Genomic DNA, 118,060 nt, shown 5'->3' on the forward strand with positions numbered 1-118,060 from the left:
GGCAATGCTGGGCGAGCACTCTCATGACAAACATTGTTTGAAACAATTAGGGTGAAGCAATTAGGCCTCAGGCCTGCCTGTACACAGCAGTTCTATAGGGACCACCAATCCCTATGGGTTCCCAGCCACTGAGACTGTGGTGTATTACCTTTTATTGCTAAACTTAAGCCATCAACCAAAGTTTAAACCATAAGATTTACTATGTGTAAGTGGGTAAGGTACCAGGTAAATTCACTTTAGAAAAACAAATCCATAAACTGGATAATCCTTTTGAAGGTAATTTGACCATAGCTATGGATTTAAAACATTTGACCCAGGCTGGTTGCTGTAGCACACGTTTATAATCCCTGAGATTTGGGAGCCTGATACAAGAGGATCCTAAGTTCAAGGTCAGTCTCAGCAATTTAATGAGACCCTACCCCAAAATAAAAAAATAAAACAACTGGGGACTTAGATCAGTAGGAAAGCATCCTGGGTTCAATCCCCAGTACCTAAAAACATTTGACCCAGGGTACAAATGTATTTACAACAAACACAAAATGTATATCTATTCAAAGTTGCTCATTGTAGCATTGTTTGAAATAGTAACACTGGAAGTCAACTGAAATTTTCATCAGTAGGATACTGGCTCTTGCACATAATGGACACTGTACAACTATTTTTAAAGGAGAGAAAGAATGAAGTGAATCTCTTATGTACCACTCAAACATTCCCAAGAATATATTTTAAGATGTGAAAGAAAGGAAGGGAGAAGAAAGGGAGAAAGAAGGGCTGGGGAGATAGCTCAGCTGATAGAGTGCTTGCCTTGCAAGCACGAGGCCCTGAGTTCAATCCCCAGTACCGCAAAAAAAAAAAAAAAAAAAAGAAAAAAAAAAGAAAGGGAGAAAGAAAAGAAGGATAACATATTATGTACATATTTTTCTCTTAAAAATCATTCATGAGAAAGATTTTTAAGAGAAAAAATGCTTATAGATGTATAAGAAACGTCTAGAATATTACACAAGACCAAAAACTATGTGGGGAGCAGGTAAAGAAGCATAGGAAAGAGTTAATTTTTACTTTTCACATAACTTTCTTCCCCTTTTTAAAATGATAAGCATGTGTCATATTTATAATGTAAAGAAAATATATTTTGATGATTAGAATATAAACACACTAGTCCTAAAAGCAAAATTGTAATTCAGATAAAATTAATTTCTATGAAAACTCCAATGCTAGAAAAATCAAATGCTGCTATACAACATTGATGGTGGGTCAGATTTTCAAAACTGACTCTGATTTCATATATGAAAATAAAAATGAAAAAGAAATATATTCACTTCATTTGGTTAGAAATATTCAATAAAATGCATTTAAAGCACCCAACACTTGCCTGCACTTCAGAAGTCCTAAGTAAGTAGTGTTGCTAGCATTCCTATTACCTTCCTGGCTTGGCAGTTGTCCTATTCCCACACCAGCACCCCCACATTGCCCAATCTGAGTGGTGTCAATCAAGCATGACTCAACGACTTATCCAGGATGGCTCCTGAAAAACACAATACTTCAATTTCATCCCAGGGGAATTCCCCTCTGGCCCCTAGTCAACCCTTAAAGAAGATGGGGGTATATATTCCTCAATTACAGAGGCATTTCCTCAAGATAGGCAGAAGGTGCCTAACAAGAACACTCTCATGGCCTATTAAAGTCCCTATTTGCCAGGTTTGCCAGTAATCCCAGAGGCTCTGGAGGCAGAGGCAGGAAGATGGTGAGTTCAAAGCCAGCCTCAGCAACTTAGTGAGGCCCTAAGCCACTCAGAGAGACCCTGTCTTTAAACAAAATATTTAAAAGGGCTGGGGATGTGGCTCAGTGGTTAAGCACCCCTGGGTTTAATCCTTGGTACCAAAAAATTTAAAAATAAAAAATAAAGTTTCCATTGCAAAGAGATACTCCTACACAGGTCTTTCTCCAACAGCCAGCTTGTTGAGCAGAATTTAGAGACCCCCATATGTCTTGCCTTCTTTCTATCCTTCTCGGTTCACTAATCCTCTCCCTAATGTCCCCTGTGCTTTTCCAAAAGCAATGGTGCTAGAAGTTGAATATCAATGCTGCCCAGATGAAGAGTGGCCAGGTGATGCTCATGGAGCAAACAGGCCAGAATTCTCTTTTCCCAGAATCCTTTGCTCTTTGAAATGTGGTCTCCCTCCCACACCCCAGCCCCCAACCTCACCTGCAGGTCAGACCATCCACCTCTAGGGAGGAGGTAAAAAGAGATCACACGTGCCTGCAGGCCTGTTGCTTTGAGCCAAGCCCTGAGAACTGCTGCAGTCCTTCTGTGCATCCTCCAGTAACCCCACATCAGGTACAGAGCTGGGAAGGGTTCCCACAGTGCATTAGCTCCTAAGAGTGAAGGGGGAAAGGAGTGTGGCACTATTCAGCCACTGTCAATAATTCATGAGGCTCAGACTGAGGGGCGCCAGTCAGAGAGTTAGTTTTCCCCCCAACATAGGAAAAATTAGACTTAAGCTCTCCTATCTCATTGTAGTACTCATGTGCTGAGTACCACAATTTTAACTTCTTGGTTGAGAAATATACCATGAATCCAGTGCATACCTGTTAAATCACTCGCTATCCATATGCCCCCTTTAGAATGCTGAAATCCTTTCTTTAGACAATCAGCTGGTCTCCAAATGTACTAAATAAGCCTTTAGCAAGTAGGAATTCTATCAAAAAGAGAGCCCCATAAACTGGACTTCACAAATCGGGATTTTCTTTCCTCTAATTGAAGGGACTGACATAAGGTTGACGAACTGTTGATTGCACAAACTAACAACACTTTACTAAACCTATCCATCTGTTTTCATCATCTTTTTGGAAAGAAAAGACTAACTGAAAAGAAAAGGAAAAAAGAAAGAGCAAAACACATTCCAGAATAAAGGACTATCTGTTAAGTTAAATACATTTAGTTTTATGAAGCTCACTATGTTATCTTTATTTTTCTCATTTTGACTCAAACTAGTGGAAATATGGCCATGGACCAGTACTGCTTCTCAGCCTGGCATTTGGAAGTCACTGGGTTAAACTGATTCACACACTTTGGGGTCTGTTGGGGCCTTGCTGTAGTGTACCATAAGCCATCCAGATTTATTAATTCTCCCAGAAACCCAGGAGGGAGATCATTTCAAACCACTTGGCAGAAATGGAGGCTGAAGTCTTGGACCCAGAATTTATAGTTGGTGAGGAGTTTATTCATCATCTACTTCACATTCTCGTTCACAGATGAAGAGTTAGGCCTGTGGCAGCAATAATAATTACTGTGTGGTGGCAATAATTACTATGTGCTTAGCAGTTTGCAGTTCAAAAGAGCTTTTACATTCAGCAAATATTTATTGAACTAGGATGAAGGCTAAGACCTGGGGATATAGTGACCAGGGAGATCTTGAGCACTCTTGAGCTCTCTGTACTCCCACCACTGGTTGTTACCACTTATTCTCTGTAAAATGGAAAATCCTCTTGGACAGAGTCAAGACTCCTATCACGTTTATCTCCTGGGCTCCTCTACCTCACGTGGTGGACTCCGTGGGGGACCACAGGCATCATCTCTACAGCCAATCTCAAAGAATTTGCCCTTCTGTAGGCTGTCACCTACGTAAACCCAGACTTTCTTGAAGGAGGAATTCCATTTTGAGGCTTTGGGGAAGAAAAAGAAATCAACCCAAAGCCTCCTCTCCCTCTTGCCTTCCCACTCCCCTCAAAATATTTTAAAAAGACGTGAAAAGAGGGGTGGGAGCGTGGGGAAGCCGACGGGTTTCTGCAGCTGGGTGAGTCCTAAAGCAAACCGACCGAGAGCACTTCCCTGTCCGGCCTGGGGAGTCAAGAGGGCACAGAATAGTAGATCGCTGGACTCGGCGGCCGTGCGCCGGTAGGGGGCGTCCGCGGCCATGGCCGCTCCTGGGTGCCCAGAGTCCTCACAGAGCAGGCTCTGGCAGGAGGGAGGTGGGAGGAGACGAGGGGGAGGCGGCGCGTCCAGCGACGTGCCTCTTGCCCTACTGAGAAGTCACTTCCCAGAGCAGAGTGAAACCGACCCCGCCGACCTGCGACATGCAGAAAGCAGGACTGCTGCTAGGCGCTCGAGTTTGGAAGTCTGTGAGGATGGCTAGCTCCGGTGTGACCCGCCGGAACCCGCTTGAGAATAAGGTGGCCCTCGTAACGGCTTCCACCGACGGGTGAGTGCCGAGGCAAGAGTCTCTGAGGCCCTAGCTGCCTGACGCAGCTCTTGGCCTCTTAACATTTTCCTGCTGGGTCCCCTGCCCTCAGGCCTCCCACGTGCGGGATATGGGGGGGAGGGGGGACCACGTGTTCAGCCTGAAGGCTGACCCTCCACTGGCAGCCCTCGTGTCACTGCTGCCTCTGGCACAAGCGTGACAGCCCACTGTCGCCCCATCGATCCAGACCCCCAGTGCTCTGGGCTGCCCCAATCAACAGTTCCACCTAGAATATGGGAAGACCAGAAACCCAAGAGTTCAGATTTCAAAACTATTTCACTGTTTCCATACACTATGGAAATGTTCAGACACCCACTTGGGCACCAGTCTCCCAGAATACCCCCGACCCCTTTCCTAGATAGGACACAAGACCCATGTACCCAGATTTTTGTTTAGGTCAGTACATTTTGGCCCACCCTACTTATAGCCTATGTTTTACCCACCACTCTTATCCATCCTGTTGCTCTTTCCCATGGGACTTTGCTAGATGCCAGCTCCTCACAAATCTGAAACACAGATGTATGTGAAACACTAATGGCTGGCAATTGTAAAATGTGTAACCCTTGCTCCCAGGGGAATATTTACATTTTTAGCCATCATTTCTCATGCACCCCAAAACATAACTAAGGATAGAATGTTTAAGAATGATGTAGTCAGCTGGGTGTGTCTCATGTGCCCGTAATCCTACCTGTAATCCCAGTGGCTCAGGAGGCTGAGGCAGGAGATCGAAAGTTCAAAGCCAGCCTCAGCAAAAGGAAGGCACTAAGCAACCCAGTGAGACCCTGTCTCTAAATAAAATACAAAACAGGGTTGGGGATGTGGTTCAGTGGCTGAGTGCCCCTGAGTTCAATCCCCAGTACCCCCCCCCAAAGAAAAAAAAAGAAACAACAAGGTTGTACAAAGAAAGACCTGGAATTCAAACCCAGGCTGTCTGACTTCAGAGCCCATCCTTTCAGCTTCCTCCCCTATTCAGGACTTGACAGTCTTTGTCTCTTTCTGTCCACAGGATTGGCTTTGCCATTGCCCGGCGTCTGGCCCAGGATGGGGCCCACGTGGTCATTAGCAGCCGGAAGCAGCAGAATGTGGACAAGGCTGTGAACATACTGCAGGGGGAGGGACTGAGTGTGACAGGCACCGTGTGCCATGTGGGGAAGGCCGAGGACCGGGAGCGACTGGTGGCCATGGTGAGCAGCAGGGATATGGGCACCAAGCCAGGAGATGGCAGAAGGAAGCCAGCCTGAACCTCCATTCCTGTTTTCCTAGATAGTATTGGTGAGATCCAACATAGTGCTATTAACATAACATGCATTTCATATGCCTATCCTGGTCCCCCAACACATTTTATTGTGTGCCTTTCTGTTATGTCTTATATCCTAAAGTCTGAGAACCATCCCATCCCAGTCAGAGAATCCAAAAACCACTCTAATGCTTCAACTCTACCTCCTCTCTTGGGTACCCCCCTCCAAAAAATACATTGGGCCTGATTATCTAGTAGTTTCCAGTGTAATGGTACAGATGAGAAGGGTCAATACAAATACAATCACAAAATAAATATTCCCACCCATGAGCTAATAAACAATCCCCTATTGTCCAGAGTCCCTGTAAATGTATTGGAGGCAGCCCACCATGTTTCAGCTGTCTACTGTGTACCATTTACTGTATTCAAAACCTTACAACCTAACAACCCAGGCAAGGGAAGGACTATTCTTCCTGTTTACAGAGACAGATTCAGATAGCTAGAGCCACTTCCCAAGATTCCACAGCTATTAGGGAAAGAGCTGTGATTCAACCCTGACCTCCTTTTTTGACTGCCTATGAATTATCAGGCACTTCCTCATTGGCATAGGGCCAGGCTTTAGGTATCCATGTGGACTTTAGTCTCAAAAGAAAGTGTTAAGCCCGTGTCAGAGTTGATACTTGATGCCAACCTTCCAACTGCACAAGAAAATATGGACCATCAGGCTCCTCTCCCCTCAAGCCTCAGGGCACATGCTTTATTTCACTGAGTAAATGGAAGAACCTACCCACAAAGGGAAAGTATAGGATTGTGCTAACAGATTGGAAGGTTGACAGACATAATTTGGATAATTTTCTTAGAAAGGGAGAATCTTAAACAATAGTAGACAGTAGTATACACAGAACAAGGTAATTCTATTTTTAAGGAACAATCTGGCAAATGTTCAGAGGCATTACGAAGGGCCAAATGTGAATCTAAAAAGGTCACCTTGCCTGGCATAGACTACTGGACAGAGCCTGAGACTGGGACCTTGATTCTTGAAGGTAGAGGAGACTGGGCCATTAATGACTAGCCATTTGAAATACATATAGTTGTGGTATGTTTATTTGTTTGGTTTTGTTTTGAAGGACCAGGGTTCAAACCCAGCTCTTCGCATGATTTCATATATTTTTTTGGTTTTTTGTTTTTACAATTTAATATTTTAATGTCAAAATCCTGTTGTGAAAACAGCCTCTGGCATCCATGAGGCCTACTTAGCAGGTCCTTCAGCCCTGGCCCAGAAGTGGGACTTAAGCTAGACCTTGATGAATGAGTGGGAATGGACAGACAGAGTAGGGGTTGGGGTGCCAGATGACCCTGCAAAATGAGCAGACAGCCAAGGAGGGAATGGGGAATGCTGTCAGTACACAGCGGAGAGCACAGGCTCAGGTGCCATGATAAATGGGAAGGATGGGGATAGGGGCCTCAGATGCCCAGAGGAGTTTAGATTCTGTGTAGGAAATAAGAAGCCATGTGAGACTTTGAGCAAGATGAAAATGGTTGTTGAGGAAGGATAATCCAATAGTGGTGGGAGGGATAAATAGAGAAGACCCTGAGCCAAGGATAGTGGAGGTGGGACCAGAGTGGATCATCCAAGAGACACTTAGTAGGAATCAAATAAGATTTTTCTCAAACAGGTGTCAAGAAATAAGAAAAATAGGAGAGATAAATCAAAACAAACTTTCAGGGAGTTTGCATGAATATTGTCAGGATGGAGAATGATAGGCTAATTGTCAGCAATTTGAGACTTGTTCTGCCTGTTACCATGCAATGAGAAAAGCTGCTGCCCTAAGGATGGTTACTACTGGTGGCCTCCTAATTACACCACAAAGCTTTTCAGTGGTGTGGTGGTAAGCAGAAACCAGATTAGTAGCTTCTCTGCTTGATCATCCTTTTTCTAAAAAAACAAAATATACCTGTCAAAATACAGACAACTCCTAACCACTTTAGAATAGTGATCACTAATGTAGAGCAAGACTTAGAAGACAACCCAATGGTCATAGGTAACTTTCTCATTCATCTCATTCGTCTTTCATGTTTCTGTCTCTGTTCAATCAAAGCCCAGCCTTTTCCCTCTCTCTGTGTTGACATGCCTAGAAGGGGAGAAAGACAGGATGCACAACAGAGTGATTCTAGTGCAATCTACAATCCTCCCCCACCCTAGACACACACACACACACACACACACGCACGCACGCACACACACACACATCACATTCCAACTTCTGTACTTTCCCTCTCACAAGTCCATCAGCAAGGCTTACACAGAGTTGAGATAGGTACTGGGGCTTTGAGCCACACCACCAAAATTTAGAGAGCACAGGAAATTGTTGGGTTTTAAAATATTATGTGACTTTAAATTTTGTTAAATCTTCATGTTAACAGCCCAGGCACTCCTTTAGCAGTGAAGAAACAACTGAGCTTAGCACCTAGTTAGCAAGAATAATTAGTTAAAAGGAGAAACTAGCAGATGGTGTACATTGTTAATAACACCCCTCGTGTGCCAAATCTGAGGCACAAAGTTGATTGAGGTCCCATTTAGTGCTACTTGCCCAAGGCATTACAATTGCCAATACTAGGCAAATGCAAAGTCTGACTTCAGGATAGCTTAGTATCAAAAACCCTTATTGGCAGGTTCTCCTTGACCATTTGTTACTCTAGCACATGCCTCTCCACCTACTTACCACTTATTAAGAAGTGAGATTTCTCCTTTCTTGGCTTTCCCAGATTAAATCTCAATTTCTGCCTTGAATGTCCCATGCCTCCAGTCCAAAAAGATAAGAAAGAAATGGCATCAAAGCTGAGCGAGGAACTCCTTTAAACCCAGGCTAGTGTTATCACCGTCCTGATCCTCTGGGCAGCCAGTTTCATGATCTCGATTCACTTTCAGAGGGCTCCTATGAACAAGCTCTGTACTATAAAGTATGAGACCGGTCTTGGTTCTACCACCAAGTAGTTTTGTCCCCTAAGCAAATCCTTTTACCTCTCCCAAACGTGGAATGATCTGGCCTCCTGTTCTTAGCTGACCCTAACGTGTCATTACTTGAAGAAGTCTCCAGAGATCCCAGAAAAGGGGCCTCAACTCTGGGCAAATAGGGTTCTTGACAAAAGTTGCAGATGCAAATTTAAGGTCATGTCAATTAGAAGCACAGAGATTTATTTAGTAAAGTGATGAATGCACATTCCAGGGAGAATTGCAGGCATTTTGGGAGTGAGAGATGCTTTTAGGGTTCTTGGGCTTTTCTTTTAAAGGAATTGTGTGACAGGTGGGCATGTGAGGATGGTATCGGTCTAGCAATCACAACGTAGTTTATGGTGGTCTGGCAATTTCAGAGTCCTTAGGCTGCTGTGGTCTCCATTTTCTGATCAGTAGAGAACGTTGTAAAGTACCCTAGGTTATAGGTTTCTTAAAATATCCTATCTCTCTTTGCTTAATCTGTTTATTATATAGGCTAATTAACAGTGCATAAGGTAATTTTCATAAGTGGATAAATTTATAGTAAGTCTAATACTTACAGATTTCCCAGAAATTTGGGAGTGACAGCCCTGGGAGAGGGAACTGAAGTGGAGAGTGACAGGTCTAGGAGGAAAAGTATGGCTTTCAGATTAAAGTTATATTTTTCTTGTCCTTCCTTTGGTCTCCTTTCTACCTTTCTTTTCTAGTTCTTCTATCCTATCTTAATATGATATTAAAAGTTAACTTCCCTGGATCTCAGTTACATGTGAGTTACACCTCCACACGAGGATCCTGGGCTAGATGATCAAAGCCCCTTGTGGTGATAATTTTCCACATGTCTATTTAAACAGTTTCTCCATTCAGGTAAGTACAGACAGCTTAACTCTGAGATTATGGCAGCCCATTCAAGGAGAATGGACAGCAAGCACTTGGGGAAAAGGAACTAGGACTCACTGTGAAGTGGAGAGGTCTAGAAACAGATTTTGAGGTGAGGGTTGAAGGCTCCCAAAGAGAAAGTATAAAGGATAGAGCAAAGGGTTAGGGACATTTTTAGGAGAGGACAGACAGGCTGGAAACACTGCAAAAGAAATAAGACAACCTTAAATGGTTAACAGCAGAGCTTAGGGTAACTTGGGAGAGAAAAATGTTTCGAGGAAAAGAGACCATTCTGACAACTGTCATAAGAAGAAATTTCTTATCAATATTGGTAAATTCACCTCTCTTACTAACCTGCAGCCCTGACCAGACCTTTCTCCTCTCCCTAGGCTGTGAAACTTCATGGGGGTATTGATATTCTGGTCTCCAATGCTGCTGTCAACCCTTTCTTTGGAAACCTGCTGGATGCCACCGAGGAAGTATGGGACAAGGTAAGAGAGCATTAAAGCAGCAGGGGTCAGTCAAAAAACATTCAACACAAACTCGGTCTGTTTTCAGATGCCTTTGTCAAGTGCCACATAAATGTGATGTGCCACACACCTAGCATGCACCTGGTAAAGGGCAAGTAAGGGGGTGGCTTCCTCTCTCCTGCTTTTCTTTTTTATTTCTGCTTTGAGGCTTTTTGGTTGTTGTTGTTTTGTTTTTCAGTGCTGGGGATTGAACCTTGTAGCAGGGGAGGGCTCTACCACTGAGCCACACCCCCAGCTCATCTCAGTTATCTTCTTCCATTTGCTCTGCGCTGTCTACCTTGTGTTTCCCTTCCCCAGCTCTTTCCCCACACTCTTCTTCCTGGTTTATTTCCAGCAGAGACATGGCAGCTAAAAGGCCAACAGCTAAACTTACACACCCACCCATCCCTTTTCAGCTGCCAAAAAAGAATGCTTTCTCATTAGTTGAGAAACGTTAATGTTGTTAGTTAAATGAAAATACCAGTTCTGGTTAAATGACCAGACTTGCTGCTTTATAACATACAACCTTTGAGAAAGACCTGAGTTTTGCTTTTCGGCTTTTTTTTTTTTTTTTTTTTTTTCCCTTCTTAACTGCAGTATTAATAAAATCTGAGATCCAGATGTCTAAATCCAAGTGCTAGAATATTGGTTTTTAGGTGAACGTGTACGATTGCAGCATGCTCATATTTGACACACCTACATCCTTTAATTATGAAACTTTAATTAAAATATTTGTTTTAGTTTACTAAGACAAATATTCCCATATGATTTGGAAATGCTAAATTTCTTGCGATCTCCCCTTTTTTGCTTTTTACTCAAATGTCAATAATTTCTCAATAGTAAAGTATAATAATATAAAATAATATAATTTATCAGCACTGCACACACAAATGCCAAAATGTTCTTCAGTGAGCCAGTTCCTGATGTTGATATTCTTTAAAGAAATACCTTTCATGAAGTCTAAATAGAAACCACATGAAAATCAGCTTTTAATCACATAATCTTTCTTTTTAGTTTATATATATTTTTTTAATATCATGGCATATCAAACCTAAATGCAGTGGTGGTGAGGGTGGATCCTTGATTATTCTCTGAAATTTTTTTAAGAACGAAATTTGAGGGACATTTGGGAAAACTTCATTATGGACAATGTAGTAGGTGAAATATATTATCATTGTTAAATTTCTCAAGTATGATAATAAATTGTGGTTGTGCAAAAGAGTGTTCTTATTCTTTGGAAATGTGTGTTAAAGTATTTAGGGATAGAGCATTGTCATGTCTGTACCTTACCTTCAGTGGTTTTTTTGAAAACTATGGATACAAAAAAAAGGAAAAACGAAGTCAAATGTGAACAATGGGTGAATTCAGGTGAGAGACAGCTGGATATTCACTGCACTTCTATTTCAACTTTTTATAAGATTGAAAACTTTCAGAATAAGAAGTTGGCTTTGGGGCATGGAAAGGAAATATCCCAAGAGTGTTTAGAACAATGTAAACAAGGTCATACATTGGTTTTAAATTTGGGATGTGGGGGTTTTGATTGTAGCCTATGCTTCCCCCAAAAGTGCTTCCATGTGATCCCACTTTCTGATAAATGTCCAGCCAGACATTTCATCCTGGAGGGCCAAGAGCATTCCACTCCCTGTGCTCAGAACCCAGAAGAGTGCTGGAACAACCCAAGGTGGCCCAGGTCAGGTGATGGCCCACTCTAAGGCAGATCCAGGAGGCGACCCAGTTCTACATTCTCCCTACTTGGAAGAAACATAGAAAACCCAGCTCAAATTCAAAGCAACCTTGAGAGCTTCCAGTCATTCTGAGCCAAATTACACCTGGCTAGTTAGAAAGGATTAACTCTCCATTCTTCCACATCTGAACCTAGCTGAATGAACTGGTAAGAGCTACCTTCCCCTAAACCCAAGGCCCTTCCCTTGTTTGGTCCAGATAAATGATCCCTAAGGTGTCAGCCAGCTCTAACCCACAGATCCAGGTGCCCACTGTGCCTGCGCCTCCTCGTCCTTCTCATGCTATTTCCCCTTCTCTCCACTTCAGGTTCTGAGTGTTAACGTGAAGGCTGCAGCCCTGTTGATAAAGACAGTGGTGCCAGAGATGGAGAAGCGAAGGTACCATGAGTGAGAGGGAGCCTGGGTGAAATGGGGCCCCGCACAACTGAAGGCAGTGGTTTCTGCCAGGAAGATGAACAGCTTTTTTTTTTCTTCCCAGAGGTGGCTCAGTGGTGATTGTGTCTTCCATAGGAGCCTTCTCTCCATTTCCTGTAAGAACCCCTTTGTCTGCCACCTTCCTCCCACTCTCCATTCCAGTTCTTTCCACCTCTCCAGTTGCCCAAAGTATGTGTCCCCTTTCAGAATCACACCACTACACCCCTTCCCACAAAATAGCTGCCTTGCCTCCTCAAACTCTAACCTAGAGGAGGAAAAGATGTTTTCTTGCTCCCCTCCTTTACAACAGATGCCCCATTGACTGCTGCCCTTGATGTCAAATAAGAACCAAGAATGACCTGGAAACTGAGAGATCAACCTGTTCTCTTCTTTCCCCAGGGCCTGGGCCCTTACTGTGTTAGTAAAATAGCCTTGTTGGGCCTTTCCAAGAACCTGGCCATAGAGCTTGCCCCAAAGAACATTAGAGTGAACTGCCTGGCACCTGGACTCATCAGGACTAATTTCAGCAGAATGGTGAGGAAGGGGACCCCTGCATCTCCCTGGGACCCCTTGAAGGGCATTCATCCTTTCAAATAGGGAAGCCCAGTACCTGAACCATGAGCCTACTTCCATCCCTCCTCCCTAGGCTTTTCCATATCCCTCCTCATACCAGCCACCCTTCCCAGACCAGAGTCCCATACACTCCTTTCCTTAGTTGTAGTAATTCAGATTCTACTCACACTGTTTCATGTCTCCTGAAATTGATGAGAACTGGTGAGACCCAGCAAGATGCCTCCCTAACAACTGAAAAGAATGAAACAGAGAAGGGCAGTGGGGATTGGGAGCCAAGAAGCAACTGGAAGTGAAAGGGGCATCTCTCCATCCTTCCTGTCCACTGACATGTGAACAGTTTCTTCCTCTCACTGCCCCTCAGTTTTCTCTTCTTATACATAAAGAGAGTTCCCTTCTTCCTGCAGTTGTGGAAAGACAAGGCAACAGAGGACAGCATGAAAAAATCCATGCATATCAGAAGGTAAGTTATCAGAGAGGACTAGAATGGAAAAAGATGAAAAGGTCTGTCTCAATCACAGTCCATAGCTCACCACCTCACCCACACTGAGCATGCCTTCCTCTGCCTTCAAAACTTCACAAGTTCATAAGCACTATTTTTGCAGTGGTCTGACCAAGGAAGCAGCTGCTTCCATTGCAAAAAGTGGAGGCAGTAGGGTTTCAGCAGAGTGGAGCTCTAGGAGAGGCCCTGACCCCTCTCTTCTTTACTGTCTACTTCTACCCCTGGGCATCCATAGAGACTAGAAACCAAAACCAAAACTGTGATTATTTTAGTTCTTCTTGAATAAAGAGTCACATTTCCAAAGCTCAGGTTGGTAATCCTACAATCCAAATAAAAGAAATGAAGAGCTTTACTAAGCCTCAAACTCCTTTTGCCTAAGGAAATTACTCTGTTCCCCAGTGGGCTGGCTGAAGTGTTCAGACACCTTTGGTGGGCTCCCTTTCTTCTTAAGTAACTGCCTTCCTCCACCTTCTGGGTTCTGGGCACTCTTGTCTGTAGCATCTTCAGCTTGACCCCTCAAGGACAAATGCCAGCAATACCTAATTCTTTTGGATTATTTTGGTGCTGGGGATTGAACCCAGGGCCTTGTGCATGCGAGGCAGGCACTCTACCAACCCAGCTATATCCCCAGCCCAATACCTACTTCTTTACTGGCCCAAACATTGCATAATTCCTCAAGTCCTCCCAAAGCCATTCTGATGTCAGCCATGAGTTGCAGACCTAGTTCACAACCCATTAATAAGCCAGCCTTATCATTGTAGAGCCCAAATGAATGATCTAACCCTGTGCATCTCAATCTTGGATATATATTAGAATCACCTAGGGATTTATATTATATATAAGTTTTTTCAATACTGGGAATTAAATCCAGGGGCACTTTATCACTGAGCTACACCCCCAGCCCTTTTTATTTGGAGACCCCAAGCTGGTCTCCAACTTGTGATCTTCTCACTGCAGCCTCCCAAGTTGCTGAGATTATAGGCAGACCTGGCTTAGGGAGCTTTTAAAACTTCAGTGGCTCAAGCCCATTGCCCAGAGATTCTTTAATTGGTCCGTTCTGGAGCCTACACATCTTTTTCTTTTTCTTTTTTTTTTTTCCTTCCTTTCTTTGTTGTTACCATTGTTTTGTTTTGTTTTGTTTTGTTTTGTTTTGTTTTGTTTTACTTTGCTTTGTCCTCCCAAATGATTACAATGTACAGGTAGCTCAGAGAACCACAATCCAAGCCTTCTAGATTTAAGTTACTTACTCTCCCCACCTCAAGAGTATTCTATGGCAGTTTAAGTGCTTCCTAACTATGGACTCACTAATAAGAACAATGAGAATTAGCACATTCTTAAAAAACAAACTGGACTTTAAGGGACAAAAATAGATTCCTGAAAAAGTCTGTACATTGAACCCATACAAATGGAATCATTTAAAATCACTATTTACTGTCACACAGAATAGTATGTCTGTATGTGAAAAAAAAAATTTTTAAGTATGAATTAATTATTCACCATTTAATCAATATAACTTTGGATTTTGGTGTCCTGAATTCTCTAAAAACCAGAATGTCATTTAAATATGTGTAATGGCTTTTTCAGAGTGTAGTTTTTATGCTTAGACTAAATCATAATGGTAATTACAATTTTATAAATTCTTATAAGTATAATATTATAATTATGAAATGGTAACCCTGTTTAATAAGCAGAAAACTTGTACACTGTTCCTGAAAAATCAACTGGTAATTCTTCTTTAACCAAATTTAATTTCCCATGGACCAGGTGAGGGGGCCTGTTTGATTTTTACTTCCTTCCTTGTTTCTTCTGTTCCCCAGATTAGGCGAGCCAGAGGAGTGTGCAGGCATTGTGGCTTTCATGTGTTCTGAGGACGCTAGCTACATCACTGGGGAGACAGTGGTGGTTGGAGGAGGAACCCCATCCCGCCTCTGAGGAACATAAGACAGCCCACTAGGGCAGAGGTTAGCTCCAGTTCCTGGGGACCATTCCAGCATACTTCTGCTGACCTTTCCCACCTCTGCCCATCTTATTGCTCATCGCACAAAATCTCTTCAGTCCAGCCTTGTCTGCAATCAAGATGTGGTCTGATGAGGATTCCCACTGCTGCTGAGGCCTCGGATAAATGTTTGCCCTGAAAACACTGTGAAGCTGAGAAGGCTGTGTCTACCTTGGCAAAGACCAACAAGTATTCCCCACCCCCAACCCCACCCCGGTCTCTAGGGAATTTGAAGGTAGATGAGGGGGAAGGAACCTGGAGTGGAAGGAGCAGGGTTGGAAATTAACAACTTGCAAATGAGGTGCAAATAAAATGCATATGATCGTGTTGCTCTGAATCAGTATGTTCATTTCTGTGCCGGATGCTTAAGTATGGGAGCTGAGCACAAAGCAGAGGTCCGGGCAGGCTGGATCTCTGCATCCCCTCAGCCCTCCTGGTCTCCCGGACTTGAGCGTGACGCTTAAGGGTGTAGGTGTCTGCAGAGCTGCCAGCTGGGAGGAGGTGGTTCGGAACTCCCAGTTGCTACTCTGAGCCTCACACCCCAAGAGATGTGCCAAGGGCGCTACGGGGATCCCCGAGGCTGGGCGGGCAAGCAGGAAATAGGGACCAACTCCCCCAGATCCGGCCAGGTCCTCTCCCAGTATCGCCCTTGGTTTAGAGTTCCCTCCAGGGTCAGCAAGGACGAGCTGAACGGGTCCTGAGCCGCCGGGGAAAAGGGAGGGGCTATGCAAGTATGGCCCGAGGAGGTGTACCCAGGCCCGTGAACAAAGAAATTGGGGGTTCTGCCCTCGGTGCCCTGTAAGTAGGTGGCACGTAGAACCGGAACGCAGCCCGGGGCCCCAGAGATACCCAAAACACCAGAAGACGTGTTTGGGGCCTCTCACGAGGTAGCCCGGAGGAGGGGTCGGCGCGAGCGCGCGCGGGGTCTCACGCGGCTCAGCAGCGCAGCGCGCATGCTCAGTCCAGCATCTCTCCGGGCGGGGCGGGAGACCCGGCGCTCCGAAGCGGGGGGGAGGAGCGCTCGCGCAGCCGCCCCTGACGGGAGCGGGCTCGGTCGCTGCTGCAGCGCTCAGCGCCCGGGCCCTGCCGGAGCCGGGACTAGCATGTGTCGTGGCTCCCCGGCGGCGGCGGCGGCGGCGGCGGCGGCTCCTCTGCAGCAGCAACAGCAGCAGCAGCAGCGACCGCCATGGCCAAGGCCAGCGTGGAGCTCACCCGCGAGCTGCAAGGTAGGAGGCTGCCTTGGTCTCCGGGACGCCCCGTCCGGGAGCATCCCAGACCAGTGCTTTCCTACCCGCGGTAGACCCAAGCCCGGCGCCTCCTGCCCCCTCATGCATCCTCGCTCCAAGGCAGTCCCCTACTCCTGCATCCCAGTTCTGGCATCGCTGTCCCCGGAGCATCCTCCTCTGCCCCCCTCGCCTCACCCTACCAAGGACCTTCCTGTCCTGGAGCCTCCCGTCCCGCTCTTCGGTGACAGGTGCAGTTCCCTTGCGCTTCCTGGGGCTGACGCTTAGCGTTCCCGACCCTCCCCTTGGTGAGGTGTCCAGTGTCCCCTCCTTAGAGTCCTTGCTTTCCCCCACCCCCGCCGGGCGGGGCCAGGCCCGCCCCGCCAAGCTATGGGAGCTGCCCCTGGTCCTGACCGCGGCTTGTCTCAACGCCCTCCCTCTTCTCGGCCCCGCCCCGGAACCGGCCCTGGAGGGAGCCCCCTAGATCCCCGGCAGCGCCCAGGCTAGCCCGGCAAAGAAGGGAGTCAGGAAAGAGGCTGTGGACTGAATGAAGCTAAAATCAAAAGCTGTGTCTTCAGCTCACCTCCCACAGCCCCCTTCTCAGCGTGCCCTCTTCTCACTACCCACAACCGACTCTTCAAAGTCACTTCTGCTTTCATGGTTCTCAAACCAAGGCCTGCCCCCACCCCCAGTACTGCCACAACCCTGACCCCCAGAGGTAGGAGCACAGGCTAGCCCACGCAGAGAGCAGGAACTCAAGGATGCTAAGAGCCATGATGCACTGTGGCGATTTCCCACAGATACTCTCACACACTGGAGCACAGTCATGAAATGTGTATATATACATCTTTACAGAAACTCTACCCCCACCACATACATGTACCCCCACCACATACGTAGACAAATGCACACTATGGGATATCTGAATGATTCTGCCAGCAGATGGGTATGTGGGTATGGGGCTCATTTAAACATTAAATCCTTCCCCCTACCACCACCACACACACACACACACACACACACACACACACACACGAACTGTCTGGCACTGTGCCCCTTTCACAGCAGCAAGCCAGCAGACTCATTCACACTTCTCTGTCCCTGCCAATGCCACACTCAGGCTCCCTGGCATTGTCAGAAGGCATACACACACTAGTAGTAAAGTCAGACTCCCACAGCCAGACCACCTAGGATACAGTCGGGGGACACCCCCACACCCCCACACACTGACTCACTGTATATGTGTTGATGGACTGGAGAAATCCTTCACACCCTCAGAAGTGTAAGACACACCCTCCCACAGACAGTGCCACTCAGCTACTGTCCCCTGACTCAGGAACACCAGGAGCCTGAGTTTTCTCCACACCACACTCCCTGTCCAACAGGAAAATTCACCCAAGAAGGAAGTCTCGGGCTGGGGATATAGCTCAGTTGGTAGAGTGTTTGCCTCGCAAGCACAAGGCCCTGGGTTCAATCCCCAGTACCGCAAAAAAAAAAAAAAAAGGAAGTCTCTGTCCCATACTTCTTTGTCCCTGTTTCTCTCTCCTCTCATCTGCTCCTGCCCCTGCCTCTATCTGAACAGCCCTGGGGAGGGTTGGGGGTGGCCAGGGTGAGGAGAGCTCTGAACAGGCCCCCACCCACCTGCAGACAGCATCCGGAGGTGCCTGAGCCAAGGGGCTGTGCTCCAACAACATCGTGTGAAGCTAGAGACAAAACCCAAGAAGTTTGAGGACCGAGTGCTGGTGAGGGCATTGGTCTTGGTGGGGTGAAGGGAGTTGGTGAGAGCAACTGAGCTGTATGGAGCTAGACAGGAGAAATAGATGGGAGAAGGCTGAGGAGACAAAGCCTGGGGGAGGGACAGCGCTGAGCTGGACTGATGTCTAGGAACCTAAGGTAGGGCAGGAAAAAGAAGGGGACTCCAAGCGCAGAGTCGAGGGGGCTAAAGGAAGGCAGGGTCGCCAGGGTCCAGGCAGCTGCCATGAGCTGTTGATACTCTTCTCTGCAGGCCCTGACCTCCTGGCGCCTCCATCTATTCCCTCTTAAAGTCCCTGCCAAGGTGAGTTGAGCAGAAGACTGGCATGCTCCCTTCTGAGCCTGGCAACCAGGTCCTTATCAGGAACTGAGCATCCCCATCCCTCCAGGTGGAGAGCTCCTTCAATGTCCTGGAGATCCGTGCCTTTAACACGCTCAGTCAGAACCAGGTGAGCACCAGGGTTCTGGGCCTCACTATTGGGCCAACTGGAAGAGGGAGTCAATATCTAAGACTCTGCCACTCCCTCGCCCCAGATCCTGGTGGAGACGGAGCGCGGCATGGTGAGCATGCGACTGCCATCAGCTGAGAGTGTGGACCAGGTGACACGACATGTGAGCTCTGCCCTCTCCAAGGTCTGCCCTGGCCCTGGGTGAGTGGCAAACAAGGGGTCTCTCATGGGATTAGACAACAATGAGACTTCTCCTTTCCCTGGACCTAGTCTCCTAGGACACAAGGAAAAGAGTTCTCAAGTTCCCCTCCTGCTTTTTCCTGGGGACCCAGAAGCTATAATAGGGGAAATAATTGAGAGCCTTTTTCCACCCTTCTCTGGGATGATTCGTTCATCTTCCAGGTGTTTGATCCGACGTGGAAATGCAGACACACCAGAGGGGCCCCGAGACACATCCCCCAACTCTGAGACTTCAACATCTACCACCCATAGTGTGTGTGGTGAGCAGGGGCAAACATGAGGAATGTGGGACCCAGGTCACTCTGTCCCGTGTCCAGAGCCCTTTGTGCATAGGGTTTTGCCTTGAGGAGTATTTGATGTTCCCGGACCTCAGGAGGTTCATGATGAAGCAGAAACCTAGGACACTAGCACATATGATGACCTTGAATCCCAAGCTGTTCCCCATCCCCTTGCCCTTCATGGAACCAGTCCATCTCCTCCCCACAGGTGGCTTCTCCGAGACCTATGCTGCCCTGTGTGACTACAATGGGCTGCACTGCCGTGAGGAGGTGCAATGGGTGCGTTGGGCAGGGACCTAGCAGGGAGCAGGTGGGGCCTGGAGGGAGGGGCAGATGAGGGGTGGGGAGCAGGTGTGAGCCAGTTCCACCTCTCCAAGGATGTGGATACTATCTACCATGCTGAGGATAACCGCGAGTTCAATCTTCTGGATTTCAGCCACTTAGAGAGCCGGTAAGTAGATGGGGCAGAGACTCAACACCCAAATTCCCCATCTCTGTCCTTTCCCATATTCTCACTTCTGGTCCCACCCAGTCCCTGCTCTGTCTTCCCAGCTCCACACTTCCAACTCTACTGCCATCTATCTTATCTATCTTTCCCCAATCCAATTACCCCCATCATTGGTCTCTTTTTTCCTACCCAAGCCACCTACTCACCACCGCCTGCCCTCTTCAATATCCCCACAGAGACTTGGCCCTAATGGTGGCAGCCTTGGCCTACAACCAGTGGTTTACCAAACTCTACTGCAAAGACCTGCGGCTGGTAGGAACCAGGAGAGAGGGGAGGGCAGAGGAGTGTCCTCCTTGGCTCCCAATCTTAGAATCTTTCTGTTCTCAGGGCTCAGAAGTTCTAGAACAGGTGCTACATACCCTGAGCAAGTCCGGGAGCCTGGAAGAACTGGTGCTGGACAATGCTGGACTTAAGACGTGAGGCCAACCTCCTCTGTGGGCAGTGGTGGCCCCCTTCATGTAGTCTTAGAGTTCTAGAACCTCAGATCATGGAGTCCCTGAACCATGTCATCTAGCACCTCATTTTGCAGAGAGGAAGTTGAGACCCAAAGAGGGTACAAAGCAAATTAGTGGTCAAGCTGGGACTCAGACCTCAGCCTCCCAATGCCCAAATTCCCTGGCCTTTCCCTAGTCCTTGCCATACCCTATCACATCAAATGCCAAGCAGAGTGGCAGTCTTGAGGACTCAAAACAGCTTTGTCCCAGCACAACTTCCTAAGGTGTGGCATGCCCTCTGGTACTCCAGAGAGGTAACAAGGTCCCTGCTGCTTCCATATTCTGGGGGCCTCAACCATTGCAGTCCCAGCCAGACAGGCAGGTAGAGGAGGAGGGGAAGCCCACGGGCTGGGACCTGGGGCTCAGCTCAGGACAAATCCTTCCTCCCCTTCCCTGAAGGGACTTTGTCCAGAAGCTGGCCGGGGTGTTTGGGGAGAACGGGAGCTGTGTGCTGCATGCCCTCACTCTGTCCCACAACCCCATCGAGGACAAGGGTGAGCCCCAGCCCTGAATCCTACCCCCACCACAATGCAGACCCCTGTCCTAGCCCAGAGCCCAACCCGGGTCTGAACAGGGGCTCTTCAGCCTCATGGTAGCCCCTGCCCCAGCAGTTCTATCCTTGACCCCAGGCCTGCACCCCATCGAACCCTATCTGATTCTACACCACCTGCACCTACTGCCAAGGTCTCACTGGTCCCATTCTCTCCACTCCTCAGGTTTCCTCAGTCTGAGCCAGCAGCTACTCTGCTTCCCTACTGGCCTCACCAAGCTGTGCTTGGCCAAGACTGCCATTTCCCCCCGAGGTACTCACACCAGGACCCTTGACCTCTGATCGCTGACCCTCCCCCAATGTTCCCTGTGATGCTGAGCCCCAGAGGTGCACCCACACATTCACATACCATCCCAGGGATTGAGGGTGGAAAAGAGCCACATTTAGGAATGGGGAAGAATCATGTATTGAGGGGAAGAGGTGGGGATGAGGGCCAACCCAGCCCAGTGCCGGCTGTGCTCAGGGCTCCAGGCACTGGGCCAGACATTTGGGGCCAACCCGGCCTTCGCCAGCTCCCTTCGATACCTGGACCTGAGCAAGAACCCTGGGCTGCTTGCCACCGACGAAGCCAATGTGAGTCCACCGAATATTAGCCTCACCTTTTGCAGAAGCATGCTCAGGATTCAGGGCCAGGGAGTTTTCACCCTGTTGCCCCTGGAAAGTAGAGAGACTCTGTCACCTCTTCTCCTGCAGCCTGTCTGTCCTTTCTTCCTAAGGCTCTGTACAGTTTCCTGGCCCAACCCAATGCCCTGGTGCACCTGGACCTGTCGGGAACTGACTGCGCTGTTGACTTGGTGAGGGGCTGGTGATAGGGAGAGCCAGGCTGAGGGGATTTAGGGAGGCTATGGTCGGTCTCCATCTCACCCCCACCCCTTTCCTGAGTACAGAGGTGGGCAGGCTACCAGGATGAGTTCAGCAGTAGCTCATACCTGTGTGCACTATATCCAGATCACAAGGTTGTACCGGCTATGCCAAAAGTCAGCCCTCACTCCATTCCCCAGCTGTGCACCCTAGCCTAGGGCTGCATCCACTGGTGGGAAAGGACATTTCCCCTAACCTGAGTAAAGACACCCTAGGAACAGTGGTGGCCCTGCTTTACGCATCCACTGCTTGTGAGCCTCTCCGTAGCCCAGGGAACAAGGCGGGGACCCACTTTCTACAGAGGACAAAACTGAGGCTTTAAGAAGCTGAGTGGGCATCCATGGTGGTCCCTCTCAGAAAAGGAACCTCCCTGACCTTGATGGGGAGGGAGGAGGGACCCACCACACTCCTCACCCTCCTGGCCCCTCTGAGGCTCCCCATGTCTCTCACCACAGCTTCTGGGTGCCCTGCTCCATGGCTGCTGCTCCCACCTCACCTACCTCAACCTGGCTCGCAACAGCTGTTCCCACAGGTGGGGGCAGGAGGGGCAGGGAGGGACAGGGCAAACTATGGCCATCCCCCTCCCTGGCTGACCTCAGGGGTCTCTGCAGGAAGGGCCGGGAGGCCCCACCAGCCTTCAAGCAGTTCTTCAGCAGCGCCTACACACTGAGCCACGTCAACCTGTCCGCAACAAGGCTGCCCCTGGAGGCCCTCAGGTCTGGTGGGTGCAGGGTTGGGGAGTGTCCAAGGGATCGAAGGGATCTAGAGGAAGTATAAAGGTGGGCCTACTGACCTTCCTCCCACAGGGCACTGCTTCAGGGCCTCTCCCTCAACAGTCACCTCAGTGATTTGCACCTGGACCTCAGCAGCTGTGAGGTGAATCCTCACCCCTCTGCAGCCCCTTACCCTCTACTTCCCCTCTCAGACTGTGGTCTGGGCCCTCTTTCCAGAGACCATTTCTGTTGTCCCCACCTAAAGCTTTGGGCGGGAGATACCAGGCTTTTCCAGCAGAGGGCAGGAGCAAGCTGTCTTAGGAATAGCAACCTTTCTGACCAGGAGGGAGAACCCTGAAAAAGGATGGGGTATGGATAAAGGACCTCCCTGGTTTTATACCCACAACCTGGTGTGACCTTGGAACCCTGGCATGATTGCTTTGGTCTCTGAGGATTAAAGGGTTTCTATTCCCCCACCCCGTCTCTCACCCCAACACCGACCTTCCCTATTCTATCCTGTCTCCACAGCTCCGCTCAGCAGGAGCCCAGGCCTTGCAGGAGCAGCTGGGGGCCGTCACCTGTGTGGGGAGCCTAGATCTGTCAGACAATGGTGAGTAGGGGCACCTCTTTGAACAAGGGGAAGAAACCCTAGGGAGACCCCAGTAAACCTCAGGTCTCAAGGCCAGGCCTGCCCCATCTACTGACCAGGGTTTGACTCGGACCTCCTGACCCTGGTGCCTGCACTTGGCAAGAACAAGTCCCTCAAGCACCTGTTCCTGGGCAAGAACTTCAATGTCAAAGCCAAGTGAGGCCCCCCACCCCTACCACGCCCAGAGATCCTCATCCCATCATTCACACATCCTCTTGGCTCACTGTATTACCTCTGGCCACCTCTCTCCTCCTCCAGTAGTATGGTCCCAGCCCCTTCCCCTCCTACTCTGAGCCCCAACTCCCCACAGGACCCTGGAGGAGATCCTCCACAAGCTGGTGCAACTGATCCAGGAAGAGGACTGTGTGAGTGACTGGGCCTAGGAGGGGACTGCAGTGGCAAGGGAATGTGGGGACTGGACCCAACTCCTGCTTGCCCATTCAGTCCCTGCAGTCACTCTCAGTGGCAGACTCCCGACTGAAGCTTCGTACTAGCATCCTCATCAATGCCCTGGGCAGTAACACCTGCCTGGCCAAGGTGGATCTAAGCGGCAATGGCATGGAGGACATCGGGGCCAAGATGCTATCTAAGGCCCTGCAGATAAACTCCTCCCTCAGGTGAGATCCACACCTGGACTCTCTGACCCAAAGTTCCAACCCCCCAAAACACACACATTTGTACACATTGTTGTCTCAATGCCCTGTACCCCAACTTTTGGAAGACCCCCCATCCCAGAACCATCACTAAGTCAGAAAAGGAGGGATGATTTTAGAAAAGGGGTGACAAACCAGTGCTCACCTCTCCTCAGAACTATCCTATGGGATCGGAACAATACATCTGCCCTGGGCTTCCTGGATATTGCGAGGGCCCTGGAGAGGTAAGTGGACCAAGGCCCCGCCCTGATCTAAGCCCCCAACCTCCCCTTGCAAGGACCAAGCCTGAACCTCCCCAGCCCCAATTAGTCTCTTCCACTGAAGTGTAAGGAAGGATCATGTAAGAGGGGAAATGTAGGCTTTGGGGATCAGGGGCCTGCCCCATCCAGCTATTCTACTATGTCCCACAGTAACCACACACTGCGCTTCATGTCCTTCCCGGTGAGTGACATCTCCCAAGCCTACCGCAGTGCCCCTGAGCGCACAGAGGATGTCTGGCAGAAGGTGAAGCATGCTATTCTAAGCAGGGTGAGAAAGCAAAGGGCAGAGGGCAGCCCACATCCTTAACCCTGACCTTACCCACTCCACGCTCTCAGATCCAATGGTGTCTGGTGAGGAACAACCACTCTCAGACATGCCCTCAGGAGCAGGCCTTCAGGCTGCAGCAGGGCCTGGTGACCAGCAGCGCCGAGCAAGTAAACGTTTCCCTCTGGGACACATGGGGCATGCAGGGCACAGGGTTAAGGTGGTGAAGTGCATGGGGTAGGGGGCATGAAGAGGCATCATGTAATCACATTGTACCCATAGCTGGATTGAGCATGTAGGAATGCAAAAAGATAGGAAATTCAGAAGTGGGCCCCAACAACAGGTAGCCCCAGACAAGAGATGTACAGGATTCTGGGAACTCAACTGGGCATTCAAGAAGTGCATTCTAAAGAGAAAGATGGGGCTACCTAAAGACATCACCACCACCACTGCCAATGTCAGCACCAGTGCATGGAGCAAGGGTTCTGACCTGGGACCCCTGACACTCCTGCCAATGTGCTCCAGATGCTGCAGCGGCTGTGTGGACGAGTTCAGGAGGAGGTACGGGCACTGAGGCTGTGCCCTTTGGAACCTGTGCAAGATGAGCTGCTCTATGCTCGGGACCTCATCAAGGATGCCAAAAACTCCCGGGCGGTGAGCCCTTTGCAGCCCCACCCTTCCCTGACAGTCTGGAGAACCCAAGAAGGCCAACCATGCTAACCCAGGAGTGTCCAGGCATCTGTCCACCTAGTCCAGAGCTCCCAGGGACTTATTAGGCCCTGATTCTAGCCTCTGAACCTAACCCCTTCCTTCCCCAGCTGTTTCCCAGCCTCTATGAGCTGGGCCACGTGCTGGCCAATGATGGGCCTGTTCGGCAGAGGCTAGAGTCAGTAGCCAGTGAGGTGTCCAAGGCTGTGGACAAGGAGCTGCAGGTAAGTCCTGGGGAAGGGAGGAGGCCATGATGGGAACCCAATGTTCACCAATGTCCAAAGCCAAGAACTGAAGTCAGAGCAGAGGGCAAGAAGAAAATGCACAGTTGAGACTACCCACAGTCCCCCTGTGCCAAAGCATTCAAACAATATGGGGCTTGGATTTTTCTGCTAGCTTTGACCTGGGACCCTAAACTGTAACCTCCCCCTTTCTGAATTCTGATCCTGGGACTGTTTCCCCTGCTGTCTATGTGTGGTAGGCTAGAAGAAGCACTGACTCAGGTGGGAAAGCCTGAGCGTCCAAGGCTCTAACAGACCTGTGACTGTAGGCAGATCCCTCAGTGAAACCATGGTGGACTAGAATAGACAGGCTAACAAATCCACTGTAGTGCCAGCCCTGACTGCTCCCCTTGGGGCTCTGTCCTCCCTTTCCCCCATACTAGGTGATCCTGGAATCCATGGTCAGCCTAACGCAGGAGTTATGCCCTGTAGCCATGCGGGTGGCTGAGGGGCACAATAAGATGCTGAGCAATGTAGCAGAGCGCGTCACTGTGCCCCGGAACTTCATCCGTGGGGCTCTGCTGGAGCAGGCTGGACAGGACATTCAGAACAAGCTGGAGTGAGAAAGAGCATGGGGTTGGGGGTAGGACTGGACTTGGCCCAGAGTACTTAGGGACTTGGAAACTATCAGCAATGAATAACGAATGGCATAATCTCTATTGTAAGGGATACATCTTTAATCAAATGCAAACTTGCTATTTAGAGTCTGACTGGTCTTTGCCCAGTAATCTAAGTGCTGAGCTGGAGTTTAGAAGCCCCAGTGGTACACAAACAGGTGTACACAGCATGTACTCACATACACATACCAGGAATTGTTTCCTAGAAAAAAAAACCCAACCTCCTCAAAGATGTAAGCAAAAAAAAAGGCACATAGATGCCGTGTTCTCTTCCTCCCTGGCTTCAATTCCCCTAAAGTGCTTTCATTCTGGGTCTGAGTGCCATCACCAAAACAAAAGAAAATAAGTAAATGAACCTGTGAAACAGCCAGGCTCAAGAAATACTGGTTTCTACAATTTCAAGGTTTACTCAGCACCCCAATTCACCTACCTCTGTTCCACTGGGGCTCCTGACCTAGAGCCTTCTTGCTCCTCCTTGCCCACATACACCAGGGCTGGAACCAAACGTGTTTGTGCAGATATAACTGGTGGACATAAGGTGACTTCTACAACAGCTATGTTCTCCATGGGCAGCCAGGCCCACTGACCCATTCTCTCATGTATCTGGGGTAGGGAGGGGCTGAGGCTCGAAGCCAGGCAAGGGGTGACTGAGCAGCCTCACCTATGCCCACAGTGAGGTGAAGCTCTCAGTCGTCACCTACTTGACCAACTCCATAGTGGACGAGATCCTGCAGGAGCTGTACCACTCCCACAAGAGCCTGGTAAGTCCTCTGAACCTGGCCAGGCTGGGGCATGCCCTCCACCCTGTATCATCCCATCCCAACTCCCTACAGCCCTGGGAGGTGGGCAGCTTCCTTAGGATCCTATTCACACCTATCCTTTCCCAGGCCCGGCACCTGACCCAGCTAAGGACACTGTCAGATCCACCAGGAGGGCTGGGCCAAGGGCAGGATCTGTCCTCCAGAAGCCGAGGCCGGAACCATGATCAGGAGGAGACCACAGATGATGAACTTGGGACCAACATCGTGAGCCCCCCCCCTCCTTAACCTGGGTCCTTCCTTTGAACCTGCACTACTCTTCCCCCTCCCACTTCTTCAGACTCCACTCTCTACCTCTCTGTGCCTGGTCTCCCCTGAGCCTCAATTCAGCCCACCAGCCTCTTCCCTGGTCCCAAAGCCTCAGCCACCTGAGCAGCAGGAGGGAGGATAAACTCTAAAGAAAAGGCTTTAATGAGGAGTGAGAGGCTCCAGATGAGGGTTTGGGACTTGAACCCTGGCCCCACCCTGTGTCCATTTCTGCAGGACACCATGGCCATCAAAAAGCAGAAACGCTGCCGCAAGATCCGGCCGGTGTCTGCCTTCATCAGTGAGTCCCCAGCCTCAGATCTCATGTCCTCTGGGCTCCCACACCTTCCCTAGGCCCTCTTTCCCTTTCTTCTCTGTCTCTGCAACCTCTGTTCTCCCTATCCCACCTGCTAGTTCCTCTAATACTGCTGTGCCCACAGGTGGGAGCCCTCAGGACATGGAAAGCCAACTGGGGAGCCTGGGAATCCCCCCTGGCTGGTTCTCAGGACTTGGGGGCAGCCAACCCACGGCTAGTGGCTCCTGGGAAGGTCTATCTGAGCTGCCTACTCATGGCTATAAACTAAGGCATCAAACACAAGGGAGGCCCCGGCCCCCCAGGACCACCCCACCAGGACCAGGTCGGCCCACTGTGAGTCCCAAAGACCTTGCAAAGGACTGACTTTCCTTAGCAATGCTAGAGCTAAGTATTCCAGCTATAGGACCTCGATGCCAGGGATACTAGCTTTGAGGAACTGGGCAGGAGCCCAAGTAAGCCATAAAACACTTGAGGGATTATCCAGTTTAGATGGGAGCTAGACCTTATTGCAGATAAGAAATCATCTAGCTGGGGATGGTGGCACCCACCTACTCAAGAGGCTGAGGCAGGAAGATCTCTTGAGCCCATGAGTTCAAGACCAGCCTGACAACACAGCAAGACCCCATATCAAAAAAGAAAGAAACAAGGAAAGAAATCTCAGTCTACCAGACAGTGACATTCTCATTTTTGTGAAGGATAAAACCAAGAGGCACCAAACTTAGGAAATGCCTAGGTGAATCAAAGTCTAAATTTCCATGGGGCCAAGTCCAAAGGGAAGGCTCTGAGAAGTTGGGAGGTGGGACTTCCAACCCAGATGAGATATCCCACAGGACTCTCCTCTCAGCAGGTACCAGTACCTGGGACTCGTCAGGAAAATGGGATGGCCAGCCGCCTAGATGAGGGGCTTGAGGACTTTTTCAGCCGAAGGGTCATGGATGAAAGTTCCAGGTATGATGCCTAGACATACTCCCATTTTCACTTCCTGTCCTCCAACTGCCCTGAAGTGTCTCCAACAACATTGGCCCCAAGCCAATCTCTCCGGGACATTTCCCCACATTCTTATCCTTCCCCCACATCCCTTCACTCCCATGCCTCTAAGTCTCTTCATGACAGCCAGAAAGGATGGAGCCAGCATGAATTACCATAGTAGGATGGTGGGGACAGAGCAGGGTGACAGGCCCTGGGATGGGTGACCCATTGGTAGTATGAGGCCCTGAAGCCAGTGGTCTCCATTGAGGTCTTACTCAGACTCACCAGGATCTGTCCAGGAGAAGCTAGGTCACTTGGAGGAGCTTAGAAAAGTTGTTCCCAAGGCGATGGGGTAGGCAGTCTGGGAGGATAGTCTATTTAGGGGAAAAGACTACTGGAAGTTTATGACAGGGAAGACAAGGACACGGTCTCCTCTGAGAACTAAGTGGAACGAAGCACAGGGCAGCAAGAGAGACCAGATAAGAGAGAGAAACAGGATGTTTGTTAGACTCAGGATGAACCAACACCAGTGCTACTCTGGGCTCTACATTTGGCATTTGTCACTAACTCACCCCAACTCTGCCCAGCTATCCCCGGACTCTGAGGACTGTTCGGCCAGGCCTCTCAGAGACACCACTGCCTCCACTCCAGAAGAAGAGGCGCAGAGGCCTGTTTCATTTTCGGAGACCCCGGAGCTTCAAGGGGGACAGGGGGCCAGGGTCCCCCACTGCTGGACTCCTCCTCCCTCCACCCCCACCCCCACCCCCAACTCAGGAGAGCCCTCCCAGCCCAGATCCCCCAAGCCTCGGCAATAACTCTTCTCCCTGCTGGAGCCCAGAGGAGGAAACCAGCCTCCTCCCTGGATTTGGTGGGGGAAGAGGGCCTTCCTTCCGTAGGAAGATGGTAAGTGAAACAGGGGATGCTGCATCCTCCCTTTCTCCTGTCCCTCACTAGCCCATTCCCTAACCTCACCCCAACATTAATGGGAGAATGCTAGAACTCAATGTACTGAGGAGCACTGGTCATTCCAATTCTCCTTTCCTTGACAATAGAATATACCTGATGACCCAAAGCATGCTGGGAGTGCTGTATGCAAATGAGGCATTGGGAAGACTCCTCCCATGGTTGGGGCAGGGCCTCCTCAGGGCCAGTGGGGCTGCTCCCCTCTGCTTCCCTACTGCCTGTGGAGACCCTTCTCTATCAGGAACTGCTTATAAACAGGACACTTCGTTCCAGGGCACCGAGGGGTCAGAGCCAGGGGAGGGGGACCCAGCCCCTGGGACAGCACAGCAGCCAAGGGCCCATGGTGTTGCCCTTCCTGGGTTGGGAAGAGCCAAGGGTTGGAGCTTCGACGGGAAACGAGAGGTGAGGGGAGCCTGGTACTACAAGCTGAGTGTTCTGTGGGTCCCTGTCCACCATCCCCCTTCCTGCCCTCTCATTGCTGGTGATTCCTTGGAGAATGCAGGTGCTTTGGAGTTGGAAGTTGTTGGCTTCCATTCTCTGCCCTATCCACACTTGCTGTGGAATCTGGGACTAGCTACTTAACCTCTTGGAGATTGAAAAAGGGACGTGGTTGGGGGAGTCATAAAACTACTCACCTCTAGTGCTCTGCTTCCCAAACTTTGGTGACTTGATTACAGCCCATTATGAATGATTTTCACCTTATCCATGTGCCACGTGAATTACTAGTTATATAATATTTTATTTAAATCAATTCACCTTTTTTTAAACTTAGTCTGGACCTAAGAATTATCATCTTTAAAATCACAGGTACTTTGTATAAGTCATTTTTTTCTACCATACATAGAATAAACATGTCTATGAAGATAGAAGTATGTTCATTTGTGTAAACCATTTCTTGTGCCCCCAGGATGGTATGGGTGCCACTTTGGGAAACATAGTCCAAGAATCTAGGAAGTAGTGGCATGAAAATGACACACAATTTCAGAGCAGAAACCATTTGTCAACTGCAGTCCCCCATGGAGGGGACTTTTCTCATGACCTGACCTGACTTAGTCATTCTTTCAGGGCACAGGCCCAGACCTGGATGACAGCACCCAGGCTTGGCAGAAGAGGCGCTCTTCAGATGATGCAGGTGAGATTGTTCGCCCTTGCTCCCCTCCTTTGACCCTTCTGTCAGGGTCCTCTCCTAATTTGCCCTTTCTCTTTCTCCCTCTCCCTTTCACATCTCCTCCCTCCCCTCTAGGACCTGGAGCCTGGAAGCCACCCCCACCACCCCAAAGCACCAAGCCAAGCTTCAGTGCCATGCGGCGAGCAGAGGCCACATGGCACATAGGTATGGAGAGCCCCTTCCCAGGAAGCAGCACCAAAAGTCCAGGGTGTGTCCAAAGAAACAGAAGCTGTGGCCTCCGTGTGAGGGAATTTCCCACCAAAATGAGGCAGTGAGAAGTCAACACAATGAAAATATTTAAGGGTATTTACAAAGCTGCATTCAAAAGAGACAAACATTTCTGTCCAAAGAAATATTCTCCAGATCAAAAGTGGCTTCACTACAGTTAACAGACAGGAACAATGCTTTTTAGATGGTTCCAGCAAATCCTCTAGGACAGGTACCACCTTGGGCCATCATTAGCACAGCAGTGCCCTCTATAGAAAAGTTATCATTCTGCTTCTTAGGTGGGAAGAAGGTGGCAAGTCAAGCTGCTAGGGAGTGCCAGCTATGCCAGGCCCATTTCAAACACTTCAGCCTCCTATAAAAATACCTCATTGACCCCTCCTCGGATTATTCAGAAAGATGCCCCAAAGGAGGGGCAAGAGCACTGCTTTTGAGGTCAGAAGCCCTGGGTATTGGTCCTGCTCAGCCACATATGACTTTAAATAGGTTATTTATTTTCTGGTCTCATGACTGGAGAAATAAAAAAGAAGAGGACTATTCCAGGTATGATGCTTCACTCCTGCTGGGTTCAGAGTACCTTCAGTGTAAGGAACAACTAAAGAAAAGCTGATCAGCTTGGCATCAACTTGAATTCCCAAGGCCTGGAATATGACATCTGACAATATTGACATGGACAGAATCTTCCTGTAGACACAGACACCTCCTTGCCCTCCTCTATTCCTACCCCTAGACTAGTACATATAGGACTGGAAAGAGCTAAGAGATGGGCAGGCAGCTCTGGCTTGGGCTGCCTGCTCCCCATTGTTCCATCCTGTCCCATTCTGCCCTTGCCCCTCCCTCCCCTGTAGTGCAGAGCCAAGCTGACCTGGGCTTGGCAGTGCCAGTTGCCTTCCCCATCCTCCAAGACCAACCGTGCACTGGGGTGTCTGTGCTGATATCTCATCCTTCAGACTAGGTCATATATCCAAAGCAGGACTGCATCCTCCATTTAGGAAACCACATAGTCAGAATAGACGGATGCTCCACCGCACACCCTCACAGAGACGCACATAAACTCCACCTGCCACGTGTTTACCCGCAGGCTCATGCTGCTTAAAGTCAGGGTGGGGAGGCAGCAGGAGGGCAGCAATGTGCCAGTGTGCTCTCCTTGAGGCTCTCACTGTCTAAATCAGACTGGCAAACAGTTCTGGGAATGACAGGCTGCAGCATTGGCAGAGCCCTGGGGCACTGCAGCCCTTGATGGGCAGCCATGCCTGTGGGTCCAGCAGGCCCCATGTCTTGGCTCTGCCCTGGCAGGAAAGGGCCTGGGTTCTGCTGTGCAAGAGAGGCAACCAGGCCAGAGCCCCCTCGAGAGGTGATGACCTCAGGGTGATCCTGAGTACCAAGAGCTAAGGAAAGGTGACCACAGAAGGGTGGAAGGGGACATCAAAGGCAGAGGTGGAACAAATGGAACTGAAGGGGGAAAGTCCTAGCTGTGGGGCTTCTCCAGAGGAGGACACAAGGGAGGACTCTTCAGGCATACCTTTTTCTGTAGCTACTCTGTTTGCCATCCCCCAGCTGAGGAGAGTGCCCCCAACCACAGCTGCCAGAGCCCCAGCCCAGCCTCCCAAGATGGAGAGGAAGAAAAGGAAGGAGCCTTATTCCCAGAGAGGATGGTTCCAGCCAGGAACGCCAAGGTGAGGGCCAGCAAGGTGAGTGGAGAGGGTACCTAGATGGAGCAAAGATACTGACACAGCACCTTCCTACCTCTGCCAGCTGCAGGATCCCCCTTTAGCTCCTCGGCCTCCCAAGCCAGTAGCTGTGCCCAGAGGTCGCAGGCCCCCACAGGTGCCAGGGGGCAGGGAGGAGACCGAGACTGGGAATACAGCCCCAGGAGTCAACAAGTCCCGGCTGAGGCTGGGCTCACAGCAAGACCAAGAGGAGCCTGAAGTTCAAGGTCGGCTACCCTGGCTAAGTGGGGGGCTCAGGGAACCCTCAGGGACCTTGCTGCCCACATCAGTTCCCCTCAAAAGGCATAGAATAAGCACCAACCAGGAGTCACAGCCTGGATAAGCACCTCAACCTGTGAGTCCCCATCATGTGCCAAGCTTTCTGTGAATGTCATTTCAGGGCCCCCTGATACAGGCCGCCGGACTGCCCCCCTGAAGCCCAAGAGGACACGGCGGGCACAGTCCTGTGATAAACTGGAGCCTGATAGAAGACGGCCCCCTGACCCCTCAGGTGCCAGTGGTGAGAGGGGTGGACCCCTTCCCACCTATCTACCAATCTATTCAACACAGGGTGCTGACTCCCTGCCCAGGAAACAGAGTTCCCTGAATTTGTCTCCAGCAGGAACCAGTGAGCCAGGAACAGACTGATAGCTGCCACAACACCTTCCTCTCCAGCCTTCCTCTCGATATGTGCCTCATAAGGACTCAGACCCCTATCCATCCCTGTTCCCCCAGACCCCTTGCCAGCCCTGTCCTACAGGGGTAGGACTGCAGGACCAGGCATAGGGGAGCTGGAGGCCGGGGACTGGAAGGGAGGGAGCAACCTGGAGAGAGGGAGGCGCTCAGTGCCTGCCTTGATGCCTCGCTCTGCAGAGCTTCAAGGTGGGGCCTGTCTCCTCCCCTGGGAGGGTAGATCTCTGTCCCTCTATCCCCAGGGGCTTCTCCCCACTTGTATAGAATAAAAAAGAAAAAAACTGTCTGCCTCCAGTCTCTGCTGTTTTCCCCATTCACTGCTCACACCCCCACCATCTGCTCCCTTCCCATAAGCCTCCAGGACTTGGCCTCAGTAGAGGAAAATGAGGAGCACCCCACAGGTATGGAACTGAGGCTCTGAAAGGAGAAGGGGAATAACAAAGCTTCTTAGAACGGGATAGATAAGTCCCCATGCTAGGGTAGACTATTATGTGCAGGGTCAGGGCTGCAAAAAGGGACCTGCACAGCTTGTATCCAGCTTTGGAGGATGCGATGGGATTGAAAGATCCCAGCATACCAGGGGAAGATTGGGGAACAGTGGGTGTGCATGTGTATGTGCGATCACACACATGCTCACTAACAGTATCACATGTGTCATCCTATGAGCACCCTCAGAGTCAAAAGTCTCAACAGTAGAGTGGCTTATAGGTGAACAAGCCTATGACATGAGAAGATCAATAATTAAATTAATCATTTCCCTTGGTATCCTTGACATTTAGAGCCTCTTAACAGCCTCTTCCTCTTTGAGGTCCTCTCCATACCCTCGCATCACCTGCATCCAGCCCTTCCTCACAAGGTCCCACTGCTGCCTCAGCAGGTCCGTGTTGTTGCACCTGTCATACTCCATTGCCTTTCGTATTGGCCCGTCATCTCTGCATGCGTATCTTTGTTCCATATACTTCTGCCTCCCCAAGGGGCAGAGGTTACATCTGTATCACCTGGTTAGCCCCAGTGCCTGGTATAATGCCTGGCACCCAGAAAATGGTTAATAAATAGTTGCTACCTTAATAAATGAGCAGCTGTCCTGGTGAATGCTCTTGTGTTCTTATCCCAGATCACCATGTGTCCACATGACTTCACGTGAGACTTGTAGCTCCCCGATTAATTGCTCACTTCCCCTGGTATCACTAAGAATGACTAATGGCTTGTTTCCTTAAGATCTGCACATGGCACAGTCACTCCCACAAGGATGTGGCCCTGCGTGTGCAGTTGGGGAGAGGGGTGGTTGGGTACATTGCAGCACCAAGAAGACACCCTGGGAGTCAATCCTTTAGCACATGCCCCAACTGTGCAGCCCCATTCTCTAGAGCTTCATGCCCAGGATGTGAATCTGTGTCCTAAGCAATCATGTCCATTTCTTGTTTCTCCCTAAAAAAAAAAAGGTGGCTGGGGAATTGGGGAATTGGTCATCATTCTCAAAGCCATGAGGTTCTGCTTGGTACATGGTGGTTTTTAAGGAGCACGTGAAGATCAACATCCTGTTGTATTCCCAGTTGGTACAAGTGAACCTATATGTCTGAGTGACAAGTAAAGCCCAGTGTTCTTTTATATGTGACTGCAAATATCCTTAACAAGTGTAATACTGTTGAAAGTACTGAGACTGGGTGTGTTTCCCACTGTGTATGGGTGGGGCTGTAACTGTCATGGTGTCACAGTGAGTTTACGTACTGGCGCCTGTGTGTGTCAAGATATGTGTGAGCCGTGGGTGCAAGTGTCACCATTCTTTCTGTGTGGATGTGTGTGGATGTGTGTGCATGCACCACTGCGGCATGTGCATCTCTGTGATGCTGGGTGTGGGTGCGGTATGAAGGGGAAGACGTGTGTCACTGTGTCTGCGGGGGTCCTGCCTCTGAGCCACCCCCGGCCCGCCCTCCTTCCTCAGTTCTGTGGCTCCCTCTCAGGCAATGGCCCTGCCTCTCCCCTCTTCTCCCTCCCAATCGGTCTGTGCGGGGGGAGCTGGTGCTGCGGCCCCCCCATCCCTCCCCATCCAGGCCCCATAAATAGCAGCAGAGCTGGAGCCGGAGCTGGCGCCAGCGGCTGGAGCAGCAAGGGAGTCAGGGCCAGGGCTGGAGAGGAGAGCCGGAGAGAAGAGCCCCCGACTGAGAGCCCAGGTGAGCCCACCCTTTTTCCCTAGAGCAGCCCCGGCCCTGCGCAACCTTGCCCCATCTCCATAACAACATCTCCTCTAGCCCCCAGAGAGGTTCCTCAACCTGCCTGATCCCTTTACCACCACATGCCCCTACCTATCTCAGGAGACCCACAAGAGTGGGGAGACTCATAACTAGAAGGCAGAAATCCCCAGCCCAGACCCTCCCTCACATACCCAGAAGGACACATTGTGAGGAGGTGGGTACCAACCAGGGAAGGGTCTCAGTTCTGAGGGAGATACAGAAACTGTCACACCCTCCTGGAGACAGACACACACAGAAGGGGGCAGACACGGAGGGTGGGGCACTCAGACACACCAACATGCACTCGCTTGGGAAAGCACGGCATGAGATCGGACAGCCTCACCCTTGAGATCTGGACAGACACAGGTGGATGGACTGACCAGCCTTGAACTCGGGCCGGCATACCCCTGCCTGCTGCTGCCTGAGGCTTTGTAGCAGCACTGGGGGAGGATGGTGCGCATGCATCCCACGGGCAGCACGGAGGGGGCTGCGGCTCCCCCAAAATCCTGTCGCTAAGAGACAGTGCTAGTGTTGCCAAGAAGTATGAGACCAGAGGAAGGGGGAGGGCTGTGATTCTTGTCATAGTGGGATCCATTGCCAGGAGCCTGGGGGAGTCTTCAGCAGAGCTCTGGTCTTGACTCTAATTCCCAAGTCCACTGCCCCTCCTTTCCCATCAGGCAGCCAGAAGGTGAGTGGGGGTAGGGAGAAGACAGGGACGGCCCAGCAGGGCACCTTCCAACCGGTCTCCTCCTGCCTACTGCAAACTCCATTCTTTCTCTTCAGACCTCCAGGGGCCTCTCCAGCCCCTGCCCCATCCCCTTGCCCCAGTTCAGCTCACTCATGCCAAGGCTGAGTGCAGCGCTGGCTCAAACGCCAGTCGGGAAATAGCAGAAGCTGCTGAGCCAGCAGACAGCATGGATCAATCGATGGCCTAGGAGCCAAGACTGCCAGGAACCCTGCCGCGTACCCCAACACTCCAGCCTTTCCAGCCCCATCCACACATACTTAGGCTGGTAGGGCCAACAGAAGCACAGGAGTAAGAGGTCCTCTGTCCTCCCCTGCTCAGAGTTCTGGGAAAGTCAGGCAGAAGGCAGGGGAAGCAGGAAGTCCATGAGACCCCAGGCCCTCAGTAAGGAAGGCAAGGTGGCAGGGTCCAGGATCCCCAGAGAACAGTTCTCCTCTTCTGTTTCTCCTTCCAGTGTTCAAGCCATCTGCTCATCCCCACTGAGACATGTCAGACCCTGAGATGGGATGGGTGCCTGAGCCCCCAGCCATGACACTAGGAGCCTCTCGTGTGGAGCTACGGGTGTCCTGCCACGGACTCTTGGACCGAGACACACTCACCAAGCCCCACCCCTGTGTGCTGCTGAAGCTCTACTCTGATGAGCAGTGGGTGGAGGTGAGAGTGCTTGGATTTTTCCTTAACTAACCTCCTGGGTTAAGCTGGGAAGGAGGTAGGGTGGTTATGGGCAATGAAAGCTTAGTAGGGAAATGCAGGGCTCTGGGGACCTTTTCTAGGCCATGTGGGTAACCTTGGAGACGAGTATGCCATCATGACAAACCCAAGCCATTTTACAGTCGAAAGCTCACAGAGTCCCAGAGGTTCTTGATATTGCCCCAGAAGCAGTGAGAGAGATCCCAAAGGCCTTGAGAGCCCCAGAGTGCTGAGGGTTCAGCAGCTCCCTGAGCTTAGAGGTCAACCTAGGAAAGGAAGAGCTTGTTGTTGGGGATGTGGTCGCTCAAGGAGAGCTGGCATGACCTGAGCAGTCCAGGGCAGGGAAAAGAAGCCTCCATTCCCAGAAAGCCCTAACCCCTCCTGCTGCAGGTGGAGCGTACGGAGGTGCTTCGCTCCTGTTCCAGTCCTGTATTCTCCCGGGTCCTGGCTCTCGAGTACTTTTTTGAAGAGAAGCAGCCCCTGCAATTCCATGTGTTTGATGCTGAAGATGGAGCCACCAGCCCCCGCAATGACACCTTCCTCGGCTCTATGGAGTGCACCTTGGGCCAGGTCTGCACTTCCTGCTCACCCCACCTGACACTTATCAGCTTCTATCTCTGGAAGTCAATTTAAGAGACAGCATAAGCTTTGGAGTTAGTTCGGTCTGGGCCTGGATCTCATCTCTGCCATTCACTGGCTGTGCAGTCTAAGGCAAGATACTTAACCTCTCTGAATCTAAATTTCCTCATCTAAGCATTCTCCCCATAGAGGAGACTATTGTAGTGCTTCCCTCTCTTTTGTTTTTTATTTGTTTTGGTGCTGAGGATTAAATCTTTGACCTCATGCATACCAAGAAGGCACTGAACCACTGAACTACACCCCAGTCCTCTGTGTCTCTTTCCTCTTCTTTTTAGGCAGGGAAAGGGGTATTGGAGTTGAACCCTAGAGTGCTTTACCACTGAGCTACATCCCCAACCCTTTTTATTTTTATTTTAAGTAGGGTCTCACTGGGTGAGTTGCTGAGGATTTTGCTAAATTGCTAAAGCTGGCCTCAGACCTGCAATCCTCCTGCCTCCTCCTCCCAAGTCTTAAGCCTGTACCTCCCTCTAAAGGTTGCTATAGAAATTGAGTTTACCATTAACTTAGTCAAAGAGCCAATCCTTGTGGACACACAGAGAATACTAATTCTTCCACCCCTCATACCCTGGCCAAGGTAAGTGAAGGCATTACAGCTATGTCTCCCTCCACCTCCATTCCCAGATTGTGTCACAAACCAAGGTCACTAAGCCATTACTGCTGAAGAATGGGAAGACAGCAGGCAAGTCCACTATCACGGTAGGCAAGATCACCTGTGCTCACCCTTGGGCCAGGTAGTCAATGCCCCTGCATGAACATCCATGAGGGTATCATGTCCAGGAACACCTTCGCCATTAGGGAGGGTGTGGGGGTGGCCCTGGTGGCGGGGGCAGGGGAGTCCCACCACTTGTGCCCCCCTTGCAGATTGTGGCAGAGGAGGTATCTGGTACCAACGACTATGTGCAACTTACCTTCAGAGCCCACAAACTGGACAACAAGGTTAGAACCCCAGAGTCCAGTCCTCCTATGTCCCCTGTTAGAGAGCCCTAGGCCTCCCACTGCAGACAAATCCCAGGGTCCCAGGCCTGTTTCCTTTTCAGTGTTAGCATCCTCCTTACCCCTCCTTGTAGACTTCACCAGCTCATGGGCCTTTCCCCTGAATCCCCAGGACCTGTTCAGCAAGTCTGACCCTTTCATGGAGATCTATAAGACCAATGGGGACCAGAGTGACCAGCTGGTCTGGAGAACTGAGGTTGGTGCCTAGAGCTGTGGAGATGGGAGGAAGAGAGTAGAGGAAGGAAACCTAGACAGGAGGTAACTAGCTCCCCTCCCTGGTATCTCTCCAAGGTGGTGAAAAACAACCTGAACCCCAACTGGGAGCCCTTCCGCCTGTCCCTGCACTCTCTATGCAGCTGTGATGTCCACCGGCCCCTCAAGGTGAAGCCCCAGCCAAGCAAGCACAGCCTACTTGGATCGTCCAGCCTGCTGTCTGAGACCTTCCTCCCTGAGTGTGGAAAGCCTCCTCCCTCTCCCCCATGTGATAAGCACTTCTCACTGTGGGATAAATAACAGTTCACAGCTCAATGTTAAGCTTCCCACATGTGTGATTTTTATCAGAGGCCAAATTCCCTGCCAGATTGAGTCAAAGAACCAAGTTCAGCAGGTGGCCAGCCTCTCTGGGGAGGTCAAGATCTGTATGGGCCTAGAGACTATGCAGCTCCTACCACCCTGAATCCCCCAGCCAACCTGGAGAGCACTCCAAAGCATCCTTAACCCAGATCCCACCTCTCCCCTCCCTTCTCAGTTCCTGGTGTATGACTATGACTCCAGCGGCAAGCACGACTTCATTGGCGAGTTCACCAGCACTTTCCAGGAGATGCAGGAAGGGACGGCAAACCCTGGCCAGGAGGTGCCACAGAGACCCCACCCCACCCCCAGAATCCCACCCAGATTCCTGGGAAAAACCTGAGGGTGACTGAAGAGACCACCATAGGTGACTGGAGGTGGAGATGGTGGAAAGTCCCCAGGTTCAGACAAAGGATGGAGTCACGGGTGTCTTGCTCTAGGAGGCTCTGCTGGAAGGGGGCACGAAGGGCCACCTGACGGACTTATGACCCTGTGTTTGTGGGGTGTGTGGGGTCTAGATGCAGTGGGACTGTATCAATCCCAAGTATCGGGACAAGAAGAAGAACTACAAGAGCTCAGGGACAGTAGTGCTGGCCCAGTGCACGGTAAATCTCAGTCTTGTTTCAAGCGTTGCCTCTGTCCCTTCCCCCGACACAGTCTGATTGAAGCCTTCCCTCCTTTCAAAGACTAACCATTTCTCTGCTCCTGGGAACTGGCCCTGCCCCCTGCCCCAAATGCAACATCAAAAACTCTGGCCCCTCCACCTTCCCCACAGAAGCCCTATCCAAGCTTCTTCCTAAAAAGAACCCCCAATTTCTCTCCTCCTCCTGCCAGGTGGAGAAGGTGCACACCTTCCTGGATTACATTATGGGTGGCTGCCAGATCAGCTTCACGGTAAAGGCCCAGGGGATGGGGGCACAAACACAAGGAGGGGGGTCTAAGTCCATGGTGAACTGAAGGAGCCCATAATCCCACTACCCCTACTCAGGTTTCTCATGAGTCTTAGAAATGTCAGCTTGTACCCCATAGCCCACCACACCATGAGGCTACCTGTAGCTCCCCCAGACTCATCTCAATCCTCCCTACAGTCCTACACTAGCTCTGACCTAGCCTCTGTGGCAGCTCTCATGGCTGCAGCATGATCCTATCCTCACCTTCACCAGGTGGCCATTGACTTCACTGCCTCCAATGGGGACCCCAGGAGCAGCCAGTCCCTACACTGCCTCAGTCCCCGCCAGCCCAACCACTACCTGCAGGCCCTGCGTGCCGTGGGAGGCATCTGCCAGGACTATGATAGGTAAGAGGGAGGTGGAGGAGGAACAGGAAGACCAGCCTTGCCCCATGAGCCCCACAGCCTTCCTTTCTCTCCAGTGATAAGCGGTTCCCAGCTTTTGGCTTTGGAGCCCGGATCCCCCCCAACTTTGAGGTAGGCTGGGTACAGGGGAAGGGAGGAGAGGGTGAGAGTCAGACAGGAAGGAGAGTCATCCCCTTATTGTGCTCACCTTATCTGCCCAGGTGTCCCATGACTTTGCCATCAACTTTGACCCGGAAAATCCTGAATGTGAAGGTAAGCTGGGAAAGTCCCACCAGCACACCTCCCACCTGCCACACATGCTTGCTGCACATGTCTGTACATCTCATACAGGAGCGCAGACTCCATTCCCCCATGGGTTCAGCACCCTGTCCCTCCACCCATCCAAGACCTGTCTTCACTGGGTAAGACTCCTTCCCACATCCCAGAGTCTACCCCCACAACTCTTCCAGCCCAGGAAACTATCCAACTTTCCTCCTGCTTTAGTGAGGAAATTTGGGTGACAGGTCCCAAGATCATATGCACCTCCTGGCCTTAGGAGTGTCAAGAAGGGTTCCTGCGGATCTCTGCTAGTTTCACCTCTTCGCTTTGCCCACAGAGATCTCAGGGGTCATTGCTTCCTACCGTCGTTGCTTGCCGCAGATCCAGCTCTATGGCCCCACCAACGTGGCCCCCATCATCAACCGCGTGGCTGGGCCTGCACAGCGGGAGCAGAGCACCGGCCAAGCCACGGTGAGGAGACAAACCAGACAACCACCTGTGTCCTCAGGTGGTGCCAGGGCCAGGGCCTGGACTGGGGGTAGGTGTCAATGTCCTTGTGCACAGAGGCGACCCTTCTTCCCCCTCTAACTGCCCTCAGAAGTACTCGGTGCTGCTGGTTCTCACCGACGGAGTGGTGAGCGACATGGCTGAGACCCGCGCGGCGATTGTGCACGCCTCCCGCCTGCCCATGTCCATTATCATCGTTGGTGTGGGCAATGCCGACTTCTCTGACATGCGGTTACTGGACGGCGACGATGGTCCTTTGCGCTGCCCCAGAGGGGTGCCCGCAGCCCGTGACATCGTCCAATTCGTGCCCTTCCGGGACTTCAAAGATGTGAGTGCTCTGTGCCCCTCCCAGCGGAAGGACTCCTCAGTTCCTCTCGCCCCCAGATCTGACATCTATGTCGCACCTGCTTGATGTCCCGCGAAGGATGCTGGAGCCCGCTGACCACTCCACCGCCCGGTTCTTCACTCATCTGAGCCCACCCCTAACCATGTCTCCGTCCCCATCCCAGGCTGCCCCGTCTGCTCTGGCTAAGTGCGTCCTGGCTGAGGTGCCCCGGCAGGTGGTGGAGTACTACGCCAGCCAGGGCATCAGCCCTGGGGCTCCCAGGCCCTGCACGCCAGCCACGACTCCCAGCCCTAGCCCATGACTGCCTCCCATCGGACCAACACACCCTCCGCCTCTCAGTGAGTCCTGGGGCCCGAGAAGGGTACACACAAAGGATGTGCAAAGTGGGGTCTCTGAGGAACCTACTTTGGCTTATGACTATTCCACACCTTCCCAGGTGCCTGTCCTGACCCTTGTGACTCAAGTGACTAGTGCCTCTGCCTCCTGAACCAGCTGTACCCCCTGAGTTCTGGAAGTGAGTGGTGGGTCCTGCCCCCATCTCTTCAAGTCCCATAACCCTCTAGTTTGTGGCCCTCCCTCAGTGACTTCCTTCAGTAATCCTGACTTTCCTGCCATTAATAAAGGGAACCACTCCTAGCACTTCCGTCTCTACCCATCATGTATCAAACGTCCACTGGGCAGTCTGCAGCACACACAGGGACCATAGGAATGCAGGCTAGCACCTTTCAAAATCTGAGCCAAAGCTCCCCAGACTGGCATGGTCTCTGCAGTCTTACCCCAACCATATGCCAGTGGGCTCTATGGAGCCCCCACTCTTACCTCCCAAGTACAGGGGTCCAAATTCTGTGGGGGTTAATTATAGGAGATGGGGAGGTAATAAGAGGCTGTCAAGGAGGGGCAGGCTGATGCTTTCTTACATCTGTCGACAGAAAGCAATGCTGAGTCCCTGAGGGTTGAACCCCTGCCTCCACACAGCTGTGGGGTGGGTTAAGAAAGATTGTTAGGGAGGTGACTGAAGGAGGGCAGCAGGTCCGTTAGTGAAGTAGGAGCATAAAGAGGGCATCTAGGATCTGCACAACCTGACTTTCCTGGGTGTGTAAATGTATGTGTTTTCACACACCACATGTCCCTGACCCTCCATGAGTGTGGCTTCAGTGCTTCAAGAAGCCCAGCTGTGCACTATTGATGATAACTAACAACAGCAGCAAAGCTTGTTCTTTAGCATGTGTCAAACTTTGCTTCTTTAAATGTGTTCATTCTCACTAGATAGTTAGCATCATTTCCCCCATTTTTCTGGCAAGCAAGTGAGACTTGATTTAAACTCACCCATGGTCAGAAAAGAACTAGTAGAACTGGAACTTGAGTCCAGGCCCATTTGACTAAAACACCCACTCTTCATCACAACAATGTGCAAACTTTGTTTGAGGCCTAGCCATCTGACCCAGCTTTATCACCTTGAGACTCGAGTGTATATATGTATGACCTACTTGTGTGCACAGGTATCTGTGGATGGGTATTTCTGCCCTGGTGTTCCATGAAGGTTAAAAAAGGTTTGCAAGAGAAGCAGAGGATCTGGATTTAAGTTCTGGGAAGCAGACAAAGACACAGGTGAAATTCAGAGTAAGGGAAGAAGAGCTGAGCTTCTGAGGGATCTTCTCCACCCAAGCTCCTCCTTTCAACAATAAGTGTGGAAGAGGATGGAGGAGAGGCTAAAGATGCCATGAACCCTCAGAGGGGTAAAAGAGCAAGAGAGAATAGCCATTGGCCAAAGGTAGGGAAGGGAGAAAAGAGAAATTCTAAGGGGAATGGAGGAGAGGACTCCTGTTGCAGGCTCCTGAGTGGAGGAGGGATGAGCTGGGCTAGAGGAGGGGGAGGAGGGAACAAGAACTGTGAGGGAAAGAGAAAAGACAGCTGGGGAGGGGGTGGATATAGGGGACAGAAAGGAAGAGAGACATATGGGAGCCGCTTTCCCCACACCCAACCACTTCTCCCATTTATTATATTCCTTAGAGGACAGACAACTGGCCAATGAGGTGTGATCCCAGTTCAACACCTCTGCTCTGCCCAGAGGCCCCTCTGACCCTCCCCAAATGCAGCTGAACTGGAGGGCTGGATTACCATGGAAACTGTGAGACCTTGAGGATAGCCACAGGCAAGCCTAGTTAGGCCATTGCTGCTCCTGGGCTTTTGTGGTGGCAGTGGTGGAAGGGAGAGGCTCCATCTGGACACATACCCACCCCTTTACCCCATTTTCATTAGTCCTTCAGTACTGAGATGTGCCACTCAGTTCCAGGTGGTTCCCCCCACCCTCTTTCTGATATACATGAATCAGGGATACAGAATGAACATTTCTTAAATTGCAAGAACATTTTAGCCAATAACATTAGAATTCCACCTGGGCTTCAAGTTTAATTCACAAAAGCTGCACTCTCTCAGCTCCTTGTCATCCTGGGAAGTCTCACCTCAGTCCTCAGAGGCAGGAGGTAGCAGGGGCACCCTTGGTAAGTCTGGAGACTGAGGCAGTTTGGAGGGAGCAGGAGAAGCCCAGTGCCTGTTTCCTGAGAACCCATGCTTCCCCTCCTGGGTTGCTGTCCCACAGTTTAGGCTGCAACCAGGAAGCTGGGGCAGGACAAAAGGGCCTTCTGGTAAGCTTGGGGCCTCTTGGGGACACCATTGGGAGTCCCTTACTGGTGAGGCACCAATCTAAATGAGAATTAGATGAAGTGACTGAGGTCCAGGGAACAATTGATTAGCTCAAGGTGACAGCGGGATCCTATGGCAGAGCTGTGATTAGCATCAAGGGCTCTTTCCCAGTTGACACCAAACCAGTCCCAAGGCTCACTTCTCAGACCTCTGATGCTCTGGACCCTGCAGGTCACTGGGTTGGTCAGGGAAACATATGTTGAGTACAGTTCCTAGTCTGTCTTCCTGTTGAGAATTGAAATCTTGAAAATGCAGTAGTCCTAAAATGGGGAGGTTACAGTCCTTCGAGAGAAAAAACAGCCTCATTGCTAATTACAACCTTAATGCACTACAAGTTGAAAACCTTGAATTAATAACTACACTGAGGGGAGGACTATACCACTCCCTCTCCTTCCATTCACTGTGCCACCCAACCATCCTCCACATCTGCACCCTGAGTGCCTGGCATTGGCCCCAGCAGAGTTCAGTATGCTACTCATGAGGGCTGAGGTTTCTGTTTATGGCCTGCATGAGCAGAGGAGTTATCTCTGCCACAAAATGACCAGACTCTAACTTCGGGCATGCCTTGAGGGTCCAGAATGTTTGGGGATATTTGTGTGGCCATATAGGGAGTGGATGAGACCAGAAGCTGCCCAGTAGCCTGGGTGCTAAACCCCCAACTCTACCACCTCCACGGCCCACGGCCCCTGCCCCAACTGCTCAGAGGAGGAGGTGGGTGTGGTCCCCGGGTCCCGGGCCAATAGAGGTTAACCGGTCACAGCGAGCCTTGTAGAGGTCGCGCTCCCGAGACAGGCGAGCTACCTCCGCCCGCAGCGCGTCCAACTGAGCAGCCAGGCGGGCGCGCTCCGCCTCCAGCCCGCGCCGCTGCTGCAGCCGCTTGGAGCGACAGGCCTGTGCGTAACCGCGGTTCTTCAGCGTGCGGCGCCTCTGCTTCAGTCGAAGTGCCTCGTCGCGCCCGCAGCCCCGCAGCTGCCGGTTTAGTTCCCGCACCGACATCGATACCAGCGCTGCATCCGAAAACCGCTCAGCCAGCTGAGGGGGAACAGTGCAGGGACCGGGTCGTGTCTGAGTCCCACCCTGCTCCATCCGCTGGTGGGAACGCCGGACTAGCCCCGCTGTAGAGAAGGCTTCGCCCCGGGTCCCCGCCTTTACCTGAATGCCCACTCTTCTAACAGAACCCATCTCAGTCCAGACCCCACCGGTCCTAGCCACCAGACTCGCACCCCTTGGCTTACCCTGCAGTGCAGGCCCCGGCTCCCACTGTCAGGCGAGCCAATCGCTCACCTACATGCTGCGCCCCTCGCAGCATCCCGCTCCAGGTCCGGTTGTGTGCCGAAGACCTGCGCCCAGGCTGTCCCCTCCCCTCCAACAAGCCACATTTCCCGTGTCCTGAAGGCCGCAACCCGGTGACCCTCAAAGGATTTGGATTACATCCTAATGCCCTCAACACCCCCATCTGTGTCTATAATTAATAGGATGATTTCCAATCCTTCCTGAGAAGGTTGGGCAGTGGGAAAGCACGAAGCCTCGAAATGCCAACCTCAACCACGGTCTTAACCCCGCTCCATTCCACACCGGGCATCTATTTACTCCCCTGTAATCTCTTGCTGAGGTCCTCTTCTAATTTATCTTCTCCCTATTCCTCATTCTTCAGTCTAATCGTTTCCCTACCTTTTGAAAAAATTTGGTTTTCTCTATTTGATTTCTTTCACGAGTCCTTCTTCCCTTTTCCTGCCCTCTTTTCCAAGTTCAAAACCCTCTCCAGGAACTCTCCCTCTCTTGGATTGCCTCCCTCAGCCTGCCTCCCCTCAGACCAGCCTTCTGGTCACTCACCTGGGCATGTTGGGCTCCTGTTTCCTCTAGGCTCCCTGGGTAGTAGCCATGAGGCCCCTCAACAGGGACTGAGCCCTGACCCTGAAGCAACTCCACTGCCTCATCAGGACTCAGCCCCAGTGCCTCCCCAGAACCCAGCTGCTGCTGCAGGGTGGCCAGCCAGTACAGCTCCTCCAGGCCTGACCGGGGGCCCTCAGTGGCCCCCACCATGCCTGGCTCACTGAAGGTCGGTGAAGGAGGCACTGAGCTGTAGGGTGTGGAGCCCAGCGAGGCTGTTGAGGCCACCGATCGCCCCTCAAGGGGCTCCCGCTTTACCTCAAACTTCATCAAGTCAAAGTCATTGACATATTCCATGGCCAGGGGACTGGGGGGCAGTGCCATTCTGGGTCTGGGCTGGGAGATGTGCACCTGCAAGAAAGAGAGGTCTGGAGTATATGGAGGCTGCCTGTCATCCTCTTTCACCAAACCTTTTTCCTCCAAAGCCCAAATGCCCTGGAGCCACAGTTCTGGAAAACCAAATTAATGGTGCAGTCCTGTTCCTCCAGACTGGGAGGCAACATTTCAGTTGTCATGGGCTCCTAACAGTGGGCAAGCAGCTGAAGACCTGATGGAGGAAGAGGACTCTCACCCCACTGGTGCCTCTGGAATCTACGAAAAACAACAGTAATATGCAGTTCTCCCAACCCTAGTGCAGATACATGCTGAGAGGCCCTGTCATCTCGAAAGGCACCATTCCATTTCCAAGCAATTAAAAAATTGTGCTTAATTAACTATCACTGAGTATGTGTGTATTTTAGGACTGTGGGAAGGCATGTATGCTGTGAATCTTAAGATATAAGGATACTGTGCTGTTACATCTCTATCTTATCTATCTCTCAAAGCACTCAGGGCAGTGTCTGAGGAAGAATCTTAGTGCTCATTTATTCTATGGATTAGTCAATGATTCCCTGTTATAGAATTAAGTGACTTTCTAAAAGAAAAACAAAGGTTCTAGAAAAATCTGAACTGAGTGGCCACCTTCTTTCCTCAAGGACAATCTCTCCAAGGGAGAACCCACCAAGACTGAATTTCCCCCATTTGATTCAGAATCTGCTATATTGAGCAGATTGCCTTTGCCTTTCTGACCCACTTCCTTTTTTTTTTTTTTTCCAGTGGGGGCAGTTAGACTTTATAACATCTCCCAAAGAGTGTTCTATTGAACACCAACTCTGAGAAGTACCCAAGAAAAGGTCTGTGCTCAAATAATTTTAGGATGGCTGCTTCCTATCCCTACCTCTTGCAAAATCACAAAACAGAAGAGCAATTAATCTGGGAAGTCCTTCAGCAAATCATCTGTTCAACTTCCACACAGTGTCCCAAACTTATGACACCAAAGAACTCTTTCCTGCTACCAACCGCCAAGCACATGTGCACCTGAGGAACCTCTGCCTCAATGACCTCAGAGATCCTTCCCAGCCTGAAAGTCCCAGCTCTAGCCCAGCTTCCAATTCCAACAGCTCCTTCCTTTGGAAGGGGCATGGTGAGAGTGTTCACCCACTTAGACTTTGGCTCGCTCTTGATGCCCCAAGCCTCCTAGATAGTCCTCTTCTCAGTCCCATCTCAGACCTCCAGACCATGCCCAGAGAGGTGGAAGGAAGGAAGGACAAGGTCTTTTTTTTTTGGGGGGGGGGGGGTGTCTAAGGAAAGGTTTCTGTTTTCTCTGTGGAGTTCTTCGCTCTTGAGAGCACAGAGAGTTTGGAAACAAAGACACAATTGAAGGAACTGGTCTTTGACTGAAAGGAGATGGTGAGAAACTGAAGCGGTTTCCAGAGAGAACTGGATGGGGAAGGTTGATTCTTTCTGATATGTTGGCAGCCAGCACAGGGGTGGGGTATGGTGCAGAAATGTAAGGATTCTCAAAAACAGACAACAGGGATAGCAGGTGTCTGAGGAAGGGGCTACAGGTGAGAAGCTTGACACCCAAGTAGGCCCAGGCATACTTACTTTAGGGATGGCAGAGACGATGTAGTCAGTGTCAGAGCCAGACAGGCACAGCTTCCCCAGAGACTGGAGGCCCCATGGAGCAGGGCTTGGTACCTCTGTGCTTAGAACTAGGGGGGCTGTAGCCACAGAACCCAAAGGGCACTCTTAAAAGGTCAGCTCTCTGAGATCATCTGTGGTCCTTAGGCCTCAGCCAATGAGATAAGGGAATCATTTGCATATCTCATTGGCATGGGGTGGGGGACTGGAGAGGAGAGAAACAAAGGAGAGGACAGGCATGCCTATTCTCAAAGGAGAGGGACCATCTACCCCTACAAAGCTGCTTACTGATGGTCCAACTCATGTGTGCTTGGTTCCCACAATGGCCCCAACCACTATCCCTCTATCTGGACACAACCCTCAGCCCTCTACCCTCAAAGCCTGGAAATGGGAAGGAGGGCCAGACAAGCTCCCAGCAGCCCAACTTCCAAGGCTCTGAGCTCCTCATCAGTGTCTGCGGGAAGGAGATTCTCCCAAGCCCATTTTCACTTGACCTGTTGGGTCTGCTTCCCCTTTTCAAGTATTCTCACATTTCTGCTCCTTGCCCTACCTTGACCCTAAATGACCTTATGCCCCTCATAGCCATTGCAACTTTCCCCATGAGGACTTGGCCTTTCCCACTCTTAATAAGCCAGCCCCAGACAGGCAGCCCAGCTTGGAAAAAGATGCAGAAGAGTGAACAGGAAACTCTGCTCTTCCTTCCAGGCCACCAAAGGACACTGAAATCTAATCACCAGCCTGTCAGCTGCACAACTGCCCTGACAAGCCCTCAGCTTCCTCTCACCTTTTCCCTGTGTGTGTCTCTGCCCCTCTCCTTCTCTCCCACTCATCATGGTTCCCAGATGGCTGGTGAGTGACCTATATTTTCAGTCTAATCCCCTAACACCTCTTAGAGCTATCATCCCCCAGTAGGAGTTGGAATAGAGATACTAGGAATTAGCAAAGGAGATGTTTAAACCTGTCTGAAGCTGTTTAAATGGGGTCTATACTAGAATAGAACTCCAGGAGTTTAAAAAAGATATTCCCTGCCTTCTGAGGACGCCAAGATTTCTCTCAGCCCCAAGGGTCCTCAGTTTTGAAAATTAACTGGCCCCAGCCTTAGGTGTTAGGAAAGAGGTGGTAGATGCAGATTATTAAGACAATATTTCTCAAAGTATTGTCCCCAGGTCATCAGCACCAGCATTTCCTGGGAACTTGTTAGAGATAGTAATTCAAGTCCAGTGCAGTGGTCCTTGCCTTGAGTCCTAGCACTCAGAATACTGAGATAGGAGAATCACTTAAGTCCAGGAGTTCAAGGCTATGAAATATAGGCAAACCCGGTCTCAAATCTCCCACTTCACCTACTGAATCAGAAACTCTGTGGGTGGAACTCAGAAATCTGTTTTAACAGCCTCTGGCAATTCTGAAACACACTGAAGTTTGAGAACAACTGCTTTATAGGTGTTTTCTGCATTCAACCCAGCTTCTCTCAGTATACACTTGCTTGTGAGCATGTGTGTGTATATGGTCTCTCCTATCTTGCTGTGTTAGTCAGCTTTCAGTTACTACACCAAATACCTGAGGTAATAAATTTATTAAGTAAAGAAGGTTTATTTTGGCTCACAGTTTTGGAGGTTCTAGTCCATGATCAATTGGTCTTGTTGCTTTGGGTTCGTGATGAGTTAGAGCATGGTGGAATAAAGCTTCTCACCTCATGACCGGGACAAGAAAAAGAGAGGAAAGGAAAGGGGCTGGGTTCCAACCATCTCCTTCAAGAGCACATCTCCAGTGATCAGAAGACCTCCCATAAGTCCATACCTCTTAGTTTCCACCACTTCCCAAAAGCACCAAGCTGGGGACTAGGCCTTTAACACTTGGGTCTTTTGCAGACATTTAAGATCCACACTCTAGCGTGTACTTTCCACACGCTTATTAGAAGACCTAGATCAGATGACATCAGTCTCTTCCCCCACCTGGGCCTCCATTTTATGAAGCAGAATCCATCATTATCATTCAAGTTGAAAGCCTTCTCTGTATGATTACCTGCATCTAGAGCCATTTTCTCAGAAGAAGCAAAAAACTCAAGGCCTAGAAACCAGTCACAAAATGGGAATAGGGATCATGGAGACAAGAAATCCATATTCTAAGGTAGACATCCAGGAAAGAGGCTCTAGAATTTCCCTGAAGAAAGAAGGAATAGGAAGTGTTGAGTGCAGCCTCCTTTTCATGTCTGCTGTAGGCTGGCCAGACACTTGCCCCCACCTGGCAGCTGTTAGGTCTTCCTGATCCTCTTGTTTACTGGAGGGCTCACAGGAGAGGTGGGAGAGCTAAGCTGCTAAGGGGCTAAGGGAGTTAGACTAAACAAGCTCAGGCGAGTTGAGCCACTTGGGGCTCAGACCAGGCACCACAAACTAGGGAAAGGAATTGGGGGAATGAGGGCTGGGCCCTGGCTGGGCACAGAAAGGAGAGGTTGTGCCAGTCAGTGGGGACCAAGGAGGCAGAGCCCATCCCAACAGGGAGCAGAGACGTGGAGGCTGGGAGATAGATACTGAGAATGAAAGGACATCTGGGGACCAGAAAATAGGGACGAAAAAGATGAAGCCAGGGTGGACACCAGGAATGACAGAACAGAGGAAGGGAAGGAGACTAGCTAAAGTGGCAGTAGGGGTAATGCTGGGATAGAAGGCAGAATAAGTCAGGGCTCCACAGGGATTTAGATTAAAGGAGACAGAAGGATGCAGGCAGATGGAAGAGATGAACAAGGGGCCATGGGGGAACTAAAAGAAAAGGGGGACAGTTTCTGGGAGAGGACTAGAAGGGAGTGGAGAGAGATAGGAATGAGGACCAAGAAGTGGTGGAAAAAAAAGAACAGAGACAGACAGATTGTCAGGTTGCAGAGGAAGAATGGCGGCCAAAAAAACAACAAACAAAAAATAGAAATATTATCAACAGGAAGATGCTGGACCATGGGGTAAGACAGTCAGGCAGGCAAAGGACCTGGAGAGGTCGAATAGGAAAGGAAAAGGAAGGAAAGGAAATGACACAGAGTCAGAATTCCAGGATGCCACCCCCACCTCCTCTGCTCTGCATACACATTTTGGAACCCTGGAAGGCCAGTTTCACTCCTACTTCTGGCCCTTGCTATCTAGATCTTTAGTAATGGATCCAAGTCCTCAAAGCTATTCCTGGTGTATCTCCCACATTTATTTGACAAATATTTATCAAACACCTATTCTGCTCCAGGTACTGTGTTAGGCACAAGGGATACCTCAAGGACTTGGACGGTCTTCCCATCATCCTGGTCTACACAGAGCTTCTAGACTGATGGAGCATCAAATTACTGCCCTTAAGTCCAGGCAAGAGCAGATCTGCCCTGACCCTGTGCTTTAGAAGGATCCATGCTGGCAGTCCTCTGATACAGCCCCTTCCATAGTGTGAGAAGTCCAACACTCCTTCACCCATATTCCAGCCTTCTTAGAACCATACTCCAGATAGCTAGGAATTTCCTTTTCAAAGAGCCCAAGCTCACATCTAGGACCCACGTGGATTTCTTTCCATAGCTGGACACTACTGGTACACATATCTCTAAGTCAGTCAAGGGGCGACTGCTTGCAGGAGACTGTGGACAGAGCTAGGATGGGAAGATAGGAGGTTCACATGTTTATACACAGAGTTAGGCACAGTCCATTGGTATCAGGGGTGGGTGGAAAGAGAAGTGGTTCCAGCTGAGGGCCAGTGGCTAAAAGCTGCCTCTCCCCCAAATTTTCATGCACAACCCTGAGGATTCCAAACAAAATCCAAATATGAACCTGGTCTTCCAGAGCCGTATGAAGTATACATTTGTTGAGATATAAAAATAAAACATATTTTAGCTAGGTGTGGTGGCACACACCTGTAATCCCAGTAACCTGGGATGTTGAGGCAAGAGAATGCCAAGTTTGAGGTCAAACTTGGCAAATTAGTGAGACCCTGTCTCAAAAATAAAAAGTAAAAAGGGATAGGGAAGTGACTTAGTGGTAAAGCCCCCTTGTTTCAGTCGCCAGTACCACAAAAATAAAGAGAACTTTTTTCTTCTTTTTAATATATATATATATATTCGTAAATATATATGTATATATATTTAATATATATATTAGTTGTCAATGGACCTGTATTTTATTTATTTATATGTGGTGCTGAGAATCAAACTGAGTGCCTCACACATGCTAGGCAAGTGTTCTGCCACTGAGCCACAACCCCAGCTCTGAATAAAGAGAGTTTTTTTAACAAAGTTCTTAAAGTTTTTTTTTTTTAAATAAACCATTTTATTTAACAATTTGTTACCTTGCATTATACATTTTAAACATCTATTTTTTAAAAATATTTTTATCACCCTGCACAAAAATCAACTCACAATGGATCCAGGACCTTGAAATCAGACCAGAGACCCTGCATCTTATAGAAGGAAAAGTAGGTCCAAATCTTCAACTTGTTGGCTTAGGATCAGACTTCCTTAACAGGACTCCCATAGCACAAGAAATAAAAGCAAGAATCAATAACTGGGATAGATTCAAACTAAAAAGCTTTCTCTCAGCAAAGGAAACTATCAGCAATGTGAAGAGAGAGCCTACAGAGTGGGAGAATATCTTTGCCACTCATACTTCAGATAGAGCACTAATTTCCAGAATCTATAAAGAACTCAAAAAACTCTACACCAAGAATACAAATAACCCAATCAACAAATGGGCTAAGGATATGAACAGACGCTTCACAGAAGAAGATCTACAAGCAATCAACAGACATATGAAAAAATGTTCACCATCTTTAGTAATAAGAGAAATGCAAATCAAAACTACACTAAGATTCCATCTCACCCCAAATAGAATGGTGATTATCAAGAATACAAGCAACAATAGGTGTTGGAGAGGATGCGGGGGAAAAGGTACACTCATACATTGCTGGTGGGGCTGCAAATTAGTGCAGCCACTCTGGAAAGCAGTGTGGAGATTCCTTAGAAAACCTGGAATGGAACCACCATTTGACCCAGCTATCCCACTCCTCGGCCTATACCCAAAGGACTTAAAATCAGCATACTACAGAGATACAGCCACATCAATGTTCATAGCTGCTCAATTCACAATAGCCAGACTGTGGAACCAACCTAGATGTCCTTCAATTGATGAATGGATAAAGAAACTGTGGTATATATATACAATGGAATATTACTCAGCTACAAAGAATAATAAAATCATGGCATTTGCAGGCAACTGGATGAAATTGGAGAATATCATACTAAGTGAGATAAGCCAATCTCAAAAATCCAAAGGACTAATGATCTCATCGATAAGCGGATGATGACACATAATGGGGGGTGGGAGGGGGGCAAGAATGGAGGAAGGAGGGACTGTATAGAGGGAAAAGAGGGGTGGGAGGGGTGGGGGGGAAGGAAAAAATAACAGAATGAATCAAACCTCATTACCCTATGTCAATGTATGATTACGCAAATGGTATGCTGTTACTCCATGTACAAACAGAAACAACATGTATCCCATTTGTTTACAATAAAAATAAATTTAAAAAAATATTTTTAGTTTTAGATGGACACAACATCCTTATTTTATTTATTTTTTTATGTGGTGCTGAGAATTGAAACCAATGCCTCACACATTCTAGGTGAGTGCTCTACCACTGAGCCACAACCCCAGCCCCCATTTTAAACATTTAAACACAAGCTTCTGAGCCTTGATTTGTACTCTTGCCTCAGTCCCTACATATGTTAGGAGTGTGTCTACATAAAAAACTACCCCCATTTTATTTTTAGAAAAGGGGTGTCACTTTGGTACCCCAGCTGGCCTGGAATTTCTGTATTCAAGTAGTCCTCCCACCTCAGCCTCCCAAGGAGCTGGGACTGCAGGTGCAAACACACTTTAAAATGAGATGAGTGCCATGAGGGAGCAGAGCAGGCTGCTATGAGTTTTTATCTCATAATGGACTACTCTTCTAGGACATGGTCAGAGAGGGTTGAGGGCTCAGCCAGGGACAAGTTGCCTGAGGAAGGTCACATTAACCCGAGACTTAGTCAAGTGAATAAAAGTGACCATGCCTGGAAATGTGGAAAGATGAGGATTCCTTTGTAGAAACAGCACATGCAAAAACGCTGAGTCAGGAAGGAGGTAGACATGTTCAGGAAACGACATGTCCAGTGTAGCCAGAGAGCAGAAAGTAAGGAAAGTGAAGAATGGTGGTAAATGAAATTCGAGCACTCTGCAGGGGTCAGACCAAGGATTTGGGTCTAATTAAAAGTACCGAGAAGCTACTAAAGGTTTATAAGTGGAGATGTGATCAGAGCTGTATTTGAAAAGATCACTTTGGCATTTCAGGGAGACAGGCAAAATGGAATCAGAGAAGCTGGGCATGGTGGAGCACACCTGTAATACCAGCAACTCGGGAGGCTGAAGCAGGAGGATTGCCAGTTCAAACTCAGCCTTAGCAACTTAGTGAGGCACTAAGCAACTCAGCAAGACCCTATCTCTAATAAAATATAAAATATAAAAAAGAGCTGGGGATGTGACTTAGTGGTTAAGTGCCCCTGGGTTCAATCGCTGGTACCAAAAAATAAAAAAATTAAAGTCCAATTGGAGGAGACTGCATCCAAGTTGAGTTTGGGGACATCTTATACAGGTATCTATATCAGAATGTGGTAGTGTGGGAAGAGGCAGCTTATGACCACTGATCTGCAACTGGGACCACTTCTCTTTCTAACCCTGACACCATCTTGCACTTCAAGGGGCTCTGTCTGCAAACATGTGGTCAGTCCATCTGCCCATTCCAACCTGTGTACAAGTGGCTTATTGAAGGGGAGTGAGAGAAGCAGGACTGGAGAGAGAGGTGTAGGACTGCACTGCAATTGCAATCAACTGATCCCATAGGAGCTCTGGAGCTGCAATAGACCTTCTTTTTCTAAAAAATATTTCCTAATTGTAGATGGACATAATACCTTTATTTATTTTTATTTTATTTTATTTATTTATTTTTTGTGGTGCTGGGGATTGAACCCAGGGCCTTGTGCTTGCAAGGCCAGCACTCTACCAACCGAGCTATATCCCCAGCCCCACCTTTATTTATTTTTATGTGGTGCTGAGGATCAAACTCAGTGCCTCACACATGCTAGTAGAGCGTTCTACCACTGAGCTACAATCCCAGCCCCACAGTGAACCTTCTGAGTTGTCACAAATTGAGGCAAGGGGGTAGACCTTTGTACTGCTATAACAAACAGTCATTAGACACACACTGCCCCTGGGAAGGGGACAATGCATTTGGCAAGACAGATCTCTTTAGCCACAGGAAGTGCTCAAGGAAGTACAGTAGGTCCTCCTTATCGGCAGTTTTACTTTCCAAAGCTTTGGCTACCTATGGTTAACCATGGTCCAAAAATATTAAATGGTAAGCTCCTAAAATAAATAATTCATAAGTTTTAAAGTGCACACCATTCTGAGTAACATAATGAAATCTCACACCACCTGGCTCTGCTCCACCCAGGAGATGAATCATCCCCAGTCAGTGTATCCACACTGTATATGTACCTGCCCATTAGTCACTTAGTAGCCATCTCATGTATCAGATCGACTATTGTGGCATCACAGTACATGTGCAAGAGTGCCACATAGAAGTGATGCTGGCAGATGATCCTCCTGACATATTATCAGAAGGTCAGTAGGACCTAACACTATATTACAATACCTCACTTCATCTCATCACATAGGTATTGTAATATCTCACATCTTCACAAGAAGGTTAAGTACAATACAATGTGATATTTTGAGAAAGACCCCATTCACATAACTTTTATTATAGTATATTATTATAATTATTCTGTTATTATTAATCTCTTACCATGCCTAATAAATAAATTAAACTTTATCATAAGTACACATGTGTAGGAAAAACATGGTATATATAGGATTCAATACTATCTATGGCTTCAGGCATCCAGTGGTGATCTTGAAATGTATGCCCCTCAGTAAGTGGGGGCTCTGCTCAGTTGGAACTTACAGTCAATATTCAGCTGCTGTGATGTGCACAACAATCCTAAAAGGGGGTTGGTCAGTGCACCACAGTGTCCAGTACAGGGAATCTGTGAGATAGCAAAGGGATGGACCTAGACGGTATCTATCTAGGAAGCAGGAAACACCAACTAGGGCAAGTCTGGTCACACCCTGCCCTCTGGTGGTAATCCTTGGACACTGGGCCAGCTGGTGGGCCAGGCCAGGGGTGAAGAAGGAAATAAACAAGAGTGTGGCAAATCAGGGGGAATCAGCAATGCAAGGAAAGCCTCACATGAGCCCCTTGCTTGTTCTGCCCAAAACTAAAGAAGGAAGTAATGGTGGGGAAGGAGGATTTAGAAACGTACGGCTCATTCATTCTTTTCATTCAACTAACATGAATTTTAGGCCAGATACAGCTAGAAGACAGGACACAAACAAGACTAAGATTTGGGTCTATCTCTTTATGTAGGAGAAAAGAAGGCAAGTAGGGAGGTGGAGATAATAAAAGGGTTGTTAAGCCTAAGAGAAATAAACTAATTTTTATTAAATAATAAATTAAGGAGACAGTTAAGGATTACAATAGGAAGAAAGGAACCTTGATAATTAGAACCAGAAACTTGGATTTAGATTCCATCTTTCCTGCTGATGAGATATGTGATTTTGAGAAAATGACTTAACCTCTCTAAGCCTCAGTGTCCATATCTGTAAAATTGATTTGTTGTTAAGTTGAATGACACAGAGTCTAGCACCTGTTGTCCACACCGTAAACATTATTCCTCTCAACTTTCCAAAGTGAACTTAGATGAACAGTGGGGTGGGGGTAACTTAGTGTAGGGAGAGGGGAGGTGTTTGAGGGGCTGGAGGCCAAGAGATGTGTTGGAAGACATCACCTGCAACTAGGTGAGAGATAAGCCCTGGACTAAGTGACTATAGGGATAGAAACAGATTTGAGAGCTAATTGTGAAAAACAATCCAAAGGTCTCTAGTATCTGATTAGTTATAGAGGATAAGAAAAAGAAGTCTAGACTAATTTAGGTTTCCTCTGGGGCAACTGGCTAGATAGTGGTACCATTTGCTGAGATAAGGAAAAATGGGAACAGGCACATTATGAACAAGATGATGACCTTCAGAAGGTCAACAATGCTACCACCAACATGCATAAGTTTAGACCCAATGGGTGGCCAAGAGGCCGCTGTTTGCAGCAGGGTGAGTGTGGACAGACTTTGGATTCAGGGACTAGCAGGGAGAAGTCCAAATATATACATGAGTTTGAGTGGAAGCTGGAGCCTGAGTGGGAAGTGAGGACCAGCTGCAAGCCCACAGTTGGAAGCCAGCTCTTCTTATGTCACTATGTTCCAGCACAGAACTCAGAAATATGAGAATCAAGATTTTTTTTTCTATGGAAAGAGTCATAAATTCACTTAATATTAGTTTGAGCAAGAGAATAAATTTATTAATTCCTATAAATCAGGAATTCTTTGATCTCCATCCCTGTACTCTGCTTTCTATACGCTGGTTTCTGTCTCAAGCAGTCTCCTGCTTTGAGATGCCAAGCTGTCACCCAGCAGATCCAGGCTTATAATTCTACCAGCTCAACAGGCACAATAGAAGGAAAGCTTGGGCTGGGGATATGGCTCAGTTGGTAAAGTGCCTGTCTTGCAAGCACAAAGCCCTGGGTTCAATCCTCAGCACCGCAAAAAAAAAAAAGGAAAGCTCATTTCCAAAGTTTACAGAAAAAGTCCCAGAGAGGGATGTCATGCCAACACTTAAACATCCCTAATTACTAAGGCCAGATCAAGGAATATGTAAACTGACCAAGCTGAAAACCTACCCTTAAGAGGAGTGAGGTGATACCCACATCACCAAGCAGACTGAGGAGATTGCTCCCCAAAGGAAAATCAGGGTGCTAATATCATAAAGGGGAAAGAATACCAAGATATCTACCATGCACGTGTTGAGTTTGAAGTGTTGCTGCCTTTACAGTGGTAGATATCCAGTGGTCTCAGGTTAAAGAGAGATGTCTAAATGGAGACATGGCTTGAGAAATCACCCAAGGACTTTATGGTAGGCTGGGTGGGAGCAGATGAGTTTTGAGGGGGAGTGTGAAAAGAATGATCCCATCACGGAGTGTGAAAAGAAGACCAAGGAAGAGCTCCTGGGGTGGACAGGCACCACCATTTTGTAGTAAGGCAGAAAGGAACACTGACCATGAGGAAAAGAAACCGGATTTTAGGAGTTGAGGACTATGGGGACCTTAGCATTGGGGTCTTTGAAATTAGAAAAGCCTGGGGCTGGAAGTACAGGAAGGGCAATGCCCAACCCCCGAGCTTCTCCACGTCCAGTCTCCCGCCCACACACACACATACGTGGGCTCCTACCTGTGGCCTCACCCCTCATCCCTAGCTTGTTTGCCAAGCTGTCATTTAGTGACCGAGTCTCTCCGTTAGTCGTTAACTCCCGGGAGCAAGAGTCCTCAGAGTTACATCATGTGCAGAGCAACGTGGCTGATCAGGGGGCGGGGCCTCGTCGTAGGCGGGGCCCAGGAGCAAACCCAGTCCTCCAATGGGCGAGATGGGCTTAGGGGCTTGGATGCGAGGTTGGAACCACCGCGTCCAGGACCTGGGGTCCCCAGCCTCGGAGCCCGGGACCCAGGAATGGGCCTGCGGTAGGGGCGGAGAGAACCTGTTTGGTTCCGCCCCTGCGCCTGCCCGCCTCCTTTTTAAGCGCCTCCTGCCCAGCCTGGACTCCCGCTCTCTCCAACGCGCTCCCTCCTTCCCCGCCTTCCTTATCTCCCCGACTCGCAAGGTTCCTGTGGCCATCCCGCAGCCTCCGCCCAGGTGCCATGGCTGCTGTGTACCGCCCCGGCCTGCGGTGAGTGACCCCCAGCCCGGGGCCCACTCGCACTTCCCGCTGCTCTCACCCCCTCAGATTACCGTCTCCTAGTTCCTCATCCTAGGAAGGCAGGCAGGGCGACTGTTTCTCGATTCAGGTCTCACGCGCAGCGCGTGCCTCCCGGAGTCAGCCGCACTGGGTCTGCTGGTTCTAGTGCGCTCCTCCCCCTCCTTGCCTCGCTTGCCTGCCCGCGCCATCTCTGTATGACACTCTTAGAACTTCCTCCGGCTTCTAGCTCGCCCCTGAGGAGCTCACTGTCCGCGAATCTGCCTTTCCTTCCCAGATGTAACTTTCAGACCCCTGTCGGGATCCATTCCGCGCCCCAGGGTGTGGTGGAAAACAGTAGCGCCCAGGGAACAAGGGGCATGAGCGCCATGGGGCCTGAGCTCAAAGCTCCCTAAAGAAGGTGGAAGGTAAACATCCATTACGACCTCCCTGGGATTGGAACTTGGCGGGAAGCCCAGCACTGCCAGAGGGACCCTGGACCTGGGGAGGGAGGGACGCCAGACGGGAGTATGGGGCCAAGTTGCCTTCCTTTCTTACATGGCTGGCTTCTTCCTCAGTGCAGGCCTGGAGCTCCAGGCTTGTCCTGTCTGTCCTCCCCTTATACAGCCTCCTCTCTTCTCTATGGACCAAGCTTTTGTCTGAACTGATCCCATATTTCCCCCACAGCCGTTCTACTTGACCAGCCCATGTGGGTGGTCTACAGAGGATAGGAAAAAGGTCCCTCTTAGGGGACTGGAGGAGGATGTAGGGTGGTCTCACAAGAGATAACCTGAGTCAGGCTCCAAACAAGAAAAGGTCTCTTAAGGACTGTGCCTTTAAAATCAATGTGCAGGGAAAACTCTCCCAGGCAGGAACAGACCCAGGTCCCAGGAGCCCTTCTTCCCTGCCCTTAGGCCACACTGGGCATTCATCCTGCTCTGACCCCTGGAAATCACCCCAACTCCCACATCCATAGTCTGAGATTTTCCCTTCCCCAGGTGTATAGTCTCTTGAGTTTGAGCTTCCTGCCATCTGATGTTGCACTCTACCACCAAACCCCAAAGTTCTCTAGGCATGTGGTTTCTAGGAAAGCAAGCCAGGGGTGGCACAGCCTCAGGCCATCCTAGCATGTGGTGGGTTTCTGGTGGGCTAGGCCTTGGAATATAAGAAAACAATAACTAACCCCTCTTAGCCTTTGCTCTCTGGATCACTTCACCCTAGATCCCAGGCAATCAGAACAGACCCTGCTTCTCTCTCTCCCAGGGGCATGACAGTACAGACAATACAGTGACCTTGCTCTCCCGTGGCAAGGCAAGAACCCCAGCCAGTAACACTCATGCACCAGTGTTTAGCCTTTCACATAGTTCAGAAATACCTACCTAGTGGGAACATTTTATGCACTTTGTTGACACAGATAGACAGCAGCATATCTGTTTCCTAGAACCCCAACAAGCAGTCCCCTGTCTCTGTGTAAGAGCCCCAATCTAAGAACATGGCACTAGAAAAGGCCTGTACCACCTCACAGACCAGGGCCTTTTGCTTGAGGTTTTCACAGCCTTATAGCATTCACCCAGAAGAAAAAAAATTAAAACAGCTGCCACTTTAACTTATAAAAACTACACTTGAGAATGGAAAGAACATGCATGAGGATTCAAACACTAGTCACAGGAAACTTATCTGGCACAATTTCTTGACACTTGGGCTAAAGGGTACCTGCTCATTTATAAACATAGATCAGACATAGTGAAATATGGGTAAGGGCTATGTATGCAACAATATCAGCATGCCTACACATATACTTGTACAGCCAAGTGTGTGCCTTTATGCTCATTTGGTCATATTTGTCATTTGCTGACTAGGAGACACCCTCTTTAAACCTCATAAAGGTCACACAGGATGCATATGGCCTGAACACATCCCACGCACCAAACACAACTTGCTTTTCATGGCGCCTGCACCAAGACATGCTTTAGCACACTCCCCAGAAGCCCAAGCTTCTGCCACCCCCCAAGCATTTGTCTACCCTCCATGAAAGCAGCTGGCTTATTGTCTCCCTGTTTCTTCTCTTGCAGGCTTAGCTGGCATGGGCTGAGCCCTTGGTGTTGGTCATCATGCCGCACCATCCAGACCTTGCGTGTGCTCAGTGGAGATATGGGCCAGCTGCCTGCTAGAGTTCGAGACTTTGTGGAGCACAGTGCCCGCCTGTGCCAACCAGAGAGCATCCACATCTGTGATGGGACTGAGGCTGAGAATACTGCTACCCTAAACCTGCTGGAACAGCAGGGCCTCATCCGAAAGCTTTCCAAGTACAGTAACTGGTAAGCCCTGAGCTCAGCAACCCGCAGGATGGGGCAGCTGCTTGGATTGAGGTCACTTTTGGGTTTACCAAGACAAAATCAAATTGAATGATACCATCCTAATGGAAGGAGCAGAATGGGAACTGGGAATGATTGATGTTTTCATATTAAAGGCAGAAGTTGATACAAATAAAAGTCTTTGGGTTCCTGCCCCCCACACCAATTCATTGACCAGGGATAAAGGCTACCAGAGGGCTAAGGCCTTGAGAACCTCCTCTTGGATGGACAAACCTTGGAGGAAGGGATTGAGATGTGATTGGATAGTATCCAGAAAAAATAAAGTCAATAGAAGAACTGTAGACAAAATTGGACTTGAAAAAGTGGTTCTAGGAATGAAGGAGATCTGCTGGCCACCATCTTCCTAACAATCCCCTCTCCCTCAGCTGGCTGGCCCGCACAGACCCCAAGGATGTGGCACGAGTAGAGAGCAAGACGGTGATTGTAACTCCTTCTCAGCGGGACACGGTGCCCCTCCCAACTGGTGGGGCCCGTGGGCAGCTGGGCAACTGGATGTCCCCAGCTGAGTTCCAGCAAGCTGTCGATGAGAGGTTTCCGGGCTGCATGCAGGGTAACCAGGGCAGGGACACAGGCAGGGGCACTGAACGTATGGTCACGTTTGGAGCCCTTTATCCAGGTGATACTTTCCTCCACAGGCCGCACCATGTACGTGCTTCCATTCAGCATGGGTCCCGTGGGTTCCCCACTGTCCCGCATTGGGGTGCAGCTCACTGACTCAGCCTATGTGGTGGCAAGCATGCGTATTATGACCCGGCTGGGGACACCCGTGCTTCAGGCCCTAGGAGATGGAGACTTTGTCAAGTGTCTGCACTCTGTGGGTCAGCCCCTGACTGCACAAGGTGAGCACCTGCCCTGCCCAGGGGAGGACACAGAGGCCCTCTTGAACTCAGAACCCCAAACCCCACTCATCCACAGACCCTGAGAACCTGTCCTCCGCAATCCAGGTAGCGTTCTTGGCAAGCAGCGAGGCTGTGTTTGGAGAGCAGTTTGCACAAAGTTGAGAAAAGTCAGTCTCCTTGTCTAGTAAAGACACAAGAGCTGACAGTATTATGAGGCAGGGGGCTTGAGCCACTCGGGGCACCACCACTGCTCCCAAGTGTTTCTCCTGCCAATCCTTGATCCCTCCAGCCCCTGACTCCCCAGTTTTTTATGCCATTGCCAGCAGCCCTATGACCCCATTGTCCCCAGGGGAGCCGGTGAGCCAGTGGCCATGCAACCCAGAGAAAACCCTGATTGGTCATGTGCCTGACCAGCGGGAGATCGTCTCCTTCGGCAGCGGCTATGGTGGCAACTCCTTGCTGGGCAAGAAGTGCTTTGCCCTGCGCATCGCCTCTCGCCTGGCCAGGGATGAGGGCTGGCTGGCGGAGCACATGCTGGTGAGGGCCTGGTGAGGAACTGGGCAGTCATGGGGGGGTCAGGACAGGGGCAGGGCTTGGCTAGTCTGCCTCAGCCTTGCCTCCTTCCTGCCAGGTATCAGGCTGGTGGGCAGAGACTCTACCCAAATGCTTGAAGCTTTGGCCCCAGGCTGCTGAGCACTGCTACCCAAGCCTGGTGGCAGGGCAGTACACCTGTTCATGAATAAACATTGGTCCCCCCTTTCAACCCCTAGCTATGTTTCTCCTTATAAACCATGCCCTAATCTTTGGTGACCTCCTGTTCCTTCTGTCCCAATGCACAGATCCTAGGCATCACCAACCCTGCAGGGAAGAAGCGATACGTGGCAGCTGCCTTCCCCAGTGCCTGTGGCAAGACAAATCTGGCCATGATGCGGCCCTCACTGCCAGGCTGGAAAGTAGAGTGTGTGGGAGATGACATTGCCTGGATGAGGTTTGACAGTGAAGGTGAGGGGCACTCAGATCACACTCTCAGTTCTGGCTTTTACTGGAGGCCTCCAGTGTGAGCTTTGTCACTGAGAACCTGTTCCTGAACAGCTGACTCTGTCCCATACCTGAGGCAGGCCAACCACTGACAGACACAAAACCTTTCCACACTGGATCTAGTCCAGTTCTGGGTAGAGATGGGTACAGCAGGATCTTCTTCAGCCTTGCATCTCAATTTTTCCCTGGTTGGTCCTTCCTTTCTTTCACTTCTCCTCCTGACAGGTCGACTCCGGGCCATCAACCCTGAGAATGGTTTCTTCGGGGTGGCCCCTGGCACCTCTGCCACCACCAATCCCAATGCCATGGCCACAATCCAGAGTAACACTCTTTTCACCAATGTGGCTGAGACCAGTGATGGCGGTGTGTACTGGGAGGGCATTGACCAGCCTCTTCCACCTGGTGTCACTGTGACCTCCTGGCTTGGCAAACCCTGGAAACCTGGTATGTGGGGTAGGAAGTCATGACATAATCCAATCCCTTAATGATGCAAATCCTCCTCCACCATCCTCCATCTATCTTCTGGTCCTTTGGGAGGAAATTAATGAATACTTGCAGTTTCTAATCCCAGGTAAAATCTCAGGTCATGTCCCAACTCCACCAATCATTGGTTTGGAATTTGGCTAAATTTACTCCATGAAGTTTCCCCACCAGTTGAATGAGAATGTTTATTATAATACTCATCTCAAGATTGTTGGAGGATTGAATAACACATAAAAGGAGTTTATATACTGCTGAATATATAGTAAGTTTTTGATAATAAACTGGATTTAAAAACAAAAAAAGAGGAGGAAGGAATACTTGAAAATTGTTACAGAAGGAATTGGAGCACAATCCATAAAGTTTGACCCTTTAGGAAATAAGGAAGCCTGCTCCCTCTTCTGCCCAACTCTCCTCCTGCCACTTGGCTCCCACTGTCCCCCTGCATAATGGCCATTGTTTTTACTCTCTAAATACCAGTGTTGTTAGTCTCACCCTTCCCCTGTACTCTAACCTTTCTTCCCCACTAACTCAGCCTACCACTTTGGTGTTTCCCAGAAGCTAGTTTCTCAACCCTGTTATTTCCCAGGTGCCTCCCCCAGCCCTGCACTCTGGACCTTCTGCAGCTTTCTGACCTTCTGCAGTCGGAGCTCAGAGACCGAAAGGTCGAATCAGAGAAGCGTATGGCAGGAGAGGTGGCCTTGTGGTTGCTAAAACCTGTATTCAAGTTTGGCAGGCTGGTCTAGCAGGCACCCTCCTCATCTAATGGCCCTTCATTTTCCCTAACACCATCATTAAGCCCCATTTGGCCTTCCCAACCAATTGAGAAATCCAAGAAACTTTAATCTTTCCCCACAGGCTTCTTCCTCAACCCTTTCATCATCTCTGAATTTGGGGGTGTTAACTATGGTGTCTTGTTACCCAGCTTCAATTCTCAGAATAAATACCCTGTGCTAGGGTCCTATGCTGGCAGCTAATGAAGGATGGCTCTTATCTAAGAAAGTAGGCAGAAGTGGGTAGGACTGTTGGCCTTTTGGCTCTCTTGCTCCTCAGGTCTGATCAGCAACCTCCAGTAGAGAAGGCACTTTGCCCATTCAAGGTCCCCATGATGGTGCTTCACACATGTACCTGATATGGTCCAAAGCCCTCTCCAGTGCACCTGAAGGTGCCAGGTGATCAGGGCTTCTCAGGTTATACTGCCTGGGCTATCTGAGTTACTCTAGTCCTTGTGATTCTGTGAGGCTCTAAGCAGGCCCAGGGAAATCAACAAAATTATTCTGTGAGCTTTAAAATCAATTCCTGTTTGCATTTTGATAGCTCAGGAAGTTCTGTCATCCCTAGTTTGCTGACAGAAAATCAATTGTCTGAAACACAGAACTGACATTTTTCCCCTGGTAAATGTAGGTTTTGCTTTAGGTCTGGGAAATAATAATCCTATAAATAAAAACTTCACAGGGGAAAAATTATTATAATCTCACATCAGAATCTAACTCCATTCCCATGAGCCCTGGTCAATGCCAAGTAACTTTAGCTTGGAATAAACATTAGTGTGCCCTGCAGAACTCCAATTCCTCTTCCACTCTTTTCTCTGGCAGCACCATTATGAGAAATAACCAGACCTTTTTGGGCACAAGGGTGCACGCCTGTAATTCTAGCAATTCAGGAAGCCAAAGCAAGATAATAGAAATTTATAGGCCAGCTTTAGCAACTTATCAAGATCCTGGCTCAAAATTAAAAAAATACAAAGTTCTGGTAACGTAGCTCAGTAGTAGAGTGAGTGCTTGCCTAGCATGTGCAAGGCTCTGGGTTCAATCTCTAGTGCCAGGTGGAAAAAATATCTGCTCTTTTGGGGGAGATATCCTGGCTCCCTTCACCCTGTTTTTTACCACATAAGGCTGCAGATTACTTATGAGGCAAAAATAAATTGTGCAAGAGTGTATGCATGTGTGTGTGTGTTGGGGGTGGACATGACTTGGAAGTGATAGTATTTGTATTTCCTCTGCCAGGTGACAAGGAACCCTGTGCACATCCCAACTCTCGCTTTTGTGCCCCAGCTCGCCAGTGCCCTATCATGGACCCAGCCTGGGAGGCCCCAGAGGGCGTTCCCATTGATGCCATCATCTTTGGAGGCCGCAGACCCAAAGGTAACACATGGGCTCTGTGCCTTCTTGGTAAAGGCCTAGCTCTAAATTAGGGCTCACTGTCCTACACTTAAAGCTCAGGGAGCCTCAGCCGGGATCTCCACCTGTAACTCTCTGTCTCCAGAGTTTTTCCCTGGTGAATACAGACTTTGGAGGAAACACAGGGTCTGAAAATGGGATAGCTGAGGTCTTAGAAGAATGAGATTGTCATTACCAGAAGGGATGGAGTGAGGATCCAAAGAAAAGGGCTGTCTGTGACCCTGTTCTTTGTTGTTCTAGGGGTACCCCTGGTATATGAGGCCTTCAACTGGCGTCATGGGGTATTCGTGGGTAGCGCCATGCGCTCTGAATCCACTGCAGCAGCTGAACACAAAGGTAAGCACATTGCTCATCGCTTCCTTTCGTGTGTGCCCCCATCATCTTGTCTTTTTTTTTTTCTGTCTCCCTTTCTGAGTCAGACCTTCTTGCCCATCCCTGAAGAAGTGACTCCATCTCTTCCCACTTCTACCTTTCCCCAATTCTTCCTCTTGACTTTCTCTGAGGACATTCCATAACTGTGAACCTTTTAAACTTCTTCCAACTGGATGCAGTGTGCCCTACCCTTCCTTCCTTAAGAAAGGAAAATTCTTTACCCATCCTTCTTTTGCCCTAGGGAAGATCATCATGCATGATCCATTTGCCATGCGGCCCTTTTTTGGCTACAACTTTGGGCGCTACCTGGAACACTGGCTGAGTATGGAGGAGCACAAGGGGGCCAGGCTACCCCGCATCTTCCACGTCAACTGGTTCCGACGTGATGAGTCAGGTCACTTCCTATGGCCAGGCTTTGGTGACAATGCTCGGGTTCTAGACTGGATCTGCCGGCGATTAGAAGGGGAGGACAGTGCCCAAGAGACACCCATCGGGCTGGTGCCAAAAGAAGGAGCTCTGGATCTCAGAGGCCTTGGAGCCATAGACACCACTCAGCTGTTCTCACTTCCCAAGGACTTCTGGGAACAGGAGGTTCGTGACATTCGGACCTATCTGACAGAGCAAGTCAATGAGGATCTGCCCAAGGAAGTGTTGGCTGAGCTGGAAGCCCTGGAGGGACGTGTGCGTAGAATGTGACCTGAGGCCCCAGACTGGCAAGACAGCCCAGCACCAACATCTGGGAATAGGGAGCCCCAGGCTTGCAGAAAATATGAGTAGTTTGGTGTTAACTAACACCTGAGACCAGGCCCCAGACCTTCCCTATACACTGTCCAATAATAAGAAATGCTCATTTATTTTATACAACATTTGTACTGTTTTCATTTCCCACTTATCTTCACAGGTTTCCCTCTAACACCAATCTCATCCCCAGTCACTTAAGTGGGACGGGAACTCCTGGGAAAAGGTATTGCCCTCATGTATCCTGAGGTCTTAAAAAGTTGGAGGCCTGAGCTAATTCTTCAAGGTAGTCTCCAGAACTAAAATTCTTCATCTCCCACTCAGACATGCAGAAGCTTCTGTAGCCCCATTCTCCAGTGAACGTGGTTCTGGTGTTAGTTCTCAAACCTATACTTACTGGGTATGATGCAGAGGCCTGTAATCCAGCAACTCAGGAGACTAAAGCAGAAGGATCCCAAATTCAAAGCTAGACTCAGCAACTTAGTGAGACCCTGTCTCAAAATGAAAAATTAAAAGGACTGGGAGCCAGGCATGATAGTGCATGCCTGTAATCCCAGCAGCTAAGGTGGCTAAGGCAGGAGGATTGCGAGTTCAAAGCCAGTCTCAGCAACTTAGTGAGGCCCAAGAGGGCCTAAGCAACTCAGCAAGACCCTGTCTCTAATAAAATACAAAAAGGGGCTGGGGATATGGCTCAATGGTTAAGTGTTCCTGAGTTCAATCCATAGTACAAAAATAGTAATAATAATAGTTTTAAAATAATAAACAAATAATGCTGGAGATGGATCTCAGTGGCATAGCACCCCTGGATTCAATCCCTGGTACCTAAAAAAAAGAGAAAGAAAAAAAAAAAAGATTTAGTTTTCTACTATCTTTCAAAAAGGTGACCAACTAGTTATAAACATATGCATACCATTATGCAATCATGAATTTAAACACATTTAATGTTTATTATTCTTATTAAAGTTTGAATCATCCTACCTTTGGCCATGTGAGTGAGGCCCCTGAGTCTTTTTGACATATCTATCCTTATAGTTCCTACTTGCTTCTTCCACATCTAGTATGGTTAACTGTTCCACACTCGACTTGCATATCTCCTGCCCCAGACCTGGAATCACCTACTTCTCCAAGAAGCTCTGGTTTCTTTCTGTTGGGAATGATATTTTAAGATTATAGTCTATGTGCTAAGAGTAGTTATTGCTCTTGGATTGGTGATTTTTTTCTAGACCTTTTTGGTGGCTTGAGATAGGAAAACAAAACATTCCATGAAGTCATACTGATATCTCTACTTCCTCTTCAAAATTAGGGTTAAAGAGTTTTTCTGGGGCTGGGGAGATAGCTCAGTTGGTAGAGTGCTTGCTTTGTAAGCACAAGGCCCTGGGTTCGATCCCCAGCACCAAAAAAAAAAAAAAAAAAAGTTTTTCTGTATTATACCTGCAGCTCCTATGCTACACACACACACAAATCTGGTTCTTAAGGACCTAAGACATGAGAGTCTTGGCATATCTCATAATTACTCAATTGCTTTCTAATCAACACATTTTAAGTTCCTGGGTAAATTAGCACACTTTTCCATCTACACAGAAAGTGAAACAAGAAGACAAGGTATAAACACATATTTGGGCATCAGTCACTTCAGAAGATGGAACTTCGCTTTCAATTTGCCTAGATAAACTGGGAATGATGGAACACCTATAATCCTAGCTACTCAAGAGGCTGAGCCAAGACCCTGTATCAAAAAAATGAAAAGAGCTTGGGATGTAGGTAAGAGTGGTAAAGCGCCCCTGGGTACAATCCCTAGTCTTCCAGAGCTGTGTGTGGTCACCAAGCTGAGGGCTGGAGTCCCAGCAGGTCAGAAAGTCCGGTCAAGCTGGGCACAGTGGTGCACGCCTGTAATCCCAGCGGCTCGAGGAAGCCGAGAAAGAATTGCGAGTTCAAAGCTAGCCTCAGCAATGGTGGGGTGCTAAGCAACTCAGTGAGACCCTGTTTCTAAATAAAAAATACAAAATCGGTCTAGGAATGTGGCTCAGTGGTAATGTGCCCGAGTTCAATCCCCAGTACCAAAAAAAAAAAAAAAAAAAAAAAAGTCAGGTCAGGGATTGAAAACTGCTTTCCTTCTGTCCTCTGTAGCGCAGCCCGCCCTCTAGTGGAGATGCTCAAGAGTAACTCAGACCAACAGGCCAAAGAAGCTCAGACGGGAAGTCAACTAGCAGACTGTTACTTAGTATTTACTAGAAATGATCCTAAAATGGGTGCCGAACGTAAAAACCGTTCTGTGGTTATGACTCTAAGCCTAGCTGGGGAGTGTAGAGGCTTCTCAAATGAGAAGCATCAAGCAACAAGCCAAACATCAAAATAAAGAAAGGGAAGGTCAGCAGAGTGCACAAGAATGACTTAACTAGTTAATTATTTTTAAAGATGTCTTTTTATTTCTTTCAATAGAACACATAGTATACCCCCAAAATATAAATGCTTTCACACATTTCAAAAATCAATTAGGACACAGGAACATAATCGAATTCATAGGTTTAAAATCTTTTACCATCAAAAATGAATCAACAGGGCTGGGGTATAGCTCAGTAGAGCACTTGCCCAGCATGCATGAGGCTCTGTGTTCATCCCCAGGAAAACACACACACACACACAAATTAAAATCAAAGGATCAGGCTGGGAATATAGCTCAGCTGGTAGAGTGCTTGCCTCACATACACAAGGCCCTGGGTTCAGTCCCCAGTACCACCAAAAAAAAAAAAAAAAAAAAAAAATGGATCCTATCATGAATACTATGTTTTGTTTTGATTTGTTTTTAGTTTTGAGACAGAGTCTAAATTGCTTAGGGCCTCACTAAGTTGCTGAGGCTGGCTTCAAATTTGCAATCCTCCTGTTTCTCAGCATCCCAAGCCAATGGGATTAGAGACGTGTGCCACTGCATTGGGCAAATACTGCTTTCTTTATCATTTGCTTTGATAGTCAGAAGGATTCACTTTGGTCCTAAAGCCTGATTTTTAAAAAATATTTACTATGAATTTTAATGTTTATTCAATAATGTACAAGTTCCACATTACAAAGGATTGTAATAAGATGCTATTCAGGTGTAAGCTAGATTTGCAAATGGTAGAGAAGAAAAGGAAGGAGATCATCAAAAAATAAACCGAGACTGAGGCAAGAGAATCCCAAGTTAAAGGCCAGGCTAGGCAACTTCAGGAGACCCTGTCTCAAAATAAAGTAAAAAAAAAGGGGAGGGGGATTCGGGAGTGTACCTCAGTAGTGGAGCACTGCCTAGCATGTGCAGAGCCCTCTGTTCAACCCCCAACACTTACAAACACAAACACACACACACACACACACACACACGGTTTAACAGAAATTTTGCTGTTTTCTGGGCCTCAGGTACTAGAATCATATTAATCATAAGCCTTTGTTCATAGTACACCTTTGTCACTGTTTCATGAAAAGCCTTCTCCATTTCATTATTTGCTTAATTATACAATTAGAAGGGTATTGGTATACTTTCTAATACAAAAATAAATCCATATTGGTTTTGTAGGACCCACAATGTGACACCAGAAGGACTGAATACCACCTTTTCTTGAGTGCTGGAAACAAATCAGGGCCTGAATGTATGCACTTGACCACTGAGCTAGCTACACCCCTGGGCCCTGCCACCGTTTCAAAAACTTAATGTTGTTTGCACAATTTTCCAAGGAATAAAAAAAGATTGTGACATTCCTTTTTTTCTTTATTGTTTTTGCCACATTGAGAATCAAACCCAGGACCTAGCACGTGCTAGGCAAGCACTCTTAACACTGAGTTCCATTCTCTGCCACTACACCATCATTTCAATGGTTACCTGGCACTTCTTTGTACCAGGTGACCACTATTTAATTAACCAATCCCATATTGTGAGATATTTGGGTCTTTTGTTTCCAGTGTTCCACTATTAGCAATGACTGCTATGCAAAACATAAATCTTTATGCAGGTTCAAGCTAGATAAATGAGAGTGGTAACAGTCAAAATGCAAAGCTGCAAGAAAGAGAACTTGACTAGTAGAGACAAAATTTTCCTCAGATAAGACATTCTAGGAGGGTGCAGAAGTGGAAATAAGCAAGAATTTTATGCCTGGCAGAAATACTTAAAAAGAAAAAAACAGATTACAAAAACAATACAACTAGGTTGGGAAAAGTTTATACTTGAAAAAAAAATTAACAACAGTGGACCATTTATGGGTTCTTAGGAACTAAATGCTGCTGGAAGAGGATACTTCAGAGAATCAACGAAGTGAGGAGGAAAGAAGAAAAAATTTTGTGGTGACTGGAAAAATAACCTCAGGTGAAATATCTACAAGGACTTAAAGAAATGAACTTAAGGGGTAAGATCAAAATAAGTCCAGATTTTCCCGGTTGGATAATCCAGAAACATGTTATTCTAAAGGAGCAGAACCGCCTACATAATTATGGAGCCCAGAGCACCATAAAAATGCGGGCCGCTTAAGTTATTAAGAATTTCAAAACGGTGACATCAGAACATTAGACTAACTAAGCATGGGACTCTTCTAAGCGCAGAGCTCTGTTCCACCATAAAGTCGCACGCCCACAATGCAGGCGCCCGCGACTCCCTCCGGTCTAGCGGTCTGGAGACCGGCGGATATCGCTCCAAGGTCTCCCAGCAAGAAAGTGCCAGCCAGAGGAACTGAAGACCCGCGATCCCCTCTCCGCCTTTAGGGGGCTAGGTACGAGGAAAGCTAGCAGCACTCCGAAGGAAGACGAGCTGGTGGGGCCTAATGGCGCTCCGACTCCGGACGTTTGCACCCGCACGGCGAGGTCACGCCTCCCAAAACTCAGCCCGGGCAAGGATCCTCAGACGTGGCAGGTCCCGGCCTTGGACTCAGCCCTGTTATTCATAAACCCGCAGGAGGATAGGAGGCGACGCGCATGCACACCTTGGACCCGTGGCCTGGTACTGAGCCGCTCCGCGAAAACAAGAGTGTAGGGAACATTTGCAAATCCCTAGGGGCCAAGGGAGCGTCTCGGGGAAATGACGGAACCGGAAAGGCTCGAAGAGACCAAAGGATTGTATTAGGGAGCGTCTGCAAAGACCGCGGAGGGAAGCCAGGAATCGTCTACAAAGGCTAAGAGGAAAGGGGAGATCTAGTAAGATGTCCCTACAAGAACGAGGTTTCCACAAGCAAACTCAGAAGAAGTAGGGTGTGGACCTGAGTCCCTCATCTGTGATGTACAGGCATCCAACCCTCATTGGGACAGAGTCGATGGAGCTTAGGCCGGCGAAAAAGAAAACGAAAGAGAACGCTGGGGGATGGGATAAAGTGGATGTTCCGGGGCAGTGTCAAGAAGTTCAAGGCCAAAAGATCTTTAGGGACCGACAGTAAATTGCATCCCTTGCTAAAATACCTCTCAGTAGCTAACCATCAACCGATTCTTTTTGTGAGCTCCGCCTCTCGGTCCTTACGCCTAGTTCCACTGTCTCCTATCCAGGAAAGCTACCAGTTTCCTTGTAGTCCTCCCCACCAAGAGTGAAGGCCCCGCCTCTATAACGCACTTTCTCCCGCCCACCTATCAATCATGGTACTCCGCTGACCAGTTAGCGGGCCAAGAGGGCGGGGCCATCAGGAACGTCGCGTGACGTAGACAGCAAGCCGGCGGGGAAGCCGGGAGATGCATGACGAAGGAGGCGCGTGACGGAGAAGCGGTTGACCGAAGCTGCGGCAGCAGGCGGTGTAAACAAGATCTCGCGCCTCTGCGGGTCCTGCGACCGCTCCTAGCTGGTGGGTGGTCCCGCGCGGGGCGGTAACCGCCGCTTCAGTGGGAGGTGCTTCTCGGCTTCCTCTCCCCTGGCGTACACACCCCCGGTACACCACGTGGGCGTGAGGCAAGAAGGAGGGGGTGTTAGACCGAATTCTAATCTCATTGGCTATCGTTGCTGCCGGCTCCTGAAAGAAAGCGCTCTGATTGGTCGGTAAGGGAGGTTGTCGGGGGTCTCTGAGTCCTAAGGCTTTTGATTGGTTGGACGAGATAAGCTAGTGAGGCGCTTTCTTCCGCGAGGGGTTTTGATTGGTTAACCAGAGAGGTTACCTGGGAATCCACCCCCCAGGGGACTTTGATAGGTGAGTTTGAGGTAGGAAACTGAGAAATTCCTCCTTAAAAGATTATTATTTGTGAGCTAGGGTTGCACCTTGGGCTTCGCTCCGCGTTCTTTGCTCACAGGATTGGGGAAGGTTTGTGTTCCCGAAGCCTTGGGAGTTGTCATAGGCTAAAGAGACGGATCTCAGTCACTAAGAAAGGTCTCCCTCCTAGAGATAGCTATCGCCATCAACTCAGGAGACCCTGATCTTTCTAGAGCAGACTTGCTTCACCAAACCCAAGGAGGTGACCAGAGGAGCCCCTGTACAGGACCTAAGGATGCTGTGACCAGAAGATGGGATCTCGGAACAGCAGCAGCGCAGGATCCGGGTCCGGAGACCCCTCTGAGGGCTTGTCCCGAAGAGGGGCTGGCCTGCGTCGGAGTGAGGAAGAGGAAGAGGAGGATGAAGATGTGGATCTGGCCCAGGTACTGGCCTATCTCCTTCGCAGGTACTTACTCTCTGGGGTGGCCCCACAAGGTGCCACCACAGTCCCTTGATCCCAACTCCAGGCAGGAAAATTACAGAGGATAGGGAATGAGCTTAGTCCAAGAAAGCTGTTCTGATAAACAGAATGGCCTTTCCCTACTCCACACCCATGGCACTCAGCTCCATGCCCAGTAAGAGTGGTTCTTACCTGAGGCCAGTCAACAAAGGACCCACTCTTGTGTTGAAGGGACTGCTTGGGGGAACTTCTCTGGCTATAACTACAGAATGTGATGTATCTTCCAAGTAAGTAAAAGGAAAGAAAAAAAGGGATAAATGGGAAAGGAGTGATATGAGAGGTAAAGAGTTGGGGAGGGGGATGTTGAAGCAATTGACATATGATATGAGGCCATGTGGATTTACTTGAAAAACAAGTTTAAATTGGCCTAACTCTAACACTGTTCTTGAGGAAAGAATGCCTTGAAGGGAGTGACCACCAGGAATTGACTGGAAAGGGTGCAGCTGGCTTTGTTTCTTTGCTTATGGCTCCTTAGAAGATAAGTTTTAAAATGCCTTAAGAATATTGTGTTCCATGCTGGATTCCTCTGATAGAGGCTCAGAAGGAAATGTTCTCAGAATGTTTAACTCTTGGAGAAGTCAGCTTAGTAGGTCAACCTCCACATGTTGGGGTTCTCTTCTCTTGGTCTAAAAATACAAATCAGTTTTCTGCTGTGTCTTATGGGAGACTGAAAATAACAGCCAAGGACTAGTAAGCCTCAACTTCAAAATGAGTACCAAATGGTTTAAGAGCTAGATAGCCATTGACTCTGAATTTAGTTGGTTTGGAGAAAGGGGTCCCCTCCTTTATAATGGGGGGGGGGTCTCTCCACAGAGGCCAAGTGAGGTTGGTGCAGGGAGGAGGTGCAGCAAATTTACAACTCATCCAGGCCCTCTCGGACTCAGAGGAAGAGCATGACAGTGCCTGGGATGGTCGTCTTGGAGATCGATACAATCCACCTGGTAAGAGGAAAGACAGACCAAAAACTCAATGTTAAAAGATTTTCACTAGGAATCTTTCTTTTTTTTTTTTTTTTTTTTTTTTTTATTCTGGTGAAGAATAATAGGTTAAATTGAAAAAAAGAGGATGGGATAATTGAGGAAATGAGGGAGTCCTTATAGCCCCTGTATATTCAGCCATATTGGGTGGGCTTGGTCACAGTTTGGCTGTCCTAGGGCTGGAAGACCTAGGATCAAACTACTTTTTGGTACTCACAGTGGATGCAACCCCTGACACTCGAGAACTGGAATGCAACGAGATCAAGACACAGGTGGAACTGGCCACAGGGCGGCTGGGACTTAGGCAGGCAGCCCAGGAGCACAGTTTTCCTCGAATGTTACACCAGGTAGGCCTCTTCACCTCCAGCCAGCCTGGCAGCAGACCTGCTGAGTCAACCAGAAGCTGTGATAGCCCTAGAGAGAAAAAGGAACCAACTTTGCAAGGAAGCCTCAAGTGCTGGGGTTGGAGAGTTAGCCAGCCCATATTGGAGTGCTGCAGGACAGACTGCTGTGTGTTGTGTCCATTTTTATAGCAAAAGTAATATCCTTGGAGGAGGGGGCTTGGTGTGACTGAAGTGGCCCTCTGTTTCTGCTAGCAATATTCCCCAATCCCTTCCATTTAGAGAGAACGGGGCCTCTGCCACCGGGGAAGCTTCTCCCTTGGAGAACGGTCTCGAGTGATGTCTCAGTGAGTATGGGGTTTGGTGGAGAGACTCTAAGGGCCAGATAGGTCTTTTCTCCTAAACATTGAAAGGGTAGGTGCTAAAGGATCCTCAGAGATATTAAGGTTAGCTTAAGAGGGGTTGAAGCTTTGAGAGTAAACAAAGTGGAAAACTACAGAAATTTAGAGGATGGTGGAATGGATGAAAGTGTCATATGTAAAGGCAAAAGGGAAGAATGTCCTTGTACTGGCGTTCCATCCTGCTAATTGAAATTCTATTCTGAGCTCCATTTACCCTTTACTTTGCTTTCCCAGCTTCTTGCCCAATGATCTGGGCTTCACTGATACCTACTCACAGAAGGCTTTCTGTGGCATCTACAGCAAAGATGGTCAAATCTTCATGTCTGCTTGCCAAGGTACCAGACCCTGCTCCTATAAACTGCCTTTCTCTGGAACAAGGAGTGAGTTGACTGAGGATAGAAAGTCATAGACCATGGAACTCAGAACCTGATTTAGTGATGCTTAGCTAGCACCTGCTTCCAAAGGGAAGAGTCTACAGACACTGAGAAAGAGGTATGATCTAGGAAGGATACAAAAATGGTGTTCCATAATTCTGCCTGATCCCTACTTACGCAGACCAGACAATCCGACTGTATGACTGCCGATATGGCCGCTTCCATAAATTCAAGAGTATCAAGGCCCGGGATGTAGGCTGGAGTGTCCTAGATGTGGCCTTCACCCCTGATGGGAACCACTTCCTCTACTCCAGCTGGTCTGATTACAGTGAGTATACACCAGATTTCCACTGCCTCCAGCCTGGAACATGAGGTCTCCATGCATCCTTCTCCTCTGAGATAAGACTCCATGTCCTGTCTTGAGAAAATCACTCTCAAGGTGCTCTGATGACCTTGCCTTTTTCCCTGTGACTTCCATAGCTTCACTTCCCCACTCTCTCCACAGCCCTGAAAGATTCTTGTTTCTCTTGCTTCTCTTAGTTCATATCTGCAACATTTATGGGGAAGGAGACACACACACTGCCCTGGATCTGAGGTACTGACTTCCTTTCTTATCATATTCTCTAGAAACTTCTCAAGGAAGGCTCTCCAGGAGCAAACCTCTTGAACCGAAACTCCTACTTAGAAGGAAAAGTATACTGGTTGAAAGTTTTTCTGTGTAGATTCCTGGGAGGGAATTGCCTATCTTTGTCACCCAGAGGACCAGGGTGAAATAGATGGTTACAGGATTATTTCTAGGTTCTCAGTAAAGTGGTCTGCATTCTAGCATGGGTTGGCAGGCTTTCTTGTTCTTTTCTTTATAATCCTTGTCAGATTCTCTGTAGATTAACAAAAGCTGAAGGGACATCTACCCAACACAACTCCTTTGCTCTCTTCAGGCCAGACGAGCGTCGTTTTGCTGTCTTCTCCATTGCCGTCTCCTCAGATGGAAGAGAAATACTTGGGGGGTGAGTGTGGGGGATGTCTCCCTCAATTAATGAGATAGGAGTTCTGCTAGAGATCACTTCTGCTGTCACTGAGGCTGACCTGGCAGCTGTAGAAAACAATCAGCCTTCTCGAAAGTCAGGGCTTATGGGCTGTTTCACTTCTTGTTCGACATTTTCCCAACGTGAGGAAATGGTTCTCAAGCCTTCTTGAAAACAAAGCTAACTCTTATAAGAACAGACAAGGGCTTGACCCTCAGTAGGACTTCTCAGCGGGACTCTCCAGAACATACATAGAAGTTGTCCACTTAGTTGTGGCTCCAGCACCCTCCTTATCTCTTCCCTTTCAGGGCCAATGATGGTTGTCTGTATGTCTTTGACCGAGAACAAAACCGGCGCACCCTTCAGGTATGGTTCCTGAGACTTAAAGCCTCTGCCTTCTGGTCTTTGACCTATTTTAAGGAATCTTAAGTGTGTTAGTCTTTTCCGCTCCTAGATTGAGTCTCATGAAGATGATGTGAATGCAGTGGCCTTTGCTGATATAAGCTCCCAGATCCTGTTTTCTGGGGAGATGATGCCATCTGCAAAGTGTGGGATCGCCGCACCATGCGGGAGGATGACCCCAAGCCTGTGGGTGCACTGGCTGGACACCAGGATGGCATCACGTTCATTGACAGCAAGGTGGGCAGAGAGGCAGGGCTGCACAGCCAGGCTACTAAGGTTCTGGTTACCCAGGAGGGTGTGAAGGGTACTGGTGTGAGTACTTGACAAGTTCCTCATTAGCTGGGTTGTGCAAGAGCTGGAGTTTAGAGAAGGGGCTTAAGCCAGGAAACATGAACTCCCTCATATCTTCCAGACCTTAAGGAGGAGGCAGGGCTTTCTTTATAAGAAAAGTAAAAGACGTCTAATCTAGGATAAAATAGGACATTCAATCAGCACCCTGGGCAAAGAAAGGAAAACCTAACTAGGGGGTGAGATCTGAAGTAGAGCATCAAAGGTGAGCTTACCTCGATGAGGAAAGAGACAAGCAGTATCAGAAAAGGAAAGGTTCTTACCCCTCAACTAGAGCAGGGGAGCTAGAATAACAGGTAGTAACATGGCAAACTCTAATCTATCTTTGGATTCATAGGGTGATGCCCGGTATCTCATCTCCAACTCCAAAGACCAGACCATCAAGCTCTGGGATATCCGACGCTTTTCCAGCCGGGAAGGCATGGAAGCCTCACGCCAGGCTGCCACCCAGCAAAACTGGGACTACCGTTGGCAGCAAGTCCCCAAAAAAGGTGAAAATGGAAGTAGAACTGAGATTTAGAATTAAGAATTGGGGTGGAAATGAAAATAGTTAAATCAGTGGTAGGGTCTGGCATGGGCTCAATGGATTCATCTGTAGCCTGGGAGTCCTGGAGCCCTACCACAACCCCATTTTCTAGACATTAACCTTTAATTTACTGACTCATGAGGATATCCAGAGATTCCCAGGGTCGAGGGCTAGGGATCACTTAGAGCCAACCAGTAGAAAAGTATTTTAGTATCATGACAGTCAACAGGACCATATTGGTCATTGTTGACTGTTGGGTGGGGAGTTAATATTTGATGACTGGGAACATAGCTAAATGGTAGAGCACTTGCCTAGCATATGTGAGGCACTGGGTTCAATCCCCAGTGTTGCAAAAAAAAGTCAACAGTTGAAAACTAGGAAGACCATTGTCTCTGAATCTTTGCTAAGGACTGGTGGTATACTGGACAATCCAGAAGCAGACTCTCTAATCTAGAGTTCTCCATGCATCCTTACCCAGCCTGGCGGAAGCTGAAGCTCCCAGGGGACAGCTCCTTGATGACCTACCGAGGCCATGGGGTGCTGCACACCCTCATCCGCTGCCGCTTCTCCCCAACTCATAGCACGGGCCAGCAGTTCATCTATAGTGGCTGCTCCACTGGCAAAGTGGTTGGTAAGGATTGTGTAAGAACAGGGGGCTTGGGAAGAGCAGGAATATTTCTCTGGCATCCCACCTATAACCACAGCGACCACCTTAAAAAGCCAAATGACAACTCAAAGTGAAATTAAATTTGGCCTGGAGCAGGGAGGCTTAAACAGAGAAATAGCAAACATTCTGTTTGTGAGCATTTTAAATTAAGAAAAGGACATGGAATTCTAGTCAGTAAATATGATAGATTACCAAAAATATAGTTTGTTATGTTTTCTTAGCCAGTCACCGAAAGGGGTTACAGATGAAAGGTAGGAGGAAGCAAGCAAAAAGAATGACACAAAAAGAGAGCATCAAGTAGCAAAGGACATGCAGTCACTGAAACAGGAGGAATGCACAAAAAGAAACAAAAGCAGGGCTATAGATAGAAAAGCTTGACAGCATGCTGCACCTAAGTAGGTACTCAGAGACCCATGCAGAAATGAGGGATGCACCATGTCCAGACAAGGACAAGTGGGTACAGGATTCATTTTTGCCACCTTCTATATCTTGCTAAGAGCATTAAGGCAACTGTGCTTTCTTAACTGTAGGGCTTTGAATTTTAAGGATCAGGGATACTCACCACTCACCATAGCTTCAACCCAATGTGGGGAAGGAATCCAAAATAATCCCATTCCCATGAGAAGTGGGAAGTTCCCCAAGAGGCAGGTCATTGGTGTCTTTCGGGAAGCCAGTGAGTGCCATGAAGGTCTGTGGCAGCCCCTCTCCACTCTGGTTTTCCTGGACAGTATACGATCTCCTCAGCGGCCACATCGTGAAGAAGCTGACCAACCATAAGGCCTGTGTGCGGGATGTCAGTTGGCACCCCTTTGAAGAGAAGATTGTCAGCAGTTCGGTGAGGTTGCGAGTTTGGGGGACCAGCACATGTCTGGGGCTTAGACCTGGGAAGGGTCAGCACCCCCTGACTACTTGGCACCTTCTGCCCTGCAGTGGGACGGGAACCTGCGTCTGTGGCAGTATCGCCAGGCTGAGTACTTCCAGGATGACATGCCAGAGTCAGAGGAACGTTCCGGTGCCCCTACCCCGGTGTCCCGCTCCTCTACAGCCTTTTCCTCACCCCAGTAGATCTGATGTCCAGCCCCTTACTGGATGAACCTCTCAACAGATTCTCTGCCTCTTTCTCCTCCTCTTTCCCTTCTGGGGAATGTCTGGAGGAATCTCTGGAATTGGGTGGCAAGAAATGGAAGCCCAGGCTCTGGATCCCAGCCTAGCCCTGGAAGATCCACCCCACAGGGCCAGGTGGTCTTCTCATGTATGCATACCCAGTAGGCTTGGGTTCCTATCTCTGGCCAGGGTCTGGTGGGACTGCTGTTATCTGTGGTATGACTTCTTCCAGCAAGAAAACTGTCCTGAGTGTTTTTAATCATGTTTGGATGTTAGGTGTTGGCTCCTAGAGTAGATGCCTGAGGACAGGTCTCAATGGACCTGTCAGCCAATCCCATTGCCCAGGTCTTCACATTGAGGATTAGATTGGCCAGTCAGAGAGCCAGGTGTCCTGGCCTTTCTTCCTGAGGTCTAAAGGGGTGGGGAGGGCAGGATGGATAAAGGTGTCTCCTTAGCACTCTCCTGGGGTGAGGATTATGTCTTCTCTCTCATGCCTGGTTCTTTGGGTTTGGACAGGCTGTGATGTGAGAGGCAGGGGTCTCCAAAAGTTCCACATGGCCCCACATGGCACAGACCCTACCTTTCCGAGGGTCCTGTCATGTTGGAGTCAGCAGCTTCAAGGAAGGAGGTTGAAGTAGGGCTCCTCCCTCCTCTCACTGGCTTTGGCTCCCTCAATAAACCCTCTGTGGGAACCTGGCTCAGTGTCTCTGCTCACTGTCTCTTTTTCATATCTTAGTTCTTTTGTCCTCTCACTTCAGGAAAACAGTTTTCAACAAAGTCTTCAGGTATGCTCCTCTGTAGAAGAAAAAATCTTTTTGACACCCTATGAGAAAAGAAAATATTAAAATTGTTTATTAACTGAGCCTTGCAACAGGCCCTTCCTACCACTCTCAGAAACTTCCCAGGAGATAGCAAAAGATAAGCACGTTTTCTGTTTCAGACCAGGAATACCTGTGAACAGCTCTATTCTGGAGCTGCTCCAGTCTTCAGAAGAGGTGGTAAGTGAATAAAGAGCCAGAGAACCCCATCCGGATGCCTCCTACTCAGAACCTCAGACCTCAGAGGAGGGCTAAGTGAGATTGTTTCACATCTGGCTCCGACTAGATCTTTCCTGACAGCATGTCTTGCTCTCTAAGGCAACTTTCAAAAAGGTGCACACTTTCAAGGGTGCTCATAGCAAAGGGTGAAAGGGGTACCTATTTAAGAGCCAGATAGGTAAGGTGTTTTTGTTGAAAGGTGAGGTCTTACTACGTTCCCCAAACTGATCTCAGACTCCTGGACGGAAGTAATTGTCCTACCTCAGCTTGCCAAGTAGCTGGGACTACAGGAGTATGCCATCATGCCTAACCCCAAATAGGTACTATTAAAGGATAACTGTCCAGCTCCTCAGCCTCTGTATGTTCTTGTTCCTCATATTAATCTACCTAGTGTGAAGCTGTCATGATAGATCTTCTTTCCTATCTGCCCTTTTAGTCCCCCTCTATCACTTCACCCCCAGGATGCCACCCAGCTCACCTAGAATCTGTATTGTTTATAGGATGCCAAATTAAGAGGCAAATTAAAATCAATATCCCCAAAGCCTCATCTGATCCGGGTCTCAGGGACCATCCATCCTCTCAGGCATTTTCAATATAATTTAATGTTATTGAAGTGTGTAAACTGTTTTTATACTAAGCATATATTTTTGTAGTATTAACAATTATAATGAAAATTCAATCCAGAAAAAGTTTTAGGACTTAATGATCACAGGAAAAATTTTTTAAATTTTAAATTACATACTTTTTTGCAAAAAAATGTGGCAAGTGACCAATAAAAGACTTTCCAGCACAAAAGCATTAGGACAAATTCTGTGGGGGAATTTCTATAGAATAGAAATATGATCTCTAATTGAATATCTTCTCATATTTTTTACAGTGGATAATAATGAGATAGTTCATCACTGTAGTGTTTAGATTACACCTGAACACATTTAAAGAGTGATATAGGGCTGGAGATGTAGCCCAGATGTAGAGCATTTGCCTAGCATACACGAAGCCCTGGGTTCCATCCCCAGTATTGCAAGGAAAAAAAAAAAAAGTGACAGCTTTATTTTCAAATGTCAGCAGATAAAATACACTAGAAAATACGTCCTTTTAAACTATTCAGAATCACAATGGAACGTTTAATGTCCAACTTAAAAAATGTGTGAGGAGGTCTGTAGGTCTTCAAAACTCATAGGGTCTGAGCAAGGAGACTGAAGGCCACTCTATTGAGGTGTGGGATTTTAGGATTTGGAAGGTACCTGACTGATTATGTATCTATCTTGATCGATTTATAGATGAAAGTCCTAAGTACAGAGGAGGATTAGTAGATTTTTCCAAAGTCAAGGTCACTGTGAGGTCCACAACCTAAGGATTCTTTCTTGCTCATTTCTTTTGATGCTTCAAAGGCCTTTGCTGTGTTCTGATACCCTACCACCAATTTTGAGGAATAAGGAAGGAATATAAAAACTGATCTTGAAATAGTTACTAAAGAACAGGAACTTCTTGGGTCAGTTGCTCTCCCCGCTTGCTCCAGCCTAGTGGTGGGTTTAGGAGGCCTAGACTTGCATGAGGCAACCCTGAGGCCCAGGGTAATTGGTTGAGAACAGAACCTAAAGTTTTTATTTGTTTGTTTGATTTTGGTACTGGGGATTGAATCTAGGGGCACTCTACCACCATGCTAGATCCCCAGCCCTTTTTGTTTTTAAGTTGCTAAGGGTAACCTCTAATTTAGGATCCTTCTACCTCAATCTCCCAAATAGCTGTGATTACAGGCTAGTACCATCACATCCTATTGAACCTAAAGGTTTCTTTTGTTTGTTTTGTTTGGGGCATCAGGGATATAACCCAGGGGTGCTTTACCCCACTGAACCACATCCCCAACCCTTTTTTATTTTTGAATAAAAATACTGAATTGCTTAGGGCCTTGCTAAATTGCTGAAGCTAGCCTTGAATTGGCCATCCTCCTGCCTCAGCCTCCTGAGTCAGTTCTAGATTTATAGGTTATGCACCACCATGCCTGGCTGAAACTAATGTTTGATGGACTGTCCAGACTTGGGATTTCTTTTTTCTAGGGTCACCTCGACTCCTGTGTCCTGAGAGTAAACCTGATCTTTGGGGCTCTGAGGGTCCAACCTGGGCTACACATCTCACACAAGATGCCTTTCTCAGAACATTTGAACGTCTTCTATTGGTCATCATCATAAACACAAACAGTGCCCCATCAGATGTGCTACCTTGTGCATTCATTGCACAATCACTGGTTTGCACAACAGCCTTGGGCCAGACTAGCCCTTTAGAGTCCCCTCAGTCCAGACAGGAGCTAGAGTTTAGCCAAGCCACTGGGGTCACAGTTCACTGAAATGGACACCCCAGTTGATAGGCTTTCCCGGCCTGAAAGGGACACTGTTGTACATACCCACCTTGCTTCTCAGAACCCCAGAAGGACCAGACCACACATTGGTGATAAGACAAACAGATTTGTTTGAATGACTTTCAAGATTTGGTTAGTTTTAACTTCGTGACCTCTGATTTCCCTGTGGAGTTAGGTTGGGGGTAGAGGGATTTGGGATGACCAAAGAGGGCAGCACACTCAAGCAGGCTGTGGATAAAGACAGCCCTGAACAGTAGGCCTGGTCCTGAGACATGAACTAGAATGTGGTTGGAGCTAAGGACACAGGGCTCACAGGAAAGAACACAGGCTGCTGTCAGGACACACACTACCACATACCCAAGGCCAGGACCCTGCTGACATGACAGCCCTTTACCCTGGCCCCTTACTGCCCCCCGCCCCTCTCCCCCGCCTGGCTGCCCCCCGCCCCTCTCCCCCCGCCTGCCAGCTGCCAACAGGGCTCTGCTCTGTGTCTGCCACACCTGTCACTGCCTGTCCTTGCCCCGGGGGGAGGGGGGCCCATCAGCCCCTCCTCAGCTGCCCAGCAGAGCAGGCAGTTAGTGGGAGGGGAGGGAACATGGAGCGGGGGCCGGTGGTGGGGGCAGGGCTGGGGGCTGGGGCCCGAATCCGGGCACTGCTGGGTTGCCTGGTGAAGGTGCTGCTCTGGGTGGCCTCTGCCTTGCTGTATTTTGGAAGTGAACAGGCCGCCCGCCTTCTGGGTAGCCCCTGCTTACGGCGCCTCTACCATGCTTGGTTGGCAGCAGTGGTCATCTTTGGGCCCCTTTTGCAGTTCCACGTCAACTCTCGGACTATCTTCGCCAGCCACGGCAACTTCTTCAACATGTGAGTCCACTTAAGGCCATGGGACCCGGCCCCCTGCACTCTGGGATCCCAGCTCCTTTCTCCAGGTTTCTGTTTTGCTGCCAGTTGGAACACTAAAAATAGTATAGAGGTTGAGGAGAAGGTCAGAGGGAGGGGGAGGGGGACAGAGTGGGGGGGTATGCGGTGGGGGCAGGAGTAGGACTGAAGAGGAAATGTGGACCCTAGAATGCTCAATGGTCCTCTAAGGAGATAGTGAAGTTTAAATAGCTGGGGTCTGTAAAGGACATGGGTAAGACAACCAGTGATGATGTGTAGGACAAGGGACAGCAGTGATGGGAACATAGACCAGGATGGGGAGGTGGCGTTGGGGGTCTCAATAGCCTTCCCTCTTTTCTACCCACAGCAAGTTTGTGAATTCAGCCTGGGGCTGGACATGCACCTTCCTGGGGGGCTTTGTGCTGCTGGTGGTATTCCTGGCTACCGGCGCGTGGCAGTGACTGCCAGGCACCTGAGCAGACTGGTGGTAGGGGCAGCTGTGTGGAGGGGGGCCGGCCGGGCCTTCCTGCTCATTGAGGACCTGACTGGTTCCTGCTTCGAGCCTCTACCCCAGGGCCTGCTGCTCCATGAGCTACCTGACCGCCGCAGCTGCCTAGCTGCAGGCCACCAGTGGCGGGGCTACACCGTCTCCTCCCACACCTTCCTGCTCACCTTCTGCTGCCTGCTTATGGCTGAGGAAGCAGCAGTGTTTGCCAAGTACCTGGCCCACGGCCTGCCTGCTGGCGCCCCCCTGCGCCTGGTCTTCCTGCTCAACGTGCTGCTGCTGGGCCTCTGGAACTTCTTGCTGCTCTGTACCGTCATTTATTTCCACCAGTACACTCACAAAGTGGTGGGTGCTGCTGTAGGCACCTTTGCCTGGTACCTTACCTATGGTAGCTGGTATCATCAGCCCTGGTCTCCAGGGAGCCCGGGCCATGGGCTTTTCCCCCGCCCCCGCTCCAGCCGAAAGCATAACTGAAAGAAATAAAGGCACATCAGGCTTGGCTCTGTCTCCTTTCATTGTTCCTTTGAGTCCTGGGAAGGGTAAGAAAGGGTTCTAATAGTCACTGGGGCTCCTCAACCATTCCTTGCTGTCATCAACCTTGAATATCCTTCTTTGTACATGACCTCCATCCCTCCTACTGTCCTTTTAGTCTGCTGATCTGCAGATTTCTGGCTCTCTGGGGCTGTGACATCAAGGAATGGTACTCCTAAGGCAGGTGACAATGTTCTTGGTGTGTATATCACCCTCCCTGAGCAGGTGCTCCTCTCCAGCCTAATTAATTTATTTTTCCTAACTTCTCTATTGAATTTCCTCTTGACTTTCTTCAAGAGCCTGCCTCTCCAGAGATCCCATAAAGGAACACTTCCTATCTCTCTATTCCTCACAGGGCATCTCACTGTGTTCATTTATTTAAATGTTTACTGAGCCAATCACAATTCTGTGTAATGTGAATAAGACAAGGTTTCTGGTGTCTTGGGGCTTATGAATTAACAGGAAGAGGCAGATAATAAAAATAATAGCAAGTCTGTTCACTGTGCTTACCTTACACCACTGTTCTAAGTGTCTACAAGTTTTTATATAAATTAATGCATTTAGTCCTCACAACAACACTATGAGGCAGGTTTAGTAGTGTTTCTTTTTTTTAATTTTTATTATAAAAAAATGGGGTACATCTTGTTTCTCTGTTAGCAGTGTTTCTTTTTAACAGTTGTGAAAAACCAGGCACAGAGAGGCTATATTACCTGTTCACAACTACTAAGGAGACAGGAATAGAAACCCAGGCAATGGAGGTTCCCTAAACCAGGGATTAACCAACTGCTGCCCTCCTGTGGCCAGTTATTATATAGCGATCAAAGAATGGTTTACTCCCACACCTCCCTGGGAATTGGATTGAACCCAGGGGCCAGCTCTACCACTGAACCACACACCCGCTTTCACTTTTTAAGACAGCCTTGCTAAGTTGCTGAGTCTATCCTCAAATTTATGATCCTCCTGCCTCATCCTAGTGGCTGGGATTGCAGAAGTACATTAGCTGCATCTGACCGGTTATTCTATTTTAAGTAGCTAAAAAAAAAAAAAGAATAACATTTCATATCATGTGAAAACTACATAAATTTCTAATTCCAGTGTCCATAAATTTTTATTGGAACCTAGCCACACTAATTCACTTATATAGTCTGCTTTCCTGTTACAATGGCAGAATTGAGTAAAGCAAGGCCTAGAAAGCCCAAAATATTTACCATTTCATTTCTTTTTATTAATTTTTTTAGTTGTAGATGGACAAATATCCTTATTTATTTATTTGTATGTGGTGCTGAGGATTGAACCCAGTGCCTCACGTGTGAGGCAAGCACTCCATAACTCAGTGACAACCCCAGTCTCCCATTTGACTTCTTACAGGTTACTTAACCCTTTAAATTACTACATTACCTTCTTTTAAACACACCACACACACACAACAACAACAACAACAACAAACCCTGGCTAATACCAGAGAAATAAGTGCTATGAAGGCATTAAAACACTGATATATAACAGAAATTTGGAGAGAAGTACTTTATAAGGGATGATGAGAAAGATCTCTCTGAAGAGGTAGCAGCTTAACTGAATGTCAACTCCCAGGGGAAGGGTGTTTCAGGCAAAGGGTTTCTCAAGGGCAAATTGTATGAGGCAGAAATGAACATGAGCCCTTTGACAGACGAATGAAAAACCCAAGTATTTGTAAGTGTAATGAATGAGACAGAAGGACAGAAAGTACACTTGAAGGGGAGAGAAGTGTCAGGGCATAAAGGAAAGGCCTTTGGATTTCATATGAGACACGAATCCGTTGCTCTGCAAGAGTGGGTTATACAGGAATGAACCCTACAGAAGTGGTCTCGAGGGGAGCAGACAGGGGCTTGGGTAGGCATGGTGCCAATGTCTGAGTATGGATTGGTGGGACAGAGGGTGCCCATGTAGCCAGGGGACCATGCTGGAGAGGCTAGGGAAGAGATGCCAGGTTTTAGTCCATTTTAGAAAAGATGCAAGAGCACCAAATAAGGTTTATTGTTCCAGGCCAAACAGGGGAAGAAAAGAGCCGGGGAGGAAGAGAGGTGGAAGGCCCGGGCCGGGGAGAGGCGGGCGGGGCGGAGGCAGAAGGCTGGCAGTGAGGCAGGAGGAGATGCGAGATTGGAAGGCCGGCCTTGGGAGGCGGGAACCAGCGCAGGAGGGAGAGGCAGGGCAGCGGGATGAAGCGCTCTTCTTGGGCTCTAGGGGGAGCCCGGCCTCGGCTGCCGTCTTGCGCGGTCCGCTTCCCTCCCCTCCGGGCAGTCCCCGCCTCCTCCAGTCCCTCCACTCCCCAGTACCCAGGAAGGCCGTGCGGGTTGCAAGCGAGTGCTGCTTTCGCTTTCCCTTCCCTGTGCCCACTCCTGGCTCCTCGTGCGGCGCGAGGCCCCTCGCTCGGCCATGGCCACGCTCAGGGTCCAGCCTGAAGCCCAAGCCAAGGTGAGCGCCGCGGGTTGGAGCACCGGCCACGGGGGAGGCGTGGCTCCGAGAGACTGAGGGTTCCCCTGACCCGCCCCCGGCCCCTGGCCCGCCGCCCAGCCGCTACCTGTGTGGGGGCTTCGCGCCCCAAGCACCTGAGCTCCGGGAGAGGCGAGGAAGCCATACTTCAGTAGGGTGAGGTGAAGCGGAGAACAGGACAGGAGGGGAAGTCCGCTGGCCCAGAGCCCCGGGCCACACACACAGTGCCAGACCTGCCCTTGCCACCGTGGTCTTTCCCTTAGGAAGGGCTTCAGAGCCCACTCCGCAGGACTATCCGTCCCTGCCCACTGGCAAAGGGCTCTCTTACACACCTTCTTACACAGCCCAGGCGATCCCAGGGATGTTCTAACATGAACCACTCACCATTCACTGCCAGCAATGTTCTCATCCCCCAAATCCAGCTTCACAGGGATCCACTCCACCCTTCCCAGATCCAGGTCTGCAGAGATCCCTTCCTCCACTATTCCAGTTCACTCTCATAGGGACCCTTCCACCATCTTCGGGTGTGACCTTAGAGGGATCCACGCCATCTCTCACACAACCCTAAGTAAACTGTCCCCAAATACATTGGCCTTAAGCCACCTTTCTGAAGTGTTGCCTGTGCCCCACAGGTGGATGTGTTTCGTGAAGACCTGTGTACCAAGGTAAGACCTGCCCCATCAGCAGCCCAATTCCTACTGCTCAGCCATCCCTTGCTGGGCAATGTCAGCCCAGCTTCATGGCCTTGGAAGGACATTTGATTCTGAACCCCATCCTCCTCCACCCCCACAGACAGAGAACCTGCTTGGGAGCTATTTTCCCAAGAAGATTTCTGAGTTGGATGCATTTTTAAAGGTACCAAGGCAGGAAACTAGAGTGGGGGCCAAGAAGAGAGTCTGGTGGGCCATGAGAGGAGGTGAGAGGGACACTCTATCTCCAGTCTTCCTCCCACCCTATATCCAGGAACCAGCTCTCAATGAAGCCAACCTGAGCAATTTGAAGGCCCCCTTAGACATCCCAGTACCTGATCCAGTCAAGGACAAAGAGAAGGAGGAGCGGAAGAAACAGCAGGAGGCAAGCTGTGATACCTGGGATGAGGGTCCTAACCATGGGGAAAATCATCAGCTTTAGTCCTAACTCCAATGAGCCCCTCTCCCCCTACAGAAGGAAGACAAGGATGAGAAGAAGAAAGGGGAAGATGAAGACAAAGGTACTCAAAATTTATGTGGTGAAGAGTTGGGTCCCACACTGCAGGAGCTCCTCCCTAAGGATTCCTTTCCACACAGGCTGTCATGTAACTGACCCCTTGCTCACTTTCTAGGTCCTCCCTGTGGCCCAGTGAACTGCAATGAGAAGATTGTGGTTCTCCTGCAACGCCTGAAGCCTGAGATCAAGGATGTCATTGAGCAACTCAACCTGGTGAGCCCTTCCACTTCTACCCCCAGACTTCATGTGAAACCCTGTCCTCTCAGTCCTTGCCAGTGAGGGCATGGCACTTGCCAGGTCTCAGCAGGAGAGGGCACAGCAAGTGAAGGAAGCAAGGAAAGATAGGAACCTGGGATTGGGTGGGGGCTGATGTGGTTTTGATGACAATCCCTCCTTCTAGGTCACTACATGGTTGCAGCTACAGATACCTCGGATTGAGGATGGGAATAATTTTGGAGTGGCTGTCCAGGTAAGAGCACCACCCCACCCCCAATCTTCCTGTGTAACCTATATTTCTTTCCACCACCACCCACACATACACACCCACACCATGCTTTCTTTCCCTAGGAGAAGGTATTTGAGCTGATGACCAGCCTTCACACCAAGCTAGAAGGCTTCCACACTCAAATCTCCAAGTAAGTAACTAGCCACCTGCACCCCTGCGCACACTTTGCCTTTGTTTTGGGACAGAGGCCTGGGCCTTCTCCTTCTTCCACTCCATATACAGTACTTCTATCCACAGGTATTTCTCTGAGCGTGGTGATGCAGTTACCAAAGCAGCCAAGCAGCCCCATGTGGTAGGTGATGTCCAGGTCAGGGTGCATGGGGGAAGGACACATTTCAAATCAGGTCTGACCCTGAGTTTCCACAGGGTGATTATCGACAGCTGGTTCATGAATTGGATGAAGCAGAATATAGGGACATTCGGCTAATGGTCATGGAGATCCGCAATGCTTATGTGAGTGAGCAAGGGCTGGGCAGGGGTAGGCAGACACCTTTCCAAGGTCATCTACTCCCTGACCTTACAGGCTGAGTGTGAAGAATGACAAAAGTTCAGCCTCTCCACAAGGCTAGAAGTGGGGTGCAGAACCACTGACGGCCTGTAACTGACACCCACTCCTTCCTGGCTCTATAGGCTGTGTTATATGACATCATCCTGAAGAATTTTGAGAAGCTCAAGAAGCCCCGAGGAGAAACAAAGGGAATGATCTATTGAGAGCCTTCTCTCTCATTCTGTGATGAGTACAGCAGAGACCTTCCTGCTTTTTACCAGGGATTCCAGACTTTCCCTTACCTACCTACTGTTGAGGTTTCTTCCTCATTTTGCCTCCCAGGCACAATAAATATAGTCATACTGTTGCTCACCAACCCAAGTCTCTTTATTGGATCCTGAATCCCCTGGTCCTAGCTCAGGCATTTCCATTTGTGGGACCAACCCACTGGGTAATTTGGGTGTTCAGCTGCTGGTTGGTCCAATCCTGCCGGATGTCATCAAGGTGGCAGTCAAAGTCCACAAGGTGCTGGTGGGCCCGGCCCTCCAGTAGTGCTCCCACCATTTGCCGTGACTCTTCCCAGTCCCTCCACATCACTCTGAAATAGAAAACCCCACTGAGGTCAAATAGCAGGGCAGTGGGGCCAGACACTGACTTAACAGAAGTTGGGTCTAGAGAAGAAGGCTTAGGGAAAGACCAAGGACAGAGAAGGTCCAGGAACCTTGGGTTTCTAAGATGAAGTGGAGGGAGTGGGGCACTCACAAGTTCTTGTCCTTGGGGACCCAGCGGAGACTTTGGTTCTCCAGGACGATGACTGGAGGCACTCGAGGCTGAGGAACCAGTTTCTGATTATCCAACTGGGTGGACAAAGAACGGCAGGTAATAGTTTCAAGGATCCCCCTCTTGACTTTCTCTCCACCTCCCCCGCTTGAAACCCAAGCCTCACCATAATGAGTACTGTATCAGGAAAGAATTCTGCAATTCGCCCAGCAATTTTCAAGGCCAGGGGCCCAGGGCTGTGTAGAGGGAAGATCAGAGTGAGGAGCCAACTGTGGGCAGACCCCATCCATTTGAGCTGGGCTTCCCAGGTCTCATAGATGTGGGCATAGTTGTGGACTTTCCCTGTAGCTGGCCTGGGGGGCTCGGGCCTGCTTGATGCTTGATGCACGACTGCTTGATGCTTGAGTGCTGTGGGAAACAGGTGCTCAGACACTGCTGGTGAGAGCAAAAATCAAGGGTAACATAACCCATCCAAATGGAAAGTGTAATATTTAGCATATGCTAACCAAGAGATTCCATTTATAAAGAATTAACTGTAGTAATAGAACAGTCTAAAAGTGGAGACAACCTCAAAGTTTAATGTAAGGCATTAAATAAATTATATTCATATAATATAGCTGTTGGGTTAAAATAGGTCTTGGTGTGGAGATCAAAAGATATGAAATACTTATTAAGTGAGGGAGAAAACAGTATTTCTAACTTTATTTATATGTGATATATATACAGTCATATATATGTGTATATATACACACACACACACACACACACACACACACACACACATATATATTTACATATATCAAGGGGTTTTTTCCTTAGTTGCTGGTTAGGGTTCCTTTGTGTTCTTGCAGCACTTGGGGGTCACCTCAGTTAAAGCAAGATCAGCTCTATCTTGCTGAAACACAGTTGTCCTTCCCACCCAGCCCCTCCAGGGTAGGTCTTATTTATCTTTTTCTCTCCTCACTCTACTACCCAGCATAGTGCCTGATGTACAGACCCTGCTCCTGAGCGTTTGATAAAGATGGAAGGAATGACCTTAATTCATTTGCATCCCACCCACAATCTCCATAATCCTTCGCCTTCTGCCTCTGACTACCCCACTCACCTCTGGTCGTCCAGAGCTGCATTGGCATGGTAATACCCAGCCACCACGAGACCGGCCTGTGTGCCCCACACGTCCACCTGTCGTGGGAAAGGAGCCATCAGTAATTAAACCATGCTGCTGGCTCTGTGGGTGCGCATTGCTGCCAAGGGGCTGGGCATGGACTTGAGTTAAGGGTGTTAGGAGGGCAGCCGTGGGGTCGGGGGTTGGGAGTATATTATGTCCAGTGGTGGCACCTGGTTGAGGGCGACCTCCAGCATGACGGACAAGGCCAGGTGGCTGTGGAAAAGGGGCACACAATCGGTGAGACACAGACATTCTCCAGCCCGCGGCGCTGGCGCCAGCAATAGTCCATTGACCGCAGCGTGAGGGTACCGGGCCGCATGCAGGCACATCTTCACGTAGGCCCGGGCCGAGATTTCCACCTCCCCCATGGCAAGCGGGACCTGCTGGTACGCAGTAAGCCGGATTAGTGCGGATTCTCCACCCGGCGCAGGCGAGGTTGGCCTTTCCCGGTGCCCCGTTAGATTTGACCGTGATGCTGACACGTCGGGAAGGCAGCGGGTAGATTCCAGGAGACCTAGGTCCAGAGCCCGCCCCCAGCGTGCGGCAGAAGGCGGTGGGGATTGCATCCCGCCATACCAAGCTCCGCCTCTCTGGAACCCTAGCGGCCGACTTAGTACTGCGCCAGCTACTGGCTGTACATGCTTCTGGAGTCCCGCCCAAATGCCGCTCTTTGATAGGTCTAGAGGGCCTCATTTTGTCCAATCAGCGACCGCGCTCAAGTCTTGCCCCGCCTTTGCCTCCAGCGAAGCGGAAGTAATTGAAAGAAAACTACGTGCTTTGTGGTTAGGCTACCCGACTTTTGCTCTTGATTGCTGGTTGACTTTTCGGATTATATGTTCTCTCCCCAATGATCCCTTCAGAACCAGATGGATGGAGCGCTCACCCGCAATCAGGCAACAGTGGAACTTTGAAGGTGGGGAGAAAGCGAACTGCCTTGCACCTATTATAAATTGTGTGTGTGTGTGTGTGTGTGTGTGTGTGTGTGTGTGTGAGAGAGAGAGAAAGAGATTGATTACATACAGGTAGACTTCGATTATATATATATATTGAGAGAGAGAGAGAGATTATATACAGGACTGTCGAATGCTATGGAGCATTCTTAATCCGTATTTTAAGACAGGACAAAGCCCTAGGTTAAAACACGATCCCGTGGAGTTTATAGCAAAGATCACAGCAGAGGATTCTTGCCTCTACCACCTTTTCAGAGCTGAATATCAGAAGGCAAATACAAAGACGGCAAATGGCTGAAAGGGAGCAAAAAGGACAAAAAACAAACAAACAACAACAACAAAAAACAGATTTTGCAAATCATTCTTCCCATAATGTTCTGTAATACATTTCCTTTACCACAATGACTATGAAGGACTTTCCCCCTCTCCCAGGCCTTAAGGAGTTCAGCTATTCGCCCTGAACCTTCCCAGGGAAACCTCATTCTCTTTTCAGGCTTGCTCTAAGCTGAGGATTGTTTTTGTCATTCCTGGACCTCAGCCACACAGCTTTCGGGTCTATCCAAAACTTGATTATTTCTGTAAGGGCTCTATTCAGATGTCATCTTTACTGTGAAACACTCATAAGACCACCGGAAGGGAATAACCTCGTGATATTCCAAAATGTGGAACATCTGCATAGCATATAACAATTTCCACCCAGTTCTTTAAGAAGACCTCTTCAGAAGATGAGCATCTAAGTCATTTTTGTCTTTTTGGCACCTTTTCCCATTCCCACCACATTCACCTTCAGCACTCAATAAATGCACACCACAGGTAATCACACAGTTTAGGTCATTTATTTTTCTTCTAATCTTGGGCTTAGTACATAGATGGTTTCTCTTCACCCTTTGGGTTGACAATTTTCTCTAGGTTGCTGCTGATGATATGATAAAGCTCAGCCTGGAGGAACAGCAGAAGAGGCAGAAGTGAGGTTCTAGCCTCCAGCACCACCCCATCCATCCACCTCCCTTAGGAGTCTTTATTCCACACTCACATAGAAGGCCCTGAGGTCCAGAACCATGGCCCTGAGCTCCCCATAGGCTGCCTCATCTCGTTCATGCACTAAGGCCCGGTAGTCCATCTGGGATGTGGGAGGCAAAGCTGAGTCAGTCCCATGGGAGGCTGATTCCTCATATAGGGAACAGGTAACTTAAACTCCTACTCAGCACCAAGGAAGGGTATCCCACAGGATAACAGAGGGAAAAATGTCAAAGTTGTTGAAGCCCAAATCAGTTATTGTAGGCTTTTTCTTTTTTTCTGTATTTTTTTCCTTAAATTTTTTAGGGGCAGAGTTTTTTTCTTTGTTACTTTTTGTTATTACTTTTTTCTTTTTTTAAAGCAATGTTTTTTGGCTTAATATTCTCCACATTGGGAAAGTCATGAAGAAGACCTGGAGTATCTCTTCCCACCCACCTCTAGTCCCACACATAGTCAGTCAGCTAAAAGACTGGTGGATTGCACACTCACTACATGGGTCTCCTTGGAGGCCTTGGCCACAGCATCCCCACGTTCTGAGAAGTACCTGTCAGAAGCAAAGGATATAACACAGCAATCTGTGTTCAGAGAGATATATTCAGATCCACTTGCCCTACCCAGAGTCTCCCATCACCCTGATAGGTCTGCCTAGTTTTGGCAGTGCTAAAGGGATGTCCCTGCAGTCATTCATGCCGCAGCCCTCACTTGGAAATGGATGTCTGAAAGGCTTCCACTTTGGTCTTCACAGCATTCACCCTTTCCAGCACCTTTTCCTGTGGTGAGTGACACAGGAGGCAAAGAAAACACTTCATCTTCTCCCTTCTTCATTATCTCCCTCTCCACCTAGTTCATACATAGCTTCTATGTCTCATTCCCAAGTTTCCTTTCTCTCTGTGTCTCCAGTCACCCTTTTCTTACCTGGATTGCCACCCCAAAATCATTTCCGTCCTCAATCTTAGGGATCAGGTGCTGGATCCAAGTGATCACCTATGTTAAGAGGAAGAATCATTCAACAAACCTACTAGGTTCTTCCTATTATGCCACTTTCTAATAATAGCTTTATTTAATTGAACACTGATTATATGTCAGGCACTGTGCTATAAATTATTTATCTCATTTAATTTTTAATTGTCACAAGTGTGTATAGTGGTGGTTGTTTTCAATATTGTGGATAATACCCAAGGGCACTCTGTTGCTGAGGTCTATCCCCAGCCCTTTTTACTTTTTACTTTGAGAGAGAATTTTGTTAAGTGGCCAAGGCCAGCCTCTAACTTGTGATCATCCTGCCTCAACCTCCCTAGGAGCCACTATGTACAACCAACTTATATGTTCTTATTGTACCCATTTAACACATAAAACACTGAAGTCACAGAACATCTTTTTTTTTCTTTTTTTCCCTGAGTTACAGAACGTCTAAGTGACTTACTTAGGGTTATCAACTAGGTAACTGAGAAAATCAGGATTTGAACACAGATTCCCTCTAGGATCCATGCCTTTAAACCAATTCACTATATCCTATCATCTCCACTGTGTACCTGACACAGCAGTAGAACCTGGAGGTTTTAGAGGTAGATATAGCAGAGTCTCAGATTTCAAGGGTGACACCATAATAGCAATGAGATCAAAGGGTATCTAAACCCAAAGCACAGAAGAAGTTTCTTTGTTTGGGACTAGGTCTCTGAATGAAGAACTTGCATCTATGAAGGAAATCAGGGTCTGACCCTGTTTATTTTTTCTTCCCACTCTCCTAGTTCGCAGGCTTACCAGAATGCATTTCTCTTTGAGAGTCCAAACTTCTGGCTTAACTAGAGCAAGCAGGGCCAGGACCTTCTCGTTCCCAGGGAGAAAGCCACACTTGGGAACTGTGAGAAAGAAGAGATTTGGGACCTTTCTCCTCTAGTAGTCAGGGTCCATTCCCCCTTCCCTGGTAACCCCTTCTTCCATTACCTTCTTTCTTCTCCTGCTTATCTGTTTCCATCTAAGGCAAGAAGGGGGTAAAGAAGCTTTCTTTAGAAAAGTCACGAAGGTCAAAAAGCTATTATCTCAATTGGGTTTATAGTCTGACCCCTGTACCCTGGGTACCTCACCTCATCATCCTTGGGTGGGGGGTCTGGGATGGGGATGTCCAGGGGGGCCCGGAGGGAAGTCAGGTCAGCCACATTGAGAGAGTCCTCCTACACAGAGTTCAGTGTCAGTGGCTGCTCAGTCTCTTCCCTTCACCCTGAGTCACAGCCTTCCCTCTACACACTCCATCTGCCCTTTGCTTTGCAATCTAGGATCAGGCCTTACACCATTCTGATACTCTCAATCCACCACTCACAATTGCTCTCTGTGTGCTGAGCCCAGTTGCTAGCTAAAGAGGGTGGACAGAAAGGAGAGGCAATAGGATGGGGCAGAAGGGATGCATACTACTCACGTGCAAAAGCTGACTCAGGTATATGATTTTCTGTGGCAAGAATCTGTAGAGGAATTCCTCAGCCTGTGGGTTACATTGCAAGGGTGGGGAACCATAGAAAATCATCAATGAGATGTGTGAAAAGTGAGACTGGACAGGCCCTTGGAAATTATTGAGTCTGAGACTTACGAATGAGGAAACTGAAGTCTTGGAAATGAAGGGACTTGCCCATGCTTCTAAGTGGCAGAACCAAGTTTAGACTGAGGTGTTCCTGCTTTGAGGATCATACCTTTAACTCCCCATCAAAAGAGGGGAGGGAAGTGGGGGAAGAGTTCTTAGAGGGTCAGATTAAAGGTAGAAATCAATAATTAGGAGTTCATCTTGGGTGAAGACTTGGTAAGAGAAGTAGGGACTAAAACTAGGGTGGATTTGGGGGTCGCTGAGAGGTTGTAACCCTCAAGTATTGCTCTAAGATTCTGGATCAAATCACTTGAATTCACTTACCTCCTGGAAAAGATTTTGTCTGAAGATATCCACCTGAAGAGAGCAGTACCCGGAGGTTGGTTTAAGGGTTTTCAGTTGTCAAGAGTAAGATCCCAAACCCAAAGGGGTGCCCTGCACTGTGGCTGAGGCCTTTTTCACAAGCCGGTTTTCTCTGGAAGTCCCTGCTCAGTACAAAGTGGTGAGAGGGCAGAAATCCGAGAATCCCCGTGCAGAAGTGAAAGCATTATAGAGAGGTTGGGGGAGTTCACTAGCTCGGCCTTGGTCCCCGGGAGCACATAGCTTGGCCTCCATTAGAAGGGATCCCCGTCCCCTTCCTGGTTTCCGGCACCCCGTTACCTGTTTTCGGGCCTCCCCACTCAGGCGCACCCCACAAGGCTTGGCCATACTGCTCCAGTTGCTAGATCTCGGTTTGCTAGCCCCAGCTTTCGCTTTCACTCCCCAGGTCCAGGCCCGCCCCCCTCAGACCCGCCCCCTTTAGGCTCCCTCCCCCTCGCCCCCGGCGGGCCGCGAACAGTAGGTAGTTCCTCAGCCATTGCCAGCCAGTTGCCACCAGGAGGGGCGGTGCTGGCTGGGTCGCAAGCCCAGGGGCTGTCCAAGGGAGGGACTAGAGTGGGAACGCGGAGACAGGAACAGGGGATGTCCCTCGGAGAGGGGCGGGCTTATGGCAAGGGCAGTCCAGGGGAAGTCAGAATTGGAGTGAGAGGGGTGGGAGGAGGGAAAGTGGGTATCCGGTGTCCGGGATCCCCCGAGAGGGTTCGACTCTGAGGGTAGAACGGAGAGGAATCCGAGCGAGTGGACGGGATAGAGAGGAGGGCGGAGGCGGGCTAGCAATATGTGGAAGAGAGCAGGCGCGAAGAGGACGCCTTGCCTTGAGGACAAATAGCAGAGGAGACGGGATTCGCTTGAGTGGGGGTAGGCCCGATCAGAATCGGGTCCTCGGCAGGGTGGAACTTCCCCGGTGGGAACCGTAGCATAGCAGGATGCTCGGGATAGAAGGCGGCTTTAAGCAAATAGGTTAACCCCACGCTTGGGGCTACCCGGAAGGGGCGGAGTCAGCCTGGGGAAGGCGGGGGAGGACTCTAGAATTAGAGAAAAGTGCTGGGAGGTGCTGAGGGAGGAGCCGGGCGATTTACCTCCTCATTGGTTGGAACCCTGTTGCCCTTTTGGCCACGCCTCCTCGTTTCCTGACGTCACCCTTCCTCTTTAAACCCCTCCTCTTCCTCTGTACCGGGTGGGAGTCCCGCCCTCTTCCCTAGTACTTCCTGTTCCCAGCTAACCCTGTCGCTGGGCTGGAGACCCAAGAGTGACCGTGGCTTGAGTGATACCCGGAGGCTGCGGGGAGCTAGTCAGGCCGCAAAATCCAACGTCAGGCGGGAGGGGTGGCTCTCCGGCCGCGCGCAGACTGCGGTCCTGGCGGGAGGCGAGGCTGGGGCTGACTCCTGTCTCGGGATGCCGGGGGAGGAGGAGCAAGCCTTCCTGGCTGCCCGCAAGAAGCTGGTGAGCGCCCTGAGGAGGGATTCTGGACAGACCTTTTCCCTGGAGCAGCTCCGGCCACTGCTGGCAACCTCCCTGCCGCCAGCTGCCCGCTACCTGCAGCTGGACGCCACACGCCTGGTCCGCTGCAACGCCCGTGGGGAGGTGAGACCAGGCTCTCCCAATCTAGCTCTGGAGGAGGACGTAGGTCCTGGGACCAGCTAAGTTCACAGGTCTGCTCTCTGCTCCCAGCCGCGAAAGTACCTCAACACTTTGTCCACGGCCCTGAATATCCTGGAGAAATATGGCCGCAACCTCCTCAGCCCGCAGCGGCCACGGTACTGGCGTGGGGTCAAGTTTAATAACCCTGTCTTTCGCAGCACGGTAGACGCTCTGCAGGTGAGACTCTTGGGCCTTAAGGGAGAAGGGGACTAGACCTGGGCTGGGGTTGTCTAGAAAGGGCCTGAGTCTTAATGGGGAGTGGTCCAGTCCTCTTGACAACAAGGCCTGCTGGGCGGTGACTGGTTGTGAATGTGTGGCAGGGGGGCCGGGATGTGCTGCGATTGTATGGCTATACAGAGGAACGGCCAGATGGATTGAGCTTCCCAGAAGGTCAAGAGGAGCCAGATGAACACCAGGTTGCTACAGTCACACTGGAAGTACTGCTGCTTCGGACTGAACTCAACCTGCTGTTGCAGGTGAGATGTTCCTTTAGTTCTGAGATCTTAAGTACCAGGCTGGTAAGTCCAGCCTAACTGAAGTCAGTTTGAGGAACCCCATGCCCTAGAACCATGGACCTTGTGCCCACAACAGTCTGAGGGCTCCTGGTACTGTTCTTCCTGTGAATGTTAGGAAACCAGGTCTTGGAGAGTCTTGTTCTATCTAGAACTCTAGGTGGGAACCTTTTTTATCTTGTTTACAGAATACCCATCCAAGACAGAAGGCCCTGGAGCAGCTGCTAAAAGACAAAATTGAAGATGATGTAAGGAAGGCAGGAAGGGTGCTGTTGAACAAAGGGAACAGGAATTGTGGGACTCCGTGTCCCCAAACCCTTGCCCATTCTGTGCTCATTCTTCCTCAGATGCTGCAACTTTCAGAATTTGACCCCCTACAGAGAGAGATTGCTCCTAGCCACCTTACTATACCCTCTGCCCCAGGTATTATTGACCCTTTGGAGGGACAGTAACTATATTGATGGAAATTTGGGTACACCTCCTCCTGTCTTTTTTGTTATCTTTGTTGTCGTTCTTGTTTTTTTGAAGAGATTAAAATTATTTCATTGGGTCCAGATGTGCTGAAAAATACTCTTATGATTTGCCTTCATCTATAACAGAATCAGATACATCCTGATCTTTTTAAAAATGACATTCTGCTCTTTGGCTCCCATTTTCCAGACTCCACTCCTGGTCCCTGCTTTCTCTGTGGTTCTGTCCCAGGCACACTGCACTGTCCAACCTGTAAGCAGGCCTCATGCCCGGCCTGTGACCGCCTGTTCCATGGACACCCATCCCGTGCTCATCACCTCCGCCAGACCCTGCCTGGGACCCTCCAGGCCACCCATCTGAGCCCTAGGTGAGAGGCTTTCTCTTCTTGGTGGAAGTGAAATTAAGAGAACTTAAGATTATTTAAATATCTATTGTGTGCAATGTTCTGTGTTACAGACTGTTAATAAAGGATAAGCAGCTAATTATAGCCCTCAAGGAGATTACAGACATATATATATCAAACAAGTGGCAGTCATAGTAAGATAAATTATTATACTATACAGATCTAAAGGATAAGCTCAATCAGTTGGCAGTATTTTAATCACTTAGTATAGGTCAGGCCTTATGTTAAGGATATTTACCTGGGAGAAATGAGCTATAGTCTGTCATTTAAATGTTGAAGAGACTATGGGTATGGGAGTGTTCAGACAGAACAGCATGTGCAAAGACCAGAGCCATTTGTCATTACCTAAGAAGTGGGAGATAACCCAGGGGTGAAGGACCCAGGTACCAGGTTCCACCTCAGCAGGTTGTATCTGCTTTTCTATTACAGTTTATCTGCCTCAGCCCAACCACAGCCCCACTCGACTTCCCTGTTAGCCCTAGGAGACAGCTCTCTTTCTTCACCTGATCCTGCAAGTGCCCATCTTCCCTGGCACTGTGTTGCTTGTGCCATGCTAAATGAGCCTTGGACAGTGCTCTGTGTAGCCTGTGATCGGCCCAGAGGCTGTAAGGTGTTGGGGTTAGGGATTGAGGATCCCCAAGGAACTGGAGGCCTAGAACCTGAGCTTTCAAGGGGTCAGTGGGCCTGCCAGAGCTGTACCTTTGAGAACGAAGCAGCAGCTGTGCTATGTGCCATATGTGAGCGACCTCGGCTGGCCCAGCCTCCCAGCTTGGTGGTAGATTCCCCTGATGCTGGAATTTGCCTGCAGCCCCTTCAGGTAACCTCTTCCTGGTCTTCTTTATTTCTACTTCCACCTCAGACCATTCTCGACTTTCCCATTCCCTGTTTCCTTCAATTCCTCCAACTCCCTCTAGTTCCATCTTGAACCTCTGCCACCTAGTCAATAGAACAATTTTCTCTACCTTCCCAGCAGAGGGATTCTTTGCTGTCTTCTGTCCAGACTCAAGTCTGGTACTGTATTCACTGTACCTTCTGCAACTCGGGCCCTGGCTGGGTATGTGCTATGTGCAACCGGACCAGCAGCCCCATCCCTGTACAACATGCCCCCGAGCCCCATGCCAGCTCTTTGAAAAAGGAACTTCCAAAGTCTGGGTCTCCACGACACCTCAGTGCCCCTCTGCCCAGTTCCTGTGGAAACCCTGAGAAACAGCGCCAAGACAAGATGCGAGAGGAAGGTCTCCAGCTGATGATCATGATCCGGGTGAGGACTGGGCCTGGAATGAAGTGGGACTGAACTGGAAGGGCAAGGAAGATGCTGTAGCTTCTTAATAGGAGTCCTTATAAAACTTGTCATTGTTAGCAGCATCTGTCTCTTATTGAATATTTCACTATACTATGCAGTAGTCATGTGACCAGTATGTCTGAGCCACTGTCAGCATCTTTGGTGAGGGTGAGGATGCTCCTGCTGATGGGCCTTCTGTCTGGGTGTGACTATTCCATAGGAAGGAGAAGCTGCAGGGGCCTGTCCAGAGGAGATCTTCTCAGCTTTTCAGTATTCAGGCACCGAGGTACCCCTACAGTGGTTGCACTCAGAGCTGCCCTATGTGCTGGAGATGGTGGCTGAGATGGCTGGACAGCAGGACGTGGGATTGGGTGCCTTTTCCTGCCAGGAAGCACGGAAAGCCTGGCTGGATCGTCATGGCAATCTTGATGAAGCTGTGGAAGAGTGTGTGAGAACCCGAAGGAGAAAGGTACCAGCTGTGTTGGGGGTGAGATAGGGTTGAGGGTCCCAGAGTCTCTCACCTTCTCCCTTGTTTTTCCCTTTTTACTTCCTTTCTCTCCTCCTGATTTATAGGTGCAAGAGCTCCAGTCCCTGGGCTTTGGGCCTGAGGAGGGGTCTCTTCAGGCATTGTTCCAGCACGGGGGTGATGTGGCACGGGCCCTGACTGAGCTACAACGCCAGCGCCTAGAGCCCTTCCACCAGCGCCTCTGGGACAGTGGCCCTGAGGTCACCCCATCCTGGGATGGGCCAGACAAGCAGGTGCTGGGAGTAGATGAGGGGCCCAAGAACCCACCTAGAGGGAAGACTGAGGGCGAGGATCCCCTGCAGTCTGACTACCACTTCTCTCTTCTCCTTCTGAATCACATTACAGAGGCTGGTCAGACGACTTTTGGCAGTCTACACACTTCCCAGCTGGGGCCGGGCAGAGCTGGCACTTTCACTGCTGCAAGAGACACCCAGGAACTATGAATTGCTGGATGTGGTAGAGGCTGTGAGACAAAGCCAGGACCGGGCTTTCCTGCGGCGCTTGCTTGCCCAGGAATGTGCTGTGTGTGGTTGGACTTTGCCCCGCAACCGAGTAAGCCACTCCCCGTTATACCTGGCCTTGAAATTACTCTGTTACCTTTGGGACCCTCACCTCATTTTTATCTGACCCTGTCTTATTTTCTGTAGTTGCACAGATACCTCTGAAGGCTTCTGAGAAGGGGCACACAGGAAGAGGCTGCCTTCTCCCTTTCTTTAAATATTCTATTATGGCAATTTTCAGATGTAATATTAGTCAGCTTTCCATTACTATAACAAAAGCCCAAGATAAACAACTTATAAAAAGGTTTATTTTGGCTCACAGTTTTAGAGGTTTCAGCCTGTGATTGGTTGTCCTGTTGCTTTTGCTTATGTTGGCACAACATGGAGGGAGCATGTGGTCGAGCAAAACCACTCATCTCATGACAAGAAAGTCAAAAAAGAAGAGACCAGGGTCCCTACAATTGTCTTCAAGGGCAGCCCGCCCCCATGACCTTGCCATTAGACCCCACCTCCTAAACACATCACCATCTATCTCCTACTATTGCCCACCTGGAGAGCAAGTCTTTACCACATGGACCTTTGCAGAGTACTTAGGATCCAAACTTTAACAAACATACAACTTAAAAAAAGAAAAAAGCAGAGGGACAGGGGCTATAACTCAGTGGTAGAGCACCCCTGAGTACCAAAAAAAAAAACAAAACAAAAAAGGGAAACCACCATAAAATAGTAGAAGAAACTAGAAAATTATTAATGAATTCCCTGTCCCCACAACCCCTCCACCCTCAGTGTACTCATCACCAAGTTTTTGCAATTACCAGTGTATGCTCAATTTGGATTTCATCTATGTACACATGATTATTTTTGAAGCAAATCTCAGATGTCATATAGTTTATCTGTAAATATTTCAGTGTATGCATCTAAAAGGTAGAAATCTGGAAAACATCTACAATATCATGCCACACCTAAAAAGAGCTAACAGTAATACAATAATTGTTTTGGTCTTGTTTTGTTTTAATTTGAGACAAGGTCTAAGTTGCCTTGGCTGGCCTTGAACCTGGGATCCTCCTGCCTCAGCCACCAAAGAAACTGGGGTTACAGGTATGCACCATTGTGCCAAGCATTCTGTAATGTCATCAAATATCCAGTTGGTGCCAGGCATGGTGTTGCATACCTATAATCTGAGTGACTTAGGAGACTGAGGCAGAAGGATTACAAGTTTAAGACCAGCTTAGCAACATGTTGAGATCTTGTCTCAAAATTTAACAAAAGGACTCGGGGGCTGGGGTTGTGGCTCAGTAGTAGGGCACTTGCCTAGCATGTGTGAGGCCCTGGGTTCAGTCCTCAACACCACATAAAAATAAAATAAAGGTATTATGTCCACCTAAAACTAAAAAATACATATATATGTGTGTGTGTATATATATATATATATATATATATATATATACATATATATAAATATATGTATATATATATATATGTTTTTTTTTTTTTTTAAAGGGCTGGGGTGCTGGGGATATAACTCTGTTGGTTGCCTCAAAAGCATGAGGCCCTGGGTCAATCCCCAACACCGCAACAAAAAAAAAAGGGCTGGGGATGTGGTTCAGTGATTACGTGTCCTTGGGTTCAATCCCTGATACCAAAACAATAAAAACAAAAAAATATCCAGTTGGCATTTGACCTGGTGATAGATACCTGTAATCCCAGCAACTTGGAAGGCCGAGGCAGGAAGATGACAAGTTGGAGGCTAGGCTCAGCAATTTAGTAGGGCTCTAAGCAATTTAGCAAGATCCTATCATAAAAAAATAAAAAGCACTCCTGGGTACAATCTCCAGTATCAAAAAAAAAAAAAAAAACAAAAAAATCTAGTTGGTAGAAATAGGCCCTTCTTATCCCCTAAGTCACTTCTTAAACTAGGTCAGAAGTGGCAGTTCTTGGGTCAATATGGTCTAATTTAGTCTTGCTCTGTGTTTTTCTTTTATTTTTTATTTGAAAATAGTTGTAGATTCATAGAAAGTTGCAAAAATAGTACTCGTCACCTACCTTCTCCTAATGGTTACATATAATTATAGTGCAATATCAAGACCAAGAAATAAGCCAGGTGTTCCAGGCTCAGTGGCACACTCCTGTAATCCCAGTGACTTGGGAGGCTGAGGCAGAGGATTGTGAGTTCAAAGCCAGCCTCAGCAATTGTGAGGTGCTAAAGCAACTCAGACCCTATCTCTAAATAAAATACAGAAAAAAACGAAGTCATGTGTGGTGCTCACCTGTAATCTTACTTGGGAAGCAGGAGGATCCCAAGTTCAAGGCTAGCCACAGCAATTTTGTGAGATCCTCTCTCAAAAATTAAAAAGACTGGAGATGTAGCTTAGTGGAAGAGTACCCCTGGGTTTATCCTCAGTACTGAAAAAAGAGAAATATACATTGATAACATTCTTCTTGTTCATTATTTGCTTGATGTGTGTAGTTCTTTGCAGTTTTATCCCATGTATAAATTCATATAACCACCACTGTAATCAAAATACAGATTGTTGAGCCAGAACAGTGGTGCATATCTATAATCCCAGCTAGTCAGGAGGTTGAGGCAAGAAGATTGCAAGTTTGAGGCCAGCCTGTGCAATTCAGCAAGACCCTCTATCAAAATTAAGAAGGACTGGGGATATCACTCAGAGGTAGACCACTCCTAGGTTCACTCCCCAGTGCTGCAAAAAATTAAAAAGTAAATAAGTAATGAAGATACAGATTGATCAATTGACCCAAAGGAACTGTCTTGTTATCCCCTATAGTCAGCCTCCAGTCTCCCAGCAACCATTAATCTGTTCTTCAAGGGGGCTGGGGAGATAGCTCAGTCGGTAAAGTGCTTGCCTTGCAAGCACAAGGCCCTGGGTTCGATCCCCAGCACCGCAAAAAAAAAAAAAAAAAAAAAAAATCTGTTCTTCATCTCTGTAGTGTTGTCATTTTAAGTTTGCTATTTGTATGTTTGCTTTTAATTGAATGAATGCCTTCAAAGAAATTCCATTTACTTTAGATGTTGCCATTGCCTGTTTGCCTGTACTCAGCTGTCTTCAGACATTTGGGTTATTGAGTTGCCTACCTGGCACATGTTGGCATTTGAGGTTGCTACCCCTGCCCAGTTAATTAGACCCTAGTTTCTCAGTGAACACCTGGCAACTATCCGTTCCTTGGCCTGGCACCTGTGGCTTCTTACTCCTTCCCTTTCTTCTCCCCACTCTCCTAGATGCAGGCTCTGATTTCCTGTGAGTGCACCATCTGTCCTGACTGCTTCCGCCAACACTTCACCATCGCCTTGAAGGAAAAGCATATCACAGACATGGTGTGTCCTGCCTGTGGCCGTCCCGACCTTACTGATGACACACAGTTACTCAGCTACTTCTCCACCCTTGACATCCAGGTAATGCAGCCCCTAGGGTTCAGGTGCCTATGCATCAAATAGGAATCCTCCCTACCCACTGCCTCTGCATCCTGTCCTCAGCTTCGGGATAGCTTAGAGCCAGATGCCTATGCATTGTTCCATAAGAAGCTAACTGAAGGTGTGCTGATGCGAGACCCCAAGTTCTTGTGGTGTGCCCAGGTAAGTGCCCTGCCCAGAACAACTGACTGTGGAGGGACAGGACATGATGCCAGGTCAGTTCTCAAATAACTTTATGCTCTTGCATTCAGTGTTCCTTTGGTTTCATATACGAGCGTGAACAGTTGGAGGCAACATGTCCCCAGTGTCACCAGACCTTCTGTGTGCGCTGCAAGCGCCAGGTGAGTTATGTGCATCCTTTCATAAATATTTACTAAGCTACTGCTAGGTACTGCATTAGATTCAAGGAGTGTATTGGAAGGCAGAATAGACATAAGCTCTGAGCTGAAAGATGTAGGAAGCCAGGCACAAGGAGAAAAGGAAAAAGGTAGGGGTGGGAAGAAAAAAGGGAGGAAGAAGGAAAAAGGAGAAAAGGAAGAAGGAAAGGAGGAAGTAAGGAAGGAAATCAAGGAAGCGAGGAATAATTATACAAAGGGCATAAGTACTATGAAGAAATCAAGTGGGAATCTGTGACAGGAAAAAGAGCATGGACCTATTGAAGTCAGGGAACTCAGAGAAGTCTTCTCTAAAATGGTTTGGTTTAGTTTAAGCTCAGACGTGAAAGTTAAGAAGCTAGCCACACAGAAAGTATTTGGGGAGAAAGAACAACTCAGGGAAAGGCCAGAGTTAGAAAAGTGTTGTACAGCTGGAACCTTGAGAGCAAGGGTGAGACTGGGAGGTAGGTAGAGAAGAGATAGCTGCCAGATCAGGACAGCCTTTGAGGCCAGGTGAGGCAGATATTTGCCTCTAATTCTGAGACTAAGCAAGGGGTGATACCCTTATTTATCTTTAAGAAGTTCAGTGTTTGAGCCCAATGTGGTGGTGCACACCTGTAATCTCAACTACATGGGAGGCTGAGACAGGAGGATTGCAAGTTCAGGGCCAGCCCGGGCAACTTAGTAAGACCTATCTCAACATAAAAAATTAAAAGGGCTGGAAGTGTAGCTCAGTGGTAAAGCACCCCTGGGTTCAATCCTCAGTACCATGAAAAAAATAAAAGTTCAAAGTCTGATACCTAAAAACTTGCATCTCTGTTATGAAATGTGACAATAAAATGAATACCCAAGACCCTACTTCCAGACCTCAGAACTAGCACACTACTAATACGCTTCCTGACTTCCCCTTTGAAAGGTCTTTTGGCTGCACTGGAGAGTGGGCTATTGGGGAGCAGAAGTAGTCGCCAAGAAACTAGTAATTCAAGCAAGTAATTGAGGCCAGTATCTGATGATGGCTTGGAGTAAGATGGTAGCAGTAGGGATGAAGAAAAGGGACAGGGTTGAGATAGGTTTGGATGATGAAAACAATAAGAATTATGAATGAATATGAGGTGGTGTGAGGAAATGAGGAAACCAAGATGGCTCCTCAATTTTAGGATTTGAGCAAATGGTAGATGGCAGCAACATAGACTAAGCTAGGTACCACTGGATGGATATAAGTGGAGGAGCCAGCAAGAAAGGGCAGGGATAGAGCTTCCATGCCAAGCCTACTTTCCTTCTGCCAGTGGGAAGAACAGCACCGAGGGCGGAGCTGTGAGGATTTCCAGAACTGGAAACGCACCAATGACCCAGAATACCAGGCCCAGGGCCTTGCAATGTATCTTCAGGAAAATGGCATTGGTGAGGTTGCTTCTCTTGACTTGTCTACTGAATAGTCTGTCATTGGCAGTAACTCTCTTCTTGAAGGCCTTGAGTTGCAGTGGCAGCTCCAGCCCTGATCTAGTGTCCCTTACAGACTGCCCCAAATGCAAGTTCTCATACGCACTGGCCCGAGGAGGTTGCATGCACTTTCACTGTACCCAGTGCCGCCACCAGTTCTGCAGTGGCTGCTACAATACCTTTTATGCCAAGAATGTGAGTTCAGAGAGTGGGGAAGGAAGAGAAGGGTGAAGGGTGGGTGGCTGCCGTTGATTTGAGTGGCGAGGCCATTAAGAAGTGGCCCAGGGGAAGAGGAGTTCAGTGAGATGTAAAGCACTTCTCTGTGTCCTCTTTCCCCTTTGCTTGCTCCAGACCCTCCAGTGTCTCCATCTCCCCTCACCCCTGTACCTCTCACATAGGGGTTCTTGAGAGTCAGGACCCCAACAGTCTCCAACTTCCCCTCTCCCATCTGGGTTTCCACCAGAAATGTCCAGACCCTAACTGTAGGGTGAAAAAGTCCCTGCATGGCCACCACCCACGAGACTGTCTCTTCTACCTTCGGGATTGGACTGCTGTCCGGCTTCAGAAACTGCTTCAGGTCAGAGGTCACCAGCCTTGCTGAGTTTGCAAATTTTCCAGGAAGAGGAGATAGGGTCCAGGGTGGGCAAAATGGAAAGGTTCTATGCTAGGAGATTCTACAGTAACTGGTATCAGGGGACATAATGCCATTTGTCTTTGCCCCTCCTCAGGACAATAACATCATGTTTAATACAGAGCCTCCAGCTGGAGCCCGGACAGTCCCTGGAGGTGAGTGTCAGTACAGGTCTCTGAGAAGAGAAGGTAGTGTGTTGGGTGCTGCCATGTGATAGATAAAGGGGAATCTTGTGTCTGGAATCACTTGTGTGTCTTTTGACAAATTAAACTCCTTATGTCTTGTTTCTTCCTCTGTAAAATGAGAGTAATAATATCCTCTATGCAACTAAGCTGTTTTACATAAGATATCATTAAAGCAGTGATCCTTAATGCTGAGTTTCTTCTCACATTCTCAAATGATAATGATTCATTAATTAACTCCATGAGTATTTAATGAGACCTGCTAGCTGCAGGGTACTGTTTTGGGTTCCATGGGGGCAACAGAAAAATGTTATATAAGATTCTAACCTACCTTACTTCTCATCATCTAAATAGAGGTAAGACCTCCACAGAATAAGTTAACTAGCTATGCTGGAGCTAAATAACAACCAAGATAGCTGTCTCAAGGGAGTATGTGATCATGGGTCAAGAGTCAGCTTGAATAAAAGTAGAACAGCAAGGTCCCTGCTTCTGTATCAGAGTTTGCTGCTGATGGTGTCTCTGAGTATCTCCCAGACCAGGGGAACAGGAGTTCCTGTTTTCAGTCCTCTCTCTGGAAGCTGCCTCCCCATGCTGCATGCATATCCCAGTTCTCCAGGGGCTTTGTGGTCAATGTCCTTCTCCCAACAAAAGATCCCTTCTCTTACCCTTAGGTGGCTGCCGAGTGATGGAGCAGAAAGAGGTTCCCAATGGGCTCAGGGATGAAGCTTGTGGCAAGGAAACTCCACCTGGCTATGCTGGACTCTGCCAGTGAGTGCCAGGCAGGGCATGGAGCATGGTATTGGGAATGGGGAGAGAAATGGTGAAGGGTACACCCACACAGTAAAACGGGAGCAGTAGATCCTGTAAAGGTTGGGCAAAGGCATGGATGGATAGTAGCAGGCAGCATACACTGGCTGGCACAGCCTACTAGTAAACAATCTAGTTTGCCTGAGAATTCAAGTGCCCACCAAGGTGCTAGGCACACTCAGTTAATATTAGCCAGAAAAACAAATAGTCTGCTCTTTCATCCCCCAGGGCACACTACAAAGAATATCTTGTGAGCCTCATCAATGCCCACTCATTGGACCCAGCCACCCTATATGAGGTTGGGGAGCTGGAGACAGCCACTGAGCGCTACCTGCATGTGCACCCCCAACCACTGGCTGGAGAAGATCCCCTTGCCTACCAAGCCCGCTTGTTACAGGTAAAGCCTTCACTCAACCTTATCTCTGACACCACCCTCTGGAAGTCTCCTGTCCCAAGCTGTTTATATCTCCAGGCTTCTGATATCATTATCCTCTTTCTCCTGCAGAAACTGATGGAAGAAGTGCCCTTGGGAGAGAGTATCCCCCGCAGGAGGAAGTAACCGAGGGCAAAGGTCCTGATGAGGATCCTGTGGCCCAGCTCCCTCAGGAACAGCTCCAGCACCAATAAAGAGGCATCTTATTGCCCCAGCTTCTTGGTGGTCCTTCTTCCTGGCCCCACCATCTGGGGGCACCAGGGAAAGGGGGGTGAACAGAGTTTGCTGAAAGGGCCCTCTGCAGCCTACCATCTGATTCATTGTGGACCCAGGGCCAGGAAGAAATTGACACTACGGATGGGCAAGTGAGGCCCTCCCCATCCAGCCACCCAGTCTAGGCTTCTTTCTCCCTTCATCCTTCCATCAAATTCAGCTGGTATTTGAGGTCACCAGGAGGGCACTGTGGGGGAACACAGATACAGCAACACACAGCAATCCAGAGGCTCCAACCCAGACTTCAGGAAATAGCCTCACTGGGGAAGCAGCAACATCACACAGAGAAGGTTAGATATAAGCAAGGAATTTATGAGAGAAGAGGAGAGGAAGGAACCAAACAGGAATTGATCCAAAAAAGAGGTCCTCCTGGGCTGACAGTGAAATTCTAACAGTGAGACTCTCAGATGCTGCTTCCCCCTAGTGGTAGCCAGTTGCCCTGCAACTCAGACCATGTGATTTCTGGGAAAAGGACCTCCCAGGAGGAAACTGAAACTTAAGAGGGTGGGGACTGTAGAAAGGGGTGGAGAGATCAGGAAGCTGCCTAGGCTGGAGCAGAGCTTAGGTTCCCGGATCTCTGAGACAGCCTGCACAGCAACTCAGGTAAGAGTAGACAAGATGGGATTTTTGCCTGGTATCTGGAGCTGGAAGAGCCAGCCATTTGGAGGTAGGGGTTGGTGGCTCCTGGGATCCTTCTGCTAGACAGAGATATAGAAAGCCCAAGAGTCAGGAAGCAGGAGGTTTGGCATGAGAGTGGGAGACCGATAAGGGCCAATGTCCTAGGCCCTGTAGGCAAAGGGCATAGAAGGACTATTATTTGTCTATGGAGGAAGGTTCTTGTCCCAGCTTCAGATGACCCTGTTTATTTTCTTGTCTTTTGGCCCTGCCCACCTAATGCTGAAGCTCCACCCCTGTCCCCGTGCTCTGTCTTACATGTAGGACATAGGTGTGGAAGGATAAATTGTGGGAGTGGCAGTTACAGAGGGTTGATGGACATTTCGAGCAGATAGAGCCTCTGCAGATACTTACAAATCTAGACAGAGCCTCTGACCAGAACATCAAGGGAATTCTCTCTGAAATAATACCTATCTGAAAAGTCTTGAAATTAAGACTAAATATCAACTTCATATGTTAAGAGGTTTGTTGGTTTTTGTGGGGTTTTTTTTTGGGGGGGTGCCAGGGCTTGAACCAGGGGTGCTTAACCGTTGAGCCACATACCCAGCCCCTTTTTTATATTTTTAGTTTTCATTTTGAGACAGTATCTAGCTAAGTTGCTTAAGTACTCTCTTAAGTTACTGAGGCTGGTTTTGAATTTGTGATCCTCCTGCTTCAGCCTCTCAGTTTGCTGGGATTATAGGCATGTGCCACCATGTCCAGTGAATTTTTAAAAAGTAATAATTGTTAGTGACGGTAGAAACAAAATAGTTCTGCCTCAGAGAATATTGAGGTATGTCTAGAGCCAAAAGAAGATGAAAGGCTCTAAAGTGTTGCTAGAAACTGACCTCAGTGGTCAGAATCTCAGTAGATGTTCTCACAGAGAGTTCTGATGCTTCTTGCTCCTCTTATCTCTCAGGATGGCAACAGGCAGGGCACGCTCTACCCGAAAGCTCCGGAAATGGGTTGTGGAGCAAGTGGAGAGTGGGAAGTTCCCGGGAGTGTGCTGGGACGACACAGCTAAGACCATGTTCCGGATTCCCTGGAAGCACGCAGGCAAACAGGACTTCCGGGAGGACCAGGATGCTGCCTTCTTCAAGGTGAAGAGCCTGGAAGTCACCATCCCCTCCAAGCAAGGGTTGGCATACTTCCCCTTGAGCACTTTTGTCTGCCTGGGTTTCAGACAAAGGGCAGATTGGAGAGTAAAACCAACTGTGTCATTTGCGGAGTTCACATTAAACATTTATTAAGGATTTCAAGATGTCAACAGCAGAACACAAACCCATTGCAAGCCCATTTGCGTTAAGGACCTATGCAAGTGCTCAGGCTGCAAATCTGTGAAGCCAGTCCTGTTGGAGGGACAGCTGGTCTGTGTGACAAGTTGCCTCTTTGCTTCCTCTCTTTACTAGGCCTGGGCTATATTTAAGGGAAAGGACAAGGAGGGCGACATAGGAGGCCCTGCTACTTGGAAGACTCGCCTGCGTTGTGCCCTCAACAAGAGTCCTGAATTTGAAGAGGTTCCTGAGAGGGGCCGTATGGATGTTGCTGAACCCTACAAGGTATATCGGCTGCTGCCACCCGGTACCCTCCCTGGTAAGTATTCCCTTGTTGAACCCCTTCTAGAATCAACAGATTGGAGCAGAAGGATGGAGATATGAGCCTCTTGGGAAGGTGGTGGGTCTCCCTCAGGCCTCTCAGAGTCTACCCTGGGAAGCTGCTATCCAGGTTCCATTCCTAGTCCTGCCCATCCTTTCACTGCTTCAGTCCTCTCCCCTACCCGCTTTCCCTTCCTTAACCTTTCTTTCCTCTCAACAATTCCACAGCCCAGCCAGAGACCCAGAAATCACCATCGAAGCGACACCACAGTTCCATGTCCTCTGAGAGGGAGGAGGATGAGGGTACCATGAACAACTGTACGCTCAGTCCTACCTACCTCCAGGACCCCCTTGATAATGTGAGAGCTGAGAGCCAGGTGGTAAAGAGTGGGCCTAAGGGCAGGGCAGGAACTAGAGAGATGGGCTCATGATAGACATTGTGTCTGCAGGAGGTTAGGATCAATGGGGAAGCAAGCCACTCAGACCGTAGGAGCAGTAATAGCAGCAGCAGTAGCAGCAGCAGCAGCAGCAGCAGCAGCAGCAGCAGCCCTGAGCCACAGGAAGGTACCACCTCCCCAGCCTCTTGTATTGTCTCCCCGGTCACACCCTTTAGCCCTTGGACTCCCCAGTCCCACTCTGAATGACCAGTGCCTTTGCTTGCCTTCCAGGTGCAGATACCACTGAGGCTACTTTTCAAGAGGATCAGGTATCCATGGAGCATCTTCTCCCTCTGGACTCAGGTACTTGACATTTCTGACTCTTTCCTGTTCCCTTCCCCTTGGGTCTGCTTCTTTTGACCTTGCATGCATTGTCTAGTCTGCCAGTTACAGCATACTGAGCCCACCTTACTTAGAGGCATTGGTTTCTAGGCAGTGAGAATTCCATGCACTTGGCCAGACTCCACAAAACTTTTTTTCTCAAAATTGACACCATACATACTCTGTTCCCCTGGCCATCCATGTTAAGACATTGATTTCTTTGTGTTCAACAGGCCCAATTTCCAGGGACCTTCTCGTAAAATGCAAGACCTTCTTATAAGCTGCATTAAAGCACTGATATGGATGAACCCATATGCTAGCTATTTTTCTGAGTAACAGGAAAATCTAACAGGAAGCCCCTAATTGGCCAGTGAGGGAGAAGTAGGAAGAGTGAGGATGAGGAAGGCAAGGGACCCTTTCTAACCTAAGATGGTACAGTTGCTACCCCAGCCCCATAGCCTTCTTTGTCTCTCCCAGACCTTGTTGGTTTCCCTTTCTGGGTCTCATTAGCAAAATGAGGCCATAGGATGGCAAGAAGCTCCACTTCATCCTGTGTTGACCAGGTGTACCCCTGCGGGGAGGGACTGCTACAACCTGCATGCTCCTCCAGCACCTGGTGCAGCTGGGCTGTTCTGTCCCCAGACTACTCGCTGCTGCTCACCTTCATCTACAGTGGGCGTGTGGTAGGCAAAGCCCAGGTGCACAGCCTGGACTGCCGCCTTGTGGCTGAGCCCTCAGACTCCAGGAGCAGCATGGAACAGGTCGTATTTCCCAAGCCTGACCCATCAGAGCCCATCCAGCGCCTCCTGAGCCAGATCGAGAGAGGCATCCTGGTGGCCAGTAACTCCAGAGGTCTCTTCGTACAACGCCTTTGCCCCATCCCCATCTCCTGGAATGCACCCCATGCCCCACCTGGGCCAGGTCCGCATCTGCTGCCTAGCAATGTGTGTGTGGAGCTCTTCCGAACCACCTATTTCTGCAGAGGTAAGGCTGCTCCAGCTGGGTACTTAAGCCCTGCCCCCTGCCTCTTGAGTATTCCTGGGTCTGATTGATGGGTCCTGCCATCAGCCTGTCCACTAGCACATCCTCACTGTAACTTGTGCATTGCACCCTGCACTTGTGTGGTGCACATCCAGTGTAGTCATACACTCTGATCCCTGGCAACTCTCCTTCCCTAGACAAGGTCATGGAAGATTAGGTTCAGGTGGAGCCTAGCATGGGGAGCATCGTCACATTGAAGTACACTGTAATTATATGAAGTTGAGGAGACAAGTCAGCCCAGAGATTTTGAACCTTGTGGCCTTCTCCTACATACACACTGGCACACACAACTCTCTGCATGTGTGGGAAAGCCAGTGCATCTTAGATACCCTGGCCCCACTGCCCCGTCTCTACCATACTCCATTTATTCCCTAAAGCTGTCCCTCTCTCCCATCCAGTCTTGTAATTCCAGTCTAGCCTCCACTCAACTCTAAATCTGACCTTAAGAGTGGGGCTAGGAGCACAGGAAATACAGAGTATGGGTGTTCCCATATCTGTGTGGGTACCCTAGTGCTGGAAGGGTATGAGCAAGCAACAAAGGTGTTAGCAACCAGGGTTGCTGCCCTCTAGGATGCTAAACCCTCAGTGGGTAACTTTTCAGGTTGAGCTGCTACCTCTAAACACTTTTTGAGGAAGGGGCTCCCTTTCCTATTTGCACATGGGTGAGCAGCAGCTTAGTTTCTGGCATTCCTCCTGACCCACAGCTCCTTCTCTGACCTTGGCCTCCATGTGGCCCCATTCCTACCTCCTATTTCTACAACATGGATTCCTTGATATTCCTCTTTGTCTGAGGGCCCTCTTTCTCCCTGCCCCCTTTCAGTACTGGGGATTGACCCAGGGATGCACTACCATTGAGCTACATTCTCAGTCCTTTTTATTTTATTTTGAGACAGGGTCTCACTAAGTTACCAAGGCTAGCCTTGAACTTGAGATTTTCCTGCCTCAGCCTCCCAAGTCACTGGGGTTACAGGTGTGTGCCACCACACTCGGCTTTCTTTTTCCTTTTTTCTAACCTTTGCCCCTTTTTCTTTTAGACTTGGACAGGTACTTCCGGGGCCTGGGTCCCCTACCCAAGTTCCAGGTAGCACTGCATTTCTGGGAGGAGAACCCTGACCCCAGCCATACCTCACAGAATCTTATCACAGTGCAAGTGAGTTCAGAGCAGGGGCAGAATGGCCTGTCTGCTGGGGACGGGGGAAGTGTTAGAGGAGAAAGAGTCTTCTTTGTGGAGAGGGAGCTCCTGGGGGTAGTGTCTATCCTGCTATGCTCCCTGAACCCTGTTATTCATCTCTTCCCATACAGATGGAGCAGGCCTTTGCCCGACATTTACTGGAGACTCCAGAGGAGCATGCAGCCACTTTATTCCTGGTGTAGAATGGGGGACCCACCTGCTGCCTCACCTCTCTATTCCCCCTGTCTTCTTTGAAATACACTCATTCTTCACTCTGTTTTTCTGCTTCCCTTTGTGATGACTGCCATGGCTGCAAATTACATCCTTGAACTTCTTGCCCACCCTGGCTCATGAGAAACTCAAGGATTGTTTTCATCCTTTTAAAAAACTTTTTGTGACATACCCTCTTTTTTCCTCTAAAGAACTGGGAAATTCCAAGTGGTGAAAACTCAGAGGGGCCTCTCCCTCTTCACCCAACCTCCAACTCAAAAGCCAAGCACTTTATATTTTCTTCTTAAGTCTACTAAGGATTTAAAATTAAAAAAAAATTATTGAAAGATGAATCAGTGTCTGATTTGCTGGGAGAAGTTGGCACTTGGGTTCTATTCCTCGTGACATATCTAGGCCTCTTTGCTCTAGTCTCTCCATACATCCTAGCTGGGACAGTGTCTTGAATCTGTGGGTTCTGGACCTGGCACTCTTCAGAAAGGTACCCACTGGGTAACCAAGGTCAGGGAGAGGTTGGAATCAGCCACCAAGAGGGTCTGGGCCTATAAGCAAACAGCTAGACACACAGCCACCATCTTCACATTGGTAGATCTGGACTCGTTTTTTGCTAGACGTCTCTGCTTCAGGCCTGGGGTTGGGTTGAGGTCTAAGCAAGGAGGAGATACTTGAGGTTGACCTGAAACTATGGTCTAGAAGCCCTGGGACCTGGGGGTAGAGGAAGGAGAGAGAAGAGCTGCTGAACGTCCTGTCTCTGAGGCCATATCAGACCCTGATGCCTTTTCCTCCAGCACAGTGTACTGTCACCCAACAGAAGGGTGGTCCCAAGCTGGAAGAGGTGGTGGATTCCTATAGTCCCAGCAACTCAGGAGGCTAAGGCAGGAGGATCAGAAGGTCAAGGCCAGCGTAGGCAATTTAATGAGACCCTGCCTCAAAAAAATTAAAAAGGGCTGGGGATGTGGCTCAGTGGTAAACTATTTGTCTAGCATGGGTGGGGCCCTGGATTGCATTCCCAATACCTCCCTCCCACAAAAAAAGGTACTCCCATACTGGATTCCTTGTTCCACCTGAGACCCATAAAAGACCACCTGGCCTAGAATGCCTTGTTTCCAACACCCTCTTTGCTGAAGATCGTGGATTCTGAATTGGCTGACGCTCCTCTCCCTTATCTAATGTTCATTTTGCCACCAGACTGGAAGTTCTTCCTTTACATGGCCCCTTTTCTGTATATTCTCTTCCACTAGACTAGTTCCAATCCAGGTCACTGCTCACCTGACTTGCCACAGCCTCTAGCTCTCTCTTTCCTACACATGATTCCAGATTGGTGTTTCAGACTCCTTTCTGCCATATTCTTAAAACCCTTAGTGGCTCACCTTCATGATCAAATCTAGATGCCTAAACGCTCTTAGGATCTCACTACCCCACTTGACCAGCCTCAGTGCTGCCTTGGTACCTCTCTGCCTCCTTGACCTCCCTCTTCCCTTCAGTCTATCCATTCTCCTCCTGGGAGGCCAAGAGGCTAAACGGATATCTGCACTAGCAGCAGAGAAAGGTACTGAGTACACAGTGCAACAAACTTTTTTGTGCCCTCAATTTGCTGAAATTACTTCCTTTACTTCCATTTTCTCTCATACACACATCCAGTCCATCAGCAAATATTGTTTTGTTTTTTGGGTGCTGGGGATCGAGCCGAGGGCCTTGTGCTTACAAGGCAAGCACTCTACCGTCTGAGCTATCTCCCCAGCCCCAGCAAATATTGTTATTCTTTGAAAATATAACCAGAATCTGACCACTTCTCTCTGCTTTCACTACCACTTTGAATCAAATCACCATGATCTCTTAAATCTCTTCTTTTTGGTTTCTTCCACATCTCTTTTTCCACTCTTGTCTGCCTTCAGCCTATTCTTGAGGCAGCAGAGATCCTCACTGGCCTATAAATCTGCTCATAACTTTCCACTGGCTCCCAGCTCCCTCAGGGTAAAAGTCCTACAACATCCTGTTTTGTGACCCTCTGCCTTCTATTTCTCTATCTCCCTCTCCATCCACCCACTCTCTCTCATACTTGGGACTAAACACTAGGCCTTGCACATGCTACGTGCTAGCAAGTACTCCATTATTGAACTACTTTCCCACACAATTTTATTTCAGAACAGCACCTAGGTTGCTGAGGCTGGCTGGAACTTGTGATCTTCCTGCCCAGCTGGGATTATACATGTGCACCACCACACCTAGTTCCAGTTCTCCTCTCTTACCTCACCCCTTGCCATCCTTTCCCTCCATTGCTTTGCTCTAGGCAGGCTTCTTGAATCCACCAAACACACTTCTACCTTAGGATCTTGGCACTTGCTGTTTTTTTTTTTTTTTTTTTTTTTTTTTTGTCTAAAACACTCTTCCTTTAGGCAGTCATATGACTTGCTCCCTCTTCACATATCATCCCTGAGGACCCTGTCCAAATAGCCATCATCCTCCTGTGTCACTTTATTTTTCCTTGTAGCACTGATCACTGGTTTATATATTTCTATTTGCCTACTGTTTATCCTCTCCTTCCCTTTCCCCTGAAAACAACGATTTGTTTGTTTCTTGCTGTATCTCCAATGACTTGAGGAATACTTGGCACATAGTAGGCATGGAATAGGCACATCGTAAATACCTGTCAAATTGAATGACTGGCTGAGTGAATGAACACATTATTCTATGTTCCTTGCTTATCTCCTAAACTAGGTTCTAAGCACCTTAAGAGAAGGTGCCCCACTTCATCTTTGAACCACAAAGTACTTACAAACATCAACAACTTGAGTACAGTAATTGAAACAATTTGTAAATATTATGTGGAAACCAGGTTAGCCAAGTATAGTGGAATAGGGCTTAGGAACACTGGAATTCAAGAGAGCAGGATTCCCAACCAAGCTTTCACTAGAGAGCTATACAGTCTGGGAGAAACCAATCAGAGAGGACTTCTGCTTTCTCATGTGTAAAGGTAGGGCTTGGACTAGATAGCTAACGCAAATGGTTTTTGTTGTTTTTGTTTTGTTTTGTGGGTGTGAAGATAGAAACCAGAGCCTCGCATATGTTAGACATAGACTAGTTATATAAATTCCTTTCAGCATTGACATTCTGTGATTGTAAATTCCTAAGTACAGACATGGGATTACAGACATGTGCCAATACATTCCACTTAATGTTGCACAAATAATTGTTTGAGACAAATAACTTCTATATGCCGAAAAAATGCACTGCATTAAACAAAGCTCTGATGTCTGATGTCTATTTCGGCGAAGAGAACTGTTTACAGCTCAAAAAGGCCAGATGAGACATGCCCCCAACCTAAGTTGTTCAACTTTAGGAAATGACTCTTGTTATTTCCTGTAAGATTGACTTCTTCCTCTTCCACCTGTAACACCTCTAAGGCCACCTCACACAGTTCCTACCTCCCTAGCATAGCATAGGCTCTAGCTGGACACAAAGTGGGACTTGGAATTTGGAGGGAAGGGCAGGGTCTATGCGTGGGTCAGGCGCCTTACACCTCAGTATCCCAAGCAGAGGTAGTTGCCCCCGAAGTGACCCCACCTCGCCTACCAATTGAGACACTTTGTTACCAGGCCCGCCGCCAGCGAAAGGCTGGGTTTGCT

At 48.9% G+C, this 118,060-nt stretch overlaps 12 protein-coding genes, 1 long non-coding RNA gene and 1 other non-coding gene across 36 annotated transcripts; 10 read left to right on the forward strand and 4 right to left on the reverse strand.

The window, feature by feature from the left end:
* Positions 1-3,999: 3,999 nt before the first annotated feature.
* On the forward strand, positions 4,000-15,413 carry LOC124976831 (dehydrogenase/reductase SDR family member 4-like). Of its 2 annotated transcripts, XM_047539797.1 has the most exons (9): positions 4,013-4,202; positions 5,248-5,425; positions 9,739-9,840; positions 11,908-11,978; positions 12,079-12,130; positions 12,414-12,548; positions 12,992-13,047; positions 14,904-15,047; positions 15,142-15,413. In XM_047539797.1, exons 1-8 carry the CDS (start codon positions 4,078-4,080, stop codon positions 15,016-15,018), a joined length of 834 nt encoding a protein of 277 aa, XP_047395753.1. In that variant the 5' UTR covers positions 4,013-4,077; the 3' UTR covers positions 15,019-15,047; positions 15,142-15,413. The 2 variants fall into 2 exon arrangements, with proteins under 2 accessions (XP_047395754.1, XP_047395753.1); XM_047539798.1 differs by lacking the exons at positions 11,908-11,978; positions 12,414-12,548 and having other exon boundaries at positions 4,000-4,202; positions 14,904-15,413.
* Positions 15,414-16,094: 681 nt separating this feature from the next.
* Carmil3 (capping protein regulator and myosin 1 linker 3) lies at positions 16,095-32,937 on the forward strand. Of its 8 annotated transcripts, none has more exons than XM_047540939.1 (40): positions 16,095-16,308; positions 17,953-18,047; positions 18,311-18,361; positions 18,447-18,506; positions 18,592-18,707; positions 18,909-19,006; positions 19,233-19,303; positions 19,402-19,475; positions 19,709-19,784; positions 19,860-19,948; positions 20,426-20,520; positions 20,743-20,829; positions 21,040-21,149; positions 21,293-21,370; positions 21,893-21,969; positions 22,049-22,153; positions 22,244-22,313; positions 22,679-22,760; positions 22,859-22,955; positions 23,110-23,164; positions 23,244-23,416; positions 23,608-23,676; positions 23,863-23,956; positions 24,049-24,147; positions 24,503-24,631; positions 24,796-24,909; positions 25,350-25,525; positions 26,257-26,344; positions 26,471-26,608; positions 26,885-26,948; positions 27,088-27,296; positions 27,808-27,911; positions 28,520-28,835; positions 29,169-29,297; positions 29,961-30,027; positions 30,139-30,228; positions 31,846-31,964; positions 32,044-32,224; positions 32,398-32,517; positions 32,620-32,937. In XM_047540939.1, exons 1-40 carry the CDS (start codon positions 16,269-16,271, stop codon positions 32,643-32,645), a joined length of 4,131 nt encoding a protein of 1,376 aa, XP_047396895.1. In that variant the 5' UTR covers positions 16,095-16,268; the 3' UTR covers positions 32,646-32,937. The 8 variants fall into 8 exon arrangements, with proteins under 8 accessions (XP_047396895.1, XP_047396897.1, XP_047396898.1 ...); XM_047540941.1 differs by having other exon boundaries at positions 32,398-32,508; positions 32,617-32,937; XM_047540942.1 differs by having other exon boundaries at positions 32,398-32,508.
* Trnaa-cgc (transfer RNA alanine (anticodon CGC)) lies at positions 17,721-17,794 on the forward strand. The gene has a single exon. It is a non-coding gene; the product is annotated as a tRNA-Ala (tRNA).
* Positions 32,938-34,757: 1,820 nt separating the features above from the next.
* On the forward strand, positions 34,758-41,601 carry Cpne6 (copine 6). Of its 4 annotated transcripts, none has more exons than XM_047540947.1 (17): positions 34,758-34,861; positions 36,121-36,320; positions 36,747-36,926; positions 37,617-37,691; positions 37,857-37,931; positions 38,101-38,184; positions 38,280-38,369; positions 38,737-38,841; positions 39,077-39,163; positions 39,393-39,452; positions 39,722-39,855; positions 39,930-39,984; positions 40,074-40,125; positions 40,469-40,602; positions 40,730-40,966; positions 41,148-41,322; positions 41,421-41,601. In XM_047540947.1, exons 2-16 carry the CDS (start codon positions 36,153-36,155, stop codon positions 41,283-41,285), a joined length of 1,674 nt encoding a protein of 557 aa, XP_047396903.1. In that variant the 5' UTR covers positions 34,758-34,861; positions 36,121-36,152; the 3' UTR covers positions 41,286-41,322; positions 41,421-41,601. The 4 variants fall into 4 exon arrangements, with proteins under 4 accessions (XP_047396903.1, XP_047396906.1, XP_047396907.1 ...); XM_047540950.1 differs by having other exon boundaries at positions 40,733-40,966; XM_047540948.1 differs by lacking the exon at positions 34,758-34,861 and adding an exon at positions 35,891-35,957.
* A 2,785-nt stretch (positions 41,602-44,386) lies between these two features.
* Nrl (neural retina leucine zipper) lies at positions 44,387-45,901 on the reverse strand. Of its 2 annotated transcripts, none has more exons than XM_047540953.1 (2): positions 45,836-45,901; positions 44,387-44,719 (listed from the first exon to the last, which is right to left on the reverse strand). In XM_047540953.1, the coding sequence occupies exons 1-2, from the start codon at positions 45,899-45,901 to the stop codon at positions 44,387-44,389; spliced, it is 399 nt and encodes a 132-aa protein (XP_047396909.1). The 2 variants fall into 2 exon arrangements, with proteins under 2 accessions (XP_047396909.1, XP_047396908.1); XM_047540952.1 differs by having other exon boundaries at positions 45,521-45,901.
* Positions 45,902-58,163: 12,262 nt separating this feature from the next.
* Pck2 (phosphoenolpyruvate carboxykinase 2, mitochondrial) lies at positions 58,164-66,564 on the forward strand. Of its 2 annotated transcripts, XM_047542580.1 has the most exons (10): positions 58,164-58,413; positions 60,492-60,737; positions 61,160-61,344; positions 61,430-61,633; positions 61,983-62,170; positions 62,473-62,635; positions 62,897-63,115; positions 65,158-65,295; positions 65,572-65,667; positions 65,945-66,564. In XM_047542580.1, the coding sequence occupies exons 1-10, from the start codon at positions 58,385-58,387 to the stop codon at positions 66,397-66,399; spliced, it is 1,923 nt and encodes a 640-aa protein (XP_047398536.1). In that variant the 5' UTR covers positions 58,164-58,384; the 3' UTR covers positions 66,400-66,564. The 2 variants fall into 2 exon arrangements, with proteins under 2 accessions (XP_047398536.1, XP_047398535.1); XM_047542579.1 differs by lacking the exon at positions 62,897-63,115 and having other exon boundaries at positions 58,256-58,413.
* A 612-nt stretch (positions 66,565-67,176) lies between these two features.
* On the reverse strand, positions 67,177-72,287 carry LOC124976789 (uncharacterized). Of its 2 annotated transcripts, XR_007107061.1 has the most exons (3): positions 71,848-71,961; positions 67,420-67,585; positions 67,177-67,263 (listed from the first exon to the last, which is right to left on the reverse strand). It is a non-coding gene; the product is annotated as an uncharacterized LOC124976789 (long non-coding RNA). The 2 variants fall into 2 exon arrangements; XR_007107060.1 differs by lacking the exons at positions 67,420-67,585; positions 71,848-71,961 and adding an exon at positions 72,035-72,287.
* Positions 72,086-81,392, forward strand: Dcaf11 (DDB1 and CUL4 associated factor 11). Its single transcript, XM_047539739.1, is given in 16 exon segments — positions 72,086-72,221; positions 72,794-73,026; positions 73,894-74,021; positions 74,277-74,404; positions 74,681-74,745; positions 75,034-75,134; positions 75,355-75,501; positions 75,714-75,768; positions 76,112-76,180; positions 76,507-76,564; positions 76,653-76,719; positions 76,722-76,837; positions 77,286-77,439; positions 77,953-78,105; positions 78,870-78,976; positions 79,072-81,392. Coding segments are annotated over 15 exon segments (1,638 nt in total). The 5' UTR covers positions 72,086-72,221; positions 72,794-72,871; the 3' UTR covers positions 79,207-81,392.
* A 135-nt stretch (positions 81,393-81,527) lies between these two features.
* Fitm1 (fat storage inducing transmembrane protein 1) lies at positions 81,528-84,518 on the forward strand. The gene is given in 3 exon segments (XM_047539740.1): positions 81,528-83,499; positions 83,882-83,955; positions 83,958-84,518. Coding segments are annotated over 3 exon segments (1,092 nt in total). The 5' UTR covers positions 81,528-83,017; the 3' UTR covers positions 84,494-84,518.
* A 2,318-nt stretch (positions 84,519-86,836) lies between these two features.
* Psme1 (proteasome activator subunit 1) lies at positions 86,837-89,593 on the forward strand. The gene is made up of 11 exons (XM_047539907.1): positions 86,837-87,001; positions 87,652-87,684; positions 87,812-87,874; positions 87,983-88,093; positions 88,184-88,229; positions 88,341-88,438; positions 88,626-88,694; positions 88,793-88,860; positions 88,968-89,022; positions 89,097-89,183; positions 89,361-89,593. Exons 1-11 carry the CDS (start codon positions 86,963-86,965, stop codon positions 89,439-89,441), a joined length of 750 nt encoding a protein of 249 aa, XP_047395863.1. The 5' UTR covers positions 86,837-86,962; the 3' UTR covers positions 89,442-89,593.
* On the reverse strand, positions 89,590-91,734 carry Emc9 (ER membrane protein complex subunit 9). Of its 6 annotated transcripts, none has more exons than XM_047539902.1 (5): positions 91,336-91,734; positions 91,103-91,179; positions 90,164-90,233; positions 89,980-90,047; positions 89,590-89,815 (listed from the first exon to the last, which is right to left on the reverse strand). In XM_047539902.1, exons 1-5 carry the CDS (start codon positions 91,729-91,731, stop codon positions 89,635-89,637), a joined length of 792 nt encoding a protein of 263 aa, XP_047395858.1. In that variant the 5' UTR covers positions 91,732-91,734; the 3' UTR covers positions 89,590-89,634. The 6 variants fall into 6 exon arrangements, with proteins under 6 accessions (XP_047395858.1, XP_047395857.1, XP_047395861.1 ...); XM_047539901.1 differs by having other exon boundaries at positions 89,980-90,074; positions 91,336-91,731; XM_047539905.1 differs by having other exon boundaries at positions 89,980-90,074; positions 90,164-90,405; positions 91,336-91,619.
* A 1,195-nt stretch (positions 91,735-92,929) lies between these two features.
* Positions 92,930-96,481, reverse strand: Psme2 (proteasome activator subunit 2). The gene is made up of 11 exons (XM_047539452.1): positions 96,365-96,481; positions 96,029-96,061; positions 95,546-95,608; positions 95,217-95,303; positions 95,077-95,107; positions 94,894-94,991; positions 94,048-94,116; positions 93,835-93,902; positions 93,622-93,676; positions 93,149-93,235; positions 92,930-93,054 (listed from the first exon to the last, which is right to left on the reverse strand). Exons 1-11 carry the CDS (start codon positions 96,410-96,412, stop codon positions 92,974-92,976), a joined length of 720 nt encoding a protein of 239 aa, XP_047395408.1. The 5' UTR covers positions 96,413-96,481; the 3' UTR covers positions 92,930-92,973.
* Positions 96,482-96,774: 293 nt separating this feature from the next.
* Positions 96,775-108,928, forward strand: Rnf31 (ring finger protein 31). The gene is made up of 21 exons (XM_047539447.1): positions 96,775-97,666; positions 97,754-97,900; positions 98,044-98,199; positions 98,424-98,483; positions 98,583-98,658; positions 98,896-99,073; positions 99,539-99,926; positions 100,080-100,370; positions 100,612-100,860; positions 100,965-101,150; positions 101,263-101,469; positions 104,656-104,829; positions 104,911-105,009; positions 105,099-105,188; positions 106,508-106,622; positions 106,738-106,856; positions 107,125-107,238; positions 107,390-107,447; positions 108,146-108,242; positions 108,510-108,678; positions 108,787-108,928. The coding sequence occupies exons 1-21, from the start codon at positions 97,478-97,480 to the stop codon at positions 108,838-108,840; spliced, it is 3,216 nt and encodes a 1,071-aa protein (XP_047395403.1). The 5' UTR covers positions 96,775-97,477; the 3' UTR covers positions 108,841-108,928.
* Positions 108,857-114,485, forward strand: Irf9 (interferon regulatory factor 9). Of its 4 annotated transcripts, none has more exons than XM_047539448.1 (9): positions 108,947-109,079; positions 110,561-110,741; positions 111,051-111,234; positions 111,465-111,595; positions 111,686-111,800; positions 111,905-111,976; positions 112,637-112,978; positions 114,070-114,185; positions 114,338-114,485. In XM_047539448.1, exons 1-9 carry the CDS (start codon positions 109,072-109,074, stop codon positions 114,407-114,409), a joined length of 1,221 nt encoding a protein of 406 aa, XP_047395404.1. In that variant the 5' UTR covers positions 108,947-109,071; the 3' UTR covers positions 114,410-114,485. The 4 variants fall into 4 exon arrangements, with proteins under 4 accessions (XP_047395407.1, XP_047395404.1, XP_047395405.1 ...); XM_047539449.1 differs by lacking the exon at positions 108,947-109,079 and adding an exon at positions 109,114-109,590; XM_047539450.1 differs by lacking the exon at positions 108,947-109,079 and adding an exon at positions 109,633-110,125.
* Positions 114,486-118,060: the final 3,575 nt, after the last annotated feature.

The sequence above is a fragment of the Sciurus carolinensis genome, chromosome 2 (assembly GCF_902686445.1).
Source record: "Sciurus carolinensis chromosome 2, mSciCar1.2, whole genome shotgun sequence".
Taxonomy (NCBI): domain Eukaryota; kingdom Metazoa; phylum Chordata; class Mammalia; order Rodentia; family Sciuridae; genus Sciurus; species Sciurus carolinensis.

Bases quoted from the DNA above. Each gene is read 5' to 3' on its own strand.
- Irf9 (XM_047539448.1), top strand. The intron at 111,235-111,464 runs GTAAGTATTCCC...ACAATTCCACAG, and splicing joins GCCACCCGGTACCCTCCCTG to CCCAGCCAGAGACCCAGAAA. The intron at 111,977-112,636 runs GTACTTGACATT...TTCTGTCCCCAG, and splicing joins TCTTCTCCCTCTGGACTCAG to ACTACTCGCTGCTGCTCACC.
- Carmil3 (XM_047540939.1), top strand. From the start codon at position 16,269: ATGGCCAAGGCCAGCGTGGAGCTCACCCGCGAGCTGCAAG. The intron at 19,476-19,708 runs GTAAGTAGATGG...ATATCCCCACAG, and splicing joins TTCAGCCACTTAGAGAGCCG to AGACTTGGCCCTAATGGTGG. The intron at 26,609-26,884 runs GTGAGCCCCCCC...CCATTTCTGCAG, and splicing joins ATGAACTTGGGACCAACATC to GACACCATGGCCATCAAAAA.
- Pck2 (XM_047542580.1), top strand. From the start codon at position 58,385: ATGGCTGCTGTGTACCGCCCCGGCCTGCG. The intron at 61,634-61,982 runs GTGAGCACCTGC...CATTGTCCCCAG, and splicing joins TCAGCCCCTGACTGCACAAG to GGGAGCCGGTGAGCCAGTGG. The intron at 65,296-65,571 runs GTAACACATGGG...TTGTTGTTCTAG, and splicing joins TGGAGGCCGCAGACCCAAAG to GGGTACCCCTGGTATATGAG.
- Rnf31 (XM_047539447.1), top strand. From the start codon at position 97,478: ATGCCGGGGGAGGAGGAGCAAGCCTTCCTGGCTGCCCGCAAGAAGCTG. The intron at 98,200-98,423 runs GTGAGATGTTCC...TCTTGTTTACAG, and splicing joins AACTCAACCTGCTGTTGCAG to AATACCCATCCAAGACAGAA. The intron at 105,189-106,507 runs GTGAGTTATGTG...TCCTTCTGCCAG, and splicing joins GTGTGCGCTGCAAGCGCCAG to TGGGAAGAACAGCACCGAGG.
- Psme2 (XM_047539452.1), bottom strand. From the start codon at position 96,412: ATGGCCAAGCCTTGTGGGGTGCGCCTGAGTGGGGAGGCCCGAAAACAG. The intron at 95,108-95,216 runs GTGAGGTACCCA...TTCTTGCCTTAG, and splicing joins CCCCACCCAAGGATGATGAG to ATGGAAACAGATAAGCAGGA. The intron at 94,117-94,893 runs GTAAGCCTGCGA...CTCTTAACATAG, and splicing joins TCAAAGAGAAATGCATTCTG to GTGATCACTTGGATCCAGCA.
- Psme1 (XM_047539907.1), top strand. From the start codon at position 86,963: ATGGCCACGCTCAGGGTCCAGCCTGAAGCCCAAGCCAAG. The intron at 87,002-87,651 runs GTGAGCGCCGCG...TGTGCCCCACAG, and splicing joins AGCCTGAAGCCCAAGCCAAG to GTGGATGTGTTTCGTGAAGA. The intron at 88,094-88,183 runs GCAAGCTGTGAT...CTCCCCCTACAG, and splicing joins AGCGGAAGAAACAGCAGGAG to AAGGAAGACAAGGATGAGAA.
- Emc9 (XM_047539901.1), bottom strand. From the start codon at position 91,731: ATGCAATCCCCACCGCCTTCTGCCGCACGCTGGGGGCGGGCTCTGGAC. The intron at 90,234-91,102 runs GTGAGTGGGGTA...CCCTCTACACAG, and splicing joins GCAGCTCTGGACGACCAGAG to CCCTGGGCCCCTGGCCTTGA. The intron at 89,816-89,979 runs GTGAGTGCCCCA...TTTCTATTTCAG, and splicing joins GTCCCCAAGGACAAGAACTT to AGTGATGTGGAGGGACTGGG.
- Cpne6 (XM_047540947.1), top strand. From the start codon at position 36,153: ATGTCAGACCCTGAGATGGGATGGGTGCCTGAGCCCCCAGCCATGACA. The intron at 39,985-40,073 runs GTAGGCTGGGTA...TTATCTGCCCAG, and splicing joins GGATCCCCCCCAACTTTGAG to GTGTCCCATGACTTTGCCAT. The intron at 40,967-41,147 runs GTGAGTGCTCTG...TCCCCATCCCAG, and splicing joins CCTTCCGGGACTTCAAAGAT to GCTGCCCCGTCTGCTCTGGC.
- LOC124976831 (XM_047539797.1), top strand. From the start codon at position 4,078: ATGCAGAAAGCAGGACTGCTGCTAGGCGCTCGAGTTTGGAAGTCTGTG. The intron at 11,979-12,078 runs GTACCATGAGTG...TTTTCTTCCCAG, and splicing joins CCAGAGATGGAGAAGCGAAG to AGGTGGCTCAGTGGTGATTG. The intron at 12,131-12,413 runs GTAAGAACCCCT...TTCTTTCCCCAG, and splicing joins GAGCCTTCTCTCCATTTCCT to GGCCTGGGCCCTTACTGTGT.
- Nrl (XM_047540952.1), bottom strand. From the start codon at position 45,901: ATGGCACTGCCCCCCAGTCCCCTGGCCATGGAATATGTCAATGACTTT. The intron at 44,720-45,520 runs GTGAGTGACCAG...GTTCCCCCTCAG, and splicing joins CAGGAGCCCAACATGCCCAG to CTGGCTGAGCGGTTTTCGGA.